The 115,000-nt window shown below is 40.4% G+C and overlaps 7 protein-coding genes and 1 pseudogene across 14 annotated transcripts in view; 2 read left to right on the top strand and 6 right to left on the bottom strand.

Moving 5' to 3' along the window:
• Positions 1 to 19,166: 19,166 nt before the first annotated feature.
• mrgbp (MRG/MORF4L binding protein) lies at positions 19,167 to 23,876 on the bottom strand. The gene is made up of 5 exons (XM_042481435.2): positions 23,633 to 23,876; positions 22,335 to 22,456; positions 22,125 to 22,206; positions 21,555 to 21,629; positions 19,167 to 20,520 (listed from the first exon to the last, which is right to left on the bottom strand). Exons 1-5 carry the CDS (start codon positions 23,772 to 23,774, stop codon positions 20,306 to 20,308), a joined length of 636 nt encoding a protein of 211 aa, XP_042337369.1. The 5' UTR covers positions 23,775 to 23,876; the 3' UTR covers positions 19,167 to 20,305.
• Positions 23,877 to 24,895: 1,019 nt separating this feature from the next.
• hm13 (histocompatibility (minor) 13) lies at positions 24,896 to 41,708 on the bottom strand. 4 transcript variants are annotated; one of them, XM_088081627.1, is made up of 12 exons: positions 41,287 to 41,705; positions 39,049 to 39,084; positions 35,934 to 36,032; positions 34,967 to 35,049; positions 34,778 to 34,866; positions 32,750 to 32,835; positions 32,414 to 32,539; positions 31,876 to 31,933; positions 31,439 to 31,559; positions 31,041 to 31,143; positions 30,669 to 30,754; positions 24,896 to 27,597 (listed from the first exon to the last, which is right to left on the bottom strand). In XM_088081627.1, exons 1-12 carry the CDS (start codon positions 41,503 to 41,505, stop codon positions 27,528 to 27,530), a joined length of 1,176 nt encoding a protein of 391 aa, XP_087937753.1. In that variant the 5' UTR covers positions 41,506 to 41,705; the 3' UTR covers positions 24,896 to 27,527. The 4 variants fall into 4 exon arrangements, with proteins under 4 accessions (XP_087937753.1, XP_087937754.1, XP_087937751.1 ...); XM_088081625.1 differs by lacking the exon at positions 24,896 to 27,597 and adding an exon at positions 28,305 to 29,378 and having other exon boundaries at positions 41,287 to 41,708; XM_088081628.1 differs by lacking the exon at positions 39,049 to 39,084 and having other exon boundaries at positions 41,287 to 41,702.
• A 1,547-nt stretch (positions 41,709 to 43,255) lies between these two features.
• LOC148188622 (secretory phospholipase A2 receptor-like) lies at positions 43,256 to 51,376 on the bottom strand. 2 transcript variants are annotated; one of them, XM_088081652.1, is made up of 5 exons: positions 51,137 to 51,364; positions 49,094 to 49,313; positions 48,290 to 48,637; positions 47,855 to 47,964; positions 43,256 to 45,752 (listed from the first exon to the last, which is right to left on the bottom strand). In XM_088081652.1, exons 1-5 carry the CDS (start codon positions 51,326 to 51,328, stop codon positions 45,618 to 45,620), a joined length of 1,005 nt encoding a protein of 334 aa, XP_087937778.1. In that variant the 5' UTR covers positions 51,329 to 51,364; the 3' UTR covers positions 43,256 to 45,617. The 2 variants fall into 2 exon arrangements, with proteins under 2 accessions (XP_087937778.1, XP_087937777.1); XM_088081651.1 differs by lacking the exon at positions 43,256 to 45,752 and adding an exon at positions 46,921 to 47,466 and having other exon boundaries at positions 51,137 to 51,376.
• A 6,802-nt stretch (positions 51,377 to 58,178) lies between these two features.
• On the bottom strand, positions 58,179 to 62,685 carry LOC121947030 (uncharacterized). Of its 2 annotated transcripts, XM_088081577.1 has the most exons (6): positions 62,192 to 62,682; positions 61,021 to 61,380; positions 60,694 to 60,735; positions 59,625 to 59,655; positions 59,139 to 59,176; positions 58,179 to 58,555 (listed from the first exon to the last, which is right to left on the bottom strand). In XM_088081577.1, the coding sequence occupies exons 1-6, from the start codon at positions 62,633 to 62,635 to the stop codon at positions 58,523 to 58,525; spliced, it is 948 nt and encodes a 315-aa protein (XP_087937703.1). In that variant the 5' UTR covers positions 62,636 to 62,682; the 3' UTR covers positions 58,179 to 58,522. The 2 variants fall into 2 exon arrangements, with proteins under 2 accessions (XP_087937703.1, XP_087937704.1); XM_088081578.1 differs by lacking the exon at positions 59,625 to 59,655 and having other exon boundaries at positions 62,192 to 62,685.
• A 3,286-nt stretch (positions 62,686 to 65,971) lies between these two features.
• Positions 65,972 to 69,735, top strand: LOC121947200 (uncharacterized). Its single transcript, XM_042492136.2, has 2 exons — positions 65,972 to 67,157; positions 68,007 to 69,735. The coding sequence occupies exons 1-2, from the start codon at positions 66,696 to 66,698 to the stop codon at positions 68,628 to 68,630; spliced, it is 1,086 nt and encodes a 361-aa protein (XP_042348070.2). The 5' UTR covers positions 65,972 to 66,695; the 3' UTR covers positions 68,631 to 69,735.
• A 253-nt stretch (positions 69,736 to 69,988) lies between these two features.
• On the bottom strand, positions 69,989 to 88,458 carry LOC121947401 (suppressor of tumorigenicity 14 protein homolog; annotated as a pseudogene). Its single transcript, XR_015777361.1, has 19 exons — positions 87,916 to 88,458; positions 85,696 to 85,858; positions 84,989 to 85,119; positions 84,750 to 84,820; positions 84,395 to 84,588; positions 83,079 to 83,114; positions 82,385 to 82,613; positions 81,186 to 81,319; positions 79,919 to 80,016; positions 79,403 to 79,503; positions 78,659 to 78,792; positions 78,431 to 78,535; positions 77,284 to 77,391; positions 77,045 to 77,161; positions 76,090 to 76,215; positions 75,375 to 75,558; positions 74,498 to 74,769; positions 73,518 to 73,654; positions 69,989 to 73,413 (listed from the first exon to the last, which is right to left on the bottom strand). The product of XR_015777361.1 is annotated as a suppressor of tumorigenicity 14 protein homolog (transcript).
• Positions 88,459 to 95,375: 6,917 nt separating this feature from the next.
• Positions 95,376 to 115,000, bottom strand: part of kcnd1 (potassium voltage-gated channel, Shal-related subfamily, member 1) — a 92,065-nt gene continuing 72,440 nt past the window's right edge. For both annotated transcript variants that reach the window (XM_088081574.1, XM_088081575.1), the window contains 5 exons: positions 103,371 to 103,533; positions 102,080 to 102,163; positions 98,537 to 98,632; positions 96,837 to 97,087; positions 95,376 to 95,906 (listed from right to left, as the gene is read on the bottom strand). In XM_088081574.1, coding sequence (XP_087937700.1) covers positions 95,699 to 95,906; positions 96,837 to 97,087; positions 98,537 to 98,632; positions 102,080 to 102,163; positions 103,371 to 103,533 — 802 coding nt within the window. In that variant the 3' untranslated portion in view covers positions 95,376 to 95,698. The remainder of the gene's footprint in view (positions 95,907 to 96,836; positions 97,088 to 98,536; positions 98,633 to 102,079; positions 102,164 to 103,370; positions 103,534 to 115,000) is intronic.
• LOC121947453 (tripartite motif-containing protein 16-like) lies at positions 110,001 to 113,285 on the top strand. The gene has a single exon (XM_042492515.2). It carries the CDS (start codon positions 110,042 to 110,044, stop codon positions 111,680 to 111,682), a length of 1,641 nt encoding a protein of 546 aa, XP_042348449.2. The 5' UTR covers positions 110,001 to 110,041; the 3' UTR covers positions 111,683 to 113,285.

Raw genomic sequence — 115,000 nt, 5'->3', positions numbered from 1 at the left:
GAACCATCAGCCTGTGAGAAACAGTGTTCCTGCAGCGGGAACGTGTGCCGCTTGACCCGTAAACAGGAGATTAATACACAGGAAACAATCATCCGCTCACAAGTAAATCTACTGTAAACACACACACACACAATCACCTGCTACGTCTCTATTGAACAGGGACAGGGGGATTTTTTTTTACGCACGAGAGGCTCTCAGAGGAAAATCAATATTTATCCAAATCCATCTGCTGTGCCGCTGTGCATGCCTGACCCTGAACGCAGCGCGCTGTTGACACTCCACAGATGGACAAAATCAATGTGGATAATACTGCCGGCTGTGAGGAACAAATCTATTACAAACAGGACGTCTGTTGGAGCTCAAACTGAATCTTTTTAGAACAAACAGCCTTAAAAAAACAAAAAAGCATATTCAATTTACAATTACAGAGAGTTTTTTCTAACTTCTTCTACTCTCTGTCAGTTTTTAACCAACATCCAGACAGACTGTTAGGAGGAAAGACACTGTGCAACTAATCGAATTTCAATTTCAATTTTGGCTCCCAACAATTACAAAAACAATGTCTTCAAGAAAAAGCAATTACTTTTTCCGTTTTGCAAGTGTACCCTTCTTTTGTGTCGTGCCCTGACTGCCACGTGCATGCACATTTTGAACAGTCTTTATTATGGTTGAGCTGTATATGGAGAAACTCCCTTTTGGAAAAAAAAGCTGTGCATCTCCTGTTTAAATAAACTAAAACAAAAAAACGCAAAAACACACACACTCAAACTGACTCAAACCTGTGCAATGTCAGTATCATAATGTGCAATTCATCACAATGTGCAATTGGTGTAAATATTTTTTTTTACAGTTGAGTTTTTGCGTCTTGTTTATACAGTTTATATTGTACTTTTTGCTTTCTTTATGTTGTACTTGTATATATCTTCCTTTGAATTCCCTTTGCTGCTGTAATAATGCAAGTTTTCCTGTTGTGGGACTAAGAAAGGATCCTCTAATCTTATCTTTCCTTGGAGTGTAAATCACCAGTTTCATTACGTTACTATAAGGGATGTAACGATGCATCGCGAGGCTGTTGAAAATCTATGCAAAATATGTGAGATTCAAATCGGCGAGATGAAAAATGAACCGCAATACTCTTTTTGAACAGCAGAGGGCATAATCTACTGTTGACTTGGCTTGCTCGACGTGCCACGTCACGACGTGATCAACAGCCTACGTCCGAGACTAGAGTCAAGTTGCCATCGTAAATAAGACGAAGCGAAGGCTCCACGACAGACGATTGAAAGAGAAGATTCATCCTCTAGTTTTAAATCAGCAGTGTGGAAACATTTGAGCTTCATCAAGTCAGAAAGTAATAAAGGCAAAAAGACAACAGAAAAGACGAAAACAGTCTGGAAATATTGACAGTGTTGAACTACACAAATAATACAACTAACATGATGCAGCATGAGAGCCGGCATCATGGCGAGGAGCTCCAGTTAGCCCCGCCCACACACGTTCTTAACCACAACTACGCGGCCAAAAAAACACAAAAAAACCTACACAGACAGACCACGCTGACAAGCTGCAGCCCTGCTCGCCTAAACGAGTCCAAGAGCCAGAGAGAGGAAACAGAGCGCCCAACTTCTCACACGAGTGAGAAATGACCGACTCAGTTCTTCAAACTCGTCCTCTGCTTCCCCTCTGAAGCAAACCTTTACCCTTTAACCCTTTAACCTTTTAACCCTAACCTTTCCACAGCAGCCTCGTCTGTCCCAGTGAAAGGCTTTTTAACAGCAGGGGACATTGTGAATGTCCAGAGATGCTTTCATTACAGAGTTTGTGTTTGTGCATTTATACCTCAGAAAAAAGAGATTATTTAATTTGATACAGAAAAGAAGAGAAAATGCAGTATTTTGTGTAATTTTTGTTTGAAATATTCATAAGTTGAGTGAATCGTTATGTCCGTAATTACAATATATTGATTCTATATTGATACGATATTTGCCAATATCACAAAGTCTGCCACAATACGATTTTGATACGAGTAATTTATGACCACTCAGTTCAACAACCTGTGATTATTTGGGGCTCACGAGCAAAGAAAAACGCTGAAAACATCTGGTAAAAGAACATTTACCTCAAACTGAGCAATACAGCAAAGTCATGACGTGATCTCACAGGATATTTAATCACGTTGAGCCACCTCGAATAATAATTTCATCAACAGCTGTTTTTCACGGTGCGCCACATGAAACTGATCATTAGTATTTCTGTCAGGTCAAAGTGGAGTTAATGACCATGAGAACTTGTAGAATCGTGTGTGAAGAGAACAGATTAGCACTTTCTGTCCCGGTCACAAGTCAAAAAGGGCCGAGAACAACAAAAACAAAACAATGCCGCCATCACCCCCCCCCCAAAAATACACCATCCCCCCGCTCCGACAACCTGTTGCCACGAGTTACCATCACGTCCCCGTCAATCACTGCGGGGGAAACAATGCTGTGATTGGTGGGCTGACAGGCGGGGTCGCCATAACAACACAAAGACCTCCCTGATGACTCAATGGAGAGTGAGACGTGGCGAGAGAACGAGGTCCAGCCTCCCGCGGGCCGCCATCGAGCCCCTCGCCGTCTTTATGAGCCCCAGTTTGGTTTTAAGAGGATTATCAGCTCTTTTCAACAGCTGCTAATAAGACTAATTGGACAGAACGGGAAACGTGGGGAGGGAGAGACAGACAGAGACACAGACAGAGACAGAGACAGACAGAGACAGAGACAGACAGAGACACAGACAGAGACAGAGACAGACAGAGACACAGACACAGACAGAGACAGAGACGGAGTCAGACACAAGGTGGGTTTCCTTCGCAGATTTGCGCAAAACTTCAGCGATCTTTTCGAAATGTCAATGAAACACAATTGCAAGCTGACAGTGTTTCCACTGAGTGATGTCATGTGACTTCTCCTCTGGCAATAACATCCCAGTAACCATGGCGACGGATGTTCAAAACATCAGCAGCTTTATTTCTATTGCAGCCACCAAACTAGCCGTCATTATTTCCAATCCGAGGCCACGCAGGCGTGTTATGGAGCCGTGACGTGTATTTTATATTCACAAATTCAATCTGCACAATTTGAGGATTAATGGAAACCCGCCTGTTCGGTGCGAGTGTTTGAAATATAGGAATAGCAGGCGGCACCTGTTACAGCAGCCAGTGTGTGAATGTATGTGTGAATGGGTGAATGTGACGTGTGTGAAAAGCGCTTTGAGTGGTCCAACAACTACAAAAGAGCTATAAAAGTGCAGGTCCAGGTTCAGCAGAGGGGAATCGGAGGAAACACGGATGCAGCTGAAGATTAAAGACCGGAGAGGTTTCGGCATTAATGTCTTTGAACAAGGTGACAGCGTCCATTTAGACGTAGATGTGGACAGACGTGCAGAAAAGCAGATGTCTAATGTTTCCAATCCAGCTGGTGGACTGAAATATCTTGTTTGAGCTGCGGTGAAATCATGGAAAGAAAACAAAGCGGCTGTGAGCAGATTGGAAAAGATTAATGAGGAGGAGAAGTCTGCCGCAGTTTTTCTTTTTAAAGCCAAAGTCTGCAGGATAAAATATGGACTTCCTGTCGTCTGAAATAATAAGTAGTGTGGAGGCCAGAGAAACCAAAACTTCAGTTTGAGATAGCTCCAGATTGACATGATTGACGATATGAATATTTACAATCTCCAGCTGATGATCACTGTGCTTTGATTAGTATTGATTTGTAGATATTTGTTGAAAGTTTTGAAAGTCTTCAAACATCAGCGGGAGTCTGCCAGCCTCAGCGCTCCTCAGTTACTTCACAGGGAGCCAGAACGAGACCTCATCAGTTCAACAGGTCGTAATTTACCCTTTAGAGGAAGCTATTAACTCATCAAAGCTAATCATCTTTTCCACGAGGGTGTGATGTGTTTGATAAACGACCGAACGGCTCGTCTGTGGGCTGGTGTTATTCTATCGTACGAGATCTGAACACGTCTGACAGAGATTTAGAGGAACTGGGGTCACTGGGAGTCCAGCAGCTGGTCTCTGAAGAAGTGGAATAAAAATGATTCGGATTATGTTCACGGCTGCAACAACAAATCGATAAAATCGATCATTAAATCTGTTGGCAACGAATAAAATTATCGATTTCTTGTGTCGCACGATTATTACAGCACTCGCTGCGTCGCGGGATTGTTTACGTCGCATGCAGACGGGAGACGCCGGTGTTTTGAGGAGGCGTGGCGGAGGCAGAGAGGACGTTTTATACAAAAAAGTTTGGGAGCACTTCATGTTATGCAAAACAAGGAAGTGAGTTAGCTGCAAAATATGCAGAAGTGGCACGGCACGGCACGGCACGGCACGGCACGGCACGGCACGGCACGGCACGGCACGGCACGCAAAAGAATGAGTGAAAATGAGGAAGAGGAGAGCTAAACGGCAGGTATTAAGGTATTGAGTTTTAAAGTCAGGAAATGTGACGTATGTTGTAAAAGCTGTCAACTTTTTTTTTAAAAATTGTTTCATATTTGATTTTGTAGTTATTTATAACTTATAATTTAACATTCATTTGACAGCTCCGGGATGTTTATGCACTTTTTGCACTGTTGTCAACGATAATCTGTTTTTGAACAAAGTGATGGGAGAAAAAATTCTTACTCTCATTCGATTAATCGATTGTCAAAGTAATCGTTAGTCGCAGCCCTAATGATGTTTTCAGGTTTTCCGGACCTGTCCTCCCGTTCTTGTAAACATTTAATCTCATGAGGGGATTTCTTCAAATTTGCCACAGACGTCCACCTGGACCCGACGATGAGCGGATAAGAATTTGGATGTGTCTCATGAATCTGAAGATGGCATAAATTTCCTAAAATTTGCCTTATGGAGGCCAGTGAAAATGTTCTGGTGGTTACCTCTTTGTCTTTATTTAGCCTCTTTCTAGGCCTCCTGCTGCAGCACTGAGCTACAGCTAAATAATGCCGTAACCCTCACAGACTATTTGGCAAGTTTCTACTTCTTCGCACTTCTTTTCGAATATGTAAACCATGTCATAATGTGTTTAACTATTTATTTTTGCCTTATTGTCTGTAAATATATATTTTTTGTCTCTCTGCTTTTGTATAATAATTTATGTATTTCCTTTTTTTAACATGTTGAAAATAAATCTAAATCAAATCAAATAAAAACATAAGAGATGCTCAACACTGCAGCTTTGAAAACAACCTGCAAGAGTTCATGTGTGTTTCTTCAGCACGTCGCCTTAAATGAACTGAAATATTAAAAGTCCTCCTCAGATTTAGGTGTCAGTCCCTGTTACCTGGCAACCATCAGCTGCCACGGGGAGCTTTAAAAATTATGAAATCACTGTTTAGCAAAGTCAAAACTCAACTTCTCCCTCAACTTCCACCCAGACGCTGTGGACTCGTGTCTCTCAGGTGCGTCATTAGTGGACAGCGAAGTTTCAGACTCTTTCATTTAAGTGTGTTTAACTCCGCATGAGCGAAGAAAGCATAAAGATATGATTTGCAGGTCAAAAGATATCTCTGCTAAAACTGAGCTAAATTTAGTGGAAAAATCAAAGTAATGTTTTAGATACATAACCGTTGTTTCAGCAGCATTTGGCCGACTGCATTTCACTATAAAGGCAGTTATAGTTACACGCTGAATTACAGTCATTCACCCTTTGAAACTGCCATTAGTTTGGATTTATTTAAAAAAAAAGGAAAGCAGGCAGTGAGTATTTTTTAATTAAAAGAAAAAGATAAGACCTTATCAAAAAAATTGTATAAAGTTACAAGAAAATTACACTAAATTAGGCAAACAGAAATAAAAATAAAATGAAAAAAAAGTCATTATTTTTATTGCATATTATGGTTTTACTTTCTTAAAAGCATGTTTTATGCTTCTAATGCTCTTTTATTGTTTTGATTTTTCTTGTTTAATATTTCTATTAATTTTTTTATTATATTATTATTAAAGATTTTTACTGAAAATAATTCATTATTTGGGTTTTTTTAATCAGAAAACCTACATTTAAAGGATTAAAATTCTGAAAATGAATAAATATTTTTTATTTATGATTAGGACTGATGTTGGTTAAAAAAAACTCAATGGAAGTAGAAAATAATATTAATGTTTAATATTTTTTAGGGCTTGATTTTGAAAACTGCATTTTGTGCGCAGAGTGGATACGTACGCGTGTGATATTAAAGCGAGCCCTAAAGGGTTAAACACGTCAGTTTACCACAGTTCATCTACTCATAGTAACCACATTATTGTGATACAAAGCTGGTTAAAAACAGACAAAATATCCCTTTAAAGCAACAAGTTTATGTCTGCGTGCATTCTGGGAAATGTAGGAAACAACTCCTTAAACTTGTTATTCTCTTTTACATTATAACTTTTTCTTTTTAGGGACAACCGGCCTGAAATAAACCGAATTGAACCAGATGACGCAGCACTGTGGGAAAGACATCTCGTCAACAAACTCAATTACGACACAAACTAATCAGAGTTCAGGAAATCCAATTTTCTGTGAAGTGAGTCAGTCTGAGCCCAACAGAAGGAGACGGAGCCAGAGGAGGAAACACTTCAGAGGAGAGCCTGACAGAACAAAGACTCAACTCTGGAGACAGGAAGCGTTTCATAAACATGCATCACGCTTCCTGCGCGACCTTTTCAAGTGATCAATAAGTTAAGAAGCAGCCAGGTTTACCCGATTCTCTCAAGAGCTCTGACGGCCGACAAACAAGTGATGAGGAGGAGAGCGAGAGAGGGAGCTAGGTCTGAATAATGAATGAGTTGTTTACTGTCTAAAAGGTCTGGACCACCAGAGTCTACACACACACACACACACACACACACACACACACACACACACACACACAGCTCTAAGTAGTGATGCGAGGCTACAATCTGTCTGAAAAACAACCGTACAAATCATGACACCAACCTCACTTTCTCTCTCTCTCTCTCTCACACACACACACACACACACACACACACACACACACACACTCACAAACACACACACCGTCTTGTGTGTTTGCTCTGGCACCAATGGTCATTGATGCGGTTCAGGATTATACAAAGACTTGTAGAGTTTGTCTCGTCTACCAGCTGAAGAGACAAAAAAAAGACGGAGGCCCCAGTTTGTGTGTGTGTGTGTGTGTGTGTGTGTGTGTGTGTGTGTGTGTGTGTGTGTTTATGTGTGTGTGTGAGAGAGAGAGAGTGTGCGTGCAGATTTTATTAGTCTTGTCCCAATTAGTCTCACCACAGAGACACACACACACACACACACACACACACACACACACACACACACACACACACACACACACACACGTGTATATTTCCAAGCGTGAAACCTCAGTCAGCTGTGACTGTGGCTTGTGTTCCGTCTGGTTCTCGTTCTCGTAAATGATTTTTGGTTTCGTCTTTAATAAAGAAAAATCAAAAACAGAATCCATGACAGGATCTGAGTCTTCCTCCTTCTGTGTTTTTTAGAGATAACTGGCTGTGTTTTGAGTCTCTCCGTCGTAGCTGAAGTGAAAATCAGAGATTTGTTGAGAGACCTGTGGACCAGCACTTTACTCTCGTAGGATACTGAAGGGTCCACGGCGTTTGTCCATCCAGCCTTCATGAGTTTTGTGGGCTCGTCCCCCGGAGGGACATGTGGGAGTTGCTGTGGGAGGACATGGCACTGAGGCTGTTTCTACCGGCCACCCGGTCCTCGGTCCTCAGCCGACACGTTCTCATCACAACTCGTCACATATCGCCGCTTTGCATCTGCTGTTGCCTTTCCGGGACGCCACTACACAAATGTAAATACACGTGGTGGGATGACGCTGCACATGGTTATATTTTGGCAACAAAAGCACACGGCAACCAACGCCGGGACGCCAATAAACTCACATCCTGCCACGGATGGTTCGGATTAGGGGACGGAGGCAAAAAAAAGCTGCGTTCCAGGTGGACGCAGAAGGTGGCTTCTGTCATCACGCTGGTTCGCCAAAACCACTGACAGAGCGTTTTTAACCAATTTGGAGTGAGGGCAGGCTAGCCGCTCCCACCGCCCTTTAGGGACCTTCATGCTCCTTATATTATGTCGTTTGCGGCAACCTGACGCTGTCCAGCGGCGTATCATATGGACGCGAAAGGTTTCATCAGGCCGCGTTCTCAACTGACGCCACCCGTCCACATTTCATGCTGCCACAGCAGGTGCCGTCCAGCCACCCGGCGGCGTACAATAACATCACGACCAGTTCTGTTTGGCTGCTCTCAGGTGACGCCATCCATCGGCGTATCATAGAGATGCGAAATGTGGCTTTTGGAGTCGTGATCTTACGCCAAAATCACTGCAAAAGCGGCTTTATTTGATGACTTTGCAGAGAGAACGAGCTGGGATTTCTGCTTCCAAATGAAAGTGAGTTGCTGACCTCGGCGCGCTCTGAAGCCGCACGACAGTGTCACGACCTCACGACTGCTCAGGTGGCTCAAACAGCACGCCGTCACCACAGGTTAGCAGGACAGGCCAGATTATTGTCTGTTTAACCCTTTGAAACCTCTGTTTTCACAAAGTATCAGAAGAAGGCAATAAACAATGAAAGAAAAAAAAACAAGAATTTGCAAGAAATTAGTAAAAAGGACAAGCAAATTGCTTAAAAATGAGTTTTAAAAAATAAAATAAAAAATATGAGAACTTATGATAGTTCAGTAACCATTTTATATATAATTATGATAATTATGACTACAGTTTTTGCCTAGCTTTTTTTTACCCCCTGACTTTTTTTCCCAGCTTTTTTTAATTATTTTTTTTTAAGCATTTTCTAATTTCTTCCAGTTTGTGGAACATTTATTACAAATCACACCAATGTGTTCACGGTTCAAAGATTTAAATATTTGTGAAAGCAACACAAGAAAAGCGACATTGTTCCAGTTTTCAAAGGGTTAAATGACCAGAAGTATCTGGAGCTCATGTTGACGAAAACTCGGGAGAGACGTCGACCGACGAGCATCTTTCAAGTCAGAAATTCAGAAATGAAGTCATCAAACGCTGAGAGTCAAACTGCAGCAGACTGAGTGCTCAGCTTCTGAAGCTGCGCTGCTCATTAGCATCTCCGCTACGTTAACGCAAACACACACATCATATACACACATACACACACCATCAGCTGTTTGACTCATTAGTGTGTTAACCAGCAGCCACTGCACAAACACGAACACACGTGCACACACACACACACGCAAGATGGTCTTTGTAATCATCGTATGCTACACAACAGGAGGCCTGGGACCCAGTGTGTGTGTGTGTGTGTGTGTGTGTGTGTGTGTGTGTGTGTGTGTGTGTGTGTGTGTGTGTGTGTGTGTGTGTGTGTGTCAGCCTGAGGTTTGATTAAAAAGCCCTTTTGTGGTTTTGAGATGCTAATCTTTCTATTATCAGCAGGATAAAAGGGAGTTTAGCTGCTTAAAGACAAACAAATGACTTCTGGCACACACACACCATACATGGCTAATGAGCGCTTTGTGTGAGAGCCTCTGAGTGAGTGAGTGAGTGTGTGTGTGTGTGTGTGTGTGTGTGTGTGTGTGTGTGTGTGTGTTAAGACGTTTTTTTTTTTTTTAACAAACTGACAGAGAAACGTCTAAATCTGTCTCAGCTCTCAGGCTCAACAGCTACACAAACACAACACCTGAAGAAGAAATCCCACCGCGGCGGCGACAGGAGTCATTCATGACATCACTCCTCATGTCGGCTTACAAACGAAGGCCAACGGTGATGTCAGCGTGGAGGCTGAAAAGGCCGGTTCAGATTGTGCTCTAAAGTCCAAACTGCTCACAGAAGAATGACCGCCATCCAAAAAGCAGCAGCTGACTGACAGCTGATAAACACCAATTATTTCACAATAATACTCCTTTTTAAATCTGTTTTTAAAGATATTTAAAGCTGCAAACTTTTAAACTTTTAACTTTTTATTCCATGAAAGGCGTCAGCGGCCGCAAAGACAACGCCACAAGGTCACAGTGACCTTTGGCCTTTTACCACCAACACCAACCATCAGTTCAAGTGGAAGTTTAATGAAACTCCCTCACAGTGATTTTAAGATATCGCGTTCAACAGAATAAGACGGACGCAAGGTCAGGGTGACGCTGACCTTTGACCACCAAAATCTTATCAGTTCATCCTCGAGTCCAAGTGAACGTTTGTGCCCAATTTGTAAAAAAATTCCCTCAACCTGTTCTTGCGATGTTGAGTCTGTAAAAATGAGTCAGCCAAAGTCACGTGACCATGACCTTTAATGTTTGACCAAAAAATCTAATCAGTTCATTGTTGGCTAAAGGTTAAAAAAAAAGGCAGTCAAGGCATTCTTTTGTTGTTTTGTTTTTTGGTTTTTTCTTGGATTTTAGAATATTTTGTGGATTTTAAGACATTTCTTAGATTTTAGGATGTTTCTAAGACTTTAGGATATTTTACAGATTTTAGGTTTTTTTTTAGGATTCTATAATATTTTTGTGGATTTTAGTTTTTCCAGAATTATAGAGTATTTTGTGGATTTTAGGACATTTCTAGGATTTCACGATATTTCTGGGACATTTCTTAGATTTTAGGATGTTCCAACAATTTTAGGAAGTTTAGGACAAGTCTAGGATTTAAGGACATTAGGGTCTTATCTAGGACCTCTATTGGGGGTGTGAGAGATCCTTCACTGGCACTTTTTTTGATCAACATGCTCTATTTTCATGCTGTTTTATTCACTCTGACACCTTATGGAGACTAAAAGGACAAAAACAATTCCCAGTGTCAATCACTTTATTTTTTTTGTGAATTAGAAAATGTTTGGGGGGCCACCAGGGGCCCATCATGGGCAAGATTTGGCCGTAAGTTGAGTGTCATTGCCTTTGTGCATTAAAAAAAGCACAAAATTGAGCTTGTTTATACCAATAAAAAAACTGGGGGAGGATCTCCCCACACCCCTCTACTGAGAAAAGGACTACGTCCCGTATGTCTGAGAGGTCAGAGGTCACGTTGTCGTCCTCCTCGTGGCTGTGAAGAGGAGGTGAAGGCGGAGGGTTAGAGGAGCCGAGGAGCTGCTAACGCTCTGTGACTGGAATATGAAGTCCTAAGTACGTCTGTTAATGTCCCAGAGGAAACCTGCGAGGGGAATAATTTATGACTTCAGACGTTATATCACACTCAGGTTCTCTGAACGACAGAGTTCCTCCTGCTCCTCTTTTCATCTCGCCTCACTTTCTTCCTCACTCTCTGTTTTTCCTTCAGTTTTATTCCCAGCAGCCTCTCTCTCATCTCTGATTGGTTCAAAGATGCATGTCCACTTGAAAAACTAAAGCGGCGTCACCATTGTTCAGATGAGCAGGACGAGCAGACAGAGAGACAGACGGAGACGGAATAAGATGGAGAAAGGGTGAGAATACAAGTAGGAGGATGAAGATGTGGTGGGAGGATGTTTGAGAAACTCTGCTGCGTTTCAGCGGCTGAAAACATCACGAGGTTCAACTTTTGACGGAGCTGCAGGTCAACGACACCCACACGGGTTTGCAGAGACTGCTTTAAAAGGCTCGGAGACGTGTCCGCAACAACCACCACTGCAGCCGCTTTTAAAGGACCACTTCGCTCCAAATACACCCAAAATTTCCTCTTTTCCTCTCCGGATCTGGGTCGATTTTTGTCATTGGTTTCTTGGCTCACATTCTGCAGATTATGTTTTGTTCTTTACAAATCCAAAACACTTAGAGCTAAAGTCAGTAAGGAAGTAAATGTACACATCAAATCAGTGTTTCTGTCGAGCTTAAAGGTCCCTTTGACTCCTCAGTGAGATATGAAGATATCATCAGGTTATTTTAGGTTTAAATATTTAGTTTCTGTCAGACATTGAACATGACAAATATACTGTAGAACAGCATCACCAGCTGGAGGACCTATTCTACTAAAACTCACAGAGGTCAAGTTACTAAAATTTCCTTTACAGCAAAGGTCCGAGCCTCAGACATAAAATCAATATCACCATTAACTGAACATTTTACTTTGATCACAATTAATGAACGAATATTTTGCTTTTTGCTCTTTTTCTTGTGGTTTGTTTTTTGCCCTCATAGTTCACTGACACAGTTTCATGTGACCATGGTGTGTTGGAGTGTAATAAACATAAACATATGATTTAACTTCTGTCAAACTTCTGTGCTATTAATCATTTTACTCAGGAATTAAAAACTTTTGAGTCGGCCTACTTCTCCTATAGCTGCCAACAGCCAACAACTTTGGTGCTGTGAGGAGAAGCTGCGCTCACTGCGCTGCTGTCGGACCATCAGCTGTTTGATCCGCTATGATGAAATGCTGTGGCTGTCAAATACTCAGCTGTTCTACAGCCAAAGTCCTTCACTGCATTTGGTTCTCTGTGGTGCTATTCTTATTATCATTGGCTGTTCGTGTTGTCTGTCAAAACATGACTGGAATGTGTTCTATCGACATTCTATTGACTATGTCTCATATTTCAATCGAGGGAAAAGTTATGTCGTGATTGATATCGTTATCTTTTTATTGCCCTGCCCATACATGAAACCAAGTCCTGGCTCCGCACTTATCAGGTTAACATGGAGAGGTGAGCCCCCACAGAGTGTGGCTGTCAAACACACACACACACACACACACACACACACACACACACACACACACACGCACACACACACCCTTGAAGATCTGTGTGTGTGTGTTTAACGGTTGACCAGAAGGCCCGATGTGTGTGTGTGTGTGTGTGTGTGAATACGCCTACTTACTTGTTTACATAATCCAGTATGAATAAACATGAGATGATTTATGAATAAACATGACCGAGGCAGCACTGTGAACACACACACACACACACACACACACCTACATTACCAACAGTGGACTATCATTCTGCATTGACTGTGTGTGTCCCACTAATAATATATTTATTTTTAAAAAGCTAAAATGAACCCTGACCCTTTTATTTCTAGCTGAATTCCTTATAATGAATAAAATAATATTTGATCATTTAATATAAACTTCAGTAATTCAAACAGTGAAGAAATACAGATGACAGGTAGAGCATAATTATAGTTCTATTTACTGTCACTCTTCACTCAAGCAAATTTTGTTTTGCTATTTTACAATAATTTGCAATCATGTTTTTTTTTCCACAAGAAACTGACTTCACACTATATTTTTCTGTAAACTTTGATTCAAATTTGTTCTTGATTGAGCTTCAAGTATAAATATTTTACCAAAATAAATCTTTACTAGATGTGATGCTCTCATACTCGACTTCGATGTGATGTTAGCATGTTCAAAACGGGTCCAACAGCGGACCTTTAAAAAATGTCTCTCACTGGCTCGACAGTCCACTGTTGGTGAATGTCTAATGATGCCGGGGCGCGCGCACACACACACACACACACACACACACACACACACACACACACAGAGCTGGGAACTCTCAGCGGTTGATGAATATTCATGCAGCAGTTGTGTCGTTCGTTCTCACACTCGCTGGTTGTGTTTTCCTCTCAGTCAGACTGACAGCTCTCTCAGGCTGGACTGACACTTGTCCTGCTAAGCCTCTCCTCTCTCTATTCTCCACTTTTCTCTCTCCTTCACTTTTCTCTCTCCTCCTTCTCCTTTTTTCTTTTTTCTCCCACAAGGCAGCCATTACTTCTGCACTCCTGCCGTACTTGCCTCCACCTTTCTTAGCCTCATTCCCACTGCACAAAAAACCTGCAAACACAAACTAACATCTGGCTCCTTAATGCAATGGAAAAAATAACAATCAGTATTCACACTCGTCAAATGTGGTTACGGCTATTTATCAGCTCCGGCTCCAATCGACACTGATGGAAACACAACATGCAGGTGAACACGCAAATTTTAGCTCCTTAACTGGCGAGATGCAATAACAGTCCTGCAAAAAACAACATCCGTCTCCTCCTAAGCAGCTCAAACATCGTTCCAAATGAGTCTGCGCCAAGTGTAACCCTGTTCGGCACATTTTACACGCTTTTCATTTTTTGATAATTGTGTGTGTGTTGATGCATGTGTCCTAAATGTAGTCCAGATTGTGTATTTGAGTGTAATCAGTGAATTTGCAGCTCAGCTCCTACAATAAGTCAAAAATACACTGTGGAAACTAAAAAGTTACATTCAGACTGTTCAGGTCCAAAAATGCTCCATTGAAACCCATTCAAACTGACACTCACTCCACTCTTAGATTTGGATGATTTATCCCTGGTTATCATCTGAAATAATAATCATATTGCATTTCTCTATCAGTATCCATAACACAATGAAAAAATGAATACATGCTTGACACGTCTTGGTTGTGATCCAGCTAACGGTCAACAAGAGGCACTCGTGCAGGAGCGATTTTGGGAACTTGTTCCTGTGCCATCAGTTGAAGAAAACTCCTCATCCATGTATAAACAGAGTCCAGGTTGCTGGACTCTGCAACCCTGTTGCAGGTTGCCCTGGAACTTGTATCGTTTTGCAAAAGTGGCCCCCAAGCAAAGCAAGTTGAGTGTCCTGGTCTTCATGGTTCCTGAGAGCTCTCCTGCACACCAGGGTGCTCTTCAGTAACTCATTTATGGTACAAAAACAAAACAATCAGAAAATAACTTTCAAAGCTGCAGCGAAAGCTGCGTCTGTGGCGAAAATGCGAGACCGGACTGAGACAAACTCACCAAACAAACGCACACAGGTTCGTTTACCGATCAATCGGTTAAACCGGAGCGTCATCGTTTAACCCTTTGAGCCCGGCGTGGTCTCCGGAGACTAAGCTGTCCCCCTTATGTAAAGTGTCTAAATCTGAGCCCGTGTGTCGGATGTCTTACTGTCTTTGGCGGAAGCTCCCGGCTGCGCCGTTCACGGGGATGTCTCCGGTGTCTCGGTATCCAGCCTGGACATCGGGTGTTTTTACGGGACGTTGTTCGATAAATCCGCGATGACAGATCCGATATCGGGTGTCTTCCGTCCATATTTTAATCATATTTCGGTGATAAAAGTACACTAGCATCGATGCTAAACGCCATATTGGTTTCCCATAGTTCCTTTGGAGGGGTCAGAGTTTGTTTTGGTGTTGTCGGCCAATCGGAAGACGATCCGACTCTTTGTATCCGCTTACGTTGCTATACGTCATCTGAAGCGAACTGCGCTGTGATTGGTCCAATCCAGTGGTTCTTAAAGTGGGGGGCGCGGACACTCTCTTGGGCGGTCACAGACGGAGTGAAAGGCTCGTGGACCGGTCACCGGCCCGTGAAAGCTCCCTCCGCGGCGAACATGCGAGGCCGGACTGACACACACAAAGCAAACAAGCGTACACAGGTGCGTTTACCGATCCGACACTTTCACCGGGAGCTGCACCGACGCAGGCAGGTATCGCTCTGCAGCCTCTGTCCTCCCGCCACAGTCCCGCAGCACTCAGGGGCGGTCAGTCCCGCAGCAGGCTCGCGCCACAGTCCCAGCTGCGGTCAGGACCACTCGCGTCCACTCCGGAACGAAATCGCGCGTGCGCAAAGCTCTACAGTAGATTATACACGTGTAAAGCTTAAAGCTGTTTTAAAGTGTCCTCAGTTTTGACAGTTTTTCGGGAACACATTTCAACCTTTTTCATAAATTATAAACTACTTTGAGTGTACAAAAGGTGCCAGAGTGCATAAAAAACACCAAAACAGGGTTTGTTTATCAAGTTTTCCCGGGAGAGGATGCCCGCGGGGTCCGCGGGCCCTAAATATCCTCAAACCCTTAAAAACGATGCCCATGAGTTATTTTAATCGTGGCCCTCATAACGATTTTAAATGGCTCTAGGCTTATTATTGAAAATACACTACAGGTGGCCCCGTACATTAGGGGTTAATAAAGCCAGATCACTTTGCATTTTTCTCAGCTCACCTCACAACGGCAGAAGTATCGCAGAGTTTTTAGGAACCTCGCCGGTGGACGAACCTGTTTTCATGACCGGAGAACAAACAAGCAAACGCACAGAAACCTAAGCAGGCGATTTCTGCTGCGCGGCAGACACGAAAATATTGATACACTTGAGTATCACAATGTGATGTTTTGTGACAGCGTTTTCAAAAAAATGTAAACTGCTGACTGCTAGAAGGAAGCTGCGATCCGTCTGCAGTCACATGACTCCGCCTTTCCCACCTGACATGCGACCGACACACATCCTAACGTTTTAACTGCGTTAAAAAAGTAAACCTCAAATGTTAAGCATATGCTGGAATGGTCTTGTGACGGTTTTCCTTAAAATTAGATTTTAAAAATACCACAATATATCACCTTGCTCACAGCATTGTATATCTCATATATCTCGGCATATATTGAGAATCAAACTTTACGTTAAAGCGCGTTTGTCGGTGACGTCAAACAGCGAGCACGCGCTTCTGCCGGTGCTGATCTCAGGTGATCAACTTCACCTGTTGTCCCTCTGTGCTCCAGCTGTCAGGGTGTAATACCAGTTTCCACCACTAACTCAGACTAGCGTTCATCCGAATGGAGATCAGAGGGGGCGCTGTTTCACCACCTGCAGGGAGAACTGGAAAAGAGCTGCAACTGTTATTACATTAACCCTTAAAAACCCGAGCAAATAGCTTTGTTTTCTTTTGGAAACGTGGCTGAAAAAGGCAATTACTCGACAGAAAAACGTCCCAAAAATGAAAAGAAATTAGTAAACTGCGTCAAGAAAATGACCTGAAAATTTGTTTTTGTTTTTAAAAGGAGGGAAATGTCAAAATATATATATTTATATATATTTATTTTATTTTATTTAAATATGGTGAAAAAATAAGTAGGATTTTTTTTTCTTTTGCTCATTTTCAGGCAATAATCAACTTCATCCAGATATTCCAAAGGAAAGAGTCCTTCTCATGCTTGAGAAGCTGAAACAGTGAAATGTTCTTCAAATAATGTCACATCTAGAGACCCAAAGTAAAAAATATATGTATATTATGAATTCAATTATTAAAGCTTTGGGTAATTCTCTGTTGCTGGTGTTGGACAGACTGAGCGTCTCAGCTGGTTTTGTCCCACAGCAGGAGGACAGTGTCCCCCCGTGGACACATCGACACACTGCAGCTTCATGTAGTTTATTTTCATTTTTAAATTTAAGTTTGGTTTCAACTTGTGGAAACTTCACAATAAAACTGTAAAGCTTTAATAAACAGCTTCATCCTGACAATCAGAAAAGACTCACAGTTTACCTTTTTTAATTTTAATGTATTAAATAACTGATACAAACAGGAAACCATAAACTATCATGAAACAAATCTAAGCCTAAAACCGATAATCACTTTTAAAATTCAGTTTTAAAGAGCACAGAAAACTTTTACAAAGTGGTTTTAAAATAAGTGTTCAGGAGCGGAGATATTTTTAATTTTTTATGTTAATTTAACGTCAAGCTGTGATTTCCAAAAAGAAAATGAAGTCGGACAGACTCCACTGAGAAAAACCATCCTGTTAATCTGAAAAGTAGCTTAAGTTCACGCGAATATAGTTCAGTAAAAACAGCAATATTTCCTCTAAGATGAATACTGAAGTATTCGAGTAAAGTACAAGTACCTCAAACCTGTCATTCAGAGAACGTCCCCATTGAAACAAGAGGAGTCGTTACTGATCTGAGTTCATCTTTAATGACACAAACAGCCTCAAACAATAAGCTCATCACAGCAATAAATTAAACACTGAAAAATTTAAAGGGAACTTTTATTCTGGCGGTCTGCGCATGCGCGCGATCAGCTGACAGCGAGTCCCTTCAGGTGTGCTGAGACTCTGCAGACTGAAGCCCGCTCTGCGGTCACGTGACTGTCAGCGTCACCAAAACAAAACAAGAAAACACCAAAAAGTCCTGACGTCATTCACAAAGAACTAACATGGCGGCTGAGATTTATTGCATCATATTTAACAGTCACGTGATTAAAAACCGTCACGAGCTTCACTGAGGCTGACCGGGACCACGTTCAGAGTCACAGCTGACAAACAAGCCGAGTCTTTCCTCTAGTCTCAGTCCGACCTGACCTCCCGCTCCCCCTCTGGGCCTCCTGCTAGAAAATAATAATAATGACCATAAAAACTGCACTATTAACCCTTAGAAACCCGGAGCGACATCACCTTTCACAACCTTTAAACCTTTGAAATTTGGTGCATTTTTTTCCCCCTCAAACTTAAAAAAGGCGATGAGCAACTTGGCAAGAAATGTTTCACATTGCAAGTAATTAATAAAGTTAAAAAATATATATTTTTAAAAGGCTAGGGGAAAACTAAATTCATAGCTAATTATCAGAATATTCAAAATATGTGTTACAGAATTAGTTATTTACTTTTTTAAAACAATTTTCATGTAATTTATTTGGTCATTTCTTTTGTTGCTCATTGCCCTCTTCCATGTTTTCGAAAGAAATGAAGCCAATTTGCCGAGATTTTTAAGAGTTAACCCTTTGAAACCTGAGTAAATTTGATTTTATTCTTTCATAAACATTGGGGGAGGGCAATGAGCAACTTAACCCAAAATAACCAAAACATTTAAAAGAAAAAAAGTGAAAAAAATACAAGAAAAAGGTAAAAAAAAAAAGCAAAAAAGGAACGATAGGAACAAAAATAACAAGAAAATTACCAGGAAAAGAAAAGTAAAAATAACTATTCAAAAGGGAATGACCTAAAAAAAATATATTTACACACATAGTTCACTGAACATTTTCCCTATTTAAAAAAGAAAATTATAAATCTGTCTTTACTTTGAAAAACAAACTTTCAGATTTTTATTTTCCTTCCACATTTGACCAGTTTCTTGCCTGTGAAGGCGTCTGAACGCAGCACAGAGAACCGATGCCATCCGGGTTTCAAAGGGTTAATGCGGCGATCCAACCGAAAATCGAGGTTTGGTTCCCGTTAAAGAGACGCGGCGCCCGATGGTCCATCCTGTTGAATTTGGACCTTTAACACCGTAAGCGCTGCTCTCTAACGGATGCTGTGTTGTAGCGTTTTAACGAGAATCTAAATGAAAATACAGATTTTTCTGTTTTAAACTTTAAAAGTTAGTCTTCTGGCCGCAGTCACATTTTTAAGTTTACTGAATTTGAAAATACAAGTTTAAACCTTTTTTTTTTAATTCAGTGAATCTCCAAATTTAAGGCAACCCAGACATCAGCATCTTTAATAAACTTCATTTAAAATAATGTGAAAAACTAGTTGCAATCACATAATTTTATGAGGAATCAACCATATTCGGGATTATGGTAATTATTATTTTACTCAAAAACTTGTTTTAATAATGTGGAAAAATTAGTTGACTAACTTAAAAAAGAATGTGTTCATGGTTAAAGTAACAGTACATAACACTTCCTGTTAAAGAGTGTAATTCCTTTTAAATAATGTTGGACCAACTTTATTTTTATGATTAATTACTTTAAAATGTATGTTCATAAATATGGTCAATAAATATTAAAGTTTTTAAGCTGATAACCCGAACAACTTCATTAGTTCCAACCAAGTTTTCCACATTATATAAAACAAATTCTTACGTGTAATTTTAATTACCGTATTTAAGAACACGTTTTAAGATTTTTCAACAGTTTTTTCACATTATTTAAAAGGAATAAAGTTTATTTATTTTCATTTTTTTTTACAGTGAGCCTGAAAGGTGAAATCTGCTCTTAAAGGACCATTTCACTGATTTTCCCTCTCGGTGTGCGTCCCGGTGTCGGGGAGCTCTGCTGCACGTTTTTAAAGACGCATGAAGCCTTCGGCGTCTCCGCGGGGAGCCGTGCCACAAATGACAGACGTCCTCGAGTGATGTCACTTGAGTCGGCGTCAGAGGAAGACAACGGCTTTGAAAAGTAAATAAATGGAGGTAAAAACGTGATGACCTCTGCAGCCTGCAGGCTCCTCAGCTGCTACCAAAAGTTTCTGAGCAAACTACTGGCGGTTGAGTTGCATTGTGGGTAATGTAGGCGGCATGTATTTACAAAAGAAGAAGACGAACGCATGGAATAAAAAAGGCGATATGTCCGGTTCTGCTGCAGAACTCAAAAATTGAAATTAAGATAAAGAAGTTTTGCCGCCGCTGCGGTCGGACATCACGAGACGAAGACACACAACGAAACACGAAGCGTCCCCTCCTCTTCATCCGACTGTTTCCTGTCTGCAGCGCGGCGGTCAGACAGCGGACGGTCGTGTGACTCACAGCTCGCAGGTTTGATTCCCGTGACGGAAGATTTCTACTTTGTACCGCCTCCTCTCTCTCTCCTCCACCCTGTCTCTGTCTCTCTGTCCAGCTCTCAGGTGCGTCTCCTCTTGGCTCCTCCCGGACTCGCCGGGTTGGAAGACGACAGCAGTTTCTCGGCCGCCCGGCTCCTCTTCCTTTTCTCCGCCTCCTTCGCTCCTCCTCCTCCCGCCGCTCCTCCGTCACTCCCTCCCTTCTCCTTGTCTCGCTCTCTGTCTTTGTCCCGACTGCTGCTAGACCGCTCCGACATCTTCACCGAGGAGTTACTGCCTGAAGACAGAGAGACAGGAGACAGAGAGAGACACAGTGAGACACAGTGAGACACAGAGAGACGCAGAGAGACGCAGAGAGACGCAGAGAGACGCAGAGAGACACAGTGAGACAGGAGACACACAGATGCAGAGAGAGACACAGAAATCCTTGAAGTGTCTGAAAATCCTAAAAACGACCTAAAATCCTTGAAACCTCCTAAAATGCCGGACGTCCTAAAATCCACGACATTTCCCACAATGCCAGAGACGTGGTTAAATCGCTGTGGCGTCTGGTCTTCTGTCATTTTGCAACATAAAACAAAATCTCATGCGAGAACATTTTTAACAAAGTTTACATCGTTAACTCGCTCGTTTTTTGCTCGCCTTCACGAACGCTGCCGTCATCCGCAGACGCCTCATTGGAGGTTCCCAAAAAACAGCGTCTTCATTTAGCCTCTGAGCTGCTCTGATTCAGCTGCTCTGCGGTCTTTAAAATGTTGTATTTTCCTCAATGATATGCACTTTATGCACTATTTTCAGCTTTATTTTTATCAGTATTATCTTAATGGCTTTTGTTTTCCATCTCATGTTTTTCACTCTGTGCATTTAATTTTTATCTTTATTTTTATTTACTTTTACTAGTATTATCAGGTGGGTTTTATCCATGTGAAGATGCTTTTTATCTCCTCTGCTCTGGTCTTAATTTATTTTTATTTGCAGCTTTTATTTTGTCTTCTATGTGTTTTGATGTGAATCACTTGGTGCATTTAATTCTTTGTGTAAAGCACACGAGGTGCATTTCTCGTATGAAAGGTGCTCAACAAATAAAGATTATTATCACTAAAGTCAGTTCATCGTGAGTCCTGGTGGACGTTTGTGCCAAACTTGAAGTAATTCCCTCAAGACCTTCTCCAGGAATTGTGTCAATGAGAGTAGGACATACGTAGGGACAAGCTGAAGACAGAGCAGACAGAGGGGACAGAGAGGACAGAGGGGACAGAGAGGACAGAGAGGACAGAGAGGACAGAGGGGACAGAGAGGACAGAGCGGTACCTTCTTCATGTGTAGCAGGAGGCTCTCTCTCCATCCTGAACTCCTCTTTGGTCTCCTCCTCGGAGCCCAGCTTCCCTACACAAACAGAGAGGGAAGAACCTTTGAGAACCTTTGAGAACCTTGAAGAGCGTTTCTGACGCTGGTGACGCCTCGTGGTTCTCTCAGAATAACACTTTTTTAACAGCTGGCTGAGGAGGTTTGGCTCTGCGGAGTGTGAGGCCGCGTGGACGCAAACATTTCACGAAACACTTCACAGCTGCTAAAAAAACGGCTAAAAAACACGTCAGGACAACCAGCACGTTTGTTCCACACAAAGCGAATGAACCCGGAAAGAGTTAACTGCACCTCAGCGACACTCACACTCACATTTCATGTTGTCGTGATGGCACCGCGTCCTCAAATGTTGGCCATTATTAGTGACTAAAACGTTCAAATATCCACAAAGTACTGACGCCAAAACTACAGACAAAGGAGCGGCATTATTATTATTATTGTTATTATTATTGTTATTATTATTATTGTTATTATTATTGTTGTTGTTGTTGTTGTTGTTGTTATTAATGTTCTCACCTTCTTTCACCTCCTGGATGATGTCATCGGGCAGAGAGAAGCTCTTCTCTGTGTTTGGAAACGGCAAGATCTCCGACTCGTGCTGCATCACACACACACACACACACACACACACACACACACATTCAGATATGCTTATGCTTAATGTAAACATTGAGTCTGTAGTTTGTGTAACTGTGTGTGTGTGTGTGTGTGTGTGTGTGTGCTCACCAGCGCCTGCATGTCGTACATGGTTCCCAGGTGATCCCAGATGACGGAGGAGGAAACCTGCCGTCCGATGTTCTGACTGAACTTATCTCTGATGCAGATCATGTGGAAGTGACGATTTACTCCTGAACACACACACACACACACACACACACAGTTACACAAACTACAGACTCAATGTTTACATTACAGTAACCTTTATTTAACCCTTTAACACCCAGATCAACATCGGTTGTCCTGTGCTGCGTTCAGACGCCTTTTGCTACAATTAAACCTCTAAAACTTGAAAAAATGGTTCAATTTCTTTTCAAAAAACATGAAAAGGGCAACGAGCAACATGGCAAGAAATGTCCCGCAAACTGGAAAAAGAATGAGAGAAGGTGGGAAGAAAATGACCCCCCAAAAAACCCTCAGGAAAATTATAATTATATATTTTCAAGTATTTTACAGAAAAAAAACTGTTTTTTCTCTCTCTTTGTTTTAGCATTTTCTTAAGGCCATTTTTAATCTTTGTTTTTGCTTATTTTCAGGTCATTTTCTTGTATCTTTTTACTCATTTCTTACTAATTTTTTGGGCATTTCTTGTGAAGTTGCGCATTGCCTTCTTCCCATGTTTTTGGAAGACAGCTAGCCAATTTGCCCAGATCTCAAAGGGTTAACCCTTTTAAACCTGAGCAAATACGATTTTATTCTTTTGAGCAAATTCACAATAAATGGCAAGTGCAAATAATTATTAATAGAAGATGACCTCTGTATGTATACACCAAATCAATTTTCTAAATCTCCTAACTTCTAACATTTATTACCAAGTTGCTTTTTGCCTTTTTCTTCGTGTTTTTTGGGAAAAACGACAAATATTTTGGGTTAAAGGTGATGATGCTCGTGAAAGGGGCCTGACGGCAGCACAGTAAAGGTGATGTCGCTCCTGGTGTTAAAGGGTTAAGTGATGCAGGACTTCTACTTGTGGAGTATTTCCACAGTATGTTTGAGTACTTTTACTTCAGAAATGGAGGTAAATACTAGCTGGTATCACTGGAGTCCTTCACCAAAACACTCGCGTTAGTTTGCAGCGTTTCTGCGGGACTCGTGATGCGGATTTCTACATTAATATTAGTTGTTTTAACGCGTTTCTGATCTGTTTTATAGAGATTTTGTCAAAGACAACACAGCCCGGTATCTGCGGAGACACCAGCATTGTCCCGACCGTCCACGAGCCCCAGTTTGGGAGACACTGGGTTAACTGGTGGGACTGGACAGCCGTTACGGCGGCTAACAGGCTAACGCCGCTAGCCGGGTCTTACCGACGGGTTTGTGTCCGATCATCGCGTGGAACAGACACACCTCCACCTCGTGGCTCCACACCACCGAGTCCTCCCCGGGGACCAAGCCCGAGTCCGGAGGCTTCTCATCGGTCTGATTCAGCGTCACGTCGGCCTCCCCCATCCTCACCCGAGAGGCTGAAAACAAGCTAACTGAGCTAACTGAGCTAACGGGGCTAACGGGGCTAACTGACTGCTCCTCTGCCGGCAGCCGGAAGTACCATTCTACCTCCGGTACTGGTTTTTCAGAATAAATAGTAAAATCTGGTTCGGTGTGTAATAAAATAAAATACAATAAATAAAAATAAAAATTAAAGCAGTTTATTAAATAATAAACAAAATTAATAAACTAATAATTAAGGAAGTAGGTTTTCAGAATAAATGTCAAAATCTGGTCTGTTGTGTAACAAAAAATAAAATAAATATATTTTATTAAATGATAAATTAATAAACTATTAATTAAGGAAGTAGTTTTTCAGAATAAATGTCAAAATCTAGTTCGTTGCATAATAATAAAGATAGTGAGAAAATACATAATAAAAGCATTAAATGCAACAGTCATGACACATAAATAAAGAATAAATACTGGAAATCCGTTCATACACTCCATGCACAGACATTTATCCCGAAACCTGTTTTTGCAGAAAACTTAATTTTGCCCCCAAAAGGAAGTAGTTTTCAGAATAAATGTCAAAATCTGGCTTGGTGCATAATAATAAAGATACTGAGAGAAAATACAGATTGAAAGTAAGGAACTGCAACATTAAAAAAAAAATTGAAATAAATAAATAAATAAATACTGGAAAACCATTCAAACAGTCCATGCAGAGAAATGTGTCACAACAATTATTATTTTTTTCCCCAAAATAACAGTTGATAAGTAACAGATACATTAATTAATAAATTTAATTTTCAATTAAGAAACATAAATGAAAAATGAATACTATCCATTCATACACAGAAATGTATCCTGGAACTTTTTTTTGCCCCCAAAACTGCAAAGTAATGAAGTGACAAACAAATTAATAAAGAAATAAATTCTAACTTTTTTCTGTCTCTGTTTACAGGGGAAAACCCCCCATTGTCAACAGATCAGCAGCACTCTTATTTCATTGAAAAGCTAATTTTTAGGGGTAGTAATTGATGGATTTCATTATATTTGTGTGCATATAAAATGTTAAAACTCTATGAAACTGGAGATGGAAACACTGCGTTTGTGTGACAAAGAACCAGACTGACTCAGAGTTATGCTTCTCTATACGGTGATCAAAACACCAAAAAGTTTATTGCAAATAAAATAGATACAGTCGGGGCCGAAACACGACCTCCTGCACAAATGCAACCAGAGAAAGAGAAAGAAAAATGAAAAACATTTCAGGAACATTATAGTGAAAATGATGAGAGGCTACTGAACGTCACTGAGCTGAACAGAAGCATCAAACTTCTGTTTCTTTTCATGTTTTACATCAAAATACAAAACTGTGCATCTCTTAATAAAGCAACAACATCAATAACACCGAGAATAATATTGTGAGGCTGAATACGTCCAGTCAGAGCAGCGTTATTAAATCTGAGTGAAATGCTTTTCATTTTGCAAAATGTTTAATTGAAAAAAAAAAAATTCCCAAAGTAATAAAAAGAACTAAAAATGTGACTTCAGTGATATAAAGTCAATATTTTGGAGAAAGATTTTCACTTTCCCTCAAAATTCTTCTGACAAATGACTTAAGCCATTTAAATTCAAACTTTACTTTGAAATTCTGTTTAAAAACTGACATTTATTAACCCTTTACAGATATTTACTTTTAAAGGGCCACCGTGCATCATGGGAGATGTAGTTTACATCAAGTTTTTGTTACCGGTATTTCAGAACTTGCATTTTGTTCAATGAACGGTCCAAACCCCCCAAATAATTTAGTTTAGATCAAAACTGAGAATATTTTCGGGGAAACAAAATCACTCCTGTCTCGTCAGCTCCCTCTCACAGCTTATTGGATGAGAAGGCCACGGGGCCCCGCCCCTCGCAGCCTCTCAACCAATAAGGTGTGAGAATGAGGACTGGGAGGACTGGAAATATTCAGCAGAGGAGGTTCAGTGCGCCTCCTCCTCCCTTTACTCCTCTCCTCACACTCCTCTCACAGGCCAGAATTTTAAGACTAAAAATACATCCGACTTCTGTGACCTCAGGCAGGTAAACGCTCACCTGCCCGCCCACTTTAATAATCTCTGCAAACTCAAACTAATAAAAAGGGGGCTGAGTTCGGGGAAAACATGTGATGCTGCGGTCCACGTTAACCCTTTGAGTACAGCAGCTTGATTTCCTCCAAAAACATGGGATGAAGGCAGTGAGCACAAAAGGAAAAATTACCAAAAAAGTACAAGAAAATAAGTAAAGAAAATAAAATAAAAGAGTTCAAAACAAAACAAAACAAGGAAATGAAGTGCTTAAAAATCTGAATTTCAAAGCATAATCTTAAATATGTAATTATGATTATTATAAATATAGTTTTTGCCTCGCTTTTTTCTTCTTTTTTTCCCTAGACATGGTTCCCTAGCTTCTTTAAAAATTAATTTTCTAAATCTACAAATTTCTTGCAATTTGTGGAAAATTTCTTGCCAAATTGCTCTTTGCCTTTTCCCCATGTTTTAGAAAGAAATTACAATAATATGCTCAAAAATTGGTTCAAAGATTGCAATACTTGCAAAGGGCATCAGACAGCACACAAGAACAGTGATGTTGCTCCAGGTGTGAAAGGGTTAACTTTAATTCTCCACAGACTGCATGCTCTGAAAAGTTCACACCTTTCAAGTAAAGAACCGTTTTTGTAAAAGCGCCAATTTCAAAGTCAAAGGCCCACGAGTTTGGAAGGCATGTTTTCTTTAAAAAGATTTTGGACTTTTTTTTTCAGTACAATTTTTAAAGAAAACAAAAAAATCTTAATTTTTTTTAGTTAAAATTTTGTGATGATTTTTAAAGCATTTTTTAAAAAGAAATTGTCTTTAAAAATCAACAAAATTACACCATTTATCTCAGCCAGAAACTGTAAAAACAGAATTGGAATTTTCAAATTTCCACCTGAGCGGACCTCCAACATCTCCCGGTGCAGAGCGCGTGTCGGCCCGTCTGACGTCCGTCAGCAGCCAACAGATGAGAAAATAACTGAACACAATCAAAAACCTCAAACCGGATTTTTTTTTGTCCTGAAATTCTGGCCTTTACCGAGAAACAATGAAACAAAGTCGAAACAACAGAAAACACTGACGTGAGAAAGCAGAAGGCAGAATGAACGGCGGCCCGGCGCCAAATAAACCAGGAAGTGAAGGAACCGCGCCGGGATGATTAACGGGAAGGAGGCGTGTCCGTTTTTACAGCGCGGAATAAACGAGCTGTGGCGGCGGAGAGGATTTAAAAGAATCGTGGTTGGTGTGAATTTTCCACTTTTGAGCCGTAAAAACGTTGATGGTTTCCTGGTCTATCTGAGCCAACGAGCTGCAAACACACAGGAAGATCTGATGGCGTTCCCCAAACATGCCGCTAAACTCCGCGAGCGTCCGGTAAACCGAGGACGCTCGCGGGATGTTTGGGCGTTCGTGTGTGCGAGCAGCTGAGAGGCAGAGAGAGGGATCATGGCAGGCACCGAGTCTCAGCTGAAACAACCTTTAATTACAAACACCGCCACCGGCCGTTACCACGGAGACCAGCTGCCGCTCCCGCGGTTATCACAGACAAACGTTGGCTACATGAGTCCCGCCCCACCCGCGACAAACAGGAAGCTGGAGAGGCGGGAGCGGGAGGGGCTTCAGTGAAATGTGGCGGCAGGTTGGATGAGGAGGAGGGGAGGGAGGAGGAGGAGGAGGAGGAGGGGGGCGATGGATGTTATTGGTCCTTCTTCTCTGATTCTGAGTCCTCTTTCACCTCTGCATGCTCAGGAGGCGTCTCCTCGTACCTGCAGAGGAGGAGGAGGAGGAGGAGGAGGAGAGAGACAAATCCTCTTTACAAGTATTTCCATTTTCAGAGCAAACATTTTGAACATTATGTCAGTTTTATCCTGTGAGACATTTGTGTGTCTGAATGGTGTCTGAATTCTCGAGGTCACAGTGACGTTTGACCACAAAAAAGTCCAAGTGGACGTTTGTGCCAAATTTGAAGAAATTCCCTCTTGAAATATTGGGTTCACAAAAATTGGCCGGACAACCTGAAAACACGATGCCCCCGGCCTCAACTATCGCCGCCGCGGAGGCATCAAAAATATTAAAGATTTACTGGACGGAGGTTTTCGGGGGCAAATGTTGAACTTTAGTTCAACAAAACTTCAGTTATTTAGGAAAAAGCTTTTGTGTTCACTGTGAGCAAAGACGTGACAGAATTTTAAGATTTAAAACTGAATCTCGAGCAGAATTTATATTATACAAAAAGTAGTCCCTGAGTCCACGAGACATTAAGGACATGCTCAAATCTGCACGCCTGCCTCAGCACTGAGGAGATCACTCCGCCGTCTCTGAATAATAGCTCCTGGGAACATGATATTACCACCGCATTAATGCAAGTACGGAGCAACAGTACCTGTAATATCACTTCCTCAAAACTGATTATTGAAACTGTGTGTTTGTAAATGCAGCTGATCAAATGAAAAGTAACAGTCTAAACGATAACTAACACAAAGACGACTTTAATCAGCATAAACCAGCATGTTCTGCACAGACACGTTTAAACTCCGACAAAACAGACCAGAACCACAACAGCAAACTTATCTGCACACTAAAAACCACTCAGTCCAGATCTAGGCATGATGGGAAATGTAGGAGAAGTGACGGGGACCGCAGTGAAATGTGAAAAGGCTTAAAGGCATCAAGAAGCAGAATATTTCGCTAGATAACATTTTATGAATTTTGGAAATGATGATATGTTTTTCATTAATTTTGACTGTTGGACTTTAGCCAGCTCTTGAGTTTTTGGAAATGTTGGTCATCCTCCATCAGCTGTGCCGTGACGCGGAGCTGCTAGTTTAAAAATTCAGGTGTAATCTCTAAATCTGTATATGGAAAATGATTTCCTCTAAAATGATATCTTAGCCGTGACAAAACTGAGCGAGCCGAGCATTTCTGTGTTTATATCTGCTGTATTTAATTCGTTTGGGAAACCTCACGATCGCTTCAAAGCATCAGCACCAGTTGGACTGAAGAGGGACTAGGACACGTGTCCGCAGGTCGTCACTGAGGTCCGACCGACCTGCTGGAGCAGTAAACATGTTTCACTCTACTGACGTGACTGACTGTTTTCCAGGAATTAGTCAGACTTCCTGTGTTTCCATGGAAACTGAGATAACGGTCGCAAAAAGCTGTTTATTTTGAGAGCTAATTGCCTCAAAACATGAATATATTTTAATGTTACATTTTTATTTTTGTTGGTAATAGTTGTGTAATCGCCAAAATGTTGTTGACGTCAACGAGCCGAGCAGATGGAGCGACGGTTTCATGGATGGATGGAGGGATGACAGCAGTCTGAACGGGCTGATTACCTGCCCAGGTGAGACAGGAGTGGGGAGTAAAGACAGAGGGGCGGGGCCTCTACATGGAGGTGGGCTGTAACCGGCGGCGGCGGGGGGAGGAGCCTGTCGCCATAGAGACGGCATCCATGGAGCTCGCCAGGCTGGCGGGCGAGCCGCTGACGGTGGGGAAAGAAGTGAGCCTGGGAGAGCCAGGGAGAACTTCCTCTGATGACTCATAGCTAACCACGGGGGAGACAGAGGAGGAGAGGGGAGAGCGGACGGGTGAGGAGGACAGAAGAAGAAGTAGAAGAAGAAGAAGAAGAAGAAGAAGAAGAAGAAGAAAAGGTGATGAAAATGACAGAAAGAGGGGAGGAGAGAAAGAGAGAGAGAATGTGGTAAGTTTTTATCTTAAACTGTAAAGTCAGAAGCTACAGAGCTCTGCTGCCGAGAGATTTTCAGACAGAGGAAAAAGGAGAGGACGAAGGAGCGAGACCAGAGGATGAGGAGGAGGAGCAGAGGAGGAGGAGGAGCGGAGGAGAGAAGATGGAGAGAAGAATACGCAAGAGGAGAAAGACTGAGTGATGCGGTAGAGAAACGGAGGAGCGACTGAACGAGGTGTTGGGAAGCGATGAGGCTGAAGAGGCGAGCGGCTCGATCAGAGGTCACGCGGATGAGGAGGATGAAGACACGAGACAGATGGACAGAGATGGACAGACATGGTTTATACGATATTATCAAAATACGATATTAATGTGATTTTAAACGTGTTGTGATGTTCGGAGCATTACAATCACATATAATGTGACTCAGCACCTTTTTTTTCAAATTCAAATTATGTCCCCAAAGGAAAACTTTGTCCACATCTGTTTTTAAGATTTCTAACGTTTCCAATCTGTTCATCTCATTTCTGTTAATTTTTACTGACGAAAAATGTATCAGGAGGAGTGAAACAGCTATTGCTCACATCAGTCATGTCCAAGGTGCGTCCCAGGGGCCAGTTTTGACCCGCAGACTGATTTTAAGTGGCCCTCGGCTTTTTTTCCTAAACACTGGTTCATAAAGTGAGATGACTTTGCAGTTTTTTTTCCATGTACTTCACAATAACAGGACAATCCTACAGTTTGGGGACACGGACCGAGGCAAAGCCCACAATTTTACAGGTCCATTTTTGTCCCGACCCTCACCTGTCATGGATTAATGGTCCAAATGAATTATGGGAACATTACAGATGATAATTTTGTTCTAAATCGGACAGAAATGTATTTTCAGAAAATCCATCAATAAATTTTCCATCCCGTTCAGTTTGGTGTGTGTCACGTCACTGTTTTTTAAGTTGCTTACAGGCACCTACAGAGCGCGGCCACGAGCAACAGGACGCAGGACGCCGCGGTCGGCTGAAGGTGACGTCAATAACGAGGACTTTCTGAAAGTTTACTCATTCTCAGCTCCCCGCCGAAATTTCAGACAAACTGAATCAGCGAGATTAAAATGTATTGACTTGAGGTTGTGTGGTTGCTATGGTTACTCACCTGAACATCTCTGTGAGCTCTCCTTTGAACAGTGCTACGATGACGGGGAAGCCGACGCAGGCTGGGACCAGGTAGAGCAGAGCGGGCTGCAGACACACAGACAGTTAACAGAAAAACGTAAAAAGACGTAACAATTTATACTCGGTGTTGGAGATACAATCATTTCATATATCGTACATGAAACAAGCCGCGATACATGAAATATATTGATATATATATTGATACATTACAGTAACTGACTGACAGCTTTTGCCTTTAAGTGCGATTAAATTACATCTAAATGTTTGGAGAGCGTCTCCTCTATCATGGGACTCCATCTGTGAGGACAGATCAGGGATCAGCAGGGGTGACCTCTGACCCTTTGTCTCCTACCTGTGCGTGTTTGAAGGTGTGCATGACGAAGATGGTGAGGCCCAGTCCGAAGATGTAGGCCAAGAAACTGGAGTAAAAATACGTCCTGCTGTTCTTCTTTAAGCTGCAGGAGGAAACACAACAACACAATCTGATCATGAGGAGCACTCAAGCTCCAACTCCTCCTCCTGAGAGAGGAGGAGAGACAGGAGAGACAGGAGAGACAGGAGAGACAGGAGAGACAGGAGAGACAGGAGAGGAGAGACAGGAGAGACAGGAGAGACAGGAGAGACAGGAGAGGAGAGACAGGAGAGACAGGAGAGGAGGAGAGGAGAGACAGGAGAGAAGGAGAGGAGAGACAGGAGAGAAGGAGAGGAGGAGAGGAGAGACAGGAGAGAAGGAGAGAAGGAGGAGGTTACCTGACGTCGAAGCGCAGCAGCAGGGCGATGAAGATTCCCGGGATGACGATGTCTCCCAGTCCCAGCATGGCAAAGTTACTGGCCTCCAGTCCTTTTTCCAGCAGGTCCTGAGGAAACACCACTGCAGGAGAGACAGAATCTCAGCGTGAACCTCCTCCTCTTAGGGCACATTTTTCATGCTTTTCCTCCTTCATTTTTTTGATAACTGTGTGTGTGTTGATGCATATGTGTTTGTGTATTTGAGTGTAATCAGTGAATTTGCAGCTCAGCTCCTACAATAAGTCTAAAATACACTGTGGAAACTAAATAGTTACATTCAGACTGTTCAGGTCCAAAAATGCTCCATTGAAACCCATTCAAACTGACATTTTTGATCCCACAGCCATCAGAGCAGAAAAACAGGACTTGGACTTTGGCGTTTTGCCTCACATACTCACATTTGATTGGTGCTTCAAAGGATTTGGCGACTGTTACCATGACGTTGGTCCCAAAAACCTGGAGACACACAGAGAGAAACAGAGCTCAGATGTGATGTGTTCAGGTTACTGTTGGGAAAAAACGTCTTTTAAGGTCTGGGCTCATATTTTTAAAAATACTAACTGTTCATTTTTGGACTTCAGCAATTAATTAAAGCTACTACTACTACCATTAATAATAACAATAATAATAATAAGATAATAAACTTCAGAATAACAGACATGTTGTATTTATCACTGATAATACTAACAATAATCATTATTAGCACAACTACTAGTACTACAATTAATAATAATAATAATAATAATACGATAATTAACTTCAGATTCACATTTTTTGTTTATCATTGATAATAATACTAACAATAATCATTATTAGTAAAAATAATAATAATAGTAATAGTAATAAAATATTAATAAAATGAAATAATAATAAAGTTCAGAATAACAGAGATGTGCTGATCATTGTGAGCGAGCGTGTGTTAAAACTTGTTCTCACCCAGAAGACGTCGTAGACGAACAGCCCCCCCAGCAGGATGCAGCCGGTGCTGACGTTGTTCAGGTGGAGCAGCTCCACTCCGTTCAGGGCGAACGCCAGGCCGAACAGGTTATTGGCTATCCAGTGCTGTGATGTCACAAAACGCAGTCACGTTGGTGGCCGTTTGTGCCGTGACGTCACTAAATGTTGACGTGGCATCATAGAGTCCAGACGGGTTTTAAAACGTCTGGGATTGATTATCTTTCACTGTGACATGGTGGACTGCTGCCCTGTGATGTCACGAGGACAGACGTCACGCACAAAAACAGCCCATGATATTTAACCTTTGAACTTTACCTTTTTGAGCAGGTACCAGACTCCCACCACGCTGCTGATGAGCAGACACACCAGGTTCTTGGTGTCAAACTCATAGTTGACTATTTCTGCAGAGAGAGAAAAATTTTAAGTATGTTCATTTATACACTTAGTACTTGGTCAGGCTCCTTTTGGAGTTTCGGTTCTAGTGTTTCTAATATTTTTAATTTTTTCTTTTTTTCCCTTTAATTTTTTTTACATTTTTCTCGCTGTAAGCCATAATTATAAAAATTAAACATTTTAGTTTATGTAATGAGTCTAAAATATATCAAATAGTGACTTTCTTAAAAAACCAACAGAAAATATTGATCTTTTTCACAATATTCAAATTTTTTGAGATGCACTTGTATATAACCTGAGGACAACTGACAAAACAGATTACAAAGAATATGTTTTCCTTTAAGGATTTCTGACTCCACCACGGTCTGTGGACATGAGATGAATTTGGGGTGTTCTTCACAGTAACTGTTATTTTTAATTCTTTCTACTGAAGACATTGTCCAATTAAAAACAGTTTCCAGTGAGAACAACAGAGATTTTGTTCCTTGTTGAAAGACATGTTGAACATTTCAATCAATCTGACTGTATTTGTATAGCACTTTTCATACAAGCAGAACTGTAACACAACATGCTTCATAAAGTCTCTCTCACACACACACACACACACACACACACACACACACACACACACACGTGTACACGTACACACACACACACACACACACACACACGTACACAAGCACATGGACAGAAGAGCAAGACCTTGTAATGAAGAAACCACTAAAATAAGAGTGCTCATTAAAGCTCTCAACTGAGAAAATGCTACCATAAGTGAGGAAACACCTGAGGCAGGATAAAACCTATAAATAAAAAGATAAAAATAAAATAATAATAATAACAATAGAAAAATACATAAATAATAATAAATAAATAAATAGTAAAGGTAAATGACAGGACAACAGCATGTATAACAATAGATAAAATGTTTTTTAAAAATACCCAAATGATCACAGCAAAACTAAAATGCATAAATAAAGAAACAGTCAAAAAATAAATAGGTGAAGTGAATTAAAAGCCAGACTAAAAAGGTAGGTCTTCAAACGTGTTTCAATACTGTGAGCACCACAAACTGCATCTCCACTCAGAGCCGAAACCACCTGATGAAAGTCCGAGGGGACGATTTTCAGCCTTAAAGCTCAGAGCTCAAACACTCGTCCGGGCACGCTCTGCTCAGCGCCGGTCGACGGTTTGCACAGACACGTTTTAAATCGTCACGACATACTGTGAAGTGATGTGCATCTGACTGGATAAATGAGAGTCTGATTAAACTTCACGGGTTGTGTGAGAGTTTGTAAACTGGCGTTTTGATAACGTTTGGCTGCTGCTGAACGTGAAACCGTGTTTACTTCAGTTCCCAAAGAATGAGAGAAAAACAGAGTTTTCTTCATGAATTCAAGTAAAGACGTGCCGAGTATTTGGTATACAAACGGTCCATTTTCAGTCACTGTATTGTTTTAATATTTGGTTTTTAAACTCCTTTGCGAAAAAGACATTCGACTCTGATTTAACCCTTTAAAACCTGGATTGAAATCCGTTGTCTTGTGCTGCGCTCAGACGCATTTCATCAGCATTTCAAGCTCTGAGAAAATTGGGATGATTTCCTTAGAAAATATGGGAAAAACTCAAGCAGCAACTTCACAAGATATGTAGCTTTGACATTCATATTGAACTGCCAAAAAACGATTCTACTGCCACAACTGAGAGTCGGGAACAGCCCGGGAAATTAATCTGAAGGGTTACAAGATGTTTAAAGAGGAAAAGGAAGATTTAATGACTTCATCTTAAGGTGTCACAAGACAAAAACGTCTGAAATAACGACAGCAGAGGTTTGTGGGGAAATACCCTCTTTTGTAACGTGGGTGAACCCGTCCTCAAACTAAAGAGCGCCGCCTGGACTGCACGAATCATCAGTGAAAAATCAAACAGCACTTGGTTTGCAGCAGGCCTCACCTTCTTTGGACTCGCCGGAGCCCTGAGTGAAGAGCAGCTGGTACTGTTTGTTTGGGAAAGAGTCTGGAAAGATTCTGGACATCAGCGGACTAAGAGACGGAGACGAGGACAGAGTGAGAATCAACTACAGCGTCCACGCTGTTTAACTCAATTTACTTTGCTGGTTTTTGAGGCTGTGCGTTGTTTTACCTCATCGTGTGAGACAGAGCCAGGACGCCCAGGCCGAAGAAGTAGACCGACAGCAGCAGATTGATGTACTCTTGAGAAAACACCTGCATCAGAACACAACATTAACCCCTTAGGGACTGTTGGACAAGCTGTTTCATTCTTCTTTTTATTTATAATTGTCATGCATGTGTCCTAAATGTAGTCCAGATTGTGTATTTGAGTGTAATCAGTGAATTTGCAGCTCAGCTCCTACAATAAGTCTGAAATACACTGTGGAAACTAAATAGTTACATTCAGACTGTTCAGGTCCAAAAATGCTCCATTGAAACCCATTCAAACTGACATTTTTGATCCCACAGCCATCAGAGCAGAAAAACAGGACTTGTATTATTTCTGGGTGTCATTCTGGGCTTTTGACTCTGAATTTGTCATTTTGACTATTTTCCACCAGTGATGATAAAAGAAACAATCTACCCGGCATGTAGTATGTTGAAAATAATTCTTTTATTGTGTTTTTTTATCTTAAAAGGTAGTGGCGTCACAACAAAAGCCTGACATTTAAAAGGGTTAAAATTCTGAAAAGTATTGAATACATGTTATTTTTCAAACCCTAATTTTGAAAGGCACATTTAGTGAGTATTTGACACTGCACAAAAAATAATAATAATGTAAAAAATCAATGTTGCTGCTAATCATTGACATATCTCAGGCTCTGATAATGAAAAAAATCTACTTTGCATGAAGTATATTGAAAATAACTCATTTTTGTGTTTTTTTTAAAACTAACTCAATGAAAGTGGGAAATATTATTGATGTATAATAATTTTTAAAGCTTAATTTTGAGAAGTGCATTTTGTGCACGGAGCTATACAAGTGTGTGTACTATTATAACAGGTCCTAAAGGGTTGAATTGAGTATAGTGGGAACATTTATCCAAACGCTCTCTACAGGAGGCCCCTGCAGGAGGCGTGAGGAAACCCTGTGTTACCTTGAAGAAGAGGTAGAGCCCAAACAGAGTGCAGCTGGCGATGATGGGAAACCTCGCCGCGTCTCGACTGGTGATGGTTTCTGGCATGTCTGATGTATTCTGGGAGGACAGAGACACAGAGAGGAGAGATGAAGAGATTCTTTCACTTTGTCTCCTCTTTCCTACACTCGTATTTTGAGTATAACTCATCTGCCAAAACAAAACAAAAAAATTATTTTCCATACTCTGTTTTATCGATTCTTATTCAGACCTGGACGACTAAAATCAAACTTCACACTGCGTAGGAGCTCCATGTCAGGACGGCGGTGAAGTCACAGTTCCAGAAATGTGCACTTGTGTGTATCTGATTCGCCATTTTGCTGGCAGACCGTTTTTTCTCCTTTCGTAAGTGAGGGAGCTCCTTTTTTACTTCACACAGGACAAATGTCCCTCTGAGCGCGGCCTTGGCTCGATGCTTCTATCACAGCAACCAGGACGAAATCTGCTCTGCAACACTCATCACGTTTACATGATGCTCGAAAAAGTGGAATTAGTGCGACTAAAACTGGGCTTTTAAAATACATGTAAACTAGAGCTGGGCGATACGGAAAAAGTCTCATCACCGTCATTTTTTTATATCAGTCAATATCGATATATATCACGATATACATCAAATCACTATTTCTGTCGAGCTGCCGATTTCTGTCTGCGCGCTGAAGCGGGCTGATGGACATGTCCACATTGAAGCAGGCTGATGGACATGTCCGCACTGAAGCAGGCTGATGGACATGTCCGCACTGAAGCAGGCTGATGGACATGTCCGTATAAGCGGGCTGATGGACATGTCCGCACTGAAGCAGGCTGATGGACATGTCCGCACTGAAGCGGGCTGATGGACATGTCTGTGCTGGAGCGGACTGATGGACATGTCTGTGCTGGAGCGGACTGATGGACATGTCTGTGCTGGAGCGGACTGTCGAACATGTAATATCATAATGAAACCATCATGTTAATGTCAGAATTTTAATTTAGTTACATTTAAGCCATTATTTCCCGGTTCATGATCCCTCTGATGTAACAGCTTCAAGCGTCTCTCGGTAAGGGCTGTCTGACAGCGAGGTGAAGCGCTGAAAATATTCTAAATATAGCGTAAACTTAAACTGATTCCACTTAAAATGTTCCTACTTCCCACTAACTCACAGGTGAGTGTAACACTGTCTCTGTTACTGAGGTTTGTCCTCATCCTGAGTGTCCATGCCGTCCCTCTACACTCAGACCTGAACTGCTGCAGTTACTAAAAGACACAGACAGACAGACACGGAGAGACGACAGCCGACTGACAGGAGTCGCTGACAGAGGAGAGTCACCTCCGTCTATATTCTCCTCCGTCTCCTCCCCCGAGACACAAACTGGGACAGAGAGGAGACACTAGATGAGACAAAATGAGAGGAAAGGAAAGCGGAAAGAAGAGGAGAGGATCCGTGTTGCTGCACTAAAAGCTAAGCACAGCCGCATTATCCAGAGCAGCTGACGTTAACCCTTTGAAACCCGGCAATTTGGCGATTTTTTTTTTTTAAACATCTGAAAAAAGGGAAGTGAGAAACTTAAAAGAAGTGACTTAAAAATTAGCAAGCAATGCAATTAAAGTAAAAAGTACAAATGAAAAACTAAGTGTTTGAAGAAAAAGTAAAAAAGTAGCTTAATAATTATACTTATTATTTTAAATTATTCTAAATATATAATTATGATGGATAAGAGGAGCAGCTGCTGCAAAGGCTGTAAATGCAAACTTTTAAGGCATGTTTCCACTACATGGTACTCTACTCTACTCTACTCTACTCTACTCTACTCTACTCTACTCTACTCTACTCTACTCTACTCTACTCTACTCGCCTTTGGTGTCGGGTACTTTTCATTACCATTAGAAGAGGGGTGCGTGCCCCACCGACTCCCCTCCCTCCCCGCCTCAGCGTAGCTGGTCGTCATAGCGACGCCACCCAAAACTGCCTCAACGTCATCTTCAACGCGACACATACGCACAGACTCGCACTCGCTGCATACGCTTGTCAGACAGCAAGGTTACGATTAACCCTTCAGGGCCCACTTTATTATTACACAAACTCACCCTGCACACAAAATGCACTTCTCAAGATCAGGCTGTAAAATAATATTACACATTAATTAAATTTTTGACTTCCATTGAGTTTATCTTTTCAACCAACATCAGTCCCAATCATAAATTCAAATATTCATGAATTTTCAGAATTTTAACCCTTTAAATGTCATGTTGTTGTCATGATGCCACTATGTTCTTACATGAAAAAAACACAAAAAAAATGAATTATTTGCTAATATACATGCTAAGTACATTTTCATGTTTTGTCAGTCATGTTTTTCTGCTTTGATGGCTGTGGGATCAAAAATGTCACTTTGAATTGGTTTCTGTGGAGCATTTTTTGACCTGAGCTGGAAATTCACTGATTCAACTAAAATACACAATCTTGCCAAAATGTATGATACTGGAGGAACACAGCCAAAATGATCCAAAAAAATTAACAATGAAAATTGGTAAAATGTGCCAAAAAGTCCGTAAAGGTTAAGTTTTGCTTTACTGTGCCTGACGCTCTGCTGCTCCGTCTGAGCCCAAAAAACACTCAAGAGTGTACAACCAAACGAACACTTTACATTTTCCAATCGTGCTTCAGCTGAATAGCTCAGCTCCAAAAATATAAATTCAATGTGTGGCTGCAGATGTTTTTATTGTTGCAAGCTGCCACAAATAAATGACTGTGGGGGAAACTCTAAACCAGATAAATGAGACTGGGACTGCACGCCGCGAGTCGCGTGACAGTTTGCAAACGGATAATTTGATATCGCTTTGCTGTTGTTAAACGTGGTTCCCTGATAAAGACATGAGAGAATTCATTCACAATTCAAGGTTAAGGAAAATGACTGTATTACATTTTGTAGGTGAAGTATTGCTCTCAGTGATTGTTTTCTGCAGGCTCATCACTGAGGAGGAGGCTGTTAGTGAACTCCGTGTTAAACTGCTGCAGTGTGGGTGTGTTTCCCATCATGTGAACAAACAGCGTGCAGTTTGTGTGTATTTGGTGCTCTCAGCGGCTCTCATACTCACTCTGAACCCAGAATCGTAATCATTGTCTCCGAGCTCCTACGGGCAGACGGGCAGACAGACAGAATGGATGGACAGACAGGTGTGCACAGACAGACAGGGAGAGAGAGGGATCAGATCGGCAACAAAGAGGACTGGAAGCAAGGGTGCAAAAAAAAAAATCAAATCAAACCAGCAGGAAACATTTCATTGTTGTTGAATGCTGAGAGGAAAACTTTAAATTATTTTTGTTATTTGACCTCATTTTAAGGTGGCTGACAGAGGACAGAGAGAGAAAGACAGGGAGAGTGCAGAGAGGAAGGAGGACGGCATGCATCGAGGTCCAGGAGCCGGATTCAAACCCAGAAAAACCAGAGACAAAACCTGAGACAAAACCCAGAGACAGAGACAGCACCTGTTTTTATCGTCTCTGCCTGTCTCTAACTCCGTCTCTGCCCTTCACTCCCACTGAGTTACAACGCGTTTTCACGGACAACATTTCTACACTTTTCCAAGACTTTTCAAGGACCCAATATTTTGGTTTCCCCTCCCTGACCTGCCCAGCATTTTTCAAAAATATAAGATTTAAACTCTATTCAAACATAATTTTAGTATCCCCAACCATGTGTTTAGGACTGCCCGAGATTTCCTAAAATTCAACAATAATATCGGTTTTTACGGTTTAAGGCTGTGATAACGGGTGTCGTTTTAGCGGTTCTATAAGAAAACATCGCCTCGAAACCTGTTTTCTTAAAAAATAAATCACCAATTTATATATCCATCTATAGACAGATGTGTGTGTGTCTGTGTGTGTGTCTGTGTGTGTGTGTGCGTGTATATGTGTACACAAATACATACATAAACATATATTATAAACACACACACACACACATCACTTTCATGTTTGTTTTGTTTATTACTTTTCTTTTTTTGAGCTTATTTTCTGATTATTTGTTCGTAACATTTTACTATTTTCTTGTTAATGTTTTTTTACTTATTCTCAGATGGTATTCTTGTAATTTCTTAAACTTATTAACTAACTATTGCTAACTTTCGGGCCGTTTCTCGACAGGTTGCTTATTACTTTCTTACTATTTTAAAAAGAAAACCAGCCAAGTTTCAAATGGTTCACTGTGCAGCCCTGTGTATATTATTGTACTATCAAACTGTTTTATAAGTACTTTTACATTGATTTAATTTATATTTATTTACAAAATGATGGGATGTTTAAACTCTAATATTATATCATAACTTACTTGTTGGTTCATATTTTGTATTTTAAAAAAATCAGAATCTGTATGTAACAAGTTTTCAAGGCCTTCAGATAAATGCAGTGGAGCAGAAAGTAAACACTCAAATAAAGTACAAGTACACGACCTGGCCATGGTACTGTGGTACTTCACCTCCACGCTGCAGGGAGGAAGTGGGAGGTTTTTTACCGTTACCTAAAGCTACCAGGCACAACTGCGCATGTCTGCAAAACTCCCCAAAAGAGTGCAAATAATCTCTCTTGTACACGTCACACACACACACACACACACACACACACACACACACACACACACACACACACCTGTATGCCGGCTCTGCTTTCAGCTACACGTCAACTCTTCACCTCCTCCATCAGCTTTCATTTACAAACTAACTTAGTAAATTACAGTTTCTTCTCTGCGTCTCTTTGAGCTGTCTCTGTGTTCACCTGTCCACGTGTGTCCCCCGGCCTGTTTGTCCAGTGTGACAGCAGGTAAACACACCGGGGGGCACAGGTGTAAACAAACACCTGGGTGCACGAGCATCCCATCAGCGGTGACCCGCGCCGGAACAAAACCCATCACAACAGAGATACACAAGTTAATATGTACATTTTTAAAAAATAAACCTGTTGAGACCCAAAAATCACCACCGCGAGCCCCCAAACACACCGGAGAGAAGCCGCGTGCAACAAGTAGGAACAGATTTTGTCAGCTGCTAATTAACTGAAAATAACCGTCAAAATGCTAACAGCTGTAACGACCTTTCGCTCAAACCCGGCTCATCTCAAACTAAAGTAATCGATCATTTTGATAACTGTTTGATCCTGCGGAGCTGCAGTTTGTGCCTCTGTCCGTGTTCAGTTTGAGGGAAGATTTTTAAGACTTTTAGGAGTGACTCCGCTTAGCCGTTAGCTGAGCTAGCTGTAGCCGCTGGAGGCTAGCGGCAGACGGGCTGGAGCGAAGCCGCCTCACCGCGCTCCGTTCCGGGCGAGCTGTCGCGGGGAGTTACCTTAGATTTGGAGCAGGAGACGGACCGCAGCGCCCCGAAGAAGATGGGCAGCAGCGCCATGAACACCAGGCTGCCGTACGCCAGCGCCGTGCCCTCCGGGGTGGCCACGAATTTGGCCGTGGCGTTGAGCGCCTCGGTCCCGTTGGAGTCCGTGGCGTTCAGGGCGTCCAGGACGGCGGCCTCCGGGGCCGCGGCCGGGACCGGTTCTGCTTCAGACATGGTTCTCTTCGGAGCCGGGCGACAGGGGGGAGCGCTGGCAGTGCTGGGGCGGCGGCGGAGGCTGACAGACGGGTAGAGGCGGAGGCTGGAGCCGCTGTGAGTCTCTCATTCATCCACAGCAGTGAAGCTGCTCTGCGGCTCCGTAAGGCCACGTTTCCTAAAACAGCGCGAGAGAGGCGGAGAGCGAGGAGGTCTCACTCTGCTGCTGTTTCCAGTGACAGGAAAATATAACACACTGACACTCAACTGACGGCCCGCGGGCCAAATCTGGCCCCAGACAGGGTGCCGTGAGGCTCTACAAACCATTTTCTAATTCATAATAAGAATAAAGTGATTGACACTGTGAATTGTTTTTGTACCTTTAGTCTCCATAAGGTGTCAGAGTGAATAAAACAGCATGAAAATAGAGCTTGTTGATTAAATAAAGAGCCAGAGGAGGATCCCCCACACCCGCGACAGAGGTCCTAGATAATGTCCTAAAATCCCCAAAACTTCCTATGAAGCTAGAGACAGTCTGAAACCCTAACTTCTAGAAACATCCTCCAAAAATCTAACTAATACAACCTAGAAGATCTTCTAAACGTCCTAATTTACTACAAATGTCCTAAAATTCCTTGACATTCAAGAATCTTGTAAAGGTCCTAAAATCTCATTAACGCCCTTTATCCTACAAATATGCCAAAATCCAAGAAAAGTCCAGAAATCCTAGAAATGCCATAAAGAAATGTCTTTCAATCCCCAAATTGTCCTGAAATCCAAGAAGCATCCTAAACGTCTTAAAATTCAAGAAACGCCCTGAAATAAGACAATGTGGTTAAGTCCTAAAAACGTCCTTAATCCCTGGAAACATCCTTAAAAAAAAGTCCAGACATCCTAAAAATGTCCTAAAATCCAAGAAAACATTGTTTTAAAAAAATTATAAATGTGCTAAAATCCTAGAAAAAAATTCCTACAATCATAGAAATATCCTAAAATCACAGAAAAGTCTAAAAATCTTTAAAATGTCCAAAAATCCTAGTAATGCTGTACAACCTAGAAACATTTTAAAATCCTTTAAACGTCCCAGAATCCTAGAAATGTCCTTTAATCCTAGAAATATACCAAAATCTGAGAAAAATCTAGAAATCCAAGAAAAGTCCTGGAAACAATCATAAGAAAAAAGTCCAGAAATCCTAAAAATGTCCAAAAATCCTAGTAACATTGTACATCCTATAAATGTTCTAAAAATCCTGGAAACATCCTATAATCCTAGAAATGCCCTTAAATACCAGAAATGTCCTAACTATCACTATACTATCACTTCTAAGTAAATTTAAGTTCTGATTTCTTCTTCCACCACTCAGGTACAAGTTGTTCCTGAAACCCTCAGGTGTTTTTTCTTTGCTGACGTGTGAAACAGCTTTCCAAAAATACACGATCTCTGCAGTAAAGACCTTGCCGTGTCTTCTTCGTTGGTGGAACAAGTTGTTCTGAGACACATCCGGCTGCAAAACGACAGCGGCGCCTGCAGGCAAACAGTGGGGCAGAAAACACCCGTGGTCAGGCCTGCAGGCAAACGAGAGGGCAAAAAACACCCATACTCACGCCCGCAGTCAAGCAGGAGGGCAAAAAACACCCAGCAAACACCTCACTGCAAAAGCTGTAACATACGAATTTTTTAAGGTAAATTTTGTAAAACAAAATTAATATCACTTAACTGCAACATGATTTTGGTTCGTAATAATCACCTTAGGACCACATCCCTGCAAAAGTCTGTCTTTTTATTTCATTGTGGCATTTTTCCAAAGATACTTTTTATTTTTATAACCCAGCCAAAACAAGTTTTATTCATATATGATCAACAATATTTGGCACTGTCGCTTGGAACATGTAACAGTAACATAAAAAAGTCACTAAAATGAAGTTACTGAAACTGATTACTAAAGTTTGCATCCCTAACAAGGTGACAAAAGGAGAATAAAAAGATATATATAGTTATTTTCTATGTAACACATTGGAATATATTGTGGCACATTACCAGGTGACAACATATTGTTTTGGATGTAATATTTCCTCAAGGACTGTAGACACTTTTCTTAAAAAAAAGGAAAGAAAATAGAATAACATAAAATAAAATTAAATTAAATTTAAAGCCAATCTTTCCTAAATGTATGTGTTTTGTCTTATCTGAAAGTATCTCCTCAAAAACTAAACTCAGAAAAACAGTTCCTGTTATAATTTCCCACAACAAAAAACAAAAAAAAATTCAAACGTCTGGCTTTAATTAATCAATAAGTTTATGATCATACACAGAGAAAAGCATCAAATCTTCATATTTGAGAAGCTGAAACCAGAAAAATGAAATTTAGGTTTCCAAAAAACATTAAAGCAAATGTTTAAGGTGTGGCTTTCAATCAAATCTTTTTTTTTTTTAAAGAAAGTATATTTTAGCATATTTTACCAAATTTTATCTAATCTTATTTTATCTTAAAGTCTTTTATGTATAAATTGCCAGATAATATTGAAAACTGTCTAATTTACCACAACCTAAGCAGACAAATTTTAATGCCTTTCTTCTAATAGACCAACAGCTTAAGACATTGTCTTTTTTTTACTATATATTATGAGGAAAAATGTCAAATCTTTGTATTTGAGAAGCTGGAACCAGAAATATTTGGTAGTAATATTAAATATTAAAACACACTTATATAAATATATAAATAATTTTAGGGAAACTGCTTAAAGTTTGCATCTCTAATAAGGTAACAGCATGAGAATATTACATATTTTAATCTAAATAACTATTTTCTGACACATCACAGGTAGAAAACACCACATCTTTGGATGCAATATAAACAAAGAAAAAAATTATCATGAAAAGCGATTTTAACAATTCTTTAAAATATTAAAGCATTATCTTTTGTTTTTCACTGTAGATATTTTACAGGATCTTATGTAATAAAATGTACCAAACCTATAAAATGTCAGAAAATAGTTTTAAAAAACATAAACAAAAAACACCTGTTATAATTTCCCACAACCCAAACACAAATTCACTTCAGAGATATTAAATATATGATCATAAACAACAACATCAACAACAAAAAGCATCAAATCTTCATCTTTGAGAAGCTGGAACCAGCATAACTTCAATTTTTTAGAATTGTTTTAAGTGCAAAATCACTCTCATTCAAAAAAAGACATTTTATTTCTCATAAAAATCAAATTTGAAGTTTCTAAAAAAAACATTAAAGCTCATTTTTAAGGTGTGGCTTTCAGTCAGATCTTTTTATTTTAATCTCATCTTAAAGTATATTTTAGCATATTTTACCAAATCTCATCTAATCTTAATTCATCTTAAAATATTGTATGTGTAAATTGTCTAATTTGGCAGAAACCAAAGCAGCTGAATATTAATGTCTTATTTTAATCGACCAGCAACTTCAGATATTACGGTTTTTTATCATATATAACAAAGAAAATGTGAAATCTTCATATTTCAGAAGCTGGAACCAGAAAATATTTGCTTGGAAAATGTATCAGTAACATGAAAAGTGACAATAATAATTTTAGGGAAATTGCTTTAAGTTCGTGTCCCTAAAAAGGTGACAGCATCAGAAGAATGAATACAGTTATTTACTGCTGACTCCTCTGAATATATTCTGACACATTACAGGGACAACTTCCTGTTTTAGAAACAATATTATTCCCAAATGAAGACATTATTATCATAAATATTTTTAAAAGTCTTTTGTTTTTCATTGGTATTTTCTTCAGTCAATTCATATTTTATTTTATCTTAAAGTATCTTTTCTTATCTAATCTAATGTATAAAATGTTGAAATATGGTGAAAAAGCCTGTTATAATTTCCAACGGGCCAAAAAGATAAATCTTGTGTCTTGTTTTAATGGAGCAACAATTTCAGATATGAAGTTTCTGATCATATCTGACAAAGAAAAGCATCAAGAAGCTGGAACCAGCTCACAAAACGACTAAAAGGATGAACTGATGATCTTAATATCTGTGAATAATCCATGACTCAGCGTATTCTTGCAGCTCTGCTCTGACTCGTTACGTGAGGACTTTGAGGAAAGAAATTCACTTTTCTCTGCTGAAAACAGACAGCTGAAGCTTAAAGCTCGTCCTTCGTGGTCTTCTTCTTCTTCTTCTTCTTCTCCTCCTTGTGGAAGATTTTTCCACCCGGCTGCTTCCTCCAGCTCAGTCTGACGTCGTCACTCAGCCCCTGGTCCTTCAGCTTCTGTTTGATCTGAGACACAAAACTCCTCAACATCATCGCTCACACACACAGATTACATTCTGCACGCTTTTTCATTTTCTCCTCATCTGAAGCTCCATTTCAGCAGCGCTCGGCTTTATGTTCACCTTTATAATGCAGCTGCAGCAGCGATAGCCGCGGCTGGAGGCCTCACGCTTTCAGGTTGTATGAACGTCCTTTTAGTTTTTGTGAGCAAAATCTCTCGACGACGATTGGAAATGTCTTCAAATTTGGCAAAAAGGTTCATTTGAACTCGGGTTGCCACCTTGTGGGTGGAAAAATGAAGGACGCCTCGCAGGCCCATGCCAGAGGGACACAAATGAAGAGGGGAGATTTAGATTTGGGAGATTTAGAGAGTCAGACACTTCGTTTCATTCTGATGAATTCTTGTGCATCAGTTTGTGTTTTTTATGCAGAAACGCAGCCTAAAGGCCTTGGCTGCTCTCAACATGAAAAGGACATAAAGAGTACATGACAGGAAATAGTTGCATCAGTTAGATAAAAATCTCAGATTGCAGACTGTCAATGACAGGTGTTTGTTGGAAAAGTGCGACAGTTTGTAAAGCTGAGTGAGTGGCTGCTCCAGTTGGAGTGAGCTGTTGGACATGTCCACGCTGGAACACAGTGTTGGACACGAGATGTCGGACATGTCCTCGCCAGAGTGAGCTGTCGGACTTTGGTGCAAAATCTCGTCAGCGGCGGGGAAAGAGTTAAGTAACGGCATGAGGTGCTCCCCAAAGTTTATTTAGGCTAAACAGCATTTTCACAGCAGCATGTTGGTAACTTGAAGGTGAAGCAGTCGGTATGAAACACACATACACACTTTTTGGCCCCTGCACTTCTGTGATGAATCCTGTTTTGTGTTCAGAAAAACGGGACAAATTATGACCCGTATTGATTCAATATTGATTGAGTACGGGACAGCACATTTGACCTTTAAATACGGGATGATTCGGTATTATACGGGACAGGTTGCATCCCTAACTCCGACTCAAGAATGAACGGATGAGAATTTGGTGGTTGAAGCAGGTTTCCTGTAACTTAAGGTAAGTGGGATTTAAGACTTAAAAGACTTTTAATGCAGCTGGAATTAAAATTTAGGACCATTTTTTCAGTAGTAGTATTTTTTCAATACTAAAGGAAAAATGTACTGTTATCAGTTACTTGAGGTGATGGAGGAATCTTTGTTATGTTTTAAATTCATTGTAACATAAAACACGACTCAGATGGATTTTTTTATTTTGAGCTTTTGCAGTGTCAGAAAGAAAAGATTTATAACAATCCTACCTCCACTGTCGAAGCATTTTAAGACTTTTGAAAGATTGATTTAAGACATTTTGATGCCAATTAAGGCTTTATTTTAAGATGAATGAATTCAAGGCCTTTTAAGACTTTTTAAGGATCCTGGGGAACCCTGGGTCGGAGGTCTCTGTGAGCTCACAAAATGATTTTGGCCGTAACTCAAGAATTCACACGTTTGTGAAGACAAAGTTTGACACAGATGTCTGACAGGATATAATGAGGAGGTGATGAGACTTTAAATGCTAAAGGTCAGAGGTCAGCCTCACTGCGACATCATAATGTTGGGTCGTTGCTCAGCGTCGTATCGTGAGGCAGTAATTCTTGTTGCTCTGTTGGACTTTCTTCTTCTCTTGTAAACTCTGGCGTCTCTCAGACGGCTGGATGGTTTTCGGGCACTTTCCTGCTGCATTTGGTGGCAGATAGCAAAGTTTGTGCTGAGTGTTGATTCTTCATCATTGGACATCAATAAGGCCTGCAGAGTGGCACTAACAGACTCTTTACTTCTGCACACGTGTGTTCACACAAAGCTCCAGTCATGTCCTGGATGTGGACAAAGTGTTGTGATGTTTCTCATGTTTTTAGCTGCTGAATGTCATTTACTGAAGGTTCTTATTTTGCTGCATTTATTACTTTCAGTAGCTCTTTATCTGTTTCCTCCTCAGTCTGTTTCTTCTTCTGCTCTAAGCCGAATTTCCTCTCTGGGGATCGATCGAGTCTTATCGTATTTTAATGTGCTTGGAGGAGTCGTTCGGTGGTTTTGTCTTTGCAGAAAATGAGAAAATGTGATTTACCTGCTTCAAGAGGCTCTCGGCCACAGCAGGGTCATTCAGGTCCAGAGAGGAGTCCTCTTTGCTCAGCCTCAGTCTGAACACTTGCTTGGTCGTAGTCGGCTTTGGTTCGGCTGCGGAAAAAGTTTCAGGATTTCATCACTTTAAACAATAGATTTACATTAGGAAACCAAAATTAAAGATTTTTAACCTTTAACCTTTTTTTTTTAACATTTTTTATGATTTGGCGAGATATTAATAAAATAAAACTAAATTGACTTTATCAACACTGCTGCTAACCTTCCAAATAATTCCATAAAAACTATCAGCATCATGACAGTTAAAAGTTATTGTCTAGAGTTCACTGTTAATTATTATTATTGTTATGTAATATCATCATTGAGGAAATTTAATGCTGAGGTCAAATAAATATCATTTGAATCATAGGTCATCACTCACGTTTGCTGTAGCAAATGAACGCTCTCTTGTAGTCACAGTTCCAGTCCTCCCAGTTTCCAGACTGGCCAAAGTTTGCAGCCACACAAAACTCCTTACTCTCACCGTTATCAGGCTGCGATTGTCTCCAGTACCTGAAAGAGGAGTTACCTCCATCTGACCACTTCCAGGAGTCTCTGAAGAGGCCGATCCAGACGACTGTCACTCCTGGTGCAGGTATCAGCTTCTGTACCTGCAGGTTCTCTGTCAGGTTCCTCACACTGGCCAGGTCTGTGTGGTGCTGTCTGCAGTAGCTCTGGGCCTCAGTCCAGGTCATGAAGGTGTCAGAGAGGACAAATGTCACATTAGAGCCTGAAAATGAACCACAGTGAAGAGCTGTGTAGAGGCAACACAACAAACAACATAAACACTTTATTTTCTCTCTACTTCTGAATATTTTTGTCTTTTTGTTCAGTGATGAATCTGAGCATGAAGGTGAAATCAGCACGGAGCTGTGTGCATATGAACATGCAGGCGTCCAGTCTCACATTCATCCATAAAGACACGTCACAGCTATTTTGTCTCCTTTTCTTAAAGCCTTTTTGACGGAGACAGTGACGAGGGATAAACCTGAGTTCATGCTCCACCTGTTTCGGGACATTAATAAAGTTCGATGACCCCGCTTCCAAAATTCAAACGAAGGCCGAGCTCTGCTCCGTCTGCTTTAAATGACATTAAAGGAACTGAAGACGCAAAGAGACGCAGAGAAGGTCAGAGGTCAACAAACTAAACTGGTTTGTTTGTGTCTTCACCAGTTAAAGTTCTCACCTGTGACGTTACAGCAGACCGCCTTATGACGGTCAACACAGCTGAAGTCATACCAATAGCCATCACTGTACATGTATATGCAGTATTCAGCACTGCCGTGGTTGTCTGGTTCTCCAGACATCCATCGTCTGAACTCGGTCTCTCCGTGTCCGTAGAAGCTCGTGTCTGACAGTGACCACCTCCAGCTGTCCACGTCGTTGTACAGTCCTATCCAGGCTAACTGAAAACAACATTTGATGGACATAAAAAGAATCAGACGTGCAGCTTTTGTTCCACATTTTGACATCAGACATAAACGCAGCAGCACGTGTTCGGACCAAAACCCAGACAGGAAGTCCACATCACTCCAGTCTTAAAATCGTCACACTGATTACCCGTCTGTCACTCAACTCATTTCAAAATTAAAGGTCTTGCAGCGTCTGATCTGTCTGACATGGTCAACATTTATGTGGCTGCTGGGTCTCTGAGATCCTCGGACTCAAGCCTCTTGGTTGTTGCAGAGGTCAGAACTAAAAGGCACGAAGAGGCAGCTTTTGTTAATTCTGCCCTAAACTCTGTAAAGTTTTTCAGAGTAATTAAGTTTATGTGAACTGAAGTGCTGTTTTGAAATATTTTGCATTTAAAGTTTATTTTGATTAAAGTGTTTTTTAAAATACTGAAGTGTTTTTAAAACGTTTTAGTTCATTTTTTTTCAATAAAAGTGTTTTTTGAAATTGAAGTTTTAAGTGAGTTTGTAAATAAAGTTAATTTTAACTAAGTGATGTTTAAAAGGTTTTTATTTAATTTATTTGTATTTATCTTTTCAACCAAAGTTTCTTCATTCAAATTTTTTAATACAGTGTTTTTTTATGAAAGTTTTTTTCTGAAATTAAACTGTTTCTTTACATTAAAGTAGTTTTTTTTGGGAGTATTTTGTACACATTATTTAAATGCTGTTTGTAATCTGTTGCACGATGACCCTGATGAAGGCCTCGAGCTGAAACGTGTCGGTCTTTAAATGACGTTTCTCTAAATACTTCAAGTGTAGCTTGAGTTTGTACGACAGCAGTAACAGAGCGAACGGAGCTTCTCTTGTTCACCTCGGGGAAATCAGAGGGCGGCTGCTGCGCTTCAGCGTCAGCAGTAACCATCACATGAGCGCAGTGATGAGCGGCGGCATCCACCTGCAGCCACCCAGGACGCCGTCGCTCCAGGATATCTTTCCATAGCAAAGTGTCTTACTGCTATATTAACGCTCTGAATGTCACATACAGCTCCTTTAACCCTTTAAACCTGGAGCGACATCAGCTCCGTGCTGCATTCAGACGCCTTTCACACACACACACACACACACATTTAAACCTCTGAAACCTGAGAAAATCGGTTTGATTTCTTTTAAAAGTTTGGGAAAAATGCAATGAGGAACTTTGCAGGAAATGTTCTGCACACTGCAAAACAAAAATAATAACAATGAAATGGTGTTACACAAAAAAAAAAAAGTTTACCTCTTCTTAAGGACATTTTCATCTTTTTGTTTTTGTTTGTAATTTGCCTTTTTTGTGCTTTTTTTCCTCTTTTTTTATTTTCAGGTAATCAGAACTAATTTCTTCCTCATTTTGGGGCCATTTCTTGTTGAGTTGCTCATTGCCTTCTTCCAATGTTTTTGAAAGAAATTCAGTCAGTTAGTTCAGCTTTGAAAGGGTTAAAGAGATCCTCTGTAATCTGCGCTCAGTGTACGTGATGTGGAACAACCTCAGTAGTATAAAAATTATATTAAAATATTTTCAAAAGCTTCCAAAGTTTCAGTCCTCCTCCTTTTGTTCCCGTCCCTCCACTGCAGCTCAACAGGGAAACACTGAAACACCACGAGGGAAGTTTGGACTGAAAACACTTTATACTTCCACTCTGCTACATTTTAGAGGGAATATTGTACTTTTACTGCACTGAGTCAATATTTTTTGTAGTATCAGATTTTGAAAGTTTAACCCACCTCAGCGACACAGTTATCGACACGACTTAACAAAGAGAGGGAGAAGTGAAACAGCTGAATCCTCCTGACTCTACCTGTTGGTGCTCGCTTAAATTAAAGCTGTTGGTCAGGCTGTTCATGTCCTTCATGCTGGTGATGGTGGCCAGGTCTGTGTATTTCTCTCTGCAGTATCTTTGTGCTTCGGTCCAGTTCCTCTTAACGTGAACAAAATGGAACGTGGGTCCGGCGTGTGATGAGACGACACACAGTCCTGTAGAGACGCACATGCACAGTGATCAGGTGAATAAGGTAAAAGAATAAAAAAAGGTAAAAAGATATAAAAGATAAGGTACAAAAAGTAAAAATCTATGAAAAGCTAAAAGTTATAAAAGGTAAAAAGGTAAAAAGGTAAAAATATATAAAAGATAAAAAGATATGAAAGGTAAAATTAATAACCTAATGATTTTAAAAATTTAAAATAAAAAAAATAAAAATCATAGATAAAAACAGCAAAAGTGCGGACAAGAGGTGCAAAGATAAGAGTCTAGAAAAAAGTCTGCAGGTCTTCATTAAGGTCCGACACTGAAAAACTTACTGAGTTTACAAATGCAAGTTAGCAGGTCTTTACTAAGGTCAGAGAGTGACTGGAAAACGAGTCTGCAGGTCTTTACTGAGGTTTGAGAGGCACTAGAGAACGTGTCTGCATTTTGTTACTAAGGTTTGACAGAGACTAGAAAACAAGTCTGCAGGTCATTATTAAGTTTGACAGGGAGTACAAAATGTGTCCTCAAGTCATTACCAAGGTAACACAGTGACTAGAAAATGTGTCAGCAGGTCACTGCTAAGGTTCAAAAGTGACTAGTTACTAAGGTATGATGGGGACTAGACAACATGTCTGCAGGTCATCAGTAAGATTAGAAAGGAACTAGAAAACGGGTCGACAGGGACATGTCTGCAGGTCATCACCAATGTTCGACAGTAACGAGAAAACATGTCTGCAAGTTGTTTCAGAGGTTCGACGGACTAGAAAACGTGTCCACAGGTCATTGTTAAGATTTGACGGGGACTAGAGAATGTGTCAGCAGGCCATAACTGAGCTTTGACAGTGACTAGAAAACATATCAGCAGGTCGTTGCTATGGTTTAACAGGGACTAGAAAACATGTCAGCAGGTCATAACTGAGTTTTGACAGTCCGCAGGTCAAGTTTCGTCAGGTACTTGAAAATGTGCCAGCAGGTCATTACAAGGGTTCGTTAGAGACTAGAAAACTTGTCAGCAGGTCACTGCTAAGGTTTGACTGGGACTGGAAAATGTGCCAGCAGGTCATTACAAGGGCTCGTCAGAGACTAGAAAATTTGTCAGCAGGTCTCTGCTTAGGTTGGACAGGGACTAGTTACGAAGGTGTAATGGGGACTACACAACATGTCTGCAGGTCATCAGTAGGGTTTAACAGGTACTAGATAACATGTCTGCAGGTCATCGGTAAAGATCGACAGGGACTTCCAAACGTGTCTGCAGGTCATCAGTAAGGTTGGACAGGGAGTGGTAAACGTGTCCACAGGTTATCAGTAAGGATCGACTGGGACTAGCAAACGTGTCTGTAGGTTATCAGTAAGGTTCACCAGGGACTAGTAAACATGTCTGCAGGTCATTACAAAGGTTTGACAGTGACTAGAAAATGTGTCCACAGGTCTTCGCTAAGGTTTGACAATGACTAGTAATCATGTCAGCAGGTTGTCGCTTAGGTTCAACTGGGACTAGAAAATGTGTCAGCAGGTCGCTACTAAGGTTTGAGAGGGACTAGAAAACATGTCCACGGGTCTTCGCTAAGGTTTGACAGGGACTAGAACACGTGTCCGTAGGGCGTAACTAAGGTTTGACTGGGACGAAAAAATGAGTCCGCAGGTCATTGCTTAGTTTAGACAGGGACTAGAAAACATGTCTGCAGGTCATTAGTAAGGTTCGACAGTTAATTAAATAATTAGGGAAAGGGGAAATTAATTGAAATTTCAGTCAGGACCACTTAGTCTACTACTACACTTCTTTGCAGCTTTTAGATTTAGGTTATTGCAATTATTAGTATTCTGGGGGGCCCTGCCCTTCCACGTGCTTACGTGGAAGCATAAAACAGGAGCAGCACACGTTCCTGAGGAGGGGAGAGCAGCAGCAAATAACGAGAAGAACAACACCCCCACAGAGCAGGCGTCAGTGACACAACGTCATAGATCAAGTCAGAACGGCACAGGAAGGACGCAGGAGGAGGAGGGCGCAAAAGCAGTATGCAGAGGGAACAGGGAAGACCGGCGGGCTAGAGCAGCTTAAATAAGGCGGCGCAAGTGAATGAGCAAATCAGATGCTTAGAGGTGAATCAGCTGGCCATCAGCTGATTAGGCTTGCATGATATCAGCTATCAACAGCAGCAGCGCTACGACAGCGTGGCCTGCCTGAACTAATGCTACGCTGAATTTGTGGCACATTTCTCACTAAGCTGTTCGTTACCTTTTCAGAAGTTTTTGAAAGGAATCACAGCAGTTTGTTCTGGGTTCAAAGGGTTAAATACTTCAGAAAGGCGTCTGAAAGCAGCATAAGGAGAGCGATGCTGCTCCAGCTTTGAAAGGGTTAATGTGGAGCGCCTCGGTCCTGACCGCCTCACTGTGGTGCTCACATGGCGTTGAAGCTCACCCTCATGTGTCGTATGTCTTTCAGTGATAACTCACTGTCTTATTTTAAGGAGGTTATGAAAGTTTAGTTTGATAAACGTTTGTTTGCTGAAATAAGCTGAAAGTCATTAACACATTCACTCCCGTCGGCTGCTCCTCATGATGACGTCTGAGCGGCACGCTCACACAAACTCATGACAAGAAACTTTTGATGTTTTTTTAAGTCATGAATTTTAAGCTTTTTTTTCTTTTTAAATACACATTCACTTGATTTATTTTATGAAAAAAAAAACATTTTTTTACTGACATCACGGTGCATCCCATATTTAGATATATTAAAGTACTGAGAATAAAGATAAAGATGAAGAAAGATAATAAATCCTATCAAACACTTGCCTGCGATGACGAGCAGCAGGATTGTGTCCATCTCGTCGGCTCTCAGTCGGGTTGAGTGTGTGACCTCGGACTTGCGGCTGATCAAATCGCTCCCCGAGTTCAGACTGAACGCCTCACAGTCCCTCAGTGTCATTTCACCTCATGGAAAACGCTCACACAAAACAATTATTTGCATTTTTGGGAAAAGCAGAAATTCAGGAACCGCCCATGTTTCCAGTAACATGTTTGATGCATATTCATCAGAGGCAAATACACACACACACACACACACACACACACACACACACACACACACACACACACACACACACACACACACACACACACACACACACACACACACACACACACACACACACACACACACACCATGGATCCACATCAGTGTCCTCGTGCTGCGTTTAGGTGCCCTTCACAAGCTATTTGAGCCTTTGAAACCTGAGCAAATTAGTTTGATATTTAATTATTATTTTGTTTAAATTTTTAAATTAAAAATTATTTAAATTTAAAAAAAGGATTATTATGTTGATACATATTTTTCAGCACTTTTTAGGTAATTTTATTGTTTGTTTTAAAAAATTTTTTACTTTTCAGATCAATGTATTTATTTATTAAATACACACACACACACACACACACACACACAGGTCAAGACCTGAGATCAGACGTGTTTTTTTGGAAAAAGGAGAAGTGGACTCTGTTTTTCCTGATATGCAAACCATTGTTGAAAGAACAAAGCACCCTAATGTTGTGGTTTCTTTCTCCTCTGGTGAACAGGAGGACAGAGACGCTTTGTCCTCTTGTCTCTCGGCTGGACACACTGACGGGAAGGGGAGGTGGGGCCCTCGCTCACCTGGCGGGGCCCCACACAGCTGGTGTAATGTGCCTGTAGGGAGGGCCGGCTCTGACTACGTCATCCCTAAAGCCACGCTGCCAGCATGCAGAAAAATGAAGGAGAGAACAAAATCTAATTTACTGCTACAGTTAAATGATTTGTCTTTAATACGACTCTGGTTACATAAATACTGACCTGTTGGTGTTCACACTGCTGACATTCACGTCACTCTGTGCAGAAAACTCACAGCAGCGATGGAGGACGGAGTCAGAGTTTATTCACTGTTTGCTTCCTTCACTGGAAATGAGCTCCTAGTTAAATTTGGAATAATGTATCTCTCCTCTCTGGATGACACCAATGTTTTTCATATCTGATCCCAAAAAAATGAATGTAATAAACTAAAGTCAAAGAACAAACAGCAGACTGTAAATATACAGTAAAAATGTGTTTAATTATCACAGAAAAATGTCCTCAGAGCTCCAGTGTGTGGGATTTTGGGGTTTCTGTTGGCAGAGATGGTTTGTGGAGGACTTTTGTTGGTCTTTATTGTAAAATGAAAAAGATTTACCTGCTTTAAGGGGCCCTCCATCACAGCAGCTCCTCCAGATCCAGTTCTACTAAAACACAAGAGACCTGTGCTCCAGGGAAGGATAAGCACTCATGAAGAAACTAAGGTCACAAATCAGCTATCATGGCTAAAATATAAAGGCCAGAGAGCAGTGAAAACTAACACGTCTCTGGGGTCATCAGGTGGGAACCTCCTTTCACCTAGTTAGTCCCACAACACCTCCAGGAGGCTAGGCAGTGAACTCAGGTGTCCAAGAGCCGCTCCCCTAGTGCCAGCCCTCACTGCTGCTACGCAGCCCAAACAGCCCCGCCACCTTCAACAGACCCAGGCTCCGTTTATGCTCCAGGTAATGACAGTGCCGATGCTACCAGATACCAGGTTAAGCTAAGCTAACACATGGCTATCACAGATACAAGGCTAAGCTAGGCTAACACATGGCTATCACAGATACAAGGCTAGGCTAAGCTAACACGTGGCTATCACATATACAAGGCTAAGCTAGGCTAACACATGGCTATCACAGATACAAGGCTAGGCTAAGCTAACACATGGCTATAACAGATACAAGGCTAAGCTAGGCTAACACATGGCTGTCACAGATACAAGGCTAAGCTAAACTAACACTTAGCTATCACAGATACAAGGCTAGGCTAAGCTAACACATGGCTATAACAGATACAAGGCTAGGCTAAGCTAAAACATGGCTATCACAGATACAAGGCTAAGCTAAGCTAGCTAAGCTAGCTAAGCTAGCTACCACATGGCTATCACAGCCCAAACAGCACTGCCACCTTCAACAGACCCCGGCTCTGTGAGCTCCAGGTAGTGACCATGCTGATGCTACCTTCCCCCACACATGCATCACACTTGCCAATGTACTACAACTCCTGGTTTCCTGGTTAGCAGCATGATCTCCCACACAGAGACTCAAACAGGCCACACCCACTCTGAAATACCCTCACACTTCCTGGATCTTCTCCTGAGAGGACTGATTGGTGGGTCTCTCCACCTGATCTCCAGGAGTTGTCCGTTCAGTGGGTCCCCCTGCTGGCCCCCAACTACCATTGTTCCCCCTAATCCAAATCCACTGACTGGATTTAACGGCCTCATCTGACATTTCCCTCACTGTCTTCTCAAACTCTGTCCCCGTTCTCCCAGTTCCCCCAGGAGAGAGACAGCTGATCCAGCTACAAATCCCCTACATCCCACCTCACCTGGGCGACCCGAGCTCTCCATCCTTTCTGAAAGTCCGTGTACCTCAGTTTCCTCCTTTCATAGGTTTCTTCCACTGAAGCTTCCCAAGAGACCGTAAGCTCAATGAAATAAACGATCCGCTGACTCACCGACCGCAGCACTGTCAGGCCTCAAATGAGCACAGACTATTTCCTGGGGAACAACAAGCTTTCCTCTTAAATCTACCTGCATTTCCCAATCACAAGCTCCCTCCAGGTGACCACACCCCTGCCTCCTCCCGAGCTGACTGCCTCTATGTTTCTCTATGTAGACTCTGTTTTTTAAAACCTCCTGAATTCACCTGTCTTCTTCTCCCCTCAACACCTGCAGCTCAGCTTCTCAACACCTGATTATGTCGCCACGTATACCGGCCCTGTGATGAACTAATTTTGCAGCTTCACTAAATATGTCGTACCTGAACAAAATGGGCATGATGGGTCGCCATTTACCCAGAGCTTCAGGTTCTGGTTCAGGTGGCCACACATCATATGTGGCCCCTGTCAGGAATCTAATGCGGCTCTCCTCCATACTCCACGGGTCCCTCCAGCTAAGCTTCCTCCTCTCTACGCTTTCCCAGTTCAACCGCCGACCCTGCTTAGCCTGAGCCACTGCCTGAGCCCCCCTTACAGTCTCCTCCTGCCTGCACACCTGTTCCTCTACCAGCTCCCCTCTCTCCTCGGGGCCTGCTGTGTCCAGAGGGGAGTCGTCTGTCTCCAACCTCACCGTCATCACTTTCTGTGGAACAAGCGCCTCTTTCAAACCTGAACAAACTTGCTTGATTTCTTAAAAAAAAAACATGGGAAGAAACTTAAGAAATCACATAAAATGTTATATATACAATTATATGAATTTAGGATGTTTTCAGGATTTTGGAACGTTTCTGGGATTTTTGGACGATTTTTGGAAGAATTTAGGACGTTTTTAGGGTTTTAGGAAGTTTCTTGAAAATTTAGGGCACTTCTAGGATTTTAGGACATTAGGATCTTAGCTGGGACCTCTGTGCAGGGGCGCAGGGGATTTGCCACTGGCACTGTTTGGGATAAACAGGCTCCATTTTGGATGCTGTTTTATGCACTTTTCAACCTATGTATACTGAAATTACAAAAAAAATCCCATTGTAAATCACATAATTTTTATTGTGAATTGAAAAATAGTTGGGGAGCCACCTGGCACCCTGTTGGGGGCCAGATTTAGCCCACGGCCATACGTTGAGTATCAATACAGTTAAAGACATTGTTTATTGCAAGTGAGATATCTGCAGAACTCTTATTCTAAACATTTTAAACCTCACTCCTCACAAATATAACTAATACAATAAAAATAAAAAACTAAAAAAAAAATCTAAAACCCAACATTTAAGTTAAAATGAACTAAAAACAAAGATAAAATAAAATAAAACAAAACAAAACAAAAATAATGAGAAATAAAAATGTATATGAGCCTGATGGGAATATAATTAGTTTATTAATCAATACAATGCACAGATGATTTAGCATACCAACTTCAGCTCACATTAATATCTGTAAAAATAAAAGCTAAAATACACTAATTTGATGAAATAAAAAAATCATCATAATCATAACACTTGATTAAGTTGTGCAGCGTTCACCGAGAGCTAATACAGAAAATCTAGAAATCACAAAAGAAATATTTTGTTTAAACTGCCATTACACAGCGAAGCAACAATAATGTTAAACATAATTACAGATTAAAACTCAACGTAAAACGTGTCAGCAGGATGTCGAGAAAAAATGTGACCGTCAGGGTGAACCCGACTTTGCGGCAAATCTCATTTCTGAGATTTTTTCAAAAAGCAAGCCATCTGTTAGGAGAAAAAAAACCAATTTCAAGTTGAAGTAAACTTAAAGAAAAAAACAACAACAATAATATTAACAATAAAAACAACAACAACGATAATAATAATAATAATAATAATAATAATAATAATAATAATAATAATAATAATAATAACAATAATAATAATAACAATAATAATAATAATAATAATAATAATAATAATAATAATAATAATAATAATATGGAAAATATGCAGAGCCATATTTGGTGTCAACTTTTTGATCTGTTGCATGTTTTGTTCATGCGAATTTTATTAATTTATTTTGGAAATATATGTTATTTTGAATGTGGTCAGACTTCAGAGAATTAAGATAATATCTGAGATTCATTTGGTTTTGTAAACTTCAGTCAAAGTGAACTCCTCCCGATGAAATGCTGCGTGTTTGAAAACTGACGGAGCAGCGCCTCTGATGGCGTCTGAGTACATCACATTCACCAGGTTTTGATTTAATGATAAATCATTTTAGTTTTCCTCCAGAGTTGGTGCCAAAGGCCCAAGTTCAATTAATAGGAAAAAATATGATGTGTGGATGGATGGATGGATTTACCTCCTGGTTATTTCCTTCTTCACGAGGCCGATTTGTTCCTGCAAAGAGATTAATATGATGAGTTTTGACTTTTTCATTTTCAGAATGACACATAATTCCTGTTATGTGTTATTTTGTTTTTGTCATAAGTACAGTGTGTGTGCTACGGAAGCCTTGAGGGGCAAATGAGAAAAACTTTTTTTCTGGTGGTCCAAAAAAACGTTTTTTTTTTTCATGTGGGAAATACAGTGAAAAATACATTTTTGCCAGAAAAAAATATTTTGGGCGAGAACATTTTTTTTTTTGTGAGAAAAAAGAAAAAAAATTGTGTGAGAAAAAAAAAATTCAAGAAAAAGAAAAAAATTTCACTCGGTTCCACACATGAAAAAAAAAAGTTTTTCTTCTCGCCAAATGTTCACTCTATTTGTGCCCTTCAGGGCCTCCGTAGCGTTCTGTTATGTGAAACGTGTTTTTCTGTTTATATTAAAAAGGTTGAGACAGATTCACCTCCGTCAGCTGAGAATAATGTTTCCTCCTCCTGCAAAGAGTTTGATGCAAAGAGTTCGACATTTTTAGACAGAAAAACACAAAGCATAGAGTGAGGGCGTGTATAGAGTTAATGTTGTCACATGATCTCATCTGTTCCTGCTCACCATCTGTACCAATGTGTTTATATTCAAAATGATTCACAAATAAAACTGATCAGCAACACCCTGCTGAAAGCTTTGCTTCCACCCTGAATGTTATGGGGAAAACTGGAAGGTTGTACAGACAAGATTTTATTCTTATGTTTTTAGGAGAACATGACGATGCTCTGATCCTTTTCCACCAACAACCAGCTCAGTTCTGGTTCCTGCACCCAATTTTGAACCACTCAGAGCAAAAATAAAACCAAAAATAAATTTGTTTGGAACCTGACGAGTAGATTCTCAGCTGGAACTATAAAAAAATAAAATAAAATAAAAAATAGCAGATCTGAATTACGAGCCCTGATGACATTAGTGGGCGTGGAGAGAGAGGATGGAGAAGGCGAAACTAGAAAAGTAAAATGAGAAATGTGCTTAACGTACCAGCGGAGATGTGTTCAGAAAGGGAGGAAGAAGAATAAAAAGCAAAGAAGAAGGGTAGGGGAAAAGGAAGACAAATAACGAATCCATGGGGATCCATCAGTAAAACATTATCTATATCTTTGAAATCATGTGTCTGTAACCCGCAGAGCACAATGTCTGAGGAGGCAAAAACATGTTCACCGCCGGGGACTGGAACTCACGGCCCTCAGGCACCGAGTTAATATTAAGATGAGCTGGTTTGGTGGAAAAGAGTCGAACTCTGAAAGAAAAAAGGTCTCTTTTGGTTCCAAAGTGGGAAAAGCTTAAAGAGAGTCGGAGGAGCTGATGCTGACTGAATGTCACCAGTTCTGCAGATGTTTGGACCATCAGGTCATGAAGAGTCAGAGGATCGCCAAACTGAGAGATTCAGCCTCTGGGGATCATGAACTCTGTGTAAAGTTTCCAGATGAAAAGGACAAAGGCATGTGAGGCTCGACGGGGAGAGAAAACACATGCTGGCTCTTTACCTGGTTTTCCGCTGCTCTACCTGAGCCATCTCCTCTTCCTCCCTGCAAAAGGTTTCAAAGAGAGAAAGTTTCAAACAAACGGAAATCAAAGTTTTTCAGAAACAAGATTAAAAGGATTGAAATTTCATAAAATTAGCACGTGTACAATTAATGCTGTTGTCACATTAATCATCTCCATCATGTGAGAAATGAGTTTGTATTTAAAATGATCAATAAAACTAAACACAATCACAGTTTGGACTCTTCTTCTAAAATTGTAGAAAGCTATGCTGAAAAAGACAGTGAGCAGAAATGACTGTGAGACAGTTCATGAGATCAGACGCAGACCTGTGCTCCGTCGTTGCCGCCCTCGTTGCTCGTGTTTTTTTTTTCCTGCCACTCTTTCCGCTGTTTTTCAGAAAGAGTTGGTTCGGCAAACGTCTTTATCACATCTTCAGCAACATTCAAACATTTTTCCCATTTTCCGTCATTTATCTTGGCCATGAAGGCGTCACTCAACTTGTCTTTTGCTGACTCTGTCAAAATGTCTTTCAGCACATTTTCTTCTTCGTCCAAAATCACTTGGTAGTATAAGATGTCTTTGTTGCAACATCTACAATTCTCACAGCTGTTGCAGCAACATTGTTGGCAAACTGATGACAGAAAGGCAACCACAAGGAGAACAAGGAGAAGAGACATGCCAATAATCTGAAAAAAGAGGAAACAAAGACGGTTAAATTGCTATAATCTTGTTCCATTAGCTTTAGATCATAAGTTTCTCCATAAAAACAGACTTTATTAACTTCTAACAAACTAAATGTACAGCGGGATTTAACTGATATTATTTACCACAAACGTCTGTTTCTGTGTGTGTGTGTGTGTGTGTGTGTGTGTGTGTGTGTGTGTGTATGCAGCCGTCTGGAGGGAAGTTTACCAATGTTCATCTACACACACTACTCACAATATTTTGAAAAAGCTGGTTGAAAATCTGTGAAATATCCCTTTAATCTACCTCATCCAGCACTCAGTAGAAACACTGAAGTTGCTTTTCTCTTTAAATGAAATAATGTTATCATTTTATCTTGGCACAAAAAATGTAATTTTTCCAACGTAAACTTGTTGAACGTCACTCTAGTGCTGCTTTCTGACACCTTTTACAAGTATTTTAACCTGTGACCGCCGAGCACATTGATGCAGTTTCTTTTGAATAATGGGAAACAAAATGCAATGTGCAACTTAGAAAGAAAAACAGACAGACAGAAATCGCAAGAAATTAATAGATTTAGAAGATGATTTTTAAAAGGCGAGGAAAAAAATGTTAAGGAAAAAAACAGGGGAAAACATTTGTTTATTTGTCTATTTATTTACTTTAAAAAAAAAAAAAATCACAAATCAAAGTTTCAAATGCTGTTCTCAGCCTCGATAGAGCACGGCGTTACTGCGTTCAGATAATACAGTGATGAAAAAGGACCAGAGTGAGACTGGAATAACAGACTGAGTGATGTGTACAGACACTCACCATGGACTCGTTTTTCAGTTCAGTGATGGTGGTTTGGTCCTCAGCCGTCAGGTTTGTCTTGGCTTTACAGGCTAACTTGTCATTATTCTTACAGCAAATGAACCAGTCTCCATCAATCAGCACAGAGATGACCCATGCCAGACCGACAAACGCTGCCTTGATAACATGATACAACAAATTGCAAAAACTTCCAACACAGGAATACGAAAATTCCCGTTTACATGTCTGTTTCCAGGCTCTCAGATATGTCTTGTCTGTCCAGAGCTGTGCAACAAACAGAATAAAAAATGGTACAGCCATGAAGACGTTGCAGTCACGATCTTTATCTTCACAATTGCATGTCAAATCATGATCAAGCACAACACTGTGAACAAAAATCACAATGATTGCGACAAAGGTGCCCAGTTTTTTGAGAGCAAAACTTGGGAATATGCTTTTCTTCATCTTTGCTGCAAAGTCTGCATCTGCTGAGAGCTAAACTCTGTGAATACTTAAACAGGATGCGAAACCGCCCTGCCCTGTTTCCTGAAGGATGCTTCCACTTCAGAGTTTGACAGGGGTGTTAGTGCAAAACATTTTTTATGTCCAAAGTGAAACTGACCTTGTCTTTCAGGAACTTGTGGAAACTTGATTTACTTTAATTCCTTGAAACATCCTTAAATCCAAGAAATGTCCTAAAATCCTAGAAACATGTATGGGCCTGCTGTTACTGGCCTCCTGTCACTTTGCAAAAGTGGCCCCCAAACGCAGCACGTTGAGTGTCCCTGCTGCAGCGCTTAAATGTTTGTCTCCACGACACAACTCAGAACAGCTGCATCAATGTTTAGTTTGTTTTGCTTCAGTGAATTTTAAAACTGCAAAAGGGAACCAGTCCAAACACTGATGGTGGTGCCGTCAATATTTACTTCACTGTGATAAACTAAAGCAAAAATGTTTGTCAGTTTGAATCAACAGATTTCCTCACAAGTACTTTGTTTTTATTGGTAGTTACTGTATTGTAAAAACAACAGCTATATAACAGCTTTAAGTGGGAAATATCGTGGGATGATTTATGCCATATATGATAATGCATCGTCTCCTTAATCAGTAACCAAAGCATAGCGGATATACTGAAATACAAAACTGAACAGCAAAACTCATGCACAGGAAGAGACGCTCTCTGAACTCTATGTGACCAGTCGGAATAAATAGCCAAGGAAAGGAAAAAACATTTGTGCTGTTAAGAGGGAAGGGCTGTTGGTGATGGGACACGGTGCCAGGTGCTTCCCAGGACTGAGTTAGGAGTTAGGAGCCTAATAAGGCAAAAGTGGAGGTTGTTGTGTAAGTAAGGAGGGGGCGGAGAGAGGAAAAAGACTGGTTAGCCTATAGGACAGGCGAGGAGTGGTAAAGTAGGTGGATTTCTCCGTTGGCTGATGATCCTATCACTGTGTCCTCTTTTTTTTTTTTTTAAGATTATTTTTGGGGGGATTTTTCCCTTTATTGATAGTGCGGCTGTAGAATGACAGGAAATGTGGCAGAGAGAGGGGGAATGACACGCAGCAGAGGGCCACAGGCTGGAATCAAACCCGGGACGCTGCAAAAGCTTCGGCATGTGGAGCGCACACTCTAGCAGGTGAGCCAGAGGCCACGCCCACTTCGTGCTCCTTTAACCTGTAATCTGACAAGTTTTTAACAAAGTAGCACTGTGTTGTAACTGTACCCTGCAGACTCACACATCCACGATATGTGTGTGCCTGTGTGTGTGTGTGTGTGTTTTGCAGCACAGTGGCGACTGTCTGTGGCGCAGCAGGAATAGGCTAAGGTATAGGAAAGGGGTGTGGGTGAGGGAGAGTCTGGTAGAGAGAAGTACTCCACACAGCAAAGTAAAACGCAGTAAATAAGCATTTTAATCACAACATTATTACGCAATCACACATTATTATCATTATCATTATTATTATTATTATTATTACTGATTAATTACTGGATTTTTTATCCTTATCATCATCATTATTATCATTATTATTATTGATTAATTAATTGATTGATTGATTTGTTTTAACATTATCATCACTTTTATTATTATCATTATTATTATGGTAGTAGCAGTATGCTTCTCTCAGCTTTTTTTTGGTGGTGTTTATTAGTTTTGTCAGTATTCTGTCTTTAGTCTCACAATAAAGAGAAAAAAACAACATTTAAAACAAATGTTTTTTGTTTTGTTTTGTTTTTGTTTTATTTTTAAGGCGTTCCTGTTCAGAGGTACAAACTGCACCTGCTCTGCACCGCCATGCAATGTGCTATATCCGTTTCCTGCACATCTCGCTTCTCTCTTCTTCATGTTTATGACTGTTAATGGCTCATCGAAGCTCTTTCTCTTTCTGTTTCTTTGTCTGTTTACAGACAGCAATGGGCGGCTTCATTATTATTATTATTTCGATGCTTTTATCTCTCTCTGAAGCTCTCCAGTGTTGTTCCTTTTTAAATGTGTATCTAAAAATTCTAATTCCTGCTCAACGTAGAGTCTTTCAGTATGAAAATTACAAAGAGAAAGCAGATCTTACGATGTCGTCTGCTGTGATCAAACTACAACGTTCAGATGATGGACCACTAAAAGCACATCCTCACTGGATTGTTTTTGAATGCATCGTTTTTCTTTTAAAACTTGATTTGCTGCCCTCATAACTTTTAGGGACTGTTTGGTGTTTTACACATTTAGCATTCTTAATTTTTTTGATAACTGTGTGTGTGTTGATGCATATGTCCTAAATGTAATCCAGATTGTGTATTTGAGTTTTAAAATGTCCCCTAATGTTCTGGTTATTGTGCAGATTACGATCTTGTAGAAATGTTTATTGTCACTCCGGTTACATAAGTTTCAACATATGAAACATTTTTCTTAAAAGCTCCATTATAGAAAACACTAAATAAAAAATATTAAATACACATAAAATATAGTAACAAAATGAGCATATAAGAAGCAATAACAAAAGTACATAAAGGCAAACGGAGCTTCTCAATGTGCATGTGTGTATTTTGAGTTCGACAGTCTGCAGTTTTTCTCCAGAATCACAGGCTGCACCTTTAACGAAGGTATAAGTGATCTTACCTGCAGATACAGCAGCCATCAGGCAGGAGAGGGTCAAATCTGGGAGGGCGGTCCGAGCAGGAAAACACACCTGATGAGCTGCAGGCAGAGGTTCAAAAGGCAGGTCAGACGTGAATCCAGGTATCAGGAGACAGATCACAGAGGGCAGAAAGCATGTGGTCTCTGTGGTGAGCTGCAGGGGCTAATTAACCTGCTGAGAGGGAGCGAGACGCAGGTGAGGAGGTGGGCGGGGCTGTCAGGTGATGGAGAGAGGGAGGGAAAGTCTGAGGAACATCACCAAGTGGCTCAGTGGAGTACTTCAGCACAGAGATCCTCAGGGTTCACTGGTAGATAATTACATTTAAAGACTTGCTGAAAAGTACCAAATTTTCTGAAATGCAGCTGATCAAATGAAAAGTAACAGCCTCCTCACTGATGGTGTGAACGATAACTAACACAAAGACGACTTTAATCAGCATAAACCAGCATGTTCTGCACAGACACGTTTAAACTCCGACAAAACAGACCAGAACCACAACAGCAAACTTATCTGCACACTAAAAACCACTCAGTCCAGATCTAGGCATGATGGGAAATGTAGGAGAAGTGACGGGGACCGCAGTGAAATGTGAAAAGGCTTAAAGGCATCAAGAAGCAGAATATTTCGCTAGATAACATTTTATGAATTTTGGAAATGATGATATGTTTTTCATTAATTTTGACTGTTGGACTTTAGCCAGCTCTTGAGTTTTTGGAAATGTTGGTCATCCTCCATCAGCTGTGCCGTGACGCGGAGCTGCTAGTTTAAAAATTCAGGTGTAATCTCTAAATCTGTATATGGAAAATGATTTCCTCTAAAATGATATCTTAGCCGTGACAAAACTGAGCGAGCCGAGCATTTCTGTGTTTATATCTGCTGTATTTAATTCGTTTGGGAAACCTCACGATCGCTTCAAAGCATCAGCACCAGTTGGACTGAAGAGGGACTAGGACACGTGTCCGCAGGTCGTCACTGAGGTCCGACCGACCTGCTGGAGCAGTAAACATGTTTCACTCTACTGACGTGACTGACTGTTTTCCAGGAATTAGTCAGACTCCATGGAAACAGAGTTGCTAAAAGCTGTTTATTTCGAGAGCTAATTGCCTCAATACATTAATATATTTTGATTATCCATTTTTATTTTGTTGATAGCAATTATATAATCGCAATATTACACTCAAGCGTGTGCTCAAACAATATTTGAGCACATTAGTGAATGTAGGCCTATATGTCTATATATATCTGTTGCACGTGCACAGAAAGCTACCTGCTGTGCACATGCCACGGCTTGCAACAATTTTTTTTAAACAGGAAATCTTTTGTTTCCTGTTGTTGCGGTATAAGTTCAGGTGTGACACCTCTATGAACTCAGCAGAATCCAAAACTATCCACCAAACATGGAGAGCTTACGAACAGCACTGGCGCATTTTGCCGGCTATATTTCTAAAACAGCCGGTGTCTACACCACTATCATTGTGATTTTTTCTTACCACATCGTGCTGCAGAAGGACTTGGTTTGTACTTGCCAAGATCAACACGTGGCCTGCTGGGTCTACATGTTTGTGCCAGCAGCCATACTATTTCTCTTGATGCTCTGGATGGACAAAACCTTTCAGAGAGTCTGGGAATACATACGGACAACCTCCAACACCAGGTTTTGTTGTGATTTTTGGTATCACGTTGTCCAAGCGTTTGCACTTGGTCTGCTGTGGGTTATTTCCGTGTTAATCGATGGAGACTGGTATGTCTGCTGCTGGAACGATGGCTCTGTACAACAGGCAAAGTTAGGCTGCATGGACACGACTGAAATCAAACGTGAGCACCAAGTAATCATCAATAAACTGAAGAACGACTCAAGGGTGAGTTTTTATCTTTACTGATGACATCATGATTGTCACTTTTTGCAGGCAGCCAGTTAACCTGTTGATTGTTGGTTTTCTGCAGTTACCTGTTCTGTTAGATATCAGGCACAGTGACTGAGGGAAGCCTGGTAAACACAGAGATATTTGCTTGAGAAACCTTGATTTTTGGTCCAACTCTCAACTGGAAATCATGTTTATACTTAAGCTTTGCGCAAGAAAATACATTTTGTAAGATTTGTTTTCTTAATGTTCTTTTCAACACACCACTATGTTTTTAATGGAAAAACGGAAAGTAAAAAAAATTATGTGAAAAAGGAATTATTTTCAATATACCACATGCAAAGTAGATTTTTTTTTTCCCGCTTATCCCAGTCTAGGATATGTCAGTGGTTAGCAGCAGCATTGATTTTTACACATTCATTTTTTTGTGCAGTGTCAAATACTCACACAAACTCTGCACACAAAATGTATTTTTAGGCTATAAAAATTAATGTACATAAATATGATTTCCTACTGTCACTGAGTTTATTTTTCACCAACATCAGTCCTAATCATAAATATCACATATTTATTAATTTTCTGAATTTTCACCCTTGCCACTATGTTGTTTTTTTTTTGTTGTTGTTTTTTTTTGGATGATCACAGCCTCGGATATGCCAGTGATTAGTTATGATGATGAAGAACCACAGATTACAGTATCATCACATTAAATCATGTAAAGAATAGGAGCCCTCGTACAGAACCCTGGGGTACGCCCTTTCATTAACATTTTATGACCCTTTGGGAAGTTACTACGAACACACAAAGCTGCTGTGATAATACAAACTGCTCTTTGATGTTTTTCAGGTTACTGGCTTGTTTCTTCTCTTGGCTGTCACTCTCTTGGCTTCCTGTATGTCATCAGTGCTGTCAAAGGCATGCTGCGGTACTGGCTACATAAAAAAATCAAACGGGTGCAAGACCGGCAAGATTATTTTGGAGGAATTTGAAAACCTAGAGACAAAGACTCTGAGAGAAGCTATAAATAACAAGGTGAAAGGAGGACTCAATGAACGTGTGAATAATGAAACATGGGTAACAGATCCCGAAGAACTAGTTAGAGAATTATTTCCTCATCTTCAACTACACCGACAACAACCGAACGAAGATGCTGCTCACAAACAACCGAACGAAGATGCCGCTCACAAACAACCGAACGAAGATGCCGCTCATGAACAACCGAACGAAGATGCCGCTCATGAACAACCGAACGAAGATGCTGCTCACGAACAACCGAACGAAGATGCTGCTCACGAACAACCGAACGAAGATGCCGCTCACGAACAACCAAACAAAGCTGCTGCTCACGAACAACTGAATGAAGCTGCTTCTTCCAAACAACCAATCGTATCTATGTCACTTCGTGATTTGAAACATCACCGAATTATGAAAAAAGAGAGTCATGACAAGATTCATTGTGATAAAATGTAAACCTGTCCTTTATGTTAACAGGTTGTTAAAATCATCACTAGGCGGGTTTCCATCACAGATATTAAACTGACTGTGTTTCCACTGAGTGATGTTGCACGTCTTCTCCTCTGGTGATAACATCCCAGTAACCACGGCGATGGATGTTCAAAACATCAGCAGCTTTATTTCCATTGCATCCGCCACACTAGCTATTCTTCATCTTTGCTGCAAAGTTTCCATCTGCTGAGAGCTGCTGCTTAAAACTTGTGATTACTCAAACAGGAAGCAAGACCTTCCCGTCCTGTTTCCTGAAGGATGCTTCCAGTTCAGAGTTTGACAGGAACGTTTTTCAAATCGAAAGTGAAACTGACCTCAAATTAAGAAACTTGTGGTAACTTTGTTTTCTATTCATTTCATAGTTAAGGCGAGCCCCTAAATCGTGGAAGCTTATTCAGGATTTTGAGAGGCACTTGGCTGCAGACACTGCACAATCACGTGTGTGGTTGGCAGGATTTTGTTTATTTAATTTACTTTATTCAACACAAATATTAAACAGCAACTTAACCTTTTTGTGATAAATGGTTGTTGTTGTTTTTTCAAAATTGTCATGTTTCCATTAGATGCATTTATATTCATAATTTCAATTTGCACAATTTGATGGTCAATGGAAACCCACCTACTGCGACAGAGTAAAGGTTTTACTGACTTATGTTTTGTTGTGCGTTTGCTGTAGCTCGAAAGATGACGTTGGTGGTCGGTGCATCATTTTGATCCTGAATAATATCATCAACTTTTGAATCGATTACCATGAATTTGGTTCACACGTGTGAAAATATTTCTGATGACAGTTTTTTCTGTGTAAAGAAAAAACTCCTGCATGTATTGCTAACTGTGTTTTTTACATTTGTGTGTACGGATGAAACAAACAGTTTAACAGTGTGTTTATTAGTCAGCCTCACAGCCTTTGGGTTGTATTTTTTGCCGCTCTCTCTACATGGCGCTATCGACCCATTTTGTATTGATAAAAAGGCTTTTATTTTTTAACCGATTGCAATAAGTCATTATTATATTCATGGTTTAATGATCTACTTGTAGTGCTAAAATAAAGTTTTTTGTTTTCAGTTAATTATCATCTGTGTATCTGTATTTTTTTATTTTAACTCTGCACACAAACTCTGCACGCTTTTCAAAATCAGACTATAAAAAAAATTATATATTAATATTAATTTCTACTTTTATTGAGTTTATTGTTTAACTAACATCAGTCCTAATCATATATATCAAATACTCATTAATTTTCAGAATAAATGTATTCAGTTACATTATTTTGAAGGAAGTAAAGCAACATGAAAGGAGCCACTTTGTGTGAATGCTTCGTATTTTGTTTATGAATAATTTTATTTCCTGAGTTAACCCCGACAGGGAGACATTAAATTCAATTAAAATAACAAGAACATTTCTGTATTTCTCTGCTGTATAAATTAGAGAGTCCAGTATAATCATGATTACCTTCACCGGCAAAATCACTTCAAATCATCCTGCAAAGCTAAACTACAACTAATCAGAACTTCAGAATTATTCTTGTAGCTTTAGATTTTTTAATAATCCTGCAGCTATAATAAGAATAAAATCAGTGACAGATGAATGCATAAACACTGTACAAATAAATACATTCAGCAGAAAATATGTGACTGTAAAGAGTGCAAAACATGAATACAAAAACAAGAAATGTCACAAAACAGCTGCTTTAACAAAGAGGAGACCAAGGAAGTTTAAACATCGGTGGAAAACTAAAAACTATCTCACGAAGGCTAATAAATACTACGAATACAAAACTTTTTAAAGGCAATTATGTTTGAGTTCTGATCCACATCACAAAAAAATTAAAGATTGGCTGACAGCGAGGTCCGATTTAATATTTATCTAATATATTGAAAGTGTTTTAGGGCATTTCAGCTTTTTGCAGCTTTGAAAGTTATTTTCTGATTGTTTTGTTTTTGTACCATAAATGAGTTACTGAAGAGCACCCTGGTGTGCAGGAGAGCTCTCAGGAACCATGAAGACCAGGACACTCAACTTGCTTTGCTTGGGGGCCACTTTTGTAAAATGATACAAGGCCAGGGGCCAGTCGCAACAGCACCACAGGTTTTAAAGATTTTAGCACATTTCTAGTATTTTAGGACATTTCTAAAATTTACTACATTTCCAGGATTTGAGGACGTTTTTAGGATTTTAGGACATTTCTCAGACTTTTCACGCGCTCTGGCACCTCATGTATATGAAAAGTACAAAAACAATGCCCAGTGTGAATCAGATTTGGCCTGTGGGCCGTAAGTTGGGCATCACTGCTCCAGAGGACCCAGGATGCTTCCCTGAGGAGCTCCTTCATGAAAGTTTCAGAGGTTATAATCAAAGTTTTGTCTCCTCTGTAAATTGCTGGATCCATGTTGGGATCGCACAGCAACCTGGACTCTGTTTATACATGGATGAGGAGTTTTCTTCAACTGATGTCACAGGAACAAGTTCTCAAAATCGCTCCTGCACGAGTGCCTCTTGTTGACCGATCACAACCAAGACGTGTCAAGCGTGAATTCATTTTTTCATTGTGTTATGGGTACTGATAGAGAAATGCAATATGATTATTATTTCAGATGATAACCAGGGATAAATCATCCAAATCTAAGAGTGGAGTAATCAAAATAATAATATAATAACATAAGCTCTACAATAAGACAAACAACAAACCCAATTTTAGTTTGGGATACTATGAACTAGAGAAATACACTGGACTAAAAAAATTAAATATTTGCATGTTAAATCTATAATTTTCCAATTATATCATTCAAATATGTGATAAATCAATTTCATTCATCAATAAGCCTTTGTTCAATCAGAGCCAGTCTGATAAATGATTGGTAATTTTAACATATTTTCCTTCTTTAAATAGAATTTTTCTAACTCCACTGATTTCTTACAGTTTGTGAATTGTTTCCTACTAAGTTCCTAATTTTCTGTTCCGTCCCTCGGACACATTTTAATATATATATAGAGTTAAAACCGCCTGGAAGAGGATCAGCTCTCAGGATTTCTGACAGGTGAGCGATGATGTGGGTTGTTATGGTCGCCTAGCAACCTCAGATGCAACCTGCCTCCACGCCCTTCGTGTTTTCCACACGGCTGAAGACTTGGCATGTGTCACGAATTCTCCGCTGTCAGTTAGAAGCCAGGGTTAAAGTGACTTTAATCACATGTTCATCACTCAGAGAAGATGGCGATCGTCACGTTATTCTTCGTTATAAGTGAAGCTTTCATTCTGAGAGTGTGTGACAGAGTTCAGAGTCTGAACTTGTTGATCCTGTTTAACTCGTTCACGTAGCTCAGAGAGTCTAACTGCTGCAGAGTTTATAAAAGCAAAAACACAAACTGAACCCGTGCAATTGGCCTCATGCAAGAAATGCTCTTATTTTGTGAGTACTCGCTGATTTTGGGGATTCACAGACGTTGTCTTAATTTTGTTTTTCTCTGAGGTAACAGAACGTTTCTCGCGTAGTCCAAAGAGCTTTGACCAAGATAAGAGAGAAACATCTCGCTTTCTCGGGTCACAAATTGGTGCCCAGTGCAAGAAAAAATAAGTTTTATATTTTAGAAAAAAATCAGAAATGCATGAATATCATTTAATTAAATTTAGAGGTTTTAGAGTAATTACAACAACTTGATTATTAATTTTCAGGACTAAACTTGGAGCACTGATCCCAGCAATTTCAGTTGCTGTGTGTCCCTCTGCTGACCAGAGCTGAATGTAACTAAGTACATTTACTCGAGTACATAAGTACACACGAGGAAATTTTAGGTTACTTAATTATTTTAATCTCATGCCACTTTTCATTTCTACTCCACTACACTTCAGAGGGAAATATAAGACTTTTTAACCCACTAATATTATTAGATAAATACTTTAAAAATTAAGATTTCTGCACACAAACCATAGAGAAATATACAAATGTAGCTGAAACAAAGACAATTGATTTGAATTTTTCCAGCTTCTCATATAAACTCTATGTATGAGGACTTGCTGCTTTTCCTTTTTAATTATTTTAATTATTTGACTGACTAGCAGGAGCTCCACCAAAACATCCGTCCAACCAATCACAGCTGTCAATCATGGTGGAAAAGCCCCCTCATTAAAACCGAACTGATCATAAACACAAAAACAAGAACAAACATCAAGATGATGAGAACATCTTCAGTGACAGAAAGCTTCTTTGGGAGAAACTTTTTTTGGCGTGTACTTTGAGTTTTTTAGTTTGGCCTTTGTCCCATACACTAACATGGCGGGCGGGCTTTATGACCTATACTGTAGACAGACACCAGGGGGCGGTACAGACTGAAAAGCTGCACCTTATATACAGTTTATGGTCTAAACTAACTGTCAGATAAATGCAGCGGCATAAAAATGAACCTTTACCTTTTCTAACCATTATGTTGAAGTAAAAGATGCTTCTGCTTTTTTGAACCGCAGAAACACGGAAACTTAAAAACATTAAAATGTCCCACATTCTGCTGTAAATAACGATAAAAACAGTCAATTAGCTCCGGTCATAATTATCTGGAAAAATACCCGTCATCCAGAGAAGCTCTGCTGCTACACGCCGCAGTTCTCCTTAATCCAGCTGCGGAATTTGGTGACTCGGGTGTAGACGCCAGGTTTGTTCCTGCGAGCGCAGCCGTCGCCCCAGCTCACCACGCCGGCCTGAATGCCCCGCCCACCGGGGCCGGTGACGGTCAGCGGGCCGCCGGAGTCGCCCTGAGGGAGTCAGAGAGGAGAGTCACTGCGGGTTTCAGTCTGCAGGAGGAAGACTTTTAGTTTAACTGAGAGGCTCAAAACACTCTGAGTAACATTCGTGTTACCTGACAGGCGTCCACGCCTCCTTTGAGGACGCCGGCGCACAGCATCCTGTTTGTGACCTCATCCTCCATCAGACTCTTGCACACTGTGCTGTTGATGATCCGAACCTCCGCCTTCTGCAGGATGGTCGCACGAAGACCTAAAACACAAAACCTCCAGATCTTAAGGAGAAAATCTGTGACAAAACGAAGATTAAACATTCATCCAGAAGATGAATTACAACAAATTATCTTTAAAATCCATTTTTAACTCTTTGAAAGTCAAACTGGCTCAATTTCAAAAACATGGAGAGACGTCAATGAACATCTCAACAAGAAATTACCTCAAAATTAGCCAAAAAATAGTAAAATTTACAATAAAATTAATGAAATTATCCAAAAAAGTCAAACAAAACTACAATAAAATAAATATAATAAATATAGATAATGATTATAGAAAATTCTGTAACCCCATTTAAATACATAATACTAATAGTTATTACTTAAATTAGTAGTAGTTATTTGACAATTTTATTATTATTTAATTGTATTATTTTATTTTTCTTATATATATATATATATATATATATATATATATATATATATATATATATATATATATATATATATATATATGTATATATTTCTTTTTTATTTATTTTTTTAAAATGTTAGATTTCTCTATATATGTATTTGAAAATAGGGAAAATTGTTCAGACAACTTTATTTATAATTTCCATAATATCTAAAAAGATTTTATTATTAAATTTTTCTTTTTTTTAACGTTTATGTTATATTTCATTTATTTTTGTGTATTTTTATCTTTTTTTTGGCTAATTTCTTGCTGATTTCTGTGTAATTTCTTCTCATTGTGCTCATTGTCTTCTTCCTGTGTTTTTGAAAGAAATCAAGTCAATGTGTGCAGGTTTTAAAGCGTTAACAAACACGAGGCGTCTCGCCTCCTGTGAACGAGCCCTCAGGTCTCCGTCTCGCTGTGAACTCACCTCCCTCTCTGGTGGCGCCCCAGCCCGTGATCCACGCCTCCTGGCCCGGGGGGAAGTGGTGGGTGGCGGCGGGCAGACAGATGGGCCAAATGTTCTGGTTGAGCGTGACGTTGGCCGAGAGCTCCATCAGAGCGATGTCGTTGTCGAGGTGAAGGCGTTGTAGTCCCTGTGAGCGACGATCCGCCGCACGTTCCTCCTCACCGTCCCACTCGCTGGTCTGACCCTGCACGTGCAGACCCAGCAGGGCCTCCCATTGGTCGGCCTGAGAGTACCTGCAGCGACACGCAGCCAGAGGTCAGAGGTCACGTCTGCAGACTTTCAACCTCGAGTGACATCACTTTTCTTTGCTGCTTTAAGAAGCTTTTGACGAGGATTTAAACCTTTTAATTCAGAGAAAATTGGTTTTATTTTATTTTCTATTTATTTATTTTTAAAAACAGGAAAAAATGCAATGAGCAACTTGTTCAGAAATGTTTCACAAATTGCAAGAAATTAATAGATTTGGAAAATTATTTTACTAAAGATAGGGAAAACCATATTCATAATCATCATAATTACAACATTTTGTCTTTCTTTTTTTATTTATTTATTAATTATTAATATTTATATTATTTATTTATTTTTTTACATTTCATTATTTTTAAGCACTTTTTCCAGTTCATTTCCCTGTTGTTGTTTTTTAACTTATTATTAGCTTTTATTTTTTGTTTTATTTTGTGTTGTTTTGTTTTGACTTATTTTCCGGGAAATTTTCATGCTTTTTCTTCCTTTTTTTTTTTTGCTGCAGAGATCGAGCTTCCTGTGAAGAACTGACATCCTGTCAAACTTTTTTAAGTCACAGTTCAGATGAACCTCTCTGTGAATTTGGGCGTCTCACTTGTTCGGGCCGCTGTCCTGGACGCAGTGGGCGGCGGTCAGCAGCCAGCGGTTGCTAAGAACCGACGCTCCACACACGTGACCCGTTCCTCTGATGTGGAGGCTGACCTGCCACGGCCACTCCCCCTCCCGGGACGGCGCGCCGCCCACGATACGAGAGCTGCGGAACGGCCTCGTCCCACAGCCTGAAAACACACAAAGAGTTAATACACACATCACACTGCAGACGGCTGTGTGTGAGTGTGTGTGTGTGTGTGTATACTGTAGTAGTATTTTTGTGTACTGATTGTGTTCGCGTCACTAGTGGTATTAGCAGTAGTTGTACCAGTAGTAGTATTTCTGTGTACTGATGGTGTGTGTGTGTTAGTAGTAGCAGTAGCTGTAGTAGTATTTTTTGTACTGACATTGTGTGTGTGTGTGTGTGTGTCAGTAGTAGTAGTAATAGTAGTAGTAGCAGTAGTAGTAGTAGTAGTAGTATCAGTAGTAGTATTTTTGTGTACTGATGTGTGTGTGTGTGTCAGTTGTATTAGTAGTAGTAGTAGTAGTAGTACTGTGGTAGTATTTTGTGTTCTGACGGTGTGTGTCAGTAATAGCAACAGTTGTAGTAGTATCAGTAGTAGTTCTTCTGTGTACTGACGTGTGTGTGTGTGTGTGTGTGCGTGTTTGTGTGTGTGTGTGTGTGCGCGTGTTTGTGTGTGTGTGTGTGTTGGCCGTACTGCAGTTGTCCTCGTCAGAGCCGTCCTCACAGTCCTCCTGTCCGTCACACTCGGGGTTGAGTTTACTGATGCAGCGATTGTTCCTGCAGCGGAACGTGAACTCTGAGCACTGCTGCAGCACGAGAGCTGGACCACACACACACACACACACACACACACACACACACCACACACACACACACACACACACACACACACGCACGCATGCACGCACACACACACACACACACACACGCACACACACACGCACGCACACACGCACGCACACACGCACGCACACACACACACACACACATTAATTCACACATTAATACCACTACAGCTATAACAGCTACTATTGACACACACATGATCAGCACACAAAAATACTACTACTACACACATCCCCAGTACACAAATACTACTACTGATAGTACTGACACACACACACACACTGCCGCAGACACTTACACTATTAAACTCCAATTTTCATAAACATAAACAGTCAATATTTGGATTTTTTAAAAATTAGGAAAAATGATAAAATTCTGTTTATTAAATATTTTTGAGTGAAAAATATACATTTTCTACACTGCATATATGTGCATATCCATGTAGTTTCTGAGAAACTAAAATTTTGTTACTACTTCATTTTATCTTTGGGTACATAGGACTATTGTGTTTTTTATTCTTTTAATGTAGAAAATGTCATAAAATAAGCAATAAAAATGTAGGAATTTATGTTATTGTATATACAGACGCCTGTGAGGCTTTGCTCTATATATGAAGAAAAGTATAAAGTACACAAAGACAACCTAGCATAAGTATTACTGATCATACTGCAGGTAAAAACTTTCACCTGTGGAGTCGTTCATTTTAACAGATTTCGATGCATGGGAAGATAATCCCAAATATCAGGTTTGGGCATGAATGGGTTAAAACTTTCCTTTAAACATTAAACGTTGTTGTTTCTTACATTTCTCACACGTAGACTCATCCGATCCGTCCGAGCAGTCGTCTTTTCCGTCACACTTGAGCTCCTCTGGGACACAGCGGCCGTTTCTGCAGGAAAACTCTCCAGATTTACATTTTACTGCAAAAAAGGAGAAAAGGTGAGCGAGCGGTCTGAGGGAGCGACTGCCGTCCGTTAGTCTCGGCGGATTTCTTTATGCTGTTGTGTTTCTATCCGATGAATCAGCTCTGAGCGTAACTCACCGCAGTTCTGCTCGTCGCTGTTGTCTCCGCAGTCGTCGAAGCTGTCGCACTCCCAGAATTTGGGTTTACAGCGTCCGTTTCTGCACTTCATCTGAGACGCGTCGCACTCTGAAAGACGAGCCAGCATCGACCTGTCAGCTTTCAGGACTGAGTTCAATTTATTCTCTGAGACGACCATCGATATTCGTGATTAGTTTTTAGCTTTTTAAAACGTGTTATTTTAAAAAAAATTATACATTCAGAACAGGATCAGAAGTGGATGTTTAAAAATAACTTGGGGACTGTTAGTTATTTATGGGGGGGGTGCAAAAAAAGGGCAGCATGTCAAATCATTTTTTAAAGCAACAGGCAGGGACTTTTTTTTGTCTTTAAATGGCTTTATTTTCTATTTATTTTACTGCCCATTTTTAAAGAAAACATTTTAGTGATTTTTAAAGAAAACATTTTAGTGATTTTTAAAGAAAACATTTAGGCATTTTTTTTCTTGACAATGTTTTGGCTGTTTTGAAAGAAAACATTTTGAGGGAAAAAATGTGTTTCTTTACAGGTATGATGGTGATTTTCGTCTTTTTTATTAAAGAAAATTTATTTTCTTCAAACATTTTTGGTTTAAAAAAACCCAAACAAAAATGTTTGATTAAAACAAAAGACATGTTTTCTTTGGCAATTTTTTTGCTGATTTTGTTTTCATTAAAAATTTTGGGTGATTTTTCAAGAAAACATGTGGGAAAACCACCCAAAAATGACACAATTTATCGCAGCGAGAAATGATAAAAACAGAAATTATTGTTAAATTTTCAAATTGCTGATGGTTCTTGAAAACATCATGTGAGACTTTTCCAAAACTTTCAGGGAATATTTAATTCTCTCAAAACTCTTCCAGGCCTGGAAATTGCTATTTGCAAATTCCATGACAAACTCTGATCAGTTTTTTTTTCGAACAGCTGCTCACTGTAGTTTTTAATCAGATAAACAGGAAATAGTGAGTTTGTTAGGGACTATTTTCAGCGGCGGATTAATCCAGATTTTTTGCTCCAGTGTGAAGCAGGACGTGAGACGGGCTTTAAAGCCGAGTTCGGATTAAATTTCGGGCTGAAGCCGTAAATCTCGTTGTACGGACGGATGCTCAGACAGTGTGTGGACTCACTGCAGTTGTCCTCGTCGCTGCCGTCCCCACAGTCGTTCCAGCCGTCGCACTGCAGCGTCGTGTTGATGCACAGGTTGTTGGTGCACTGGAACCTCCCGGGACAAGCTGGTCGATGACATCACACAGTTAAAAACAACCAAAAACCCGAATTTATGTCTGAGACAGCAGTCTGAACGCGCAGCGGCCGGCTGCAAACACACCACGACAAGTTTAAAAAATCGGTCTCACGATTGTTCGGGACGAAGGCCTCGTACTCGGCGGTGAAGCCCTGGTCGACGTAAGACGAGTCCGAGTTAAATTTGATGGTCATCTTGTTGCTTCGGCTGGTGATCACCGTGCTTTTGGGTTTGTTTCCACAAAGTCTAAAACAGAGACACAAAAGAAGAGTTTGTTCAGAGAGGTTTTTTCTCTCCTTCTTTCTTTTCTAAATTTTACTATAAAATAATACAATATTACTATAAAATAGTATTATTCTAAATATTATTATCGTGATTTATGTTTAAAACCATGTCTCTCACACACACACACACACACACACACACACACACACACATATCTGTGAACATGTTTTTTTGTGTTTTGTTTTTTGTTGTTTTTTTTTCCAGGTGATTTTTTTTTTAACTTTTTCTTCCAAATTTAGAGACACTTTAGAAAAAAAGACCTAAAAATTAGTGGAAAAAAAGGTAAAAAAAAAAAAACCCACAACATTTCATGATATTTAGAAAAAAAAAAACAAACAGAAGAAGTTAAAAACAAACAAAATGTACTAATAATAATTATGTGAAATATTTTAAAGATTTTAAAGATAGATATTTATGGCAGTTACAAATATAGTTTTTGGACATTTTTTCCAAATCTACTAATTTTCTTCCATTTTTCCGAACATTTCTTGCCATTGTCTGTTTTCTGACGTTTTCAAAATAAGTCATGGTGACAGAGAAGCTTTTCAAAATAAAACCACGGTGGTCTGACCTTTGACCGTCGACGTCGACGTAATCGCTGCGACACGAGCTGCTGGCGTTCCCGAGGAAGAACTTGTTGAACTGAACCTTCACAAACTTCTCCTTTGAGGCCTGAAAAAAAAAACCAGATGTTTGAGCGTAACAGCAGAACTCTAAATGAGCTTACAAATTATTCTAAAGGAGATACACATCATCAAATTTCATATGGATATTAAATATTAATAAGTATTATTATTAACAATAACAATGCTAACAATAATAAAATAAAATAGAAAAACAGTTTGGATATTCTGATGTCCCTCCGCTGCGAGCTGCTCAGCTGATGGGAACGAATGAGAGGCAGACGAGGATTTAAGTGTTTGTATTTGTAAATTAATATTTTGAAATTTTCTTGTCTATTAAATGAGTGCGGCTTTAATTTGCGCTTTATTTGTGAATTTAGCTCTAAATTTGTTAGCAGAGTACAAAACTTATTCAACGTCAGATTTGTGCGTTCGCAGCGTTTGTGGACGTTTGTGAAACTCACCTCGATGCTCCAGACGCAGGTGGTTTTCGGAGGATAGTTGGAGGGAAAGAAAGGTGACGAGAAGGAGCCTCTGTCAGCCGTCAGCGTCCCTCCGCACTCTGGACAGAGACAGAGACAGTCCACAGAGACACGTGAGGACATTTAGCAGACTTCAACTGAGGACAATCAACTTTAAAACCAAAACAAACAGCAGAGAGGTCAGAGGTCACACCAGAGTCCCTGTGACGCCGCAGAGAAGCATCGACGCCTATTTCTATGCGAATCGTTTTTGATGCAGGTGTCAGGTCCTGGTCCTGGTCCTGGTCCTGGTTTATATTTATTTATTTGAAATAAATCATATATCTGCTCAAACGTGTTTCACTGAGACCTATTTTTATACTTTTTAAATTAAATGTATGGCTATCGTCTCTCTTTTTTATTTCATGTTTTTTGGTTCTTAGGGCATGTTTTTTAGCTTTTTATGTATTTTATGGTGGAACTAAAGCAAATTTCCACATTTGAGGACATTAAAGTTTTCGTAAATTTGTAAAAGTTAATGAATTCATGTAAAAATGTCCTGGAAGCAGCAGCGGCTGTGCCCCGATGTTCCTGTACCAGTAAGGAGCAGAAAACCCAGTGTCCTCTGTCCAAGAGTGGGACACGGGTCCATTCTGAGTGGACCTGTGACTTATGAACATATCGCGTTTTTTAAAAAACTCACTGCGTTTTGAAATACAGTGACTTTGCAGCACTTATTTTGAAGTGCCGTTTCCTGCCGTAGAGCGAGTAAATTTTTTCTTTCATAAACATGGGAAGAAAGGCGACAAGCAGCTTTACAAAAAATAAAAATAAAAGTCAAAAAATAGTGTGAAATTAATAAAAAAAAAACATAACAAATTAGTGAAGTTACAAGAAAAATGCCTAAAAATAAGTTTTCTAAAGAGTAAAAAAATATACAAAAAAGACCCTAACAAAGTGCAACAAAGAACAAAAATCTAATATCTAAATACAAGAATTATAAATATAGTTTTATTTTATAAAAGGCGTCTGAACGCAGCAACAGAAAACGGATGACAACGTAGGTGTTAACCCCTTGAAACCTGGATTGCTCTCAGTTTGAGTGATTTTGTTTTGTCTTTTTCTCTCGTTTGCTCTCTCGAGTTTGTCTTTCTGTGAATATGACCTCTGTGTGTGTGTGTGTGTGTGTGTGTGTGTGTGTGTGTGTGTGTGTTCATCACTGTTGAATCCGTTTATTTCGTGTTTGCTGTGTTTGTACTTCCTGTCGTACTTTGAGTCAGAGGGATCTGCGAGTAGTTCGCTCTGAAGCCGGGGAAGTTCTTCTCCTCGCTGGTGACCAGAGTCAACAGGAGGACGTTTCCAGAGGACAGGAAAGACAGAGACTCGTGAGGGTATCCACAGTGTCTGCAGAGGACCAGAGAGACACGCACCCGTCAGTGTCACCATCTTTCAGTTAAACACTTTAATATCACACACAGTCGCATCGTACTGCGCACAAACTGCGTTTTTCAAAATCAGGCTTTAAAAAAAATATTATACATTAATATCATTTTTTATTTTTTCACTGAGTTAACCAACATCAGTCTTATCCATAAATATTAAATATTCATTCATTTCACGAATTTTAACCCTTTAAATGCCAGGTTTTTCTCATAATGCCACCATGTTTTTAGATGAAATAATGAATGATGTTGAGTTTCCTCCTCCTCAGTATGCGAGTGTAGCTGCTGACAGTCTGGGATATGTCAGTGTGTGAGTATAGCTGCTGACAGTCTGGGATATGTCAGTGTGTGAGTGTAGCTGCTGACAGTCTGGGATATGTCAGTGTGTGAGTATAGCTGCTGACAGTCTGGGATCTGTCAGTGTGTGAGTGTAGCTGCTGACAGTCTGGGATATGTCAGTGTGTGAGTGTAGCTGCTGACAGTCTGGGATATGTCAGTGTGTGAGTGTAGCTGCTGACAGTCTGGGATATGTCAGTGTGTGAGTGTAGCTGCTGACAGTCTGGGATATGTCAGTGATCAGCAGCTACATTGACTGTGACAGGTCACCTAGTGGAAATAGCATGTATTTCCTCCATATGCCAAATATGGTCAAAATGACCTCACCAGGTGGAAAATAGTCAAAATGACAAATTCAGAGTCAAAAGCCCAGAATGACACCCAGAAATAATACAAGTCCTGTTTTTCTGCTCTGATGGCTGTGGGATCAAAAATGTCAGTTTGAATGGGTTTCAATGGAGCATTTTTGGACCTGAACAGTCTGAATGTAACTATTTAGTTTCCACAGTGTATTTTAGACTTATTGTAGGAGCTGAGCTGCAAATTCACTGATTACACTCAAATACACAATCTGGACTACATTTAGGACACATGCATCAACACACACACAGTTATCACAACAGGAAGGAGGAAAAGAGACAAAAAACAGTTCCTAAGGGGTTAACAAATAACTGCACTAAAGCGTTCTCACTCTGTCAGGACGCACTGATCCATGGGAGCCAGGGAGTCGTAGATTTTGATGAAGTCCTGCTGACAGTCGTCCTCCAGGATCAGCGTGTGGAAGTCCAGGCGGACTCGGTGTCCGCGGTCGGCCCTCAGCCTCCACTGCAGGTAGACGTTCGGCGGGTACGAAGAGTCCGGAAACCCTGGAGACTGGACGATTCCTGGTTTACTGACGTGGATGTTAAATGACTTTTTCACTGAAAACAATAAAAAAAAGTTTTCAACGACTGGCTGTAAAATCAGAATTCTATCAATAATAAAATTATTCAATTTCAATTTCACACTCTCATACTGACGCCATCAGTATCTGCTTCAGATTTCACAATAACTTCAGTTATTGTCAGGACGTAAAATTTTCAGTCTTGGTGCAGAAAAGTGATGAAATTTAGCAGAAATTCAAATGTAGCAGGAACATATTTTGTGTTTATTGACTTTTTAAGTCAATAAAATTATCATCAAATTTAATGACACAAAAGACAAAACGTGACAGAAAGTTACTCCGGAGGAGGACAGAGCGATTTGTTTTTCAAGCTTTTATTTTGACAAGTAACGCCAAAAACTTGAATAACGCTTTGGTCCTTTTTTTTTTTTGGAGTAACTTTGAAGGAACTTTATTTAGAGAACAAAAAAAACATGCATTAATAAGAATCAGCAGTTCTCACCAAACAAACTGCTCCTCGTCATGCGCGGGTCTATCGCTGTGAACACAAAGACAAAAATGATCTATTTATTTATACTCAACAAACTGCAGCATTTTAGTGCATCAAAGCTGTTTCCAGGATCTGGATCAGAAAGCAGAACCAGAGACAAAGAGCTCATTATCAGCCGTTAACTTCCCGTCATTTGCTGTTTTGGTCGTTCTGACGCGATTTTCTCGTGAGATCTGGAAGCACAACGATGGGGAAATGAAATAATCCTCACAGATTTCTCAGATCTACAGTACAAACTTTGTAGAACAAAAATGTTTTAGTTAAAATTAAGATATCAAACCTGTGTGGACTAAACGTCCGACACAAGAGATCAGACCGCTGCCTGGACCTGCTGAAGACCTTCAGCCTCTAAACTGTGAGAAGCTGCTGCTTCTGTCATGTTGGTTTGAAATTATTTCATTTCTGCTTTTTCACCTCTTCTGCATCACAGAAACAAACCTCCCAGTCTTTTTCTCGGATTTAAGGACATTTCTTGGATTTAAGCTCGTGTCTGGGATTTATGGACATTTCTAGGACTTAAGCACATTTTCACGGATGTTAGGACATTTCTAGATTTTTAAATTTTTTTAGGACATTTAGGACAAACTGAGGTTTCTGGGATTTTAGATTGTTTCTCAGATTTTAAAAGAATTCTAGGATGTAAGGACATTTCTCCGAATTTAGCACAGCTAGGATTTTGGCACATTTCTAGGATTTTGGACATTTTTAGAACTTTAGAACAATTTTAGGCTTTTAGGACATTTTTTGAAATTTTAGGACATTTCAAGAATTTTAGGACATTTCTGGTACTTTGGCATGGGTCTAGGATGTAAGGACGTTTCCAGGATTTTAGCATATTTCCAGGATTTTTGGGCTCTTCTAGCATATTTTTAGGATTTTAGGACATTAGTGTCTTATCTGGGACCTCTGTGGGGGGTGTGGGGGATCCTCCTCTGGCTCTGTTTTGATGCTGTTTAATGTCTCTGACACCTTATGGAGACTAAAAGGACAAAAACTATTCTCAGTGTCAATCACTTTATTTTGTATTGTAAATTAGAAAATGGTTTTGGGGGCCACCTTGCACTCTATCAGGGGCCAGATTTGGCCCCCGGGCCGTAGGTTGAATATCACTGATCTAGGTCGATGCCCGTGCTTCTCCAAACAGGCTCCGCATCATAAATAACGTTGTTAAAATCCTGTGTGAGTGTACTTGTGTGTATCTGTGATCATTTGGGACAGTGATGTAAAATGAGTCGCGCGTTGGACGCGGCGTCGCTGAGCGGTCAAACCTTGTGAGACGACGTTGTTGACGTTGAGGGCGTCGGCGGGTTTCAGCAGCAGGCGTCCCTGTCGGCCCGCCTGTCCTCCTGCCGCCGGCTCCAGAGACTCGATGGCTTCGTCCAGCGAGTCCTGCTGGAGGACGTGGACGTCAAACTCGGACTGGTAGTACGCCACGACGCTGTCCGCGCCGCTTTCTCCCTCGCTACGGAAACACGGAGGAGAATGTTTGTGATGAAAATTCAGACGTTTTCAGAAATTCATTTTGCAGATTGCATACTTTTACCTCAGTGAGGTTCTGAATGCAGTACTTTTACGTGCTGCAGAGTATTTTCACATGAAACAGCGGGGGTCAGTGGTGCGTACCTGAAGGCCTGCACCGTGGAGCCTTGAAAGTTTTTGGCGAGCACCGAGTTTTTGGAGTAAATCAGCTTCAGCTGGAAGATAAAAATAAACCCAGAAATATAGAAATATGAATATCATCACGTCTGTCTGTTACCGTGACGATCACATGAACAAACACAGACGCAGAGGTCGGACGTGTCGGTGCTGGGTAAACAGTGAGGAGGACTCCCATGATGCTTTGGGACTGCGTGAGGTCTCACCTGCCTGCTGACCAGCGAGGACAGGTGCTTAAACTGGGAACTCTTGGAGTCTTCGTACGCCGGCTCAAAGCGCTGATTCCGAATTTCCATCGAGCCGATATAAAGTTTCCTCACCCTGACATCACGACGCACTGAGGACAGAGACAGGGACAGACAGAGACAGACAGAGAGAGACAGACAAAGAGCGAGACAGAGAGAGACAGAGAGAGACAGAGAGTGGGACAGACAGAGAGCGAGACAGAGACAGACAGACAGAGAGGCAGAGACAGACAGACAGAGAGAAAGACAGGGAGACAGAGAGACAGATAGAGAGTGACAGAGACAGAGAGACAGATAGAGAGTGACAGAGACAGGGAGACAGAGAGACAGATAGAGAGTGACAGAGACAGGGAGACAGAGAGACAGATAGAGAGTGACAGAGACAGGGAGACAGATAGAGAGTGACAGAGACAGGGAGACAGATAGAGAGTGACAGAGACAGGGAGACAGATAGAGAGTGACAGAGACAGGGAGACAGATAGAGAGTGACAGAGACAGGGAGACAGACTGTTTTTTATACATTATTATTTTTTGCACTTTTCAAAACTCGACTATAAAAAATATGAAACATTAATATGATTTTCTTCTTTCGCTGGATTTCATTTTTAACCATCATCGCTCCTGATCCCGAATATCAAACACGGTTAATCTGATTTTAAAAAGCTCACAGTGGAAGTGCCAGACCAGCAGTCCGCTCAGCAGAGCCACCGCCGCCGCCGCCGCCAGCAGCCCGGCCCCGGTCCACAGCCGCCTCCTGCAGCCCGGCTTCTTCTCCAGCTGCTTCGAGTCCGCCGCCGGCAGGAACTGGAGGGTGGTGTCCCAGTCCTGGTCCTGCAGACAGAGGGGGGACAGACAGGGGACTCTGAGGTTTGAGTGAATCAGCTGGAGGCAGAAAAACGTCGTCAGCAGCTTTCGGGCGGCGAAGAGGAGCTTCGGTCGGTTTAATCCTCCTGCGGGCCCCCGCTCCTCAGAGCCACCACAACAAACAAAAACTTACCAAAATTTCATTAAGGAGAAAATAAAATAAACAAAAAAAACGGCAAAACATGTTAAACAAAGAAACTGATTAAAAAAAACATCACCAGAGTTTTTTTAAGATTTAAGATTTTAAGTTTTTTTGTGATAAATTGTGAAAAAATCCATTAAAAAATCACCCCAAAAAAAAAAAACCCCAAAGAAAACAACAACTAAATTTTAAGTCAGATGTGGAATAAAGGTATTTTGATGAAATATTAGTATTTTAAGATGAGATTTGGTTCTGGTGTTTTTCTCTGCTGGAATCATTTGTCACAAAAGATGCGGCCGAAGCCCAGATACATCCATACATACAAATATATAAACCTTTAAAAACATGCTTTAAAAAAGATCAAATCTGTTTATTTTGGGTCAAATTTTTAAACCAGATGTAGAAATTTCGAACGTTTGAAAGCAGGCAGCTCATAACGGTTATATAATTATGATATACTGAGAAATATTAATGTTAGTTTATGAAGCTTTTTGAGCGTCGGTGCCCTGCAGAGCGTGCAGCTGTGTGTGTGTGTGTGTGTGTGTGTGTGTGTGTGGGTGTGTGTGTGTGTGTGTGTGTGTGTGTGTGTGTGTGTGTGTGTATGTGTGTGAGAGAAGCAGGGCGGTGCTGTCAGACAGGAATGTCTTCAGGACTGATGCATGGCGTGTTGCGTGTTGTTGCGTGTTGCGTGTCAGTTGCTCATTTAGACGCTGTTCTTAGTCCTTAAATGTCGGAGTCGTGAGCAAACTGCTCTGATTTATTTTTTGGGGAAATAACACAAAGAGGAACTTGGCTGAAAATGTCCTGCAAACAGCAAGAAATTAATAGATTTAGAAATTATTTTTTTAAAGCTGGGAACATGCTGCTTTTTCTGGCTGTAATTAATGGTTTAATTTTGGCAATTTAAAAAAATAAAAAATCAACAAATAAAGCATGTCTACCAAACCTACAGGCCGACAGGTTTTTTTTTCAATTTTGGCGATTAAAAAATAATAATAAAAATAAATAAATAAAACATGCCTTTCAAACTTGAAATGCATATTTTCTTTCAAATAATAGTAATAACAATAAAACAAAATTTAATGAAAAAAAAAATCATTTAAATGAGATGTAGATTTGTCATTTGTGATAAAATAGCATTATTTAAAGATCAGATTTGGTTATGTTTTTTGGGGGTTTTTTTTTGGGGGGGGGGGTCGGCTGGTCACACATGATGTGTTCAAGGGTCACAGAAAGTGTGAAAATCCAAAGATGATTTCTGTCTTTACAGTTTCTGTCTGTGACAAATGGCAGAAATTTTGTGTTGTTTTTGTTTTTTTTAAGGCCCAAAACCAAAAAAACACCCAAATTATTTTTCTAAAGAAAAAGAATCACCAACATTTTACCTGGCATGTAGAATAAAGCATGTTGATGAGATATCACTATGTTAAAATCAGATTTGATTTATGTCTCCCTGATGGGAGCGTTGGTCGCACCTTATCTTCGCAGATTGTTGGAAATTCCAACAATGATTTTGTTTTTACAGTTTTCTTTAAAAATCAACAGTAAAATAATAAAGTTCAGCCACTAAAAGCTGCGTGCTCCTCCACTGCAGCGAAATAAAAACACGAGTCCCTAAAAAATGACTCTACATGCCTCCCCCTTTCTGCCCCCCTCATAAATAACGAACAGTCCCTGCTGCGCTCCCTGACTCTCCGCCGTGTTTCAGGCTGCAGCTGATCTCCAGCTCAGACCGTAAAGACACTTTAAACGGTTCACTGAAGCTCCGGTTTCTTCTGTTTCGCACTGAAACTCTCCCGGTTTCTGTTTCTGGTCTCAGGTGATACCGGAGAACCTGTACGGCCTGTGACGTCACGGCGGGGTAAACAGGTAAAGAGCTCACCTGCCGGGGACTGAACTTCTGTCCGGAGTCCAGTAAATCCATGCGTGTCTCTGTGCGTCTCCTGTTTTTACAAATCCGTCTTTACCGGAGCGTGTCTCGTGTCCTCCCGGTCAGTGTCGCGCTCTGCTGCCATTACCGTCCCTGGGACATGGCGACGGCAGGTGAGCGGCGACAGGTGACTCCGCGCGACAGCAAACAGGCACAGACGGGAAACTGCTCAAGAGTGTAGAGTCGGTTTGTGGGTGTCGGTACCGGAGCCGGTGTGAGCGCGTTCGGACCGGAAGAGGAACCGGACAGCAGCAGCAGCGGGTCGGGTCTGAACTGGAGACAAAAAAACAACAGTGGCGACGAAAACGAGGAAACTGGCGACTGAAAACCAGAGAGGGAACAAAGAGGGAGATGAGTCACAGCCGGGAGAGAGAGGCACCTGATATCCCAGGATTCACTGCGGCAGCCCGCAGCTGAAACACCTCCAGCACCTAAAAACACACCTCCAGCACCTGAAACACACCTGAAACACACCCGAAACACACCTGAAACACCTCCAGCACCTAAAAACACACCTCCAGCACCTGAAACACACCCGAAACACACCTGAAACACACCCGAAACACACCTGAAACACCTCCAGCACCTGAAACACACCTGAAACACACCCGAAACACACCTGAAACACCTCCAGCACCTAAAAACACACCTGAAATACACCTGAAACACACCTGAAACACCTAAAACAGGTAAAACACGGAAAACACACCTCCAACACCTAAAACACCTAAAAACACACCTCCAGCACCTGAAACACACCTGAAACACCTAAAACAGGTAAAACACGGAAAACACACCTCTAACAGCTAAAACAGGTAAAACACGGAAAACACACCTCAACACTTGAAACACCTAAAAACACACCTCCAGCACCTGAAACACCCAAGAAAAACACCTAAAAACACCTGAAACACCGAAAAAACAATTGTAACAAGATTTCATTTTTTCATCCCAGCAGAGAAATAGTTTTGGAAAAACCTGTAAGAGCTGTGCATCTTTCATATACCGTGTAAACCATGTATAATATAATACAATGTAACACGTCATATTTACACAGTTTAAACAAACATATACATATACATACACATGCTCTTTAACCCTCTGAAACTGGCCTCGCGTTTTTACTGCAGTGTGACTTCTGAGCTCAGATTCTTCATCCTCCGCAGAGAAAAGACAAACACAAAAGCGGAAGTGGATCTTTTGTCATTTGTAGTTTTCTGTTGCAGTTTCAAACTGACGTGTGATCCTCATTCTGGCCACCAGAGGTCGCCGCTCTCCAACGTTGTACTCATACTTCAGTCACTAAATCTGAGTCTTCACTCAAACTCCAACAAATTAATACAGATAGGCTCTTTTTAACCCTTAGTGCTGCTCTAATATAACACACTCATATCGCTCTGTGCACAATCTACTTTTTCTAAATCAAGCTTTAAAAAATAATAAACATTAAAAAAAAATTAACTCAATGAAAGCAGAAAAACATTTTAACCGACATCAGTCCTCATAACAAAGATCAAATATTCATTAATTTTCAGAATTTTAACCCTTTAAATGCCAGGTTTTTGTCAGGATGAAACTATGTTTTTAGATGAAAAAATGCAGAAAAAAAGAGAATTATTCTCAATATTCTACATGTTAAATTGATATTTATTATATTAGCTGCTGACAGTCTGGGATATGTCAGTGTGTGAGTGTAGCTGCTGACAGTCTGGGATATGTCAGTGTGTGAGTGTAGCTGCTGACAGTCTGGGATATGTCAGTGTGTGAGTGTAGCTGCTGACAGTCTGGGATATGTCAGTGTGTGAGTGTAGCTGCTGACAGTCTGGGATATGTCAGTGTGTGAGTGTAGCTGCTGACAGTCTGGGATATGTCAGTGATCAGCAGCTACATTGACTGTGACAGGTCACCTAGTGGAAATAGCATGTATTTCCTCCATATGCCAAATATGGTCAAAATGACCTCATCAGGTGGAAAATAGTCAAAATGACAAATTCAGAGTCAAAAGCCCAAAATGACACCCAGAAATAATACAAGTCCTGTTTTTCTGCTCTGATGGCTGTGGGATCAAAAATGTCAGTTTGAATGGGTTTCAATAGAGCATTTTTGGACCTGAACAGTCTGAATGTAACTATTTAGTTTCCACAGTGTATTTTAGACTTATTGTAGGAGCTGAGCTGCAAATTCACTGATTACACTCAAATACACAATCTGGACTACATTTAGGACACATGCATGAGCAAAATTATCAAAAAATTAAGAGTAAATAGAGCCTAAAATGCTCCAAATGGTCCCTAAAGGGTTAACTAAAGCTGCATACTGCTGACTGACTGGCAAAAAAAACCAATAACATATAAATCAGACTGTTGTGGAAGTTATATACATCTGTAAATGTACAGAAAAAACACAGCAAAGGTTGAGAAAAGAAACAGCACAGCGTGTTCTGGTTTCTGTCGTCTTTATTAGTGGATGGGATATACACCTCTGTGCTTTAATGCTGTTTTCTCCCTCGTTCATTCATTCATTCACCACATCTCTCTCTCTCTCTCGCTCTGAGACGTCACGCCGTCGTCAGCTCACCGGACGGAAAAACATCTAAGGCTCTGCTTGCTATCCCAACTCAAAACGTAATAATTCTGCACCCGTTTGTCTCCTCAGACGTCACATTACAGGACAGCTGATCTGCATAAACATCACCACAAAGGCCCCAAAAATACGGGACAATTACATTTACGAACCAAATCTGCATGATTTACTTCAAAATATGGGAAGAAGGCAATAAGCAACATGGTAGAAATTAGTTTAAAAAATGCAAGAAATAAGAAAAAAGTTCAAGAAAATTAAATTAATTAAAATGATTATAAAAAAAATAATAAAGGAAATAACCTTGAAAATGTGCTTAAAAATCCTAATAATTCTGCAATATAATTTAAAATATTGATCATTATAATTATTCCCTGGCTTCTTTCTTTTTAACTGCTCAGGATTCAAAGGTTTAAATATTTGTAAAAGGTGTCAGAACGAAGCAAGAAACATTTCAAAGTGTTGAAATGAATGAGAAACATTTTAACAACACAAAAGTTATTTTCTTTAAATTATGGTCTAAACTCGAAACCAGCGAAACCAGCGAAACCAGCGGCCACAGGCAGACGGCACTTTGCTGGTCTGGAGGATAAATTTTCTGTAAACTTCAGAGTGGATTTGGAGTGAAGTTTCTCTTTAAATTGAGATTTACAGGAAACAAAATAGAAAGTTTAAAAGACAAACTTTTCATGAATATTTCATCCATTAAAATCACAACTGGCATGATCAATAATCTGAATTCTGATCGATATCATCTCCACATCTGTCATTTTTGTCCCTAATTTTGCTGCATGAAAACATAAAAATCAAACAGCTTCATCCCCAAAAAAACCTTTATGCTGACTCAGATGATGAAGATTATTGATCATAATTCTGATAACTGTGACTTTTTAAAATCAAAAAAACTTCACAGCTTTAATATGCTACAATCAGCTTTTTTTAAAATCTAAAAATGCAAAGATTCAATTTATATATAATTTAAGCAAACTGTGATTAAACTGTATTTTTGTTCACTTTGTTTGTCAGGTGACGATGACTTAAAATTCAGGGAAACCAAAAAAATAAATTAAGCGTTTAAAAATATTAATAACGGTGGAAAGTATCCACGCACACATATATTATTTTCATCTGAAAAAAAGCGGTTTTGTGCTTTAAGACACCAGCTGAATAACTGATATTGAGAAAAACAAAAGAAAAAATGATTCATTAAAAAAAAAAGGTGCTACCAATTATTTTGAGATTTAAAAATCCAACATTAAAAAAAAGATAAAATCCTACTTCCCATGTCTGATCATTTTTAAGACTTTAAAAGATTGATGTACGACCTTTAAGACCCATTAAGGCCTTATTTTTAAGGACCGTTTGAGATTTTTGAAGGATCTGAAGGAACTCTGGAAAAAGCAAATCAACTCTGAGTTCATCATTCTGTCAAATTTATTAAATTGAAGGAATTTGAGGAAATCTCCGGCACGTCTTCACGGTACAAACTAAAAACTGCGTGCTGATGATTAGTTTAAGGGCTAGCTGTTTTATGTATTTTAAGTGAATATTTACTGTTAATTTAGGGAGTCGCAGCTGCAGAACAAAGTGAAAACATTAAGACAATATTACATAAATTAATTTATAAAAATAAAAATGTGACAAAGTGTTGAAATGAGAGAAAAAGTTCCGTCCGGCGAGCAGACGTCCGCTCGGCCTCCGCTCGGTCCGCTCTCTTTACACTGCAGGAGAAAACAGATAAAATACCTATAACGGTATCCATGCATATTTGTGACTGCTCATCATACAAACACACACACACGCACGCACACGCACGCACGCGCACACACACACACACACACACACACACACACACACACACACACACACACACACACACACACACACACACACACACACACACTCTTTGCATTCTGGCGAGGAACATGCCTGAATGATTTTTACTTTGATATAATCGGTTGTTATTTCTTCTCGGTAATCTAACGTCTGGTGGTGCAAACACTCGTCTTGAAAAGTTTTCGGGGAGGATGAGGAAACAAAGCGATGGCTGGTAGGAGAGGAGAAAAAAACGAGTCGTCATGCAAAAGAACGGATGATGAGATTTTTCCCCGTTGTGTTGTGTGTTTTTTTCTAGCGTTTTTTTCTCTGATATGGTTGATAAATTCCTATGATCAGTAGTGCTACTTCTACTGTACGAGGCTCATGCACGGAGGAGCGCCGGTCCGACGCCCGGCCGCTTCCATCTCCATCTTTTTTTGTTTTTTTTTTTGTTTCTTTTTCTTTTTTTGGTTCGAGGATTTGATTGGAAGATGCAGGTGAAAGTTTATGATACAAAATATGTTACAGTATGTACGTCTTGTCTCCTGTCTGCGTCACTCACACTCGCTTCTGAACGGTCGAGGAAACGCTTCGCCAAAAAAGCCCGCCGCTAAAGTCACGTGTCACCAATGGCGTGCACTCTTAAAAAAAAAAGTTGCGTCTTTTTTCGACATTTTAGAAAAACAGTCATGTCCTGATTTTGTACTTTCTGTCCCTCTGTCTCTCTGTCCCTCTGTCCCTCTGTCCCTCTGTCCCTCTGTCCCCGGATCCTCGATCTCCTGCTCATCAAATGAATGATAAAAATCAGCCACAGTGGAGATATCGGTCTAAAGTAAAAAAAAAAAAAAAACTGTCTTAACCGCAAATTTTTGGATGCAACTTCGGCATTTCTTTAGGACATTTGTAGTATTTGAGGACATTTCTGAGATTTTAGGACGTTTCTAACATTTTAGGATGTTTCTACGATGTTAGAATGTTTTTACTATTTTGGGACATTTTAGGACTTTCTATATCACATTCTAGATTAGAAAACATTTCTAGGATTTTAGGATGTTTCTCAGATTTTAGGACATTTTTAGGATTTGAGGATTTTAATACAATTTTAGGACATTTCTATAATTTTTTGAGGTTTCTAGGATTTTAGGCTTATGTAGGCTTTTATGATTAGGAGGAATTAGGAATTTTAGGACGTTTCTAGGATTTTAAGACTTTTCTATGATTTTAAGATGTTTATACAACTTTAGGGTGTTTCTATAATTTTTTTTATGTTTCTAGGATTTTAGGACGTTTCTCAGATTTTAAGATGTTTCTACAAGTTTAGGACGTTTTTATGATTATCAGATGTTTCTAGGGTTTTAAACCATTTCTAGGATTTTAGGACATTTCTACGATTTTAGGATGTTTCTAGGATTTAAGGAAATTTCTCGGATTTTAGGACATCAGGTGGTGTAAAAAGGGGACGCACGAAAAATATATATTTTTTTAAGTGTGGCCCTTTCTTTTCATTACGTTTTTTCTGTGATTTTTGAAGAAAATATTTTTAGGGTTTTTCTTTTCTTTAAAATCTTTTGGTGACTTTGTAAAGAGAAAATTGTGGCAATATTTTTTTTCTTTAAAAAATCATCAAAAGATTCGATGATTAAATATGATGGTTTTGTGCATTTAGCACGAGCTGTAATAATAAGACTGAAGTGACACTGGAGCCTCTGCAGGAGGATCTTTACCGCCGTCACAAATGTGCCGAAAAAGACGAAAAAGACCACGTGACCTTAAAGAGCTCCCGGCGCTGCGTTTCCCTTCCCCGTTGAAATCTATTGCAGAATACTTGTTGTGTTCTCTCTCTCACTGAAAAGATCACATAACAAATGAATTTCTTAGTTCTTTACATTATGATCCCTGCAATAATTACTGTAGTTTTTTATAACACACACATTATTATTGTTATTATTATTATTCTGTTCATTTCTTGATGCTATTTTCCTGCTTGTTGTAATGTTGCATATTTTTGAAAAGTAAAAGGCTTTCGTTCCTAGTCTGGACGCCACAAAACACCTCAGAGCTACAGCCGGACCAGACGAGTCCACGTCAGACCGGATCCATCCGGTCCACAATCCCTCATTTAACCCTTTCCTCTCTGCAGTCACGTTTAGAGAACCGGCTGAGTCCGGCGCCGCTCAGACCGGCTCAGCGTCGTCGTGCCAACGGTATTCAGGCTCAGCGAGGATCAGTTTAACCCAGATGAGTTCATGTGTTTCACCAGCGTCCGGATTCGAGGTTTTCACGTTCTGTTGACTCTTGAAACTCGATTAAGATAAAATATCAAGAGTTCTCGCTCAAGATTTCCCTTAAAATGTGACCTGAAGTTGATTCAGCTGCAGAATTAAAGCCGGTGAAGAGATCATCCATAAATACTCCACGACTGCGTTTGACTTCAGATTCATCTTGCAGCCGTTTCTAAGACATTTGTTCAGGTTTAAACCCACGATCTTTGCGTTTCAAGCAAAGGAGGTCCAACCATTTTCCACTGTAGTCCGGCTTAAAGATCCACTCTGTAAAGAAAAAAATCCGTACATATAGTTTTTTTTTTTAGCTTTATTGGCTCCCCAACATCCAAAGAAATCAAAAGGTTGTAGCCGCGGCTCCTGAAGCTGCTGAGGGTTGTTCGGTTGTCTACAGATCGTCTCCGTCACGTCTTTTTTCCATCACAGAAAATGAGTCTAAATGATCCGCTCAGACCAACACGTACACCTTTCTCTCCAAAATAAGACCACCAGTCGCCAGTTTCAGACTGAAATATGAGACCATCGTCCTCTGCAGCGACTTCGTATCCCTCCTCTGAAGTTTACGCAAAACAGACCCAACAAGTCCAACCGGGCAGCTGGTCCCGGGTGTTTGGTGAATGTCGATCTTTGGGAGTCTTGGCATCACTTGTCGACCTTCGTGGATGAACCTTTCCACGTTTTTGTGCAATGAGACTCAAAGGTCAAAAGTGTGGGGGGTGGGGGGGTGGGGGTGGGTGTCGGGTAAATCGATGAGGGAGGACTTAGGAAAAGCTTCGGAGAACAGTTGATCCTTTTTAAATTCCTCGCCTTCTGCTTCCGAGCTCGGCTGCTTTGTGTCTCCCGTGCCGTAAGTCTTTTCCATTTCGGTCCACGTAATCCACAAGAGGAAGTGAAAGCAACCAGCGGTACTCAAAATATCCATCTGAGTCGAGTTTGTCCCCGAAATCTCAGCTAGCAGTGCCCTGGGTTCAGGATCGGAGGTTTCAAGGAAGTTCACGGGAGGTTGGCTGGCGGGACGGCGGGGTGGGTGTCGAAGGGGAAGTGGAAGTCGGAGGTTATAAGGAGGAGATTTTGACGGTGTCCTGGGTGTAGGCGGTGGCTCGGGTGTTGCGCAGGATGCCGGGGATGGGGGCTGGCGATGGGGGGAGGCTCTCGTCGGGCGTGTTGGCGGGCGGCGTCGGGATGCTGATGATGGCGGCGGTGAAGTCTTGCTCCCCGCAGTTCAGCTTCAGGTCGCCCATCTGTGCGTTCAGACTGGAGCGACTGAGGAGAGAAACAAACCCACAAAACACAGAAAGAAAGAGAGAGATTTTATTTCTAACGAGAAAAAGAGAAAACACCGTCAATGAAAGCAGAAACACACGAGTGGGCGTCGACTCTGAAAACTGAACAAATTACTGGTGTTTATCCTGAAGCTTAAATGAAATGACTTCACGCACTGTGAGACTGCTTACAGTTAATGTCTCAACAGCTGCTTTATTGGCTGCTGCGGCTGCAAAAACAGACAGTTCACCGGTGATACTCAACTTACGGCCCGTGGGCCAAATCTGGCCCCCCCAGACTATTTTCTAATTCACGATAAAAATAAAGTGAATAAAGTGACACTGAATAGCTTTTGTCCTTTTAGTCTCCACACGGTGTCAGAGTGACTAAAACAGCATCAAAACAGAGACTGTGGATCAAAAAAAGAGCCAGTGAAGGATCCCCCACACCACGACAGATAAGACACTAATGTCCTAAAAAACTAGAAATGTCCTTAAATCCAACAAACCTCCAAAAAAATCCAGAAACATCCTAAAATCTGAGAAACGTCCTAAAATCCAAGAAATGTCCTGAAAATCTATTAATGTTCTAAAATCCTAGAAACGTCCTCAAATCAAGGAAACGTCGTAAAATCAGAGAAATATCCTGAAAATCTAGTTTTGTTTTAAATCCGAGAAACTGCCTAAAATCCTACAAACATGTATGGTGTAGCTGCGACTGTCCCCTGGTCTCATGTCTCAGATCAGGCTGAGTGTCCCTGGTGTTCATCAGGACTCTGTTACTGGACCTCTTAAATCTCTGGATCTTAAATCCAGCACTTTCTGTGCCTCACAGTGTGTCTGTCTTTGTGTCTTCTGTACAGTTTTCTGTTTTTCTAAATTTCTGTATCTTTTTGTTTGTCGTTCGTCAGAAACGATGATCTCTGTTTACGTTTGTGGAGGTATGGAGGTGGTCTTGATGTGCAGCGTGTCCAGTTCCTGGACGCTGCCCCGGCTGACGGACACCGTGGAGTTGGCCAGTCGCATGGCGGCTCTCCTGCGGGCCCGGCGGGGGCAGCAGCCGGTGGAGTTGTTCTGCGCCCCCTGCTGGCTGGACAGGGAGGTGCTGCGACTGGTCCTGTAGCCCACCGACTCGGTCATACACAGCTCGCTGTAGTTCATCTCGTTTGTGAACTCGTGGTTCTGCGAGGAGAGGTGGAGGGAGGGCGTCAGATGGGACAACTTTTGCTTTTTCAAAATCTACAACTCTGCGACATCATGAAGAAGATTATGAGATGCAGCTGAAAGCTCCGGAGCAGACGATGAAGGGAACGTTTCAGTGAGACTGTTTGAAATGAACGTCTGTTTTTAGAGTAAATACTGAACTTAATGTCCACATGAAGCAAATTCACTGAGACCCTGAGTTTACATTAACGCTCAGACATGCTGAAGATATTTTTAACCCTTTGAAACCTGGAAACATGGGAAGTGGGCAATGAGCAGCAAAAGAAGAAATGACGAAAAAATTAGTAAGATATAAGTAAAAAGTACAACTCAGAAGTTATATATATATATATATATATATATATATATATATATATGTTTGTGTGTGGTCTTCTTATTAATGTACTAATGCACTACTTTGTACTAATTTCCTGCTAATTTCTGAAACAAAAACAAAACAAGGTAAACAAGACTTGAAAAAGTGCTTGAAATATTAGAATAAAAAAACAAGAAACTAGTACAAAAATATGAACTGAAAATTATGTAATGAAATTATAAAATCACACGCGCACATACTCACACACACAAACACACACACACATACAAAAAAATATTCAAAACAAATTTTAAAATATGTAATTATGAGATTTATAAATATAGTTTTTCCCTAACTTTTTTCTTCTTTTCCCTGGACGTTTTTCAGGGAAACTTTTCCAATTTTTAAAAAAATTATTTTCTAAATCATCCAATTTCTTGCAATTTGTAAAACATTTCTTACCAAGTGGTTCATTGACTTTTTCATGTTATTGAAAGAAATTGCGCCCAATTTGCTCAGAGTTCAAAGGGTTAAATAAAAGGTGCCTGAAAGCAGCACAAGAAAAGTGATGTCGCTCCAGGTTTCAAAGGGTTAAAGTCCACCAGTTCTCTACTCCATCAGATAGAGATCTACAGTAAAGATCTGTCTGCGGGTGACGTATGGTGAGCTAAACGAGCAGCTTAACGAGCAGATAAACAAACAGGTTAACGAGCAGATAAACAAACAGGTTAACGAGCAGATAAACAAACAGGTTAACGAACAGATAAACAAACAGGATAATGAGCAGATAAACTAGCTGGTTAACGAGCAGATGAACGAGCGGATGAACGAGAAGATGAACGAGCAGATGAACAAACAGGTTAACGAGCAGGTGAACGAGCAGAGAAACGGGCAGATAAACGAGCAGATAAACGAGCAGATAATCGAACAGGTTAACAAGCAGATAAACGCGCAGGTTAACAAGCGGATGAACAAGCAGATAAATGAGTAGATGAACGAGCGGATGAACGAGCAGAGAAACGAGCGAATGAACGAGCAGAGAAACGAGCGAATGAACGAGCAGGTTAACGAGCAGATAATTGAGCAGCTTAACGAGCAGGTAAACTCTTTACCGTCGTCTTCTCCAGACAGTGCAGCAGGTGGTTGTGTTGATGCTCAAACGCTGATCTGTTCTTCACACACAGCGCCGTGCTGTCGCTGTCCCGGTCCTAAAATCACCAAATCACAAAGAAAAATATAGAAATCAGCTGTGAAAAATAAACCACAATCTCAAACAATCTCAGCACTTCATCAGGAATCAAAGACAACACAAATAAACCCAAAGGAAGATACAATCACTGACATCTGTGTCCGATTTTCTAGGGTGAAATTTGACCTAAATGGAATTGTTTATTCATGTATATATGTTTATGTTTTTTTCCAAAGTATGTGTATATAATGTGTGTGTGTGTATATATATATATATATATATATATATATATATATATATATATATATATATATATATATATATATATATATATATTTATTTATTTATTATCTATTTTATTTATTTATTATTATTTTATTAATTTTACAGTTACCTTGTTAATTTTTGATTTATTTATCTGTTTTATTGTCTTGTGAAGCAGCAATATATTTATCATATTTATTAGTATAATAAGATATATAAGTATAAGTATATATAGACGTATATAGGGTTGAAATTCTGAAAATTATTGAATATTTGACCTTTATGATCAGGACTAATGTTTGTTATAAAATAAATTCAGTGAAAGTAAAAAAAATCATATGAATGTTTATTATTTTTTACAGCCTGATTCCAAAAAGTGCATCTTGTGTGCAGAGCGTAATATTACAGTGGCCTTTAAGGGTTAATAAAACTTTCACTAAACCTGATTTTTTTTCCCTCCATGAGGCTTAACTGAAGTTTGGCCGACACATAATAACCTTTAAGTTTCTCATTTTAATCTGATCCCCTTCATCTCGCTCTTTTTCGTCACCATCCAACTAATTTCTTCTTTTTTTACTCGTCTTTCCTCTCCGTCCTCGTCTTCGTCCTCGTCTCTCTGTCTGATATGAAGTTTCACGACAGATTTTTTAAAAGTTTTCTATCTTTTCCTCAAATTACACAAACAGAAGTCTGATCCTCCTCTTCCTCCTCTTCCTCCTCACCCTCATTATACACTCTTTAAATCCAGCAGTCGTCCCTCTGTCTCTGAGCCGAGGGATTAACAGTGTGTGTGTGTGTGTGTGTGTGTGTGTGTGTGTGTGTGTGTGTGTGTGTGTGTGTGTGTGTGTGTGTGAAGCTTGAAGCCATTTTACTGATAAAACATTGAAACCCAGTAAATATTTCATCGTCAAAACAAAACAAAACAAAAACAAAAAGATCTGGCGTCGTGATTAAAGTGAAAGATCAAAGTTTCTCAGAGTTCAGCTGCACATTAACGTCCTCTTCATTTCCGTTTGTTCGAGGTCATTTTGGCTCATTTTGTTTCTCCTTTTGGTTGTTTTGGTTTTTTTGTAGTTGTTTTGTTTTACTTTGAGGTCGTGTGTTTGTTTTTGGTCATTTTTTATGTCCTCGTAGTAGTTTTGTGTCTCTTTATTGTCATTTTGTGTCACTTTGTATTTGTTTTGTTTCTCTTTAAGGTCATTGTGTGTTTATTTCTGGTAATTTTCTATCCTTTTGTCATTTTGTTACTCCTTTGTTTGTTTTGTGTCTCATCATCATAATTTTGTCTCTTTGACGTCATTGTGTGTCTATTTAAGGTAATTTAGTGTCATTCTTAGTCATTCTGTGTCTTCTTGTAGCCGTTTTGGGTCCAGACCCAGACCTCAAACTGATCAATTATTGATAAGTGGTGCAGCGTCTGCAGCACTGGACCAGGACCCTCACAGACCAGTTACACGTGTTAACTTATCTCCCTAAGCCAATCAGATCTGTGCATGCTGACCAGCGTCGTGCTGCCAAGTTGCTGTTGGAAAAAAGCTCCAGTGATGGAGATGTTTACTGGCTGAGTCCAAAGTGCTGATCCAGCAGCTCCTGATCTGTCTCTGTCTGTCTGTGTCTGAACCTGCGCTGCTGTCTCTGTCCTAGCTTTTACTCTCGCTTGTTTTTCACACCCTCGGGTACAAAAATATACATTTTTGTCATAATAGTGTCATTTGAAAAGCTCATCAAGTGGAAGCTGCAAGTACACAGTAAATACAGTAATAAAGTAATAATTAAAGTAAATAATTAACTTAATTAGTACTGTGAAATATTTTATACATGCAATGATTTGGCTTAAAAGACTACTCTACTTTTATACTTTTAAAGACAGTGATTTATAAACATACTTGACTACTGCTGTTATAGTTATAAATCGGCAAAAAGATTATTGGGACATTTTTGTTTAATTCCATAAGTTTAGAATTTTTTATGTCATTTTTTTTCTTCTCCCTAAATTTTAGTCAACAATTGTGCAATTGAATTTACTTTTGCAGTATTTTTATTTATAATGAAATACATTTTATAAAACTTGTATAATGACGATCTCGAACATGTAACTCCTTGTTTTGAATGTATTCAGTAAAGTTTTAGATGAAAAACATTTTTTTTTAAAGGGGACCATATGGAGATCATGCGGGTCCATGTTTATTTTGGATGAAATAACCGGAGGAATGTGGTAATGATCGCCTGATTTTGGCAGAGATCGCTGTCTTTTGGGCGTTTGTTTCACCTGGTTGAATCAGAATCTGGCTGGTCTTTTTTGGGTTTTTTTGGGGCAGATCTGAACACTGCGATCATACTGAAACCGAAACAACCACTCAGAGACTTTTAGGAGGACGGTGTCCGGTTACAGAGGTGTTCTGCTGGGTTCATGCACGTTTTCAACACATTTCCAGGACTCGACCATCGATACTTCGTATCTGTTCTTTTTCATCACTATATAATATTTCTTTCAAAATATATATTATTAACAACAACAATTAATCTAGAACATTTAAATATAACTTAGGGACTGTTTGTTATTTATGAGAGGGGGGAGATTGGTGCGAAAAGCCGGAGGCATGTCAAATATGTTTTTAAGCGCTGCGGAGGAGAGGCATACAACTTTAAATGGCCTCCGAACTTGAAGGCATGTTTTCTTAAAAAACTTTTTTAAAAAAAGGGGTCATATTTGAAGAAAATATTTAAACTATTTTTTTCTTCAAAATTAAAATAAATAAAAAAAGTTGAGAAATTTTTAATTAATTTTGAAATAAATAAATAAATAATTTTTTTGGCAATTTTTTTTCCTTAAAAAATCCCCCACCTTTTTGTCACATTTGTTACAGCCAGAAACTGTAAAAACAGAAATTAGGTTATTGATTTTGGATCGATGATCCACCGTATGAGAACAGAACAACCCACTACACATTTTAAAACGCCCCCTCCACCGTCGGCCTTTAAATAAATCTGTATTTTAAACGTATCGACCACGCCGTCTCCGTCTCTTTCATCTCGTCTTTGTCTGATTCATTTTTCTGCTTTCTACTTGCTCTGTTTCTTTCTTTCTCTCTCTTCATCTCTGTCTGAGTTAACTGGACTGTAATCCACCTTTCCTGCTCCACAGTGAGAAACGATCCACTGTCAGTGTGTGTGTGTGTGTGTGTGTGTGTGTGTGTCTCACCCCGAGGGCTCGGTCTTCTTTGTACTGGAGGAAGGCGTTGGCTGTTCCTTTCTTCGCCATGCGGATCCGAGCCAAACGCACTTTCTGTCGGACAGAAACACAGAGACAAACAGCACCGTCAGCACATCGCACACACACACACACACACACACACACACACACACACACACTGACACACACAGACACACACACACACACACACAGACACACACACACACACACACACACAGACACACAGACACACACACACACACACACACACACACACACACACACACACACACACACACACACACACACACACACACACACACACACACACACACACACACACACACACACACACACACACACACACACACACACACACAGACACACACAGACACACACACACACACACACACACACACACACACACACACACACACACTCATGTCCAGGAGCATTAAGGTAAAAGCGAAGCCCGTCAGACTTCATCTGGGACGCTGTGAGGTGGAACCAGTGGTATTTCCTGGTCTGACTGGACGGATGAGCAGCTGAATGTGTCTCTGCAGTCTCAAGTTCATCTGCTGCTGCTGGTTGATGAAATAAATCCAGAATATCTGAAGGAAAATGCCATTTAGCAGTAAAAGAGCCACTGAAATGTTTCTGTTGGTCTAAAGTTATTTCTCTGTTAGGCAGCTCCCACACAAGGAGCTAGTTTGACTGAACATACTGTTACACTCAGGATGCTTTTAACATTAGGCGAGAGACTACCGATGAAAAATAGCTCTACAGCTAACTCGGGTGTATTTACGGGCAAAACATACGGGCACATGTGGATGAGATGCTGCTATACATTTATGATTTATTATTATATTCTGCACATAAAAAAATTTGACCACAAAAAAAGGGCAAAAAACATGACGTCAGTGACGTTTTTCAAAACAAGTTGGCCTGTCGGGGCTTCAGGACACTTGGATTACTTCGGACGAGCAGTAGGGAGACATTTTGTGGTTTTATGATTTTTTTTACATTTGAATCCTGGTCACCATTTGCTTCAATTGTTTGAGAGATGAGTGTGTCACCTTTTCCCCGTGAACCTCCGGCAGAGTTTCGTGGACTTCAAAACTTCGCCCGACTTTCCATCAGCATGAGGGGAGTAGATGATGACTGAATTCTCATTTTTGGGTGAACTATCCCTTTAAGACTGTCAGTCACAGGTAATTCAGTAAAAGTGAGTAAAAATACTGCTGATCTAAAGTCAGCAGCGCCACAGTTTGCTAACAGCTGATAACAGTGAGTGACGGACCTGCTGCGCTCTCATCTTGTCCGCTCTCTGGTTCTGGTGGTAGATTCGGCTGAAGTTGGACACGATGACGGGCACCGGCAGGGCGATCACCAGCACGCCGCTCAGAGAGCAGATGGAGCCGAAGATCTTCCCGGCGATGGTGTTGGGAACCATGTCGCCGTACCTGCAGGAAACAGAGTCACGTGGTCAGGCAACATGAAACCTCAAACCTGTTCTGAATTTTATTAAAATATTTTGCCATTTTCTTTTCCTTAAAAAAAAGAAAAACTTTGGTGAGTTTTTAAATTTTTTGTCCATTTTTTTTCTTATTCCAAAAATTTTTGCTGAATTTGTTTTCTTTTAAAATTTTTGAATAAAAGACGCACCCTGACATCGCCATGTAGGAGATTAAACGCAAAATCCTCCAGCAGAGCTTTGAAACGACTTTGAGGAACCATACAAACAATAAAATACATAACAATACATTACAAATGCAAAAAAACACAGACTGACACTGACAAAATTAAAAACACATAAATGTCTCAATAAATAAGTGAAAATGCCAAAAATGACGCTATTTTATTTTATCCATCAGTTTATTCATTATTTATTTATGTATTATTTGTCTCCCCCTCCATTTATTTCCTCCAACACATTTACCTCCCCTCTTTCCGCCTATATTTCCACCTCATTACACAAATGAGGGGGGCTGTCCTATGTGCCATGGGGGTGTCAACTTTTTGCCTATTGGTTGATCGAAAACTAAATGGGAAAATGAATAAATTGATAAATGAAATGGAAAAATAAATGGGAAATTAAATAAATATTGATATTTGTGGCACTTTCATTTGTTTATTGATACATTTATTTATTTTTAATTTTGTCAGTTTTGGTCCTCCATAGAAACACTCGCAGACAAAAAGGCATCAAGACGTGATGCAAATGTTTCGCTTTGTACCGTTTGTGGTGAAGACGAGAAATTCAGATTCTGATCTCTGAGAGGCTCAAACTGCTGTACGAGATATAACTGTGTCCCTCACACACACACACACACACACACACACACACTCACACACACACACACACACACACACTCACACACACACTCACACACACACACACACACACACACACACACACACTCACAGGTTGCTGGTTGTTGCCTCATGCGGCCTTCACCTCTCATCGCACGGAGCCATAAATCACAGGTAGTGAGATGAGGAAGAGGAGGAGGAGGAGATTAGAGAGCGGGCAGGAGGCCAGGATGTGACTCTGCTCCGACACATTTTACACATTTTACTGAACCGAGCAACGACTTCAAATTTCAGCCTGAACCGAGACGCTGCATTACAGATTTACAGATTTAATTTTTGTTTTTACGTTTCTCTGCAGGTGGTGACACAAATACAGGTAGCAGCTGATCACCGCTCACTTTTTAAATAACACGATTTTTTAAATGTCATGATCTCCATGAATGAAGCAGTTAAATATATGTATTTATGTTAACAGTGGTGGAATGTAATGTAATGATTTATTTTATCAGGTACAAGTATGGACGGTACGTCAGATGTGGGCCTTTTTGTTTTCATTATTAGGCTCATCTTATTAAAAAAAATAATAAAACAAAGCTTTCATATTTATATCTGCTGGTATTAATAACACATTCGGGCTGAATCCTCGGACGTTCAGGCCTGATGACGACGCTGATGTTGGACACAAAAGATTTAGGATTTTATATTCCATAAATGTCAGACAAGAATTAAAATATCTCCAGTAGATATCAACCACAGAAAGAATAATGCCGTTTTTTATGTCATAGTTATTAAGTTCGTTTATCATTTCATTTTTAAAAAATGACTGCCTTCAGTGTGTTTAACTTTCCAGGTGATAAAATTATTCATTTTCCCACTTTCCTCGACGGTCTCACTGTGGAATTAAACTCTTTATATTCAAATATGCAAATCACGTCAGACTGTACAGTAAATCAGATACGCAGGTAATGAAGTGCAGCTCTACCTGCTGCGGTGGATTATGTCTGAGTCCTTCACAAAATAAGGCCGCAACCCGTCTGCTGCGTTAATGCTCATATCTGAATATCTGAGAGCTCATTTACTTTTTTTTTTTTTAAACCGTGAAGCTAATTTCGCAGCGCTGCAGCGTTGCCGTGTGAACACGTGTTTCATAATGAATCTCCTGTCGTTTAAAGCTGTTAGAGCCGACTGTCCAGTTCTTGTCCTTTAGAAATAAACTCAAACCGTTAAATGCATTAATAAACATCATGCATCACATTTACATACATTTATGTTATTGGTAGGGATTATTCTCTGCTGATGCATTTGGTTTTCACGTCTGATCCAAAATCCCCCATAAACTCATTGTACATTCTGTCCATTTCTACATCGCAGACACTGTCCTGCAGGACATTCAGCCTGCAGGACGTCAAGGAATAAAAGACGGACAAAAAGGACATCACACTGTCACACACAAACCACACAATAACACATCATATCTTTGCTGTTTCACCTGTGACTCAAAAACCTAAAAAAAAAACATTACGTGATGCTTACTAATGTTTTCTATCTAAATGTGCAGGTTTTTTTGGGTCATTACAAAGATTGTTATTCAAGGATATCAGATCTGAAATATTCAACATACTATACTATATTTGGATTACCAGCGTTTCCGCAGGTCTCCGAGGTTTAGATAGACAGACAGATAGATAGATAGATAGATAGATAGATAGATATACTTTATTGATCTCAAAACTGAGAAATTGGGCTGTAGCAGCGCCATGCAGTAAGAACAAGAGAATAAAGAGCACACATTATTAATAGAATATAACGGAATACGCTTAAAAAAACTAAAAAACTAAGAGACTGTACATATATACATATATACATATATACGTGTAAAGTGCGGAACAGTATCTGAATAAATAAAAATAAAGTCGGCAGTGTAGAGTGTGTTTCAATGTCATTTCAAATGGGATTAAATTCTGTAAAAACTAACAGCTAGACCTTCATGCCTGAGAAACATCATAAAATCCTAGAGACATGCTACCATCCTAGAGCTGTCCTAAAATCCTAGAAAAATCCTAGAATCCTACAAACGTTATGAAATGCTAGAAACTTCCTGAAATCTGAGAAATGTCCTAAAATCCTACAAATGTGCTAAAATCTGAGAAATGTGCTCAAATCCAGGTCATGCTAACATCCAAGAAATGTCCAAAAATCCTCGAAAAATCCTAAAATGCTACAAATGTTCTAAAATGCTAAAAAACGTCTTATAATCGCAGAAATGTTCTAAAATCCTAGAAACAACCTTAAATATTAGAAATATCCTAAAATCCTCACTTTTCAGAAGTGGGCCCCAAACAGTAGAAGAGTATTCCTGCAGATGCAACTTTACAGTACATGAGATAAATAATACAAAAGTACAAGTGAAATCACTGATTTTTAAAATAACAACGCATCTGTTTATGAGTAAATGTAATCTATTACATCCATCTCAGAGTACACGTGGTCATAAATGAAAACATGCAGAAGCACCAGTGTGACTCTGACTGTCTGCGTTTTAATTTACGGAAACAGCGACCCACTGACTGTGTGTCTGACTGTAACCTGCTGAATGAGTGTGTGTGATCTGTGGGAGCCGTGTGTGTGTGTGTGTGTGTGTGTGTGTGTGTGTGTGTGTGTGTGTGTGTGTGTGTGTGTGTGCGCGTGTGTGTAACGACAGCACCCGGGTCAGTTTTTGTGGACCTCCAGCGTCCTCAGTGGGGAGCGATATTGGCAGCTGCGAGCGATCAATGGAGACAACAGAGAGGGCCGAGCGGAGCAGAAGTCATCTGTAATCGTTGGCAAAAAGCGCTCGCAGGAATCGACGGAGATGTCAGACGGCGGCCAAGCAGCCGAGATGAATCTGAGCTGGAGTCCATCCCTGAACTTAAACCGGACCTAAATCCCCACCCGGACACTTTTATTTCCATTATTTCCCTCCAAAATCTTCTCTGTTTGTCAGACTTTTCTTTCAAACCTTTAATATTGTAGCTCCACATTTCAAAAATGTTTTAAAGTGTCTGAAATACAGAACAAGACAAACGCTGTTAGATAACTCGAATGTGACATTTTCATATTTCTGCCACACGAAAAGGCTGAAACAGAGCTTATTTGTTGACGTAGAAATTTGGTTCAAATACGTTTATCAGCTAAAATGCATGAGCTAATGTTAAACTATTCCACTGAAGCTCATCGGCCAGTTCGATGTCTGAAACATTTCAGTTCAGGTTAGATAACGAGACAGATTAATGATCAAACTGCCCCATTCAATTCAACTCAGAGCAGCTAAATTTAAAAAAATAAATAAATAAAGAATAAAATTTTTTATTTCAATTAAGTCAGCAAACAGCAAATGTGACAACCATGAGATTCTCGACAATGTGGAATTAATATAACACTATATATATATACAATTTTTATATATATATGTATATATGTATGTGTGTATAGAGAAAGAGGGACAAATATATTAGGGCTGTTAATAACATGTTAAGTTGTTGCATTAATAATGTCTTAATAATAATGGTAATAATAATGAGAGCTCAGTGCGAGCGGCTGGATGAGACATGGAGCGATGCGTCCTGGTGTTTCTAAATAATTAATCCAAAGTAGAAGTCTGTAGAAGTCTAAAGAAGTCACTTTCACGTCTGCAGATGTGTCTGTTTCAGACACTTTGGTGCTGTGAGGAGAAGCTGCGCTCTGTTTGTCTGTCTCACTGCGCTGCTGTCGGACCATCAGCTGTTTGATCTGCAATGATGAAATGCTGTGGCTGTCAAACACTCAGCTGTTCTACAGTCAAAGTCCTTCACTGCATTTGGTTCTCTGTGGCGTTATTCTTATTATCATTGGCTGTTCGTGTTGTCTGTCAAAACATGGCTGGGATGCGTTTTATCACCATTCTATCGACTACGTTTCATATTTCAGTCGAGAAAAGTTATATCGCGATTGATATCGTTATCATTTTATCGCCCAGCCCTACCTTAAGCATAGTAGGGGGGTGACTGCGGGCACGTCGACCATCTTTATATACAGTCTATGGTAAAACTGCAAACTTATCTAGTTTTGTTCAGACATTTCAGACACTCACAGTACGAATTTTGGAGCTTATCTATCTAAGAAACAGCACAGCCAACTGAGAAAGTTCCAAAACTTTCTATATGCAGATGATTGCAGTAATACATGAGGACAATAACCTGAAAAACAAATGAAGGTTAAAATGATAAACTTCCTGACAGCATGTGGTGGTGCTGTGTGAGACAGAGCTGCGAGTTGAGCTCAGAGTGTTAATGCTGATCCAAATGTAAATGAGTGGAGCTGTGACGGGCAGACAGCCGCCTGCAGCATCTGTTAGCTGGCACGATGCAGCTGGAACATCAGCCTCATTAGTCTGCACTTTATGGACCCGGAGCTTCACAGATTGTAAAGTTTCATTGAGACTTGTGGAGAAAGACGAAAACAGTCGAGACGCTGTGGCTGCATTCATCAGGTGAAACCACCTGATGAGCGCCATCGTTATATATAAATATATTTATTATCAGCTGAACGCCAAGAAACGACCTCAACAGCCTCAGAGATAATTAAGACATTTATCATGTCATCAATATGGATCTCAGCTTTTTAGTTCCCTTCCTTTTTCAAAAAAACAACTTTCAGTTACTTGAAACTGCTAAAAAAAAAACCCTGAAAATAATTAGATTTTATAAGAGAGGATGTGATGTATAGAGATTCTGTTGTAGTTCAAGAAATGCTTCCAAAATAATTTAATATTATAATTTACGTCTCATTCTCATCAAAGTTTAGACAATTAGCAAAAGTTATAAGCACATAGGCCTCTGTGATTATTACATTTCCAAACCAATTCCACATCATTATATGATAATTGGCTCAATTTCTTTGAAAAACATGGGAAGACGGCAATAAGCAGTTTGTATTGTCTATTGTAATGTACTGTTTTTTATTATGTGTGATAAGTGTTTTTAGTGGGAGGTATTTGTCGTGTTTGTACCTGCCCGGGGACTGCACATGTAAACTAGCTAATAGCTAATCCTTCAAGGTGTCTGAATGCGCCACAGAAAACTGATGTCAAACCAGGTTTTAAAGGGAAAAAGGACTTCAGCAAATAATACTGTCTCTTTATTTCACCACAATACTGGACTTTCATTACCTCTGCAGCAGTGATTCATTGGTCCTTCGTGTTCTGTATTTGAATTATTGTAAACAATAAAAAGTTGGATTAATTTTTGAATAATGGGGCAGCCGTCTCTAAACACTCTGATTCTTAAAGAGCTTCCCTCCTAAAAGCTGAAGTGTTTTTAAACGCGTGATTGAACACACAGCGTCTCTCTCACGCAGTTTCCCTCCTGCAATGTAGAAAAGCTCGATGAGCCTCTTCCTGCTCTCAGACTCAGCAGCTCCGCCCCGTCCAAACTCCCATTCAGGTCTGAAGTCTAAAGGTGGGTGTGACCAACATGAGAGAGCTGACAGCCTCATTAAGTACACACACACACACACACACACACACACACACACACACACACACACACACACACACACACACACACACACACTCTTAGATCAAGGCTTAAACTGGTTTCTCAGGAAGTGAAACTCAGTCTGTTGTCGTCTCTGAGAGCTGAAATGGCGCAGAAAGGAGTCGAGCTGGACCAAGAAACCTTCTCTTGTTCCATCTGTCTGGATCTACTGAAGGATCCGGTGAGTCTTCCCTGCGGACACAACTACTGCATGAACTGTATTAAAGGTTTCTGGGACGAGAGGAGAATCTACAGCTGCCCTCAGTGTCGGCAGAGCTTCACCCCGAGGCCCGTCCTGCTGAAAAACACCATGTTAGCAGCTCTGGTGGAGCAGCTGAAGAAGACTGAAGCTGCTCCTGCTGATCTCTGCTACGCCGGAGATGAAGATGTGGCCTGTGATTTCTGCAGCGGGAGGAAACTGAAAGCAGCGAAGTCCTGTCTGCAGTGTCTGGCCTCTTACTGCGAGCGGCACCTCCAGCCTCATTATCGATCAGACACATTCAAGAAACACCAGCTGGTGGAGCCCTCCGAGAGGCTGCGGGACAACATCTGCTCTCGTCACGACGAGGCGATGAAGATGTTCTGCCGCACCGATCAGCAGTGTATCTGTTATCTCTGCTCCGTGGAGGAACATAAAGGCCACGACACAGTGTCAGCTGCAGCAGAGAGAGGCGAGAAACAGAGCGAGCTCGAGGGGAGTCGACTAAACGTCCAGCAGAGAATCCAGGACAGACAGAAAGACGTGAAGCTGCTGCAGCAGGAGGTGGAGGACATCAACGCCTCCGCTGATAAAGCAGAGGAGGACAGCGAGAGGATCTTCACCCAGCTGATCCGTCTCCTGGAGAAAAGACGCTCCGACGTGAAGCAGCAGCTCAGATCGCAGCAGCAAACTGAAGTGAGTCGAGTCAGAGAGCTGGAGGAGGAGCTGCAGCAGGAGATCAGCGAGCTGCAGAGGAGAGACGCTGAGCTGGAGCAGCTCTCACACACAGACCATCACACCCAGTTTCTGCTCAGCTACGCCTCACTGCCAGCACTCACACGCTCAGCCAGCGTCCACATCCGTCCTCGCCGCCGCCGCTTTGAGGACGTGACAGCGGCCGTGTCAAAGATCAGAGACAAACTACAGGACGTTCTGAGGGACACGTGGACAAACGTCTCACTGACACCGACTGAAGTGACACAACCAGAGCCCAAAACCAGAACTGAATTCCTCAGATATTCACGTCAAATCACACTGGATCCAAACACAGCGTACAGATATCTAAAATTATCTGACGGGGACAGAAAAGTGACACGAATTAGAAAACTACAGTCTTATTCTGATCACCCAGACAGATTCACTGTCTGGCCTCAAGTCCTGAGCAGAGAGACTCTGACCGGACGCTGTTACTGGGAGGTGGAGTGGGGAGGGACAGGAGTTTTTGTAGCTGTCGCATATAAGAGTATCAGCGAAGCAGAAGGGACACTCGAACCGTTATTTGGTCAAAATGACAAATCTTGGGGGTTATATTGTGTCAATAACAGTTATAACTTTTGGTACAACAATGTTGAAACTCCCGTCTCAGGTCCTTGGACCGCCAGAGTCGGAGTGTACCTGGATCACAGTGCAGGGGTCCTGTCCTTCTACAGCGTCTCTGACACCAGGACTCTCCTCCACAGAATCCAGACTATATTTACTCAGCCGCTCCACGCTGGACTTTATCTTTATTGCTATGATGCCTCCGCAGAGTTTTGTAGTTTAGGATGATTTTTTAAAATGCGTGTGACAACATGACAACAAGGGTCTCATCAGTTGTCTGGAACTGGTTCAGTTTCGCAGCATCAGATCTGGAACAAACCACAGTCCGCTGCAAACTTTGTTTAAAGGCAGCAGCACAACCGACTGATTTCAACATGTCCAACAGAGGCAGCAGCCGAGTGGGAGACACGTGTCTCACTAAGAGATGCAGAAGACCGCATCAGTCCACAAACAGCCGGTAAAAAGCAGACGACAGTAGAGGCAGCATTTTCCCGTTATGTCCCGTATGACCGGAGAGCGACCCGCTGCAGAGCTGTACCCGACGCAGTCGCTGCATGTCGCTGAAGACACGATATAAGTGAATTCATGGAAACACGTTTTGTGAAAATATCACTAAAACCATCAGATGTCGATCAGGAGCTTCCCAGAGTGAGCGTGAAGGTTGAGCGTCTCAGAGAAAGGATCACTCGCAGAGAAAAGCGCTCATTAGTGCTGGAAGTAAAAGATTCAGTCAAACTCTTCTGATCTCTCTTCAGTCTGTGACTGCGATGTCTTAAAGACAGAATGACGGACAGATTGCAAGAAATTAGGAAAATATGACAAAAAACTGAACAAAAAATTTGTCAAATTATCATTATTATTAATTGTTATTGTTGTTATTATTGAATATTTATCTTTTTAGTGTTTTTGAAAGAAATAACGCCAATTATATCAGGTTTCAAAGGGTTAATGGACATTATCTCTTTTTATATAAATCCAAACATAAAAATAAATAAATAACGTGTGTGTGTGTGTGTGTTTTACTATCAGAAAGCTGCAATAAATCTGCAGCAGCCTTGAGTCTACAGCCAAACATTACATGCAATGCCCCTTTAATGGACCATAAATTAGCTTGTGTGTGTGTGCGTGCGCGTGTGTGTGTGGCGATGAAGCTAACTCGTCTGACCTGATGAACTTGGCCCAAACAGCTGTCAGAGTTGTGTGAGATTAAAGTCATTTTAAATTTGTTTGTGTATAAAAAAACCTCATTTACTTTGATTTTGGTGCCACAGAAATCGATGTGAATCTTTCGCTGAGGTTTAAATACGTCTTCACATTGATTCGAAATATTCCTCCTGTGCAGCCGTGGTTGTTTGCACATAAAAAAAGGTAGAAGAAGAAAAGAAGGTCAAGAGTTCAACCAATTACTGCCCAGAATCCCCTGCAGACTTTCACCACACACACAAACACAAAGCATGATGCATGTTCAACCTGCTGATATACAACCCCCCCCGCACACTGACAAGGTACTACACACTAACACACTACACATACATGTAAGGCAGTATATAAACACACACACACACACACACACAGTCACAATGAAGCCTGAATATATTTAACTCATTCAGACAAAACACACATCATTCATTGAACTTATCCACTGACCTGAAGAGTGTTACTGCATACACACACACACACACACACACACACACACACACACACACACACACACACACACACACACACACACACACACACACACACACACAAGTTTGATGTCAGTGATGTTGTGTTTGACAGGAAGCTGCTCAATCATGATGATTTTCTGCAGATAATGTAATAAAGTTATCACGTGATGCTGTCAATAAAAATGATTTATTACAGAAAAAGAAAATATTTTTTAAGCACTTTCTTGGGGTTATTTTCTTGTTTTTTCTCCTTTTATATTATTTGTATTAATACAAAAACAAGAACAATAATAATAATAATAATAATAACTAGAATCTGTAACACATTTTATTTGTAAAGTTACCTTTCTAACAATGGCGCATTTTAGTCTCTTTTCTTCTTCCTGTTGTGATAACTGTGTGTGTGTTGATGCATATGTGATAAATGTAGTCCAGATTGTGTATCTGAGTGTAATCAGTGAATTTGCAGCTCAGCTCCTACAATAAGTCTAAAATACACTGTGGAAACTAAATAGTTACATTCAGACTGTTCAGGTCCAAAAATGCTCCATTGAAACCCATTCAAACTGACATTTTTGATCCCACAGCCATCAGAGCAGAAAAACAGGACTTGTATTATTTCTGGGTGTCATTCTGGGCTTTTGACTCTGAATTTGTCATTTTTTGCCATTTTTGTCATTTCCACTAGGTGACCTGTCACAGTCAATGTAGCTGCTGATCACTGACATATCCCAGACTGTCAGCAGCTACACTCACACACTGAAGAGGAGACTCAGCATCACTCATTATTTTTCCACTTAAAACATATTTGCATCATGAGAAAAACCAGGCATTTAAAGGGCTGAAATTCTGAAAATTAATGAATATTTGATATTTATGATTAGGACTGATGTTGGTTAAAAATAAACTCAATGAAATTAGAAAATCATATTAATGTATAACTTTTTTAAAGTTTGATTTTAAAAAAGCACATTTGGTGGACAAAGAGATACGAGTGTGTGTGATTATATTTTATTATATTTTAGACAGTTTCGTACCGAGAACATTTGAACGACCTGCAGCTGATGTTCGACCAGCAGAGGTCAGCAAAACGAAAAGCTTCAGCTCAGATCTTCTTTAAAATGTTGGGAGTTGAGACTGCAGAGAGGTGATTAAAGCAGCTGTGTGTGTGTGTGTGTGTGTGTGTGTGTGTGTGTGTGTGTGTGTGTGTGTGTGTGTGTGTGTGTGTGTAGCTGCTAATGTTAAATAATGGATGGCAGCATTAGAGGCTGGTTAGCAGAGAGAGACGGAGCGAGGAGGAGAAAGTTTAGATCCTCTCCATCCCTCCCTGCTCGCTCTGTACATTTCCTTTATTTCCTCTCTCTCCGTCTCTCTCTCTCTCTCTCTCGTCCTCTCGGTTCTCTCCTCTATCTCTCTCCTCATCTCCCATTTCTCCCCCCTCCTCTCCTTCGTTCTCTCTCTCCGGGGTCATTATGTGCAGCTGCCGGAGCCAAGTCTCCGTCCTGCAGCAGGAGAGGAGGAGAGAGGAGGACGACACATCGAGTGGTGGCTTGACATGAAGCCAGAGGAGAGAGAGATGGAAGAGGAGGAGGAGGAAGAGGAGGAGGAGGAGGAGGAAGATGGAGGGAGGAGGTTGAGTGAGGACAGAAAAGAGGAAGGGCGGAGAGAGGAAAGAGGAGACGCAAAGAGGTCAGGAGGGAGGAGAAGTGAATATCTCGATCTGTATCTGTAAATATGATAAATATCAGTCAGCGGAGGTCTGGAGGTCACGTTTGCTTTTCCCCAAATACACCCGAAAAAAATACAAAAATAAACTTACTTAAATAAAATTTACTAAATAAAATTTTTAAAGTTAACTTATTGAGTTTTAAAATAT

Source organism: Plectropomus leopardus, chromosome 9 (assembly GCF_026936395.1).
Source record: "Plectropomus leopardus strain MGB_pleo_1.0 chromosome 9, ASM2693639v1, whole genome shotgun sequence".
Taxonomy (NCBI): domain Eukaryota; kingdom Metazoa; phylum Chordata; class Actinopteri; order Perciformes; family Serranidae; genus Plectropomus; species Plectropomus leopardus.
The sequence above is the reverse complement of the archived record's forward strand: the minus strand, read 5'-3'. Positions and strand labels throughout refer to the sequence as shown.

Bases quoted from the DNA above. Each gene is read 5' to 3' on its own strand.
- LOC121947200 (XM_042492136.2), top strand. From the start codon at position 66,696: ATGGAGAGCTTACGAACAGCACTGGCGCATTTTGCCGGCTATATTTCT. The intron at 67,158-68,006 runs GTGAGTTTTTAT...GATGTTTTTCAG, and splicing joins AACTGAAGAACGACTCAAGG to GTTACTGGCTTGTTTCTTCT.
- mrgbp (XM_042481435.2), bottom strand. From the start codon at position 23,774: ATGGGGGAGGCCGACGTGACGCTGAATCAGACCGATGAGAAGCCTCCG. The intron at 21,630-22,124 runs GTGAGAACATTA...CTGTTTGTGTAG, and splicing joins CATCCAGGAGGTGAAAGAAG to GGAAGCTGGGCTCCGAGGAG. The intron at 20,521-21,554 runs GTACCGCTCTGT...CTCTGTCTTCAG, and splicing joins TCCTGCTACACATGAAGAAG to GCAGTAACTCCTCGGTGAAG.
- LOC121947030 (XM_088081577.1), bottom strand. From the start codon at position 62,635: ATGAAGAAAAGCATATTCCCAAGTTTTGCTCTCAAAAAACTGGGCACC. The intron at 61,381-62,191 runs GTGAGTGTCTGT...CTCTTTTTTCAG, and splicing joins AACTGAAAAACGAGTCCATG to ATTATTGGCATGTCTCTTCT. The intron at 60,736-61,020 runs GTCTGCGTCTGA...AACCTTTTGCAG, and splicing joins GCGGCAACGACGGAGCACAG to GGAGGAAGAGGAGATGGCTC.
- LOC148188622 (XM_088081651.1), bottom strand. From the start codon at position 51,328: ATGTGCGTCTCTACAGGACTGTGTGTCGTCTCATCACACGCCGGACCC. The intron at 48,638-49,093 runs GTGAGAACTTTA...GTTCATTTTCAG, and splicing joins GGTCTGCTGTAACGTCACAG to GCTCTAATGTGACATTTGTC. The intron at 47,467-47,854 runs GTAAATCACATT...CACCAAATGCAG, and splicing joins CCGAGAGCCTCTTGAAGCAG to CAGGAAAGTGCCCGAAAACC.
- hm13 (XM_088081625.1), bottom strand. From the start codon at position 41,505: ATGTCTGAAGCAGAACCGGTCCCGGCCGCGGCCCCGGAGGCCGCCGTC. The intron at 32,836-34,777 runs GTGAGGCCTGCT...CTCTCTCTGCAG, and splicing joins CTCCGGCGAGTCCAAAGAAG to AAATAGTCAACTATGAGTTT. The intron at 31,560-31,875 runs GTGAGTATGTGA...TCTCTCCTGCAG, and splicing joins CTTTGAAGCACCAATCAAAT to TGGTGTTTCCTCAGGACCTG.
- LOC121947453 (XM_042492515.2), top strand. From the start codon at position 110,042: ATGGCGCAGAAAGGAGTCGAGCTGGACCAAGAAACCTTCTCTTGTTCC.